The following is a 118,614-nucleotide window of genomic DNA, read 5'->3' as shown; positions in this document are numbered from 1 at the left end:
GAAGTCCATAGATGGATATAATCATGAAGCTCTATGAAAAATTTTGCAAGATAATATTTCGATCAAGTTTCTAGTTTTGTGGCTTTTCCAATATGGTAGATTTGAATTTCAAGGAATGACCTAATATTAACAAGAATATCATCTCCACAATGGAGGCCATTGATAGAGCGGTATCACAATTGGGAGATTTCATAGAAGCCAACAAACCATCTCTATAAGGGGAAGCCATATATAGCAAAGGGAGAAAAAGACTGGAGGGGAGCCTCTAGATCGTGGTTGGGTGAAATTGAACTCAAACGCTGCTATGAAAGGAAAAGGCAAGTGTGGGTTGAGCTTCATTATTAAGGATTCTGAGGGGCAATGTAAGTTGGCGGTCTCTAAATCGGCCTAGGCTCAAACTCCTCGTGAAGCTGAAGCCATGGCATTAAGAGATGGAATGCTCTACACACTGGGAGAAGGATATGATTTTGTAATTTTAAAATCAAACTGGGCGTTGATCAAGGCAGTTAAGGCCCAGGAAACTCGGGCCTATTGGGCAACCTCACGGTCTTGGATGATATTCTTTATCTAAAATCCAAGTCAATTGAATGTAAAGCCCAACATGTTTTTAGGGAGAGTAACACATGCTCGGACGCCCTATCCTAGAAGGCGCTATCTTCTTCGAGCGAGATATTTTGGTCTAATTCCACTCGTTGGATCCTCTCTCTTATATATTTGGATTCCTCAGTTGTAACTCAACATGTTTTTAGGGAAAGTAAAGCCCAACATGTTTATAGGGAGATTAATGCATGTGCGGATGCCCTATCTTGAAAGGCACTATCTTTTTCGAGCCAGATAGTTTGGCCTAATTCCACTCTTTGGTTCCTCTCTCTTATAGAATTGGACTCCTTAGCTGTAGCTCGCAGAGTTCTTCTATGAATGAAGTTCTTTACAAAAAAAAAAAAAATGGCACTCATTGAGAGTCGATTGCTGGATGGCCGCTCACTTGGGCGTTGCAGAGGATTTGAATCCTAATGATATGGTGTCAAATAAATATACATATTTACCCAAAAAAATAATTAACAATTAAATTTACCCTCATATCGATACAAGTATATCATACTATTAACATAATACATTTATTTAGAACAAAATGCTTTTTGTTTTGTTGGATCTAAAACTCTAATTCTTTTCATTACTCAAAAGAAGGCGGCTGAAAGCACCTAACAATACAAATGGCATAATTAGACACAAAAGCAAGTGGAGACACCCACCAAACATGAGAAAGTCTAAAGCAGGAACAACCCACCGCAAGAAAATTTGCCATATAATTATCAGTCTGCAACAATGGCGGAATTGCATATAAGAAAAATCCAAATGAAGGGAAAGTACATGATCCCATGACGTAGCCCAATCTGTCGTTGCCTCTGAACCATTTAGTTGTGCAATTAATTATGTTGCTGCTAGGGTTGAGGAGTGGTTGGTGTTCATTGATGCATTGTGGGCTGTTGAGTAGTCTAGAGGAAGGGCAGTAGTGGTAGGATCCTAGGTGGTTCCTTTTTGACTGTTAAGTGCAAATGGGCGATATCCCTTTCAGTGACGATTTGCAAAGTTGAGGTGCTTTGAGATGGTATCCTGCTGGCTAGGGCATTAGGCTTGCTGCATTTGAGAGTTATGTCTTACTCTTACCCTAAGGGTAATTTATCAAATGTATATCCATGTCTTACTCTTACCCTAAGAAAAAGGCTATGTCTTTTTGATACCATATCATACTTAATTTGGTATTGCATGGTAGGATATAAGCAGAATGATTTCAATTTTTGTAATCAATATATTTTATAAATTGACACCCTTACCTTTAGAAAATAAAATATTATTTTTATCCAATAAAAAAAGGATAGAACATCAAGAACATTGAGGATATATATATATATATATACACATTGCCCTATCACTAGGGCATTTAGCATGCATACAAGAAGAGTGAATGGAGCTTTTGTAGTATTGTTTGGAGTTCTTATAAACATGTACCTCAAGGTTTCTATCAAGTTGTTAATATCCTTAAGATGTATTGGATTTAAAGGTGTCAATGATTTGGTTTGGGGTAATTTTGGTTTAGACTTAATAACTTATGGCTGAAAACATCAAAACCCAAACACAGTGTATTTGTAAAATAATGGTTTTGGTTCGGTTTGGTGTCGTTTGGGTTCAAGTTGAATAATGGTTTGAATTTGGTTGGGTCAATTTTGAGACCATTATTGACTCGTTATCAAACCGCCACAGACCATTTCAAAGTTAAAAATTATATGGGTCTTAGATCTTGCCTCTTGAGCTTAAGATCCAAACAAAACCACTCTCTTTAACTTATTTACCTCTTTAAAGAAAAATAAACTCAAAATCTTATTAAAAGAATGTCACATGGGATATCAATTTAAAATTAGAGATACATACAAAATGTCATTTTAATTGAAAAGAATAACTATCACTACTTGATATGGAAAGGTGAAAATGAAACATGCTTGTTTTAGCATAAAAAAAATTAAAAATAAAAGCCATAACTCCCAAAGACTAGGGGAGAATAAAAAGTTAAAAATGAAAAGATTATTGAATGGCGGGCATGATCTAGATTAGGTCTTCACGGCTTAGAAGGCAATAATAGTATGGTCTGAGATATGATAAGAATTGTTTGTTCAATGATCATAACACAATAGTCAATAATACTGGTTCATATATTCAACTCACATTTGAGGTTTTGGAGAAAAATGAATATTTATGTCAACAAGAGGGAGAAACTAAGAAAGGAATAATGTAATTGTAAAGGTAAAATTTTAAAAGGATAAAAACTAAAAACTAAAATTAAACATATTTATAAAGGGTGAGCATTTATAGCCGTTCAATTTGACGGTGCATTCGGTTCAGACTAACGGGTTGACCCGAACTAGTCAAAAGCTAACGGTTTTTAACCCCTTTGCTCATCTCTGATCCAATAAGCTTTAATTTGGTTTGATTCGGTTTCGGGCTATTAACAGTTGATGCTATGATTTGACACCTCTTATTTGAATCCTAAAACAAATCCCATTAGATTATTTAATCAATTTATTTCTATTTTAAATATATGGAATCAGCATTCATAAGATTTTTTCCATAAAAGATGAAAAAAATTGCTCTACCCATCCAAAACTTTTGGTCTTCTAAAAATGGTTAAAAAAGGTCACATTTTGGTGCGCAGGCCCAACGGACCGATATGGACCCATATCTGTTTCGACAATACCCGTTTTTCTTTCGTAACTGATTCGGGTGTACCGTTAAAGTAATGTACGAGTTACGAGGACTGAGGGTTGTCCAGTGACACGTGTTCATAAAACCGGTAAAGTTACCGCGCAGCGAGCGTGTTCCCCGTTTTTTTATTTTCTTTTCTTTTCAAGCAATACCGCTTTCGCCTTCTTTTCGAAATCACTCGAGCTGAAATTTCTTGTCGTAACAGACTTCACATCTCAAAATTCGGCTTTCTCAGATCTTCCTTTACCAGTTTACACTCTTCACCTGATGCGTGCTACTTCGGATTGATTTTCCCTTCCCTTTATTTGACTCGATGGAGTAACTTCAATTTGGTGGATTCGGAGTTAGGGTTTACGCTTTCTGATTTGAACAGGGAGGTCGACGATGGCATCAACGAGGTATGGGAATACCTCTCAAGAAAATCTCGTAGATTCGACTCCGTTGCTTGCGAATTCAGGAGGAAGTCGAGATGATGATCGGAATAGTCGATTTGGTCGGGCACCGACTTTACGCGGTGCTGCTCGTTTCCTTCGGAGAGCGAGCAGTCGACGGATGATGAGGGAACCATCGATGTTAGTGAGAGAGACGGCTGCGGAACAATTGGAAGAACGGCAGAGTGATTGGGCTTATTCGAGACCTGTTGTAGTTCTGGATATTATTTGGAATTTAGCGTTTGTTGTTGTAGCTATCGCTGTTCTTGTTTTGAGCCGGAAAGAGACCCCTTCTATGCCTTTAAGGCTCTGGGTTGTGGGCTATGCTCTGCAATGCGTGTTGCATATTGTTTGCGTTATTGTTGAATACAGGCGTCGCCACCGACCTCAGCGGCCATTAATTTCCTCGGAGCCTATTGGAAATAGGAGTAGTGGGGCTCTAAGCTCAAGCTCTCGGGACGGTGCGGGCGATGCGGGCGAGTATGATGAATATGCTTCAGAGTCGCAACAGGACGAGGAAGGCACCAGGTGTGCCTGCTAAGGCTTTTCTCGATGCCAAAGATAATTATATTGATTCACCCATTTTAGCTTAAAACCATTTTTGTCATCAACAGTCCGTGAATTTCATGGTAACTGTGTTATTATTGCTGGTGGGCTGAGAGAGCTGTTGATAGTTTTATATAAGTTAGTCTTCAAATTTGAAGGGTTCAATTTGCTGAGAGACTACATATTTCTGCAATATTTTTACTGACATAGTGGATAATACTGTCATGCTAAAATTTGTGAACTTCACTCGTATTATACTTATATTCCCTCTCCCTCTTTTCCACCAACAGCGTTGCAAAGCATTTGGAATTTGCAAATACAATGTTTTCATTCATATGGTGGATTATTGGATTCTACTGGGTATCTTCTGGTGGCCAAGATTTGACCCATCAGGCGCCTCAGCTTTACTGGTATTTAAAAATATTCTGTTCCAACTTTTTTTTTTTGGGGATTTTGTTACTCGATTCTGATCCTTAATATTGTTTTGCAGGCTTTGCATAATTTTCCTTGCATTTGATGTTTTCTTCGTCGTTTTCTGTGTGGCCCTTGCATGTGTGATCGGTATTGCTGTTTGTTGCTGTCTTCCGTGTATCATTGCAATCCTGTATGCTGTTGCAGATCAGGTATGTCACCTTTGTTGCTGTTTTCTGCTGACTTGCTGCTTGTATTCTCTATTTTTAGTGTTTTTATTTAATGTGCGTTTATTAGATTGACATTTACTTTCAATTTTGGGATACAAATTTTCTGTAATGATGGAACCTTAGCAGATGATGAGTGATCTAAATGGCCTATTTGCATGGTTTGTTGAACATGAGCTGGTGCAGATACACTACCTTGGACTGACCCAATCCCAGTTGGGTATTTTGATACCAACCAGATCCAATTTGAGTGTTTGGATCTACTGAGATTTGAGGAAGTTTATTTTATTTGGAAAAATATTATGTTATCTTTTGTTAGGATGCGTAGGACAATAATTTAGTACTTTCCTGGTTAGAGGTCTAATTTAGGAGTCTTCTGATGCTGCCTTACTTGAATAAGGCTTAGTCTTCCAAGATCTCCAAGACTAGACAAGTTTCTAGGCCCAAATCTTGATTTTGGGTATGGTGTATGTGGGGGTTCCTGAATGGGTGGGTTCCCTAATTGGGTTTGAACTAGTGGTCTTTGAATTCCCTGGTTAGGGTAATTGGGTTAGATTGGTTATTGGGATAGTATAGCTTTTGGAGTGGGGGTATATGGTTGATGGGGTAGGTTCTTGATATATGGGATGAAAAACTACAGAATGGGGTGAAACTTGGAATGAGTGTAGCTCTTGCTGCCTAGAATAATTTTCTCAGGTTTCAACAAATTTGGATGGTGGAATGTGGAGATATTAGGTTTCTTGATTTTGGAGGGAAATTGGGTGATAAAAAAAGAATGACCAGATCTAGAGATTGGCTTGTCTTTGAAGACTTAAATTTGGATTGAAGGTAATAGGTATGTAGGTGGATTGATGGTTGGAATTTGGGTAGAACTCTTGGCTGGTTATGGAGATGTAGTTGTTCTTAATGTGGACTGTAAAGAAGAGATTGGACCGGGGAATGGGGGTCCTAAACAGAAAACAGAAGTGGATGGTAGGGAGATTGATGCAGGCTGCAAGTAATATCTGAATGGATTAAGGTGGACACTGAAGGCTGAACTCTGATCCCAACCAGCTTCGGGTTTCAAGGTTGACTTCACCTTTGGATTTTCATTTCTCCATTGATACAACTGAAACTTACTAACAAATACAAGAGGAATTACTTGATGAGAAGCTTTCTTATTCAATATTCAGACTGATCTCTCCCCATTGAGTGGGGCTAGAATTCCTAATAGGACGTAAATTCCTAGCCTGATTCTAACTTAACTTATTTTACTTGAGTTGAGGTCTTTATGGTTAGACCTGTATAAGGACTGGATGGAAATAGTAAATAAGTACGTGTCTGAAAAGAAAAGTCTGATATGCCTAATGTCCCCTCCAAGGTGGTAAAAATACATTATGCCACTGGTTCTATTGAGTACTATTGTAATTCTGCATATAAAGGATAGAATTGTCTCTAGGATATTATTTTGTGATCCTACATTTCTTTACTAGAAGACTGAGTGTGTCTCGTTGACACAAGTCAGAAGTTCTCAAACCATTCAACATGTTATTGGAGCCAAAGTTTTTTGGAATTTGATATCACACAAAGAATAAATCTGAAAAAACCCTAATACTTCCTCCCTTTTTCCTGTAGCAACACCACAAGTCCCTGTTGCACCACAAACCACCGCCGCCTGCCCTCCCAGCTTCCGCCTTGCTTCTCATCATCGCTAGATCATTGATAACCCTCCTAGATCTCCACCACCTCCTCACGAGGCTTCACCTCCCAATTGTGAGCCTTCCCTCTCTTCCAACAGCCTTTTTAGCCACCAGTTGCCTTGTTCAGGCATGATGGTGGGCCTTTTTCTCCCACCAAGGGTCTCTTTTACCCGCTAATGGTGTACCTTCCGTAATGAAGGATCTGTGAGTTTGATTGTTTCTCAAATTTTTCTGGATCAAAGATATGTCCACCTCACAACTGGTTTGGCTGAAGTGGAGGAGGCTCCATTTATCCGTGGGCGAGATTTTTCCTCTTTCCGTGCATGAGCTTTGTTAAACTCAACAAGACAAATTAGCTAAGATGGTCTTGATTTGTTGCACTTGTGGTGGGTTCTTGCGGTCTTACTAGTCATCTTCATGGTATTGTGGACATGTATAAAAGCTAGATTTGTGGCCAGAGGATTTACTTAGACATATGGCATTGACTATTAGGAGACCTTTGCACCAGTAGCCAAGATGAATATGGTACGACTTGTGAAAACACATGCAGTAAATCAAGGATGGGATCTTCAACAGATGGATGTTAAGAATGGCTTATATAGAGAAATTCAAGAGGTATGCATAGATGTCCCAATGGGATACATGACTCCAGAAACTCATGGGAAGGTATGCAAGCTCAAACGTTCTCTCTATGGGTTGAAGCAGTCCCCATGAGCATGGTTTGGAAGGTTCCATAAGCCCATGGTGCCCATCTGTTATAAGCAAATTAATTCAATATTGTACCCTATTTATCAAGAAAACCAACACCGGCATACCAAACTGTAATTGTACGTAGATGATATAGTTATCACTGGTAGCAGTACTGCCGAGATTCAGCCCTAAAAGCTCTGTTGGGAGTAGAGTTTGAAATCAGTGAGATGGGAAAGGTGAGTTTTTTTTGGTTATTGAGTTAGTATATTCTTCTATACCATCTCTTAGAGATAAAGTATAACTTGGATTTATTAATAAAGACAGGGATGGTAGAATGCAAGCCAACTGATACACTTGTTGAGCCCATCTTATATTTGATGGCGTGGACAAGACCATCTACCAACGGGTAGTAGGGGGACTTATTTACTTGTCTCACGCTAGACTGACATAGCCTTTGTAGTAAGCCTGGTGAGCCAATACATACATGACCGCATTCCTCTCATCTAGATGTTGTCTACATAATATTGAGGTACTTAAAGGCAGCCCTGGAAAGGGAATTTTGATTTATTCTCATGGACATCTTAATCTTGAAGCTTATACTGATGCACACTAGGCAGGGTGTCCTGATGATAGGAGGTCCACCATTTGATGTTGAAGCCCACCCTTTAAAAAAAAAGGAAAAAAAAAGAAAAGAAAAGAACTTGTTGAAGTAACTAAGAAATCAAAAGGCCTTCCCCCTCCCATTTGATGCTGCAAGCTAATTGCATACCTCGTTTAACCTTACTCCTGAATTGCTGGCTCTAAAGTCTAATCCACATTCTACTGAAACACACATACCTTCTGATTTCAAGTTGAAGTCGCCAACTCTGCCATGTCCAATGGACGTTTTCCCTCTCCTCAACTCCAAAATAAACTTTTGACCCCTTTTCTAGATGATAAGCTTGTTTCTGATCCTTTTTTCTTCATATTCCTTTAGGTCTTGCCTACTTAAGTTCCCTTTCCCCTTTTTTTAGAATTGCCTCTTTTTCTCTTCATTCTTCTGTCAAAATCTTAATTTAGTTTCCTGTTAGGGAAATGACCTAACTACCCTCATGAAGTTTTGATGATTAAAAATACATATAACAAGTATCTAACAAATCTACTTTGTAACTAAGCAAGCCCAAAAAGTGTAAAAGAGTATACACTCAAGCAGAGGGCATACATTGCATTAAAGCAGTCCAAGTGGCGTATAAAGACCCAGATTGGGGGACTCAAGATATGGAGGACCAAGGAATGGACGTACCCATGTGCAACTTCACTCTAAAGACTCGAGAATGAAGAGAAGACAAGCTTGAAGACCATGCATATAGAATAGGAAGGTGGCACATATAAAAGGATGCATTTTTCAAGTTTGTATTTTTATAACACTAATCACAAGGGCAAAAGGGTTTAGGTTGATTCTTGGGGGTAAAAGGAATTTGATTTTTCTTGGGGAAAGCCAAGCCCTCAGATTGTGTGTTGGACAACTGTGGACCAGATTGCTTTGGTCGACCAACCGCATCCTAGAGTGCTTGCGTTATGAATTGTGGAAGCCTTCTGATGGGCTGGTTCATGCCACGATTGACTGTGAATCGACCATTAGGCTGCTTGTTTACAACGACTAGTATTAAATGGCTTTATTAAGCTGGTCGACCGTGGGTTCAAAAATATGACTGTTTTCCATCCGTTGTGACCAAATTTAAACCCTATCATTTGGCTGTTGGGGTCTTGGTGATTCTTTGAAGCATGAATTCCAAAACCATTATAGCCCCCATAATCTTGCTTTAGCTCTAGCCAACTAGTCTCTCTAAGATCCAAAATTCCTTTGGAGGTTTGTCCTCCTTATCAAGAAGGCTGATTTGTTATCTCAAGGTAGATTTATTGGAGCTTGAGACCATTCAGGTGCATACATTCTTCATCCATACAAAGGGTTTGTGCGACACCCTAGAGGTATGTATAATTTATTTTTGTTTAATTATTCACTAGTTCTTGGGTGCTTTCCCTAGGATAAAAAATTGTTGTAGAAGGTGCTTTTCCCTAGACAAGATTTTGTAAAGGTGTTGTTTCCCCACCCATTGTATTGAAAGGGACATACTAGTGGAGATCCTTCGAAAGGTTTAGAAGGAAGTGGACATAGCTTCAGTTGAATCGAACCCGTATAATTCCTTGCGTATTGTCTCCTTTGTTTGTTGACTTGCTTTTGTTTTTTTACTAGTAATTAACTGTTTGGAAAATTCAAAATCCAGTATTTTCAACCTATTCACCCCCTTCTAGGTTGACTTTCATTTTGAAGTTTACCCCCCCATGCACTAACTCCTTATTGTGTCTTCATTTGAATCCCGATGTTACAGTACCATGCTTCTTGTCTAGAGTCCATCTTATTTACAACTCTGCCACCATCATTATAACTTCGTAGGTATTACTGTTTCAGTATCCTTTGAATATAAACATATTTATATTCACCATGGTAGCTAACAATGAAATCTATTGCAGCAGGATCAATACACTAAGAGAAACAGAATTTAATAAGTGAAAACCTTTTATTTTCTTTCAATTGCTGTTTATCTATTATATATGGAGGAGAACATAAAGGAAAAGGAAAAGAAGTATAAGGGAGTATAGAACTTGCTAGAAGAGCATAAAACCTTTTTATTTTCTTTCCGATGTTACAGTACCAGATGCAAATGTCTGATGTTGCTTCATTTTCTGGTTCAATATTAAAATTTTTGCTTCACTGTTTCCTGAACGACTTCCCCTACGATGTATATGAAAACAGGAAGGTGCATCCAAGGAGGACATTGAGCAACTACCGAAATACAAATTCCGGAAGATTGGCGACTATGAGAAAGTCGGTGGTGAGATACAGGGGCCTTTTGGAGGAATAATGACTGAATGTGAATCTGAAACACCCATCGAACATGTTCTTTCACTGGAGGATGCTGTGAGTTGCTCTACTTAGTGTTTGTGGAATTGCATTTGTATCTTGTCACCATCTCCATTTGTTCCCATTAATACATTATTAATGATAAATCCAAGTATAATATTTCATGGGTGTCTGACAAGTTTTTCAAATTCTACTCTAATGCAACTTTGGCTGGGCTTAGATTGAGACCTTGTAGGGTTGGCACAATGGACAGGGTCATCAAAATGTGACAGCAGATGTTAGTTATTATTGTAGCATGTATGGAATTTTATGAGATAAACTATGGTCTACATAGGTTTTCTCTAAAGTCGGGGATGCACCCTCTCATATTTTCACATTTACACTTGAATCTTTTGGTTTTCACTTATAATATATACCTGTCGACTCGATAATTCTTAATTCTAATAGGGTGGCAAAAACACTTATGAAAAATCCTGGTCTGGGTCAGAAACGATCTATTGGGCTATACAGACCCAGTCTGAATCCAGGTTTCTGGATGACAGGATGAGAATGTGTGCCCATCAGCCCATTTCCTACTCTTAGTGTCTATATCTGACCTAATCTTTTCTGAATGCATCATCTGTAAGTGTTAATAATCACCTAAGGTGATGTTACTAAATATAACTTAAGAAATATTTTTATTGCATGACACATCGTTTTGAGGATGTAATCATAAAAACTAAGAATTAGACAATAAAGCTCTGACGAACTAAATAGATGCTTAATCTTAAACTTAAGCAACCTTCTATTTTTTCACAACTTTATACTCAAAATTTGCACAAACCATCAATTCTCAAACATAGACCTGACCTGATTTCAAATTCAGACAAATTGTCCTTTTCTGGCCCAAATCTAACCATACAGGACAGTATAGGTTGGATGCTTTCTGTTAAATTTTGTAATTTGTAAAGGCATCCTTGATTTTGGAAACCATATATACAACAAAAAAAACAAGCCTTATCCCAACTAAATGTGGTTGGCTACATGGATTCTTGCCTTCCAATTATCTCTTGTTTGATGGCATTCTAGATACAAGGCCTAAGCTATGCATATCCTTTCTCACCACCTCTTTTAAGTTTATCTTAATATGCCCTTAGTTATTCTAATTCCTTCAATCTGGATTAAATTACTTCTCCATACAAGGGCATCTACAAGCCTCCGTTGAACATGGTTGTGACACGTCAAACGACTTTCTCATAGCTTATTGTTGAAAAATAAACTTAATCAACCAAAACAGTGCGATAACAAGAAGAATTGAGAAGTAGAAGAAAGAAGAATAGAAGAGAAGAAGAAAGAAGAAGAATTGATAGGAGTCACATAAGCTTGCGATTCTAGCTTAGAACTCCTAGAATCGTGGTAATGTAGTACTGTATTTGATTGATCAAAACAATAGCCAAATAGGACCTTTCACAGGGAATCAATTTCAGATTTGATAGACTTATGATGAAACAAAATTCAGATGTGAAAGAAGGCTGAAACTAGAGTGGTATTATAAGGATAATAGCATAACAATACAGGCTGAATATATATTTAAAACAGGGGCAAAACTATGATGAAGAAATTGAAAGGACAATATGAGGGAATTGAGAATAACAATGTAATACTCGGGCTTCACACTGCAAGGTGGATTGATTGGATCAAACACCAACCTACCTTGATCAAACACAAGGATTCTCCATAGAGAAGGAATGCTAACAAAGCAATTTTATTTCAATTGATGAGTTGTATCTCACCTCTTGCATAAATCTCTTTATATAGAATTCTAAAGAGACATAAACATTAATGGTAACGTCCAATCATTAGCTAGCACCACCTACCTATTAATAACTTAACTACTACCTAAGGAAAACTCCTTTGACAATGAGTTCTTTTATTTTCAAAGCAAAACCTATTTTATTGACTTTACAAGAACTAGACTTGGGCTTAGGTATAGACCATGAAGACCAAAATATGTGGGCTAACTTTAACCCACTAAAACAATCCTAGCCCACCACTAAAACAGTCCTAGCCCATGAAAGCCATGGGCTGCTTTGGGTGATAGCTTTAGGCCTTTGATGGGCCTGACCCAATGGGCTTCTTCTTTCTTAAATATGTCTTCAATTCTGCATCAATTCTCCCTGGCTTGAAAACATTCGTCTCCGACGAATGGATGACTGATATGTAATGCTCATACCAATCGTGATCAAGTTTCTCAAGATTTTTAGCATGAATCCAAGTGCTATCATGTGGTGGACGATTCTTCCATTTGAACTCACCCTTGCCTTGGTTTAAACATTCGGTAACAGGTGCCATGACTGCACTGAAGTTTCGAATGACTTTCTTGTAAGACGATGCAAGTTGATGGAAATTACGAACTTTAGTGATTGTCCTTGGGTTAGGCCAATTGATGATGCTTTTTATCTTCTTTGGATCAACTTCAACCCACTGTGTCATAACCCTCGTGAAGGCACTAGGTGCATTCGTCAGATCAAAAAGCATGACTTTCCATTTAAATAGCCCATCCTTGGTTTTGAAGACAGTCTTCCATTTGTCTCTAGGCCTAATACGGATATGATGATAACCACTTTTGAGGCCCAATTTAGAAAAGATCTTAGCCCCGGACATCATTTCTAACATGGCATCAAGTCGCGGTATAGGAAACCTATACTCGACTGTAATTTTATTGATTGCTCGATTGTCCACACACTTATGCCTTGAGCCATCCTTCTTTGGAGTGAGTAATGTTAGTACAACACATGGACTTAAGCTCTCTTGAATGAATCCTTTATGTAGCGACTCATCCACCTGTCGTTTGAATTCATTGTGCTTTGCTAGGCTAAGGTGATAGGCTGGTGGGTTTGGTAACACCGAACCCGATACCAAATCAGTGGCATGCAGAATATCGTGCATAAGAGGTAGCTCATTAGGCAATTCATCAGGAACCACCTCAGGAAAATCAGAAAGTAACTCTTTGATAAGTGGAGGGAATGTCACCTTAGGTTGAGGGGTAACTTCTCTCGCAACAAGAGCCAATAGCCTTGTGTTATGGTCAGTGTGAATGAACTCCTGGTGTTCAAGCTTTACCTTTTGAGAGTCACCAACATGCTTATTGAATGTAGGTTTTTTTTTTCCAGTTAAATAACTCTGTATGTGCTCTTTGAGGGTTGGTAGCACAACTGGAATTCTTTGGGGTCCTCCCATATTTCTCCGAGTAAGAAAATTGGCTACAGAATGAGTTGGATGGGATTCTTCACCAAGTGGAGGGTGAGGAGCATAAGTAGAGGCAGCTACTCTGGCCTCCATTTCTGAGAACCTCTAATCCATTTGCTTCTGGTTCGCAGTGATATGGTTGCTTAGTTGTTGAACCATCTCCATCATTGCCGCCATAGGATTAGTTGGACTGGATGGTCCAGAATTTTCACTCCCTATCATTGTCTCTGATACCAAATAATGTAGTGCTGTATTTGATTGATCAAAACAGTAGCCAAATAGGATTTTTCACAGGAAATAAAGTTTAGATTTGATAGACTTAAGATGAAACATAATTTAGATGTGAAAGAGGGCTGAAACTAGAGTGGTATTATAAGGATAATAGCAAAACAATATATACTGAATAAATCTTAAAAACGGGGGCAGAATTATGATGATGAATTGAAAGGACAATATGAGGGAATTGAGAATAACAATGTAACACCCGGGCTTCACACCGCAAGGTGGATCGATTGGATCGAACACCAACATATCTTGATCAAGCATAAGGATTCTCCATAGAGAATGAATGCTAACAAAGCAATAGTCTAGATTACAACTTGAGAAGCAAGCCATCTTGCCCTCTATAAAAGGAAATAAAGAGTACAACTTATGGACTGAATTTTCTAGTCTTCTAACTCCTAAAATCTGCCCAAAACAGAAAGTACTGAAAAAGAAAAGTTCTAAAATTAGTAACTAACAAAAAATAGAAACTATGCTTTCTAGAAACTCCCAAAACTTGTGTAGCAAGATTCCTACATTAGAAATAGAAGGTAGAGTAGCATCACTGGCAAAATATTGTTCATGTGAACGACAAAACAGCCAAAAACTTGCGAATACTTCAACACTTATCATTTATCATAGCTACTATCAAACCAACTTTGATATGGTCATTCCTAATATTATCCTTCCTAGTTTTGCCACTCAATTCTCGTAGCGTCCTTATTTCCACAACATTAAGCTTATGTGTATGATGCTTCTTAATAACCCAACACTTTGCTCTATGCATCATAGCTGGTCATACGACAATCCTGTAGAATCTTCATTTGAGCTTTATATGAAATACATCAATCACACAAGAGACCGAAAGAACTCCACTTTATCCACCCTATTTTAATTCTTTGGGAAACATCATCCACTATATCACCTTTGTTTTATTTATGATTGAGTCAAAAGTACCTAAAGTAATCACTTTGTGAAATCTTCTTTCTCATCAAGTTTCACCACCTTATCATCTGCCCGATCATGCCTAAAGTTATACTCTAGATATTCCATCTTCGTTCTACTTAGTTTTAAGCGCTTTGATTCTAAAGTTGTTCTCCATGATTGTAACGTGCAAACCATATTTATGTACCATTTAATCTTGAATGGGTTTGCAGCATTCTTACTGACACAAAATTTGGATGACTTTCCTTTTTATGAATTATGATTGGTTCAGTTTGCCATCACTTAATTGGCATACTAACATACAAAGTGGTTTCTTTGTCCAATAATGTTAATTTAATTGGCTGAAACCACCCGAGTGTAAATTATATTCTTGTGTAATGTGAATTAACAGGAAATGAGGTCTCAGTTTGTTTTTGGCCCCATTTGTTTCAGGTAAAAGCCACAGAAAAGGGAAATTAGCCTTTGTGAAAATAATGAGACACCAGTTGTTATTACAAGAATAGGAACCGGTGCATGTCTGCTTGTTAGAAACCTCAGTGTTTTAAATTTGTAACAATCCAGTAGTTTAGAGATCAGAACCAGATGTAAGAATCCAGTAGATTAGAACCAGAATCAGAGAAGAACAAGAGAGGCGATAGACAAGAGAGAGGAAAGAGGAGAAGGGGAAGAGATGACTTGTGTATGCGAGCTCCCTCTCTCCTACTTTCTAAATTAATATTTGATATTGGTTAGGATATCTTTCCTAAACTAAATTACAAAAAAAAGGAAATACAGTATTATCAAAATTAGAAAGTTCTGAAATAGGAAAGTATCATGGATATGATTTACTTTTTGACCAAGAAAAAGGAGAAATGAAAGCTAGTAAAAAAGGGAAATACTAGCAAGTATTTACTGCCAAATATAACCCATGATTTTTAACAAAATAATATGTAAATTTAGTGTCCACCACATGAGATGGACATGTATTGTAAATGGTATTTATTTTGTCATTTGGAAGAGTGTTAGTGATATAGCTCTGTATTTAGGAATTCAACCAAAGGTAAACTACTAAGATCTTAATGAAAGCTGATCCAACTTGGGGTTTCAAGTATGGGGATGTTCAGAGTCTGTGCTTCTTAGATGAGGATGGGCCTTTCGGGTAGTGATGTTTGGACCGTAATGAAGGATTGATACAAGTGTAAAGGTCTAGGGATGAGTTTTGGGGTTGGTTGAGGGGATATTGGGAATGACAAGTCAAAAGGGGTTGGAAGCAGAATTTGGGGATGGGGTTTGGATATGATGTAGATACTCTGGTGATGGAGGTTTCCTTTGAAGGATGAGGATTTCTCTAACAATCTTAGGTTAAAGTGAGTTGTGGGTTTTCATGTAGTATTAGAGCGGTTCAATCGCTTTTGGTTCAACCCCAAAAGAACCGTCCCATAGGATTTGGTTTGGGGAAGACTTGGACTTGACTAAGTACTTTATTTCAATTTTTGTTTTAGTCTTCTATTTGTTTTAGTATTCCCACGTGAAGTTTTAGACTTTGTTCTGGATTTTTATTAGGATTTACATCTTATTTCCTTTAAATAGCTTGTACGAGGATGTAATTTTCAGATTGAATTGATTGAAGAGTTTCATTTGTCATTGAGGGGTTTCCTTCCGCCTATTCTGCCTCCCTCTTCTCTTAATTCTGCTTCCATTACAGCCAAGGTTGTCAAGGCGGCAAGGTGACCAAAGCGATTGGGGCTCCGCCTAGGTGATTAAGTGACAAAGCGGTTGGGTCAAATTTTGTCAATACAACTACAACAACAACAACAACAATAAGCCTTGTCCCAACTAAATGGGGTCGGCTACATGGATTCTTGCCCTCCAATCAGTTCTGTTCGAGGCCATGCTAGATACAAGGCCTAAGCTATACATATCCTTTCTCACCACTTCTCCTAAGGTTATCTTAGGTCTACCCCTAGTTCTTCTAGTTCCTTCAATATGGATTATATCACTTCTCCGTACAGGAGCATTTATAGGTCTCCGTTGAACGTGGCCGTGCCACCTCAAACGACTTTCTCTAAGCTTATCACTTATGGGAGCAACTCCCAGCCCAACTCTAATATGATCGTTTCTTATCTTATCCATCCTAGTTTTGCCACTCATCCATCTTAGCATCCTCATTTCTGCTACACTGAGTTTATCTATATGATTCTTTTTAACAGCCCAACACTCTGCACCGTACATCATAGCTGGTCGAACAACGGTCCTATAAAATTTTCCTTTAAGCTTTAATGGAATACGCTGATCACATAAGACCCCAGACGCACCTCTCCACTTCATCCATCCTATTTTAATTCTTTGGGAAACCTCATCTTCCAAATCACCTCTTTTACTTATGATTGAACTTAGGTACCTAAAACAATCACTCTGAGAAATCTCTTTATCGTCAAGTATCACCACCTCATCATTTGGCCGATCATGACTAAAGTTACAAACTAAATATTCTGTCTTCGATCTACTAAGTTTAAAGCCTTTTGATTCCAAAGCTAATCTCCATGATTCTAATTTGGTATTAATCCCCACTTGGGTCTCATCAATCAACACAATATCATCCGCAAAAAGCATACACCAGGGGACCTCATCTTGAATATCTTTGGTTAATTCATCCATTACCAGTGCAAATAGATATGGGCTTAAAGTTGACCCTTGATGTAGCCCAACTGTTATCGGGAATTCATTACTTTGTCCCCCCACTGTTCTAACACTAGTCACCGAACCATCATACATATCCTTAACTATATCTATATATTTACTTGCAACACTTCTTTTCTCTAGTACTTGCCAAATTAACGCTCTAGGGACTCTATCATAAGCTTTTTCTAGGTCAATAAATACCATATGAAGATCTTTCCTACATTCTCTATACTTTTCCATAAGTCTCCTAATTAAGTAAATAGCCTCCGTTGTAGATCTTCCTGGCATAAACCCAAATTGGTTCTCCGTAACTGTAGTTAAGTGTCTCAAACGGGTTTCAATTATTCTCTCCCATAATTTCATCGTATGGCTCATCAATTTAATGCCCCTATAGTTATTACAACTTTGAATATCTCCTTTATTTTTGTAAATTGGAACCACAACACTTCTCCTCCAATCATCTGGCATTTAATAGTCACATTCATCCAAAAAAGAAAGCATTCAAGAATCATAATTATGAAAAATTATCCAAAAAAGAACACAAACATAAGTTCATCTCATCAAGCATCATAACAATGACTGTACCAACACGATAAATTAATATATCTCATTATTCTGATTTCCAAGTTTTCGATATTGAGTATGACTCATGCTTCACATTCCGTTGCCGATGGGCACGGGGTCCTATGTCATTTTGGGCCTTGGAGTTCCTTTGCAATTTGGGCCTTGATTCCGAAATGACTAAGCTATTAAATTTATATATGGCTTTGTAGAATAAATTTTGATTTAAAAAAGAAAAAATATTATGTACAAAATGTAAAAAAGGCAGCTGCTTTAGCGTCTAGGCGGCAATAAGGCGCACAAGGTGGCAAACCGGTAGAGTTTAGGCGTAAAAAGGGAAAAAAAACAGCGTGCCAATTAAGCGGTTCAAAAAGGCAGTTAAAAAACCGCTATGTCGCCTAGGCATGCCTTTGGCGGACGCTTTGACAACACTGATTACAGCCCATCGTTGCAGCCCTATACCAGGCCCGCATCATCTGGAATCAGAGCTGAAGATTCACCTCCCATCATCTTCTTCTTCCTCTATTTGCTCTCCTCCACTGTTTTATCCGTGCGGAAAAGAAAAGAAAAGAAACTGCTGGCAGCAACCAGAAGAGAGGAAAAAGAAAAAGAATCAACAGCATCCAAGAAGCAGTGAAGCCGTGGAGCAGAGAGGCGTCAGATTTCAGAACCGCCCCCCCCCCCCCCCCCCCCCCAAAAAAAAAAAAAAAAAGAAAAGAAAAGAAAAGAAAAGAAAAAGAACAGCAGAAGTAGAGATTGATAACAAGAAGCAAACCAGAGAAGAGCAGACTAGAAGAAGATGCAGAAGGGAAATAGATCTGGGAAAAAAATTGAAGGACGTAACTGACGAAGAAGAAGAAGAAGAAGAAGAAGAAGAAGAAGAAGAAGAAGCAGAAAAAAGAAAAAGAGGACAAATCAAAGGACAGAACAGAGAAAAAAGTAGTAGGATGAACCAGGGAGAAGGAAGGAAAACGGAAAAACCAGAGGAGAGAAATAGTATGTGGGTTTTCTCTTGCTTTCTAGCATTTGCAGTTTCATCTCCAACTCCAAGTTGCACTGCAGTTTCCTTATTTTCATGAAAACCACGATAAGTTTCCTTTTCTCTTTAAACCTATTTCCCCCATATTACCCCCATTTGACTCCTTGGTTCTTATAGGTCTTTATTTTATTTTTATTTCCCACTGCCCTTCCATCCTTTTGTTATTTCCTTCACTCCTACTTCTTTCTTTTATTTCCAAGCTTACCCTCCCCCTCCTGGACGTACCATTTAAACTATCCTTTTCTGATTTTGATTCCAAATTTACAATTTCTGCCACCACTTTTAAAACTTCTACATTAGTTATTAGTTTGCCATTATTCTTAAGTTTGATTTATTTACTGTTTTGCCATTCCTCCCTTTCCTTGGGAGTATTCTACTGTTTTCCCTTCACCAGGGTAGCCAATAGTGAAGTCCTTCAGCAGTTAAAGTCTTATAAGGCTGACTCAGATGCTAGAATTGATATTATTACTGTTGATATGAGTTCTATGAAGATGATGATAGAATCTATTCAAGCATCTAATGATCAATTAATGGCTTCTGATAAAGAAAAGCGTCCTTTGGTACTGGGGAGTTCTTTCAACTCTGACCATCCTCATGGTACAACATTGATATAACCGCGATTCTAGGGTTAGGGGATTTGTGATTGTTTCCCTAGAATCAGTGTTACCCTAGTTTCCTTTCTTTTGTGAACCAGCAAAGTAATTATCAAGCCTGGGAATGGGAGATTTTAACAAACCTAGATGGATGCTTAAGTTTGGGAAAATTAGGGTTTTGGTAAAAGATTGGGATTAAAAAAATCTAAGGGGCTGTAGAATTTGGTTAACCAAGGAATGTAGGATGGGTTTAAGGTTTTCTGGAGAAGTTAGGCTATTGGGAAGATCCTAGGACAAGTTAGGATCTGGCTAAGATATGGGTTGGTTTTGAGATGGTTTGGGTTTTAACAAATTTCCTATGGGATGGCTTTGAGATACCCGGAATCACCTGAGAGCTGAAAAGAAGGGCTGCCGTTAGGTATGGAAGGGTTTAGGGATGATGAATGAAGGCATGTATAAAGAGATGGGCTGTTATAGGGTTCTTGGCTGATCCTTGATTGGGTTCTTGAATTCTTGATTGGATCTAGGGCTTTTACTCCTTTCTTGATCTATCTTTCTTTTGTTCTTTCCTTTTTTCTCTTTCTTGAATTTCTTTTTTTCTTCTTCTAACTCTGCTGCAATATCAAGGAGGGGGAAGAGGGAGCCAAAAGGGAGAAAGAGGAGGGAGAAGGGTGCTGCAGGGTTGGGAGGGGTTGCACAAGAAGGGTGGGGGAGGTCGTTGGGTGCTAGGGGAAGGGCTAGGGTTATTGTACTTACTTGGGGATGAGAGTTCTACTACTGTAACTGTTGAGCTGATGCCGGAGACTGTAAGCTTGCTGGAATTGATGAACACTTGCTGAAATTTCAAGAACTTTTGTTGAAATTGAAGAAGAAAACTTCCTAAACCCACCGTGGCACCAAGAAGCCCACGACCTTGTTTGCCTCCAAACCAGAATTTTATTAATCAATTTCAACTTGAAGATTACATGGCTGGAAGGCTTTATTTATAGCCTCAAATAAAGAGATAGAAAAGCACTCTAAGTTGTTTGCCAACTAGAACTCAAAGTGGCTTACTAAACTATTCTTGACTTATGTTTTGACTCAAAAAAGAAAACTCAATGGCGAACTCTAGAGGACTCCAACCCTAATTCCAAAGGTAGGTATGTAATCCTAAAAATAAGGAAATTAAAGTGGACTCAAATGTGGATCCCAACCTAACTGGGAATCTCACCTAGACAAAGATTCTTGATAATCAGAAAAATAAAATAAAAATATGTCTAAGGTCCAGACGACATCCTAGACTCAATAGGACCCATACCTAATTGTCACAACGTTGAGCAAAATTACCAATATACCCCTAGATCGAATTAAGGGTTCTTGAGAAAAAGAAAGGGGGGGGGGGGTAGCCTGCTTACATCAACCACCCAAGGTCACCAACCCTTCCATTAGCACTGCTTCGAACACCCCCAGCTTATGCAACTAGCCATTATGATGATTGTGGGGCTGATAGAGCAGCAAGGTTGGATGTTTCAGAATGCTACCTTGACTGGATTCATAGTTTGGAGATACCTTTTTTAGATGACATGGGTTAACTGAGGGCAGAAAAATATTATTTGCAGAAGCCAATTGAAGTGTACAGCTTGAGTATGGTGGATCAAGCAACGACAACAAAATCAACCTGAGGCATTGGCGTAATATCTACTTGGGCTGAAATGCATGAATTTATTAACAAAAGGTTTTTGCCTAATAACTACAAGGAATGCATGCACCTCAGATTTGCACAGTTGAGAGGAGAACCTATCTGTTGAAAAGTGCGTTAATAAATTTTATTATTATGCTACTCGGTCTGATTTTGATTGGGATGAAGAAGTATTGGTGGCACAGTTTTGTAATGGATTGCATCCTCAGAGTAGTGCTGCATTTGCTTCCTGTAGACTACACATAATGGAATATGTTGTATAAGTTGCATATCAGGTACAAGAGAGTCTAAAACGACCGTATACTAGGAGGACTTTCTCAAATACCTCCTCTATGGGTAACAGTTACAATCAGCCACAACATGCGTTGTAAGAGAGGTTCTTCGACAAACTCCAGATGTCTGGCTCAACAATGGCATCCTCACAGCCTAGTCGATGATACTTGCCAACTTGGCATGGTTCCGAAAACCCTTCTACCATTTAGTGCTTCATGTGTGAAGGGTATGTGCATAATGGTTCTTAGTGCCTTAATAGATCAATGTCCTACACAAGGATAACATTCCTTCAGAACCAAAGGAACAACCACCTACAGGAACAATCAATTTGGTGGCTGAAAGTGCTCTGGAGCCTTATGATGTTAATGATGAGAGTCACGATGAGAAGCGATATTGCTATGTTATTTGGCCTTTCTTAGCTACACACAAAGTCCTTGATGAGGAAGATTAAGATTGGTATCGGAATAATATTTTCTAGACCAGAGTGTGATGCAACAACATCCTATGTGATATGGTGATCGACCTAGGCAGTTGCACCGATAAGATGCTGTTTAGAAGTTGGGCTTGAAGAGGAAACTTCATCCAAACCCTTACAAGGTTGCATGGGTAAACAACGCAAACCTCAAATTACATGAAAGGTGTTTGCTTGTGTATTTTATTGGTGGACTAATTGATCAACTCCAGTGTGATGTTCTTCCTTAAGAGTCTGCCACATTCTTCTAGGACGCCCATAGTCGTATGACAAGGAACCCAAGCATTCTGATTATGAGAACACGTATTCCTTCCTGCATGGTGGACTTGAGACGGAATTCCTCCCAGCAAATGATATTCCGTCTATCAAGCTTAAGAAGACTTCTGGTACATACCTTCTATGATGGTTTGACTTGGATGGCATTCTTGGAACTTATTTGGGCTTGTTGGAGTTGAGTTCTTTTCAGAGGATTATTGGTGCAGTTTGCCAGTTTCAGACCGGTTCAATAGCTTCCAGTCCAACCCCAAAAGAACCAGTCCCATAGGGTTTGTTCCAACAAAGAGTTGGACTTAAATAAGTATTTTATTTTAGTTTTAGTCTCTCTCTTCTTCTTCCTTTTCTTTTTTTTTTTTTAATGATTGTTTTAGTATCCTACATTTGGTATTAGACTTTATTTTGGACTTTGTTTTATTTTTTGATTAGGATTTGCATTTTATTTTCTTTAAATAGATCGTATTATTGAATTGATTGAAGAGTTTCTTTTGGTATTGAGAGATTCCCCCCCCCCCCCCCCCCATTTTACTTCCCTTTCTTCCCCTCCTTTTCTCCTAATTTGCCTAACATAACACCACCTTGTCAGCCCTATAGCAGGCCTGCATCAGGTTTTGGGGTTCTAGAGCAGTTTAAGTCTATAATGAAGGATAGGATAATGGGTTTAATGGGACTCTGATAGTGCTCGAGTGGAGGATTTATGGTGTGAAGATGTGTATAAAATAAGGGCTGAAACAGATGGACAGATCTTAGATCTGATATAGAGCCTTTAGTGGATTGATGGTGGTAGTTAGCTTGTGAATCAAAAAGAAATTAACTGGGAATAAGAGGGAATGGGGATATTCTCCTTACCAGGGCAGCAGGCTTGTAAGGACAGATTCAAAGACCGATTACACAGTTGGCTCTTATGGAGTTAGGATTTTAAATCTAAGCGCTAACGTCAACAACCGGTCGGACTATCGGGGCAGCTATGAAGTTAGATCACCAGTGAGTGTCTATACCCGTGAATATGGAACACAACTTGCAAAGTGAAGTTCTGAAATAATTAATCTGTTCTTTACTCATTCCCTCATGTGGGTAGCTTAGGCCCTAGGCCAGTCAAATACATGAGAGGGGTTGGTCCTAACTCGAAACTGATTTGGAAGTCAACTCCTACAATGAAGATGATTTTACAAACTCCTAAAACATAAGGAATTGTCCCAAACTACAGGAACCGTAGTCATCTGTCACGGAGGCTGCTTTAAAAGAAAGTATGACTTAAATTAATGTGACCTAAGTGTCCCTGACTTAAAATACTGAAACTAAATGATTGAACTTCAAAATACTATTACTAACAGAGCTTTTGGTAGCAACTTTATAAGCTCTGTTTAGCCATAGTCTTCCTGTGGATGTGGCTCTTCGGATCTATTTCTGATAGTGAGTCTGACTGTAGCATAGGTCTCCATTAGCAAGAAGTCATCTTTAGCTTCAAATAATTGTTTCCTCCTCCTTGCCAATGCACTCTCAAAATCCCAAGAAACCTCTTATATTGTCCTGAATTTTGATTGGGTTGAAACTTGAGATGTGAATAAGGGATAAGTTGCCCTGTACTTGTAATGATAATTGGTCTCAAGTCAATTCTCGTCAATGTGGTGATAACGAGTTAAATCTAATATATTCTATGCAAATTTTAAATTATAGAGCTTCATGTTTTACTTCTTTTGACATTGTGTTGACTTCATAATAATGGTGTTTCTGTTTGCCAGATGGAAAGCTTGTGGCTTGTTAACTATATTTACCCAACAGTGCACATAGCTTATCCAGTGCTGCCTTTTCTAATTATCATCCTATATTTGTTGCATTAGGACAACTAGTGGGTTGGGTTCAATTTAGGTGGGTTTAGTAATTGGCTGCCTGGTGGTTATAATTAGGCTTGGGCTGAAGCCGATCTTTGATTGAATTTTAATCAATAACTGGCACTAATGCTCTTATTTGGTTCTTAGGAATGTTGCATTTGCCTTTCTGTCTATGATGATGGAGTTGATCTGCGAGAACTTCCTTGTGGTCACCATTTTCACTGCACCTGCATAGACAAATGGTTGTACATAAATGCTACTTGTCCGCTCTGCAAGTACAACATCTTAAAGAATGGAAGCCAAGGTAGGGAGGAGGTATGAGTTTTAGCTGTTCCCAGCCTTTTGAGCTTCTCTTTTGAATTCTTCTCGTCAGTGTGCCTGTCAAGTCACACTTGAGCATGATATGTAATATTTTCGGTTAGAGGCCTGTTGCTATGCATGTACGTGTTCTAACATGCTAGTCCGCGTGTGTTGTCTCTTGCTTTCAACCTATATGCATATTAGGATGCTGAAGTGGCTGTGTATATGTTTTTTAATTTTACAAGAGAGCTCATGAGATTGCTCTGTAACGGTTTATTTTTTCTTTCTGTCTTCGGACTGAATTGTATGAAATGCATGTAACCTGTAAGAAGTTGGTGTAAATCTGAAACACTGTGGATGGCCATGAGATGGGAGTGGAAGGGTGTAGACATTGACCTGGGGATGTGTTACGTGCTAAGGTAGTTTCTATTGCTACCTTAAGCTCCCTGTAAAATTACTCAAAACTCCCCCTACCTGAAAAAAGCACATCTCTCTTTCCCCCCCCTTAATTTAAGATCCCTAACTGCCACTAATCCCGTGCTGTCTCACCTTTTACTGTAACCCCCCCCTGTATCCCCCTGCTGTCTGCTCTGCCACTTCCTCTCTAAATCTACCCTCGCTACTTCTATCTCCCTTAGCATTTTCCTCCGCTCATACTCACTTGTTCTCGATTCAGACACCTCCGGCCACTCTCATCTATCTTTTTTTTGCTTTGAGACAGATTTTACCCCTGGTTCTCAAATTCAAATTGAGGGTTATTCGTGAAGTGGGGAGAGGGGTTATTACTTATTGCTTGAATTGAATGGTGATACCTGAATTCAAGTTTGAATTGTAGCCTGGGTCACTTGGTTTGGTTTTTCATCGGTGTTGGAAATGATTGTTAACCCACATGTCGAAAGATGACTGTCAATCTGTTCATGAGAAGGTAGGAAAGGGATGGTGGTTTTGGGATGGGGTTTTAGCTCTCTCTTTTTAAAATTAGGTGGAATCGGGGTGTGTTCGAAGAAAGGGAGGGTACTCATCTCCCTGAAGTTTGGGTGACATTCTTGTCTAGGTTTATACAGGTAATCTATGCATGAGTGTTGACTCATGAAACACCAGTGGGTATAGAAATGCAGAAAATCTTACTTATGAACTGGATCATCTATAATGAGTGAGTCTCACAGGTAGGAAGCCTAGTAAATGGTAGCTTTGTGTGGAACTGGCTCAGGCACATGATCATAGTTCATTACCAACGATGATGCCCATATAATCTTGTATTAATTATTGCAGGTTGTGTTTGGATACTTTCTGAATTCAACTCTTAGTATGCGCTAACAATTCTATTCTGGGAGATCACTTTTTCTGTAAAAGCGTTTTTACATGATTCAGCACTAGGAGATTGTTCATCGTTGGAAATGGGCTTTTGATAAATCTATTTCAAAAATATTTTTAAATTAGATTTATAATCTAAAACATTTAATTTTTGACCAAGAGCGCAAGGTAGAAGAGCAAGGTGATGGGGGCTTGCGAGTAGGGTGGGGGTGGCCTTGACAGACCTTTACCCTCGTTTATTATGATTTTTTTTGTTTCTCGAATAGAACGTGTCTTACATGTTTTATGAAAGCTATTTTTCAAACTATTTTCACACCAGTTCGTTCTTCAAGAACAAATGAGCAAATCATCTTTAGGCTCTTTTTGGTATCAATTATCATTCTCAATTATGAGGTTTTTTTTTTCATTATTTTAACTTGTTTGGCATCTATTATCAGTTTTATTTTTATTTAAAATGATAGAAAAACTTTCAAAATCCATAATGAACTTTTTGTTTATTATGAATTATGGTAAAAATTTCATTCTCTTCATTTATACACAAATTTACTTAAAATTTAATGAATAAGATGAGGTAAAATAGTCAATACACATTTTTTTATAAACTATATTTTTTTCCTCCTTTACCACTTGCTCACTATTATTTACTAATAATTTTTTATTTTGACACCAAACTTATTTTTCATTCTTTAATTTATTTTTGATAAAATTCACCAAACTATTTTTCATTATTGACCAATAATGAATTATTGTACTTATTTCTTTTAAATAGGCATAATAGATAATGAGAATTGATACAAAAAAGAATCTTAGTTGTAACAAGCATCTATTCATTATTCTATTCTCCAAGAACCAACAAAAGCTAAAACTGTAACTAAAACTAATACCAGACGACTTCTTGATTTCCAAACATAGCCCATAAAAGAATTTGTGGTCATTAAGGGTAAGGGTGTCAATATAGTATCGGTAATTCGGTATGGTATGGAACCGTACCGTATTTCAAACCATCAAACCAAAACATACCGTACCAAATTTAAACGGTACCGTAAGAAAACGGTATTTAAAAAACGGTTCGGTATGAAATCGGTATTACAAAAAACGGAACGGTTTTAGTATGAATTCGGTATAAAATCATATTGCTTTGCTAATGAATTCTAATTTAGAAGGGCACTCCAATTTACTAATGAATGTTTGACTGGTCTTTTAACTTTTCTTAATCTGCCATGAGATGATTTTTCCTCAAAAGCATCTTCCAGATATGGGATTTGCATCAACCATGGTACAAAATTCAGTCGAGAAATGCGAAACAAAACTTATGAGGACAAAAAAAAAAGTCCTTAGTTTCAGTTGAAACTATCGAAATTTAGTCGAAATTTGTCGAAACCTCAAAACATATCGAAACCTGGTTCAACCCAGCTAGACCAGCTGGTTCATGAGAAATTTTTTTTTTCAAATTTTGTGGGAAACATGGGAAATTTTGTGGGAAACTTGGGAAATTTTATAGAAACTTGGGAAATTTCGTGGAAACTGGGACTTTTTCCTGTAAATTTTGTAACTTTCCCAAATTTTCAAATTTTTTTGTTTATTTCATGTTTCTCCAAATACCACAACAAATACACCCTCCATCAGGACTTTCCAATCCAAATTGCGCATTCCCTGACTGGTTATCTTGAGCATGTTGATGACCAGACTCATAAAGTTATAATTGTCGATTACCTTGACAACCATAGGCATAAAATGTCATGGGATGTCTATGTTTGTTGGTTGGAGGAGAAGATGTTACAGACATAATACTGCTCAGCTCACAAGATGGATCCACTCTTGACACTTCTCTTGGCACTAAGTTATACTTTCCTTTTTATTGTCAGTTATTTTGAAGTTAGAAATTATATATTGAATATTATATGCTTATAGTTAAGTTTATAGTGTACTTTTCGGATAACTCTATATTGATGTTATGTACATTGAATGACATATCTACTTTGATTTTTTTAGCAAAATATAACAAATGTGTTTTTTATACTCTAATTAGTTTAAATACAAAATCCCACTCCAAAATACTCTCTAAAACCTATCGAAACTTGATGTCGAAACTTGTACGGAAAAGTCCTCAGTTTCTTTGAAATTTCCTAAGTTTCCACCTAAGTTTCCCATTTTCACCCGGTCGAAACTTGAGTTTCCTCGACTATGGCATCAACCATGTCAATTGTTGCATATCAAACATAAAATACCCACTTAATTACATTGTTTTGATTGCTTAAAAATAGAAGTAAAGGTTGAAAAGAAGAACTTGCAATTTGCAAAAGCAATGAACACTCTCTTTCTGAACGTGTGATGAAAAGTAACCATGCTCCACTGTCTACTTTGCCTTTTTAAAGTTTAAATTAAAATTACAAAACTAATTTTAAATACGGTATGAAAACGGTATTCGGTACGGTATATGGTATGTATCGACGGTATACCTTCTGAAATTGAAACCATACCGTACCGAATTCTAGAAAACGGTTTCGGTACATACTTTACCGAATTTGAATCGGTATGGTATGGTGCAGTCCTAAACAGTAAGGTACGGTATGGTTAAATGGTTTCGGTACCGTATTGACACCCTTAATTAAGGGGTTGTGTGGTACCGTCTCTGCCTAATGGTTTTTTCTTGTATTCGTTCATCTTCATTATTTTTAACTGTTTCTGGTTGTTGGAATCATGTAGGTAAGGTAAAAAAAGGTTTTTGTTACAAGAAAAAAAGATGAGCTGAATAGAGAAGAACGGTATTCGGTACGGTATACGATATGTACCGACGGTATACCTTCTGAAACTGAAATCATACCGTACCGAAATCGAATTCGAGAAAACGGTTTCGGTACATACTTTTTTAATTTGAATCGGTACGGTACGGTGCGGTTTTAACCAGTAGGGTACGGTATGGTTAAACGGTTTCGGTACCGTATTGACACCGTTAATTAAGGGGTTGTGTGGTACTGTCTCTGCGTGATGGTTTTTTCTTGTTTCCCTGTTCATCTTCACTATTTTTCACTGTTTCTGGTTGTTGAAATCATGTAGGTAAGGTAAAAAAAGGTTTTTGTTACAAGAAAAAAAGATGAGCCAAATAGAGAAGAACTTTCGGTTGCTGAAATCATGTATGGTTATAAAGAAAAAAACATTTTGGTGATAGGAAAAAATGTGAGAAATAGGGAAGAAATTTGGAGTCACACCAAACAGCGGGCTCAAAATTGTGTCCAAGCAAATAGAAAACACACAAGAAATAGATTGGATTGCAAATCCGTTTGGCTCAAAATTGTGTCAATGCAAATAGAAAATACACAAGAAATAGATTGGATTGCAAATCAATGGTTCAGGCTGTTTTTGTTCTAAAAAATCCAAAAAAAGGAAAGAAAAAAAAGAAAAAAAGAACATTTACCCAAAAAAAACTCTGAAAATAATATATCTAATGTTTTTAAAATAAGAATTTGTAATATAATATTTTTATCTTGTGACAGCATGTTCTTGGTAAAGTCGAGCAAGAACCAAGGCCTTAAAAAAGGTACTAAATGTTTCCTAATTCTAGAAACTTCCATGATCTCCAATGCAGATGTAGAAATCTTTTTATTGTGTAACAATCTGCAAAATCGAAACTTAGTTGGATAATGTGTTTGGCGTGGTGGTGTCCACTATTGGATGCACGCCGGTAGAATCTTATTAAATCTCAGCCACTCAAAAAAACATTTACATATAATTTACTTGAGTAAAACAAAATTGGTTTTTCTTTGAAATGAAAGGAACAATGTTTTGAGCAGTTAGGATTTAATAGAACCCACGTGATTTGTATTTGATGATGTGACATCACAAGCACTACTGCAATGCACCACTCAAGCAAGATCCCTGAAATTCTCTTCATACCTAACATCTCAGGATACTAAAATGCTCTAACACTTGGATCTAAAAGGGATTTTTATTTGGCAGCGGCTGCAGACTGCCATCAACGGTCATGATCTTGTCACGTTTATAAAAATGGATCTAACTGCTATAATTGAAAAGTGGGGACTTAAATTTAAATTTTTTACCTTTACAATTTTAGAATTATATATTCTACATTTTAATTTTAGAATTATATATTCTAAATTTACAAGAATAGATCCTAGATTGTGTTCCGTGACGATATATGGCAACCGTTGGGGTTGATGTATTTTTTTTGGCGACAGTACTATGTAATTATGGGGGGAAATGGCTTTTGCTGAGACTTTTGTAACTGTCGGGGAATATCAGGATTCTTGACGACGCTTTTATGTAACCATCAGGGAAAATCTGGATTTTCTACAATGCTTTCACGTGACTGTTAGAAAAGATATGGATTTTCAGCGATGGTTTTGTTTATCCGTCGAGGAAACTTGTTTTCGGCGACATTTTAGATATTCATCGGGGAAAAATATAGGATTTAAGCAATGGTTATCGCGAAGCATCGATGATATATACATGATTCTCTTTCCCTTTTTGTGATGCTTTCCCTCCCCCAATATGCAAATACTGTGTGACACATGAATTCTATCCATTTATTAGTAGAATTTGTTTTTCCTTAAAATAGTGTGCCTTTATTGGAAACTGTTTTTTTTAAGATCTTCTATTCAAAATTGCTTTAGTTACTTCCATTGAAGTAGCTTGGAAAGTTATAATATTATAGCTATTAATCCACTGTGTTACAGTTTGAAACTTCTTTGCAATTTTGTACATAATAATATTTCCTGAACATTGGGTTTTTTTGGGAGTTTTAACTCTTGAGAGATCTTTTGGTTCGAACAAGAAATCCATCATTAGAATCTGAGTTACTCTGTGTGTGTGTGTTTTTTTGTGTGCAGTTGTTTGGATTTTGCCTAATTGAGGATCCAACTCATTAGAGAAGTGATTTCATCATCCGGCCTGCTTCCCGTCTGAAAGAACCGCTCACTTAAGAAATAGGAGAATGTTTTGAAATTATTAAGCAAATTGAGACATTCAGCCATGTATTTGTTTTTGGATTTTGAATTATTTCATTGGGTGTGATGTTGTAGAAACTTGAGTTGGCGTCTTTTTTTTTTTTTTTAATAAAGTTCTTGAAACAACAAATAGCATTATATAAAAATAAGATTTCGTAATATAACATTTTTATCTTGTGACAATATATTCTTAGTCAAGTCGAGCAAGAACCAAGGTCTTAAAAAAGGTACTAAATTTTTTGTAAATTCTAGGAACTTTCATGATCTCCAACACAGATGTAGAAATCTTTTCATAGTGCAATAATCTGTAAAATCGGATCTTAGTTGGATAGTGCATCTGGCGTGGTGGTGCTTGCGGTGTCCATTGTTGGATGCACGCCAGCAAAATCTTATCAAATCTCAGCAGCTCAAAAAACCCTTCACATATAATCTACTTAAGTGAAACAAAAATTGGTTTTTCTTTGAAATGAATTGAACTATGTTTGAGTGGTTAGGATTCAATAGAACCCGCGTGATTTGTGTCTAATGATGTGATATCACAGGCACCGCCACAATGCACCACTGAAGCAAGAGCCCTGAAATTCTCTTAATAACTAACAGTTCAGAATACTCAAATGCTCACACTTGGATCTAAAATGGATTTTTATTTGTAGCAACGGCTGCTGCAGCCTGCTGCCAATGGTCATGATCTTACCACCGTTACAAAAATGGATCTAAAGGCCAAAAATTAAAAAATGGGGACTTAAAATGTATTTTTTTTCTTTCTATGTTTACATTTTTAGATTATATATTCTAAATTTACAAGAATAGATCCTAAATTGAGTTCAACTGAAAAATAGAGAGAAACCCTAGAAGTTCGGTGATGCAAGATTGTTGATGGTGGTTCATCGGTTAAGATTACTTGTCCTTTGGTTTCTTCTGACTACTTTCCTTTAGATTTGTTCAATGGGAGATCCTTTGGGCTTACCCATGGAGTGGAGAAAGGAGGAACAAGAGTTGTTGTAGTTGAATTTGATACCTCTGTGGATGTTAACCTAGGTGACCCAAAGGGAAATAATGTTGGCATGGGATTGATTACGATGTCAGTACCAAAATCTTGGAGGTTAGGTTGAATGATTATGAAACTGTGAGACCATCCATTCTACTGATTATTCTTGCCGAATCAGTCTATCAGAGATGTGGAAATAGGTATGATGTGTTTGTGTGTATGAGCTCGTTCGTTGGAAATTCTTCTCAGACGACCAACGTCTATTCCTGGAGCAGCTTCAGATTAAGAAGTGTATCCAATTGTGGAGCTACATTCACAATCAGCAAATCCTCGTATTTCTTCAGTGCCACCAAGTAAACCAATTGTGGAGCTATGGCTGCGATCGATGATCATCATGATTTTTTGGAGAATCTCTATGAATATGTACCAATGGAGTATCATGTGCATTTGTGGAATTTCCAAGTTTTTCCTCACGGGAGGTAGAAGTGTAGAACCCAGTCGAGGGGTCTATGATGTAAATTTGAAATACATTTATTGAAAAAGTAAAATAGAAAAAATTAATTTACATTTTGTAATTAAAGGCCAAGTCTCAGAATTCAAATTCAAATCCATCGTAACTAACTCTTAACTCAAAGTACGATAGGGCTTTTTCAATGGTGGTTTTAAAGCAGATGCATGGGCGGAGCTTCCATGGAAGGTGAAGGTGGGTTGGCTGGCGGGGTCCACTAAGAATAAAAGCAAGCATTTTGAAGAGCACGTGGGCGCGGGACCACTGTTGCTAAGAATGAAGCATTGTAACTTGCAAAAATCACATGCTTGCGTGCATAATTTGCATAGACCTCCTGTGGACGACCACGATGATGAGAGCTGCTCCTCCTCCTTAGCTTCATCAGACGACGAAGACGAATTGTTCAACTCACCAATATTCGACAATCAGAGACTGTCCGACGAAGATTTCCGCTTTACCGGTGGAAGGTGGAGATGGTGAAGCAGAGGAGAGCTGAGTGAGGAGAGAGAACAAATTGGGGTTTAAGTTTTTAAGTGTTGGTAAGGGCATTTTTGGATTAAAAAAATTAACTATAGTTTAATGGTTTTACTAACAGAATGGACTAGTGTGTTTAATGAATGGGGTGTCAGTGTTTTAAAGTCTCCATTTTGGGGTGGCAGTGCAATTTGCTCATTTTTTTTTGTTACTTGGAGAGATTGGAACCAAAGAACGAAATATCGCTTACATTTCGCCGAACTTCAGGTTCATTCCTCATTTCATTCATCATTTCTTTCTCATTAACTTCAGAGTTTCAGGTTTTGAGGTCAACGCCGTTGCTGAGAGTTCACCGCTGCAACCCAAGATCTGGCTCACAGTATTTCTTTCTCTCTCTCTCTCTCTCTCTCTCTCTCTCTCTCTCTCTTCTTCTTCTCCTCCTTCAAGGATCCGGCGAAAATAGCTTGCATGCTTGCAGAAGCCTAGACCAGAGGAACCCACAATCCAGATGATCGATTGATATGAAATCGTAATAGTAGCTAGCTCCCTGAACCAGTCAGTCAGTCACCCATTACCTAGGTTTATTCCTCAAGAATTCTCATAGGAAAGATGCCAACATAGACTCTACTGTGAGGACGGTCCCCAGAAATGAAAGGCAAATTTGAAAGTTGTGTGAAAAGGGTTACAGCCAACGGTGGTAGTACTACTCCTCTTCTGTGTATTTCTCTTTCTCTCTTTCTTTCTTCTTCTTCTCCTTCTCCTTCAACGATCTGGCAAAAACAACACTAAATCCGGCGATTTTCGTTTGATTATCGTGATTATCGATTTTCGTTTAGTTATTTTCCGGCAATTTTCGCTGGTTCGCTCGAAAATCGACGATTTTCCGGCAATTTTCAAAGAGGTTCGTTTCGCCCCCTAGTTTCGGTTTGCCGGGGGCGAAATACCGAATTTCGGTGATATTTCACCGAAATTCAGCCAAAATTAAGTTCCTTAATTGCAACCATTGGTTGCATGCTGCATCTGCTATAACAAATAAAAATTTATCTAAAAAGGGATCACTCATATGACGTGCAACAGTGACGTCATGTCATCGACGTCATCTTTAGTTTTAGTGACACGACACCATTTTCCAATCCTTAATTTCATGTAAAAAATGAACCTCGTCAACGCACATGTCTCCTGCTAATAAAAGTCCCTGCATGCCTTGCAAGAAAGTTTCTCTCACATATTTTGTCTTTCCCGAGTTTATTTTTTTCCCTTTTGCAGTAAGATCATAGTTGCGTCATCCATTACATTACACTTCTAACTTCTAAGGAAGACCAAAAGCCATGTCAACGTCAACACAAACACGTTCCACGTGTAGTGACGTGTAACGCTATCTTCCTTATGGATATTATCCCGTTCTGCGAACTTCTAAATGCATGCTATACTTTGAAGTTTGAAAAAACCATTCTTTCGCAGCGAAAGCCTCGAAGTTCCTCTCTGGAAATTCATCAGAAGCTGCCTCTCTCACGATTCTTTTATATGCAGATCGATAGAGAGACAGAGACGGAGGACGTACAATTAGTTCAGATACTGGACTGTTCAGTATTAGTTTAGTTCTATCTGCAGAAGTAACTTTTACCAATCATGGAGAAGCCAACGCGTTCTTTGGAGATCACTATTATCTCTGCAGAAGGCTTACACATCAATGGACGTTCTGTAAAGAACACATTTGTGATCGTAAGAACTGACTCAGAAAACGAGAGGTGGACAAGTATGGATGGCGAAGGAGGGAGCTACCCATCATGGAACCAGAAGCTGGTTCCACTGCCATTACCCAGTTCGCTTCAGTTGATTACGGTGGAGGTGCAATGCAAGACTTCTTTAGGAGGAATCAGGACCGTTGGAATGTCGAACGTTCCAACCTCAGATTTCATGGGGGATTATACGCCGCCACAATATCTGCACTTTCTAAGTTATCGTTTGAGGGATCGCAATGGTGAACGTAACGGTATCATTAACTTCTCCCTCAGGGTGCATGGATCATCCCAAGTCTTTGGGACGGCCTGGCCTGTTCCTCCGCCTCAATTCTTGGGTTTTCCGGCGGCTGCTCCAAATAAGAAGATAAAGATCAGTGTCAGTGCCGCCGGAGAGGTTGCGAGTGGAAGTGAGACAGCCCTTGGCGTTCCAGTTCCGGTGCCTTACAAGTATAGCTATGGGTATGGGGTTTAATCTGCATGAACAACCAAAGACAATAAGGCTCCAATGGTGTTCTGCTCAACTAAGGCTCTTACAAAGAAAGAGACAGAAGGGATTCAACTGGGTGAGACAGAGAATCTTGAGAGACGTATATATATATATATACAGAGGAAACAGATTGAGAGAGACCAAAAACAATAAAGAGGGATAGAGCGAATGAAAAATGAGAGCGATGAGATTTTCATTGATGCAGGTCGATAAAAAGTCCCATTTGTCCAACAGCTCTCAATTGGATGCTTTGCTTAGCTAGGACTTTGATTCAACTTTTAGACTTGGTATGTGGTCTTAGTAATTTAAAAACAAGTTAGTCTAGTTGTTTGAAAAAGTTAGTTCAAGTACAATTTTTAATCCAATACGTTTTCTAGAATAAAAGGACGACCTAATTTGCCAAACACGTTTAACTTGATCATTTATTCTATTCTCCAATTATAATAAATTGCAACAGTTTCCTGACTTGTTATCAAAGGCATCCACGTCTTTATTTAAGGTTTGTCAACAATGAAAATTTCTATGTGAAGTTGCCCTTCCTCGTTATGTTGGTTACTTTATAAAAAAAGAAAAAGTTAGGTGAGCTACTCTACCAAGAAAAGAAAAGGCGAGCTACTCACCTATTTTCTTTAGCAGCATTTACATCCCTTTTCCTTTGAGTTGATAAAAATATATTTGAGTTCATGATCTAAGCTGAGTAATTCCAGCGTTCATCCTGAGCCAAGATCGAACACTCTATGAGATTCATAGTTGCATTACTTATAGCTTCCTTTTTCGTAGACAAAGCGGATTCGGAATTGTCTTTCATTCCAAGACAAGTTGATAAAAATATATTTGAGTTCATGATCTAATCTGAGTAATTTCTTAATCCCATCTAGATGGTTTTTCATTTTTATTTCATGAAGAATCCTGCACAAACAAACCTTCATGTACGTATAATTTTCCTCCTAGCTGTCTTTTTATATTGACAATGCTGAAAACACTCGTAATGTAAGAACAAAAGATACTAGGGTGCAATTTTGACTTGATTCTAAATGTATGTGCCTTGTCTCACCTTGAGTGGCTTGAACTCAACATTCTGAGTTGGACGCAAGTAAAAGAATTATTTTCTAGAGTTTAGATCCTTTTCTTAGAGGGGCTCTTACATGAATGCCTAATAAGTTAGAGAATTTAGTCACATAGAAATTTTAGTTGAAGGGTTAGAATAAATCCATTAAGTGCTGTTAGATTATAATATTACATGACCTTGAATTCTATACCTCATTAGGTGCTTATTGGGGGATACCCTCCAAAGAGAAAAGCCAAATACTTTTTTCCAAGAGAATGACATCTATGATCTTCTTATCCTTTAGTCAACCCCGAGGGGTGGCTCAGTTGGTTAAAAGCAACACTTCCACATAAGAGATCAGGGGCAAAGCCCCAACTTATATTATGTTATACCCCTATCTTCAATATATCAAAGCTCCTATTCGAAAGTTTTCGAACCTTGAGGGGTGGCTCAGTTGGTTGAAAAACCAATACTTTCAAGTAAGAGATTAGAGTTCGAATCCCCTTGCGTCCAGGGCTAGTGTGGGTAGCATGTAATTTGTGCCACTTAAGTGGGAAGTCAAGAGTTTTGGCCCAACTTAAATGAACAGCATGAAAAATAACTCCCTTTTTTTTGGGTAAAATCAAAATTATTTGATAGCTTCCGTTATTTTTGTGAACATCTTTGACTTGCTTTTTGTTTGTGAAATTAAAAGTAACCGCAAGCGCACGGTATCGTGTAGCTAACGGGTCGATCTCAAGAAGATATGCCACTTAGAATTGAACTTCTTAATAGTAATGCGAGAGTATAATGATTCAATTTTTGTTAACTAAACAACTAAACTAAACGATCCTAATCCATACATCTAATGCAATCGAATTGAAAAAATAAAGTAAACACAATCAATGTATAAATAAAAGACAGGAAAAAAATGCGAACAATAAAAATAAAAGGAAAAGGGAAGTGATCTGAGTGTCAACTCTGGATCGAGGGAATGAGAGTATAATAATAATGACTTTGACCGTGGACCCTTTGCCGTAGCTTACAGTCCACCGATTAGGGGAACATATATTAAAGAAAAAACAGGTGCATAAAGTAAATAACAAAAAGTAAATAACAAAGCAATAAACAAAGCAATAAAAGGAAAATGAAGCCTTAACCAAAGAGAGGCACGACTATAGGCATCTCTGATCAAGGATCCAGGGGAAGGGAGAACAATAAATAAATGCTGAAAGTAAATTGCAGAAAGTAAATAACAGAAAGTAAATTGCAAAAAGTAAAATGGAAACCTTAACTAAAGAGAGGCACGACTGAAGGCATCTCTGATCAAGGATCCAGGGGAAGGGAGAACAATAAATAAATGCTGAAAGTAAATTGCGAGAACAAGTAAATCAAAAAGTAAAATGGAAACCTTAACTAAAGAGAGGCACGGCTGAAGGCATCTCTGATCAAGGATCCAGGGGAAGGGAGAACAATAAATAAATGTTGAAAGTAAATTGCTGAAAGTAAATAACAGAGTAATAAAAGGAAAGGGAAACCTTAACCAAAGAGAGGCACGACTGTAGGCATCTCTGATCAAGGACCCAAGGGAAGAGAGAACAATAAATAAATGCTAAAAGTAAATCCTAAATTAAGAATATGGAGGGGTAGATAGAAGCGGGAATGGAGGGAGGAGAGAAGATTATTGAAGAAGACCACTTACTAGCGAATTGAACAAACGATTCGAATCTCAACCAACCCTAACAACCAGATCTGGATCTAGAATGATCTAGATCTGCAATTGCTAGACCCAGAGAAAAAGGAATCTTAAAACTTGAAACTTGAAACTTGAACTTGAATTGCATTACATAGAAAAATTAAACCTAAACATTCAATCTAGAAATTTAAATCTCACAAATGCAAGCAAAGAAAACTAGAGAAAGCCTAAATAAATTGAAGAGAAAAGAAAGAGTGCTTCTACTAAGCTCTAAAAAACCTTTGTCTTTAATGGAGTATCACCTCTTTTTATAGAGTTTACATGAGATATGAATCTTGACAAAATTTGAATCAAACTCAGGGTTCCTATCTGACTCAGCCAATTAGGGTTTTGACGTACTAATCGGACCGACTTAGAGAGATCATATGCATAATTCCACCATTGGATTTGAGGATTAAGAAGTCTTGAAGCTCTCTTCCAAAAATCAGCACGATCAGACACCGGATGACCGTTCAATGAAGGGCTTGATCGAAACTGGACAGAGACATTCAAAAACGGGATTTTTGCCTCTTTCTTCTCTAAATTTAATTTTTTTCCTCCTTTTCTTTCTTTAATCAAATCCCAAATAGGAAATAAGATATTGAAGTATGCAAGGACTCTTTTTCTCCATTAGGACTCTCTCAATAATATCTCTATAGATTTGATTAATAATTTCTAATCTTAGCCGTAGATCAAAATTTGCTTCTTTATCTCTAAAATACTTTGGAGTTGGCCCATAATCACATCTTTGTCCCATCATGCTCCAAGTTAGGCCTATTTTCGCATTTGAGAACTTGAACGGACCTCTTGACATGTAAAATCGCATGTTTAATACCCAAAACTCCAAATATTCGCTTAAGTCTTGAAAATTCATAAAATCTGCAAAAACAACATAAAACACAAGGTAGCTCCACTCAAAGTGTGTAAAATGCATGCTTTATGCCCTAAGATTTCACACATAAATGTGCTCATCACTTTTTATTCATTTCTAGTGCACAATCAAGATATTCTACTAGTAACTTCAGCAAAATGAATTGAAAATAAGAAGTTACAAGTGGTGGGATACTTGATATCTCTTTTCTCATTGTTTGTGCATTAGGTTCGAGTGAAGTTTACTCCTCTAATGCCACTACCTTCTTAAGTCATCATTACAAGAAAATGAAACTTAGGGTTGTTTTCTACTAGAAATGACATTATAAGGTCAAAAGAGATCAAGGACAACATAGATTATCTAATCATAATGTTATGGACGATTCATAATATACCTACCTAGGTCGACCAAAGAAGAACTGGACAAATCAAACCTTGGTCGGGCCACAAATAAACATGTGAAACGAAGGCACTAAGCAACGTATACAATATGAATCATAATCAACCTCCTTAAATATAGGGATAAGGATCCTGATCAAGTCAAATAGTTTGAATTGCTATTAGAATTCAGATTGGACTCCACAACTACAATCCATGTAATACTCTCTCAGCAGATAAGATTCCTCCTCTCCTCTGTTAAGTTAGCAACAATTATAGAGTTCAAGTTGAACTCCATCACCGCACAGGCAAGGTAACCTCCTAAGCTATAAATACCCACACCTTCACTATTATTAGGTATGCATTCTTGAGTCACTCTATCTAGCATTGTGAGTTCTACAAGTTTTTTTCTTCTTTCAAAGTTTGTGCGCTTCTATTGACTTGATCGTCAAACCAATCCGGTTGACTATGTTTTTTTGCATGTTGTTTGCTTGCGTTGCTGAATAGGTTTTTGGAGCAACAAATTGGAGTTGTCTATGGGAATTTGATTGAAAAGCCATCGTGCACACAATTCCAAGATACCATGGCAACTGGGCCTTAGAAAAATATAGAACAATTATTATCCTATGCAAAGATGAAGTCGTTGACGAGGAATTCTTTGCCAAAAGTGCTTGACCAAGGAAAGTTCGAAGGATTCGGCAACTAAAGCTAGATCCGATCAACAAAAGTTGGACTATATGCTTGAGAAAGAATGGTTCATCGACCAATCAGCGAATTGGTTGACCATCTTCATAGTAGCAAGAAAGAGCGATAAGAATGAGAGAGAGAGAATTTTGATTATCATCCAAGCAAAAACATACTTTCACTTTTTGAGCACTAATACTCACTTTGTTAGCAATGTGATGAGAATTAAAGTTCTCATTTAAGACTACTTCTTGAAGTCACCATGCTCCGGGGGGGGAATAAGTATATGACTTCTTGGCCATAAAAACATGGTGACCTCTCGAACAAATATAATAATTTTTTCGACCACAGAAAATGGTGGTTGATGAGCCAAATCTAAATATTCAAGCACTACTAGTTGTGGACTCGCAAAGGTATGAAGCAAAAGATGTATACAAGCAAGTGCTGTCAATTACAAATAAATGTTTGATCAATATTCGAGGTGATCAAATACAAAAATAAAGAGAACAAATACGAGTTCAAGATTGAACTTCCTCTTGCACCTTTCATCGACATCTTCAGCGCCAACCTTTGCTTCTTCTTCTGGGGTCGGCTCCCAATTGGAGTCTAAAAAATTATCTACTTCAAAAAGAGCTCCACTCTCCGACCATCCAAGATGATCAGGCAATTTTGAGGTCGTCATAAAAGCCAGAGTCAAAGGATTTGCATATAATGAAAAGACTCCAAGAAACGTGCTATAGGTCTTGGCACATCCAACAGTCACTTCACAAATTAATACACTGTCTATGCTGTCTTCAAATTTGTTCGAGCACAAATCAAGCCAAAAATCGATTCACTAGATCGAATCCTGATTGGGAGAAACTTAATCCCTTGGCTCAAACACGGAATTAACGTGGCCAAGTGATTGGGGGCTTATGTTATGGATGATTCATAATAGACCTACCTAGGTCGACCAAAGAAGATGATCGATCAAACCTTGGTCGGACCACAAATAAACATATGAAACGAAAGCACTAAGCAACGTACAATATGAATTGTAATCAACCTCCTTAAAGATAGGGATAAGGATCTTGATCAAGTCAAATACTTTGAATTGCTATTGGAGTCTAGATCAAACTCCACAACTACAACCCAAGTAATACTCTCTCAGCAGATAAAATTCCTCCTCTCTTTTGTTTAGTTAGCAACAATTAAAGAGTTCAAGTTGAAGTCTACACAGCCAAGGTAACCTCCTAAGCTATAAATACCCACACCTTCGACATTATCAGGTATGCACTATTGAGTTACCCTCTAGCATTGTGAGCTTTACAAGTTGTTTTCTTCTTCTATAGCTATGCGATTCCAGTAACTTGATCATCGGAGACGTTCCTTGACCAACACGGTAGAGCACGTTTTTTGCAAGTTGTTTGTTTGTGCTACCAAACAGGTTTTTGGAGCAACACATTAATTTAATAGAATTTACTAATGAAGTATGTAATTGAACAAGAAAAATACTTTGAGGAGCTAATGTCAAGTTGGTGTAGTCACGGGTGTCGCAATTTTCTTGGTTTCTTGAAGTATCCTGAAATTTCCCCTAAAAAGAAAAAAAAGATGACGGGCAGCAGTGATGTCCCGTAGTACAAGTAATCTTTTGTTTCCAATTTTCCAAACCTTGACCTCGTCAACACAAAGTCTCCTCCGGAAAAACCCTACATGAAACCAAAAAAGCATGCATGTCCCATTCGTTCTTTTGGGTGAAAAGTTTCTCACTTATATTATATTTTCGGAGATGGATGGGTAATGTCCACAAACACCAAAAGCCAAGTCAGCTTAAATGCGAACAAGTTTCACGTGTAATGACGTGTCAACGCTGTCTTCCTACACATGGATTCTCCGGTTCTGCGAACTTTTTAATGCATCCCATACTTTGAAGTTTGAAAAATCCATTATTTCCTGAAAATTCATTAGAAATCACCTGTCTCGCTTCTGATTAATTTCTCATCTTCCTTCTTCGATCCCCTGTGTACGTATCTTCTATATATATATATATGTATAGATCCGTAGAGAGCCACGGAGAAGAATGAGTTCATCCCCTGTTAAGTATAAGCTCTATCAGAACTTTCATCAATCATGGAGAAGGCAACACGTTCTTTGGAGATCACTATTATCTCTGCAGAAGGCTTACACATCAATGGACGTTCTGTAAAGAAGAACACATTTGCGATCGTAAGAACTGACTCGGAAAACGAGAGGTGGACAAGTATGGATGGGGAAGGAGGGAGCTACCCATCATGGAACCAGAAGCTGGAGCCGCCACTGCCATTACCCAATTCGCTTCAGTTGATTACGGTGGAGGTGCAATGCAAGACATCTTTAGGAGGAATCAGGACCGTTGGAATGTCGAAGGTTCCAACCTCAGATTTCATGGGAGATTATACGCCGCCACAATATCTGCACTTTCTTAGTTACCGTTTGAGGGATCGCAATGGTGAACGTAACGGTATCATTAACTTCTCCCTCAGGATGCACGGATCATCGCAAGGCTTTGCGACGGCCGCCAGCTGGCCTGTTCCTCCGCCTCAATTCTTGGGTTTTTCGGCGGCTGCTCCAAATAAGAAGATGAAGATCAGTGTCAGTGCCGCCGGAGAGGTTGCGAGTGGAAGTGGGACAGCCCTTGGCGTTCCAGTTCCGGTTCCGGTGCCTTACAAGTATAGCCATGGGTATGCTGGGGTTTAATCTGCATGAACAACCAAAGACAATAATAAATAATATCTGTGCTTGGCCTTATCAAAAATTTGATAAGTTCTGTCTTTAAAGAACGATTTTCATGACATTAAAATGTCACTATTATGCACATGAAATAAACCCAAAACCAAAGTTTTTGGATCTAATAAATGACATAATACTTTAATTTTGAAAACACGTAAGTCCAAAAATTCTTTACAATATTAAATGTGTAAGTAACTAGTAGAACATTTTTTTTTTTTGATGAAATCCAAATTATTTCACAGTTTCTGTAATTTTTGTCAACATCTTTGACTGGCTTTTCATTCATTTTAGTACACAATCAAGATATCCTATTAGTTACTTCGGCAAAATGAATTGAAGACCAGAAGTCAACAAGTGGCGGGATACTTGATATCTCTTTTCTCATTATCTATGCATTAGGTTCGAAGTGAAGTTTACTCCTCAGATGCAACTACATTCTTAAGTCATTATTTTTTAAAGAGGTCTCAAATGGGTGTTTTGCTCAATTAAAACTCTTATAAAATAGTCAGAGAGAGAAGAGATTCAACTGGGTGAGACAGACAATAATGAGATACACATATATAGAGTAGAGAGATTGAGAGACACGAAAGACAATAGAGAGGGATAGAGCAAATGAAAGATGAGAGTCATGAGATATTCATTGATGCAGGTTGATAAAAATTTTCATTTCTCCAACATCTCTCAATTGGATGTTTTGTTTAGCTAGGATTTTGTTTCATTTTTCAAACCTGGTATGTGGTCTCAATAATATAAGAACAAATTAGACTACACGTATGAAAAGCCATCTCAAGTTCAATTTTTAATCCAACATGCTTCATATAATGAATGGACGACCTAATTTGCCACACACATTTAATTTGATCATTTTTCACATCTTTATTTAATTGTTATCAACAATCAAAAGAAAAGTTAGCTAAGCTTGCCTTCCTTGAAACCTAGTGATTTGGGCAAACTCATACATGGTTATGTTGGTTACTTTACCCAAAAGAAAAACAAGTTAGATGAGCTATTCTACCAAGGAAAGAAAAGTTAGCTGAGCTACTCAACCATTTTCTTTTGCAGCATTTACATGTCTTTTCCTTAAAGTTTGATAAAAAGATAATTGAATTCATGATCTAGTCCGAGTAATTTCATAATCCCACCTAGATCGAGCTTGGGTTTTCCATTTTTCTTTCATGACGAATCCTCCATAAACAAACCTTCATGTACGATACTTCTAAATATAATTTTCCTCCCAACTATGTTGGAATTTTAATTTATTTTTAAATTATGTGATTAAAAATATTTTTATGCATTTTATAATGAATGTTAGAGGTGATGTTATTCTCTGTTAGAAGTATATAGAAAGTGTCATTTGAGTGGCTAACAAACAAAGTTATCTTAGGTCTACTCCTAGCTTTTTTGGTTTTTTCAATATGGATTATATTACTTCTCCGTACAGGGGCATTTGTAGGTCTCCGTTGAACGTGGCCGTGCCACCTCAAACGACTTTCTCGAAGCTTATCACTTATGGGAGCAACTCCCAGACCAACTCTAATATGATCATTTCTTATCTTATCCATCCTAGTCTTGCCACTCATCCATCTTAGCATCCTCATTTCTGCTACACTGAGTTTATCTATATGATTATTTTTAACAGCCCAACACTCTATACCGTACATCATAACTGGTTGAACAATGGTCTTATAAAATTTTTCTTTAATCTTTAATGGAATACGCCGATCACATAAGACCCTGGACGCACCTCTCCACTTCATCCACCCTATTTTAATTCTTTGCGAAATCACATCCTCTAAATCACCTCTTTTACTTATAATTGAACCTATGTACGTAAAACAATCACTCTGAAGAATCTCTTTATCGTCAAGTATTACCACCTCATCATTTACCCGATCATGACTAAAGTTACAAACTAGATATTATGTCTTCGATCTACTAAGTTTGAAGCCTTTTGATTCCAAAGCTACTCTTCATGATTCTAATTTGGTATTAATCCCTACTTGGGTCTCATCAATCAACACAATATCATCGACAAAAAGCATACACCAGAGGACCTCATCTTCAATGTCTTCAGTTAATTCATCCATTACCAGTGCAAATAGGTATGGGCTTAAAGTTGACCTTTGATGTAGCCCAACAGTTATCGGGAATTCATTACTTTGTCCCCCCACTGTTCTAACACTAGTCACCGAACCATCATACATACCCTTAACTATATTTATATATTTACTTGCAACACTTATTTTCTTTAGAACTTGCCAAATTAACGCTTTAGGACTCTATCATAAGCTTTTTCTAGGTCAATAAATACCATATGAAGGTCTTTCCTACATTCTCTATACCATATGACCGTCGGCAGTACATGCTACGCATTAAATATGCAGCATTCAAGTTGGACACGTAATTCTCACAATACGTCATTCTTTTACATAAAAACCAAGAGAGAGACGAGAAAGTACATGGAAAATCTCAAATTCAAGTTCAGTAGGTCAATTCAAGTCTTCCCTGGCCCCGGATCCAACGTCTCCTTCTTCGTTCTTCATTGTTCGCTTCTTCCTACCGGCAGTGTTCACAACAGCTAGATTTACCGGAATAATTTACTATATAATAAGTATCAACACTCTCAGCGACATTGAATCAAACATGGAGAAGCCAACACGTTCTCTGGAAATCACCATTCTCTCCGCAGAAGGCTTGCGTCTCAATGGACGATCTGTAAAAAAAACAGCTTCGTGATCATAAGAGCTGACTCACATAACCTGAGATGCACAAGCATGGATAGGGAAAGAGGGAACTAATTAAATGTGTCTGCCATTCGGAATAAGCCTCTCCCACCGTTTCTATTCATGTGGTGGGATTTGATTACAGTGTTTGAGTTTTTCCTAATGAAGATTTTAAATGCAAGTCAATTTTATACAAAAAGAGAAAACGTCAAAAAATCTGAAGAAGTCCTATACCATGGGCGCCGCAAGAGAGGAACTCAAAGTCTTGCTTCTCATGTAAAAAGAAACTAAACGTTTGCTGCAGATGAGACTGCTTGGAAAAAGAAAAGAACAGCCATCGTCAGCAGAGCTGTCAATGATTAATTATTATTACTTTTTTATCTTTTAGATTTGATAGCTTTATATTAGGCAGCGATGATTATTAAATATACCATAGAGAGCAGTAAACCTGTAATCGCTTCACTAAGAGGTCCAGTCATTTGTATGAACAACCCATCATTATTATGACAAATCCATGTTGTTTCAACCTCCAATCACCATGATAATGCAATTGTTACCTCTTTGTGGCATGCCTAATTATACGAATGAATATGTCAATCCTAGGAATTTAACAGTGGCAACCTATTGCATGAATAACTTTGTCGATTCAACTTGTCTGCCGAATAATTAGAGGCTTCATACATTCTATCATCAGCATAATTGTGATACGATGATGATCATCATATTCTTCCATCGCTCATTTAGGTGGGAGTCCATATCTAGTCCATCATATCAATGTTCAAAAGTAGGCTCCCTCCTAAAGGATTTTTATTTGCGGCAGCAGCTACTGCTTGCTGCCGACAGTTCTCAAAGTGCCACATCATTAGTATTTGATCAGACGGTTGAAATTCAACTAGTGAAAAGTTATCTGTAAATATTGATTTTTGTTTTTGTATTTTAAGGGCTTAGATTTTATTAATTTACAAAAAAATCCCTCATTTACCCAACAGCAAAAACCCTATCTCATTCTCACCGACGCCATTTGGGAGCACCGGCCGTCATTGACTAATTCGCCAATCATCGAGCCGGAGATCCTGCTGCTCCTTCCGCCTCCGACGACAACATTACGGCGCTGCTCGAAAACCACGGATGCAAAACATTTGCTTCGCTCATCCAAAGCTCTGGAGTTGTCAAGGTTTATCAGTCAGCCATGGCTAAGGGTTTAACCTCGTTTGCACCGTCGGATGAGTAGTTTGAAGACCACCAAGACTCCAATCAGCACTCTTGCAACCAACGGCGCCGGAAAGTATGACCTCACGGTGAAAACAGCTGGAGATTCTATGACCTTGGACACCGGTGTCGATTCCTTGAGAGTTGCTGACACGGTGATTGATAAGACTCCGGTATGCATTTTCACCGTCGACAATATTTTTCTTCTGACCGAGCTGTTCGGGAAGGCGCCTTCTCCGGCACCATCTCTAGCGCCTGTTTCTTCTCCATCTCCCACCCCGCAGCATCTCCAACCCCAGCTCCGGCAGCCGTTGAAGCACCAGGTCCATCTGCAGTATCACCACCCACGATGGCAACATCCTCTCCGGTAAGTTCTCTAGGAGAAGCACCAGCGGCGGAGGCAGAGAACAGTATAGCAGGTTCTGGAGCTGCAGATTTGGGATCACCTGGATTGTGAAAACCCTAGTCACAGTATCTCAGTTTTCGTTGCCTGGGCATTTTTATTGTAAGAAATTATGACTTCCACAGGCGTGCTGAGCCTCTTTGTGTTCTTGAAGAAGAACGGTTTGTTTGAGCCTGCCTGTGTTCTTGAAGGGGGAGGGCTTGTCTCCGGCGACGACGGAAAACACACGCTGTCGTTGAGGAAGGAGTGATGAGATGCGGGACTTTTTTGTAAATTAATAAAATTTAAGCCCTTAAAATACAAAACAAAAATCAATATTTACAGATAAGTTTTCACTAGTTGAATTTCAACCGTTTGATCAAGTATTAATGATGTGGCACTATGAGGACCGTCGGCAGCAGCAGGCAGCTGCCGCAAATAAAAATCTCCCTCCTAAATGTGTAATTGAGGAGAGTGAGGGGAACACAATGTTATTTTGTTCCTTAGAAATAATCGGTACAAAAATGTTGTCAAGAAAGTACAACTTGTGTATCCCAAAAATAAAAGAAAGAATTAAAGGGACCTAGTAGCCTTTTAATAAACATATGAAATTTGATGAAAATAGCAGTTTTCATGTTCACAATAACATATCACATCCAATGCAATATTGATCACCATTTTATGCACGTTGGTTACAAACTTACAACCAATGCAACTATTCCAAGAAGAGAACTTCCTCAATGTTCCAACTAGGAGTGTAAATTGATAATCGAAATCTGCTTTCGAATTTGCATTGGCATCCGTTTAGGAGTATCCGAATCCATCCGATTACTAATAGAATGCGGATATGGTATATCCCTTTCTTACTAATTATATCTATCCGATACAATTATCCGATTAATTTACCTATTTAGATTTATTTTTCTTATTTTTGTAGATTTTTTTTACCTGTGATATTTGACTATTTTTCAAGATTTTCTACTAAAATAACTACCAAATTTGCTAAATTTTTAGATTTCAAACCTAGCCCTCACAAATAAAATGGTAAGATGTAAATAGGTAGTCAAAAACTTGTATTCAACATGTATTTATGCCCATTAGAAGAATCCAATTAAGAAAATAACTATTCGATTATCATCCAAATTTGGTCCATTTACACCCCTAGTTCCAACCCCTTGATTTCTCGATGCCACTATCGTTTTCGATTTTAATAAAGTTACCACTAAATCTTGAGGGAAAACATCTTTTCTCTTCTAAGACAAACAAATCTAAAGGAATGAAATTTTCTCTTTTCCAATAGAAAAGATTTTATTTTCAAAAACATTTTCCGAAATCGAGCAATATTAGACAATGCAAAGAAGACGAGTACACTATTAAGATCATTGCTGCAACAAAATGGGTTTTATACTATCAGGTTTTACTTGGCTAATTTTCTTGAATTCAGAAAATCCCAAGGATAGAAATGTGATCTTAAAAATTTTTTAAGTATTAATATTGAAAAATAAAAAATTAAAGGGGCATAAGGGCATTTTGGTCATAAAATGGTAATATGTATGTATCATTAATTGGCTTTTTTGGATACCTAAGGAGTCCAGATCGTCTCGACCCAATATGCTCATTTACCCATCCACCCACACTCTCATGAGTGTGGGACTACACCACCTTTGCTCGACATGGGCAATTCTTGTGAGTGTGGGTCCCAAGCTCATGTAAGTGTGGGTGGACGGATGAAGAAATAAGCTAGGTGAAGAGGATCTCCATTAATATTTGAGGGGAGGCAAATGCAAATTATCATATTTTTTTTATAGTTAAAAGTAACTTAGATCAAACATCACTAGGTCCAAATAAGAAAAACAATGAAATTGTGATATATAAAGCATGAATTATGGTACAATGATTTTCGCAAAGGCTTGACACTGATTATATAGAAACATATTCTCTTATGGTGGATGCAATCACCTTCAGATATCTTATTATTCTGGTAGTATATGAAAATTTTGACATGCGTCTAAGGGATATTATTATAGCCTATTATATGGCTCACTCGAGTATGAAATTTATATGAAAATCCCTGAAGGATTCAAAATCCCTAAAACACGTAAAAATTCCTAGTAAGTTTGTTCAATAAGGCTTTAGAAATGATTAAGGCATATATGGTATAATCTCCTTCATGGATATTTACTAAATAAAAGGTATAAAAATGATCCAATTTATTATTGTGCTTTTATTAAACGATATGAATCAATTTTAATAAATATATATGTTGATTACTTAAATATCATTGGAACTCCTGAAGAGCTTTCAAAAGTAGTTGACTATTTGAAGAAAGAATTTGAAATAAAAGATCTTGGAGAAACAAAGTATTGTCTTGGATTGCAAATTGATCATTCATCAAATAGAATATTTTGTAAAAATATTATATTAAATTTTTTTTTTTTTTACTAGTTAAAAATGATGTAAACCAAACTTTAGGAGGTTAAGATGAAAATTATTCTTAAAAATAATATAACTAATGGTGGACACAAGCAATCATTTTAAAAAATAAAAATAAAAAAATAATATAAGTAAAGTTCCAAATAATAAAAATTTTGTAATATAATACTTTTATATTATTTATCCCAAAAAATGATTTTTTTTATATTGTAACAACAAATTCCTTGTCAAAGTCGAGCAAGAACTGAGGTCTTTAAAAAGTACCAAAATCTGTAAATTCCAGGAATTGTCATGAATATTTATATCTTCACTGATGCTGTGAAGCATGAATGTTTCCACGGTGCAATACGTATTCAAAATCTGAAATTTTCTTCTTATCTTCCCGCTCAAAATTTACAAACACTTGGATATAAGAAAGGATATGATGCGGTTTTCACATGACGTGTAACATTGACGTCACGTAATCCTTAGTTTCAGAAACAAAATTTCCAATCCTTAATCCCAACCATAACATTGACCTCGTCAACGCAAGTCTCCTCCAAAAAAAAAAAAACAGTCTTACCTCAAATTCCATTTTTGTGTGAAGTGTCTCTCACGTACATTATATTAAGTTATTTAATTTATCAAATAAATTGTTTATTATTAATAATAATAGTCTTAAGTTATTTTTTAAATAGAGATAATTATTATTGTCTCTTTATACCATTGCTTAATTATTAACAGAACTTTATTCTCTGTGAAATTCCTATTATCTTCCCTCAATTCAAATAATGTTAAAAAACTATTACATTGAATGCTTAAAGTCTATTTTATCCATTTAAAATTAAGAAATCAAAACACACAACTGTCTTTATTTAGAAAAAAATCATATCAAATATTAATTTTAGAGTTGTATTCTTATTATTTTGAATTTTAAAAAAATTAACTAAATTATTTTTTCTGCTAAAAAATGAATTTTTAAAAATTAATAATGCCAAATTAAATTAATGAAAAAATAATATAAGTAGATCCTTCTTAAAATGGATAACATCAAATTAGAAAATAAATAACAAAAATTAAAAAATAACATCAAATTAAAAAGTAAATATAAAAAAGCTAAAAAATAAAATAAGAAACTACCAAATTAAGCTAAGTTTCTCCTAATTACTAAGGTATAGTGTAATTTAATATCAAGTGTAAATATGTAGAATAAAATCTTAGGGTTATTTTGAGATTTTTAAATAAATAAAAAATGTCAAGTCATCATCCAAAGGAGTTTAATGATAGGGGGCAACAGTAATTACGGGTAAAATAGAAGGTTGGATTAATAATGTAAAAGAGTATAAGCAATAAACTAAGGCATAAATGTGGCTGAAGGGACATGTGAATAGGTTAGCTGAACAGCTCTAAATATTCACCATCAGATTTGTTAAACTCAATCTAAATCATTCAATAAAAATCTAAATCATTTAATAAAATACCTATTTTCACTCCTATTATTTAGTGGTTAGTTAAGTTTAACCTTCTATTACTTGTAAAATATCTAGGCCTTCTTACTTTGTTTCTTCTCCCATCTTGGCCTTCTTTCCATCTTGGCCTTCTTCCTCTGATTCTTCTCTATCTCCATCAATTTGCATTTGTCGTTCATCAAGGTAGGAGTTCATCATTGAAAATCCTATGATTCCAGTTTCAGAAGCCCCTCTTTATGGTAAACATTGCTAATGGCCTCCCAGACGACGATGACATGAATAGAAAAATAAAAATAAACATTGATCTCAGTCTAAACTTGGGAATGGTTTTTCTAATGATTAAAACTTGGATCTTGAAAGAAAATATCATTTTTTGCAATCTCTTTCTTTTTTTTCTTTTCTTGTTTTCTTTTTTGTTCTTTCTATGTCCTTTTTTTTTTCACTTGGGAGAAAGCAACGGCTTAGTCATACCTTGAAACGCAAGTAAGAATAACGAGATTAAATTTTCTTGAATTTTAATACTTAGGGTTTTCAAATGGCCACTAATCCACTTGGTCGAGCATCAGGAAAAATCTGTCTAACAACAAATAGTGAACGAATAGAGTGAAGCCGATTGAGAAGGAAGAGGAAGAAATAGTGAACGAATAGAGGAAAAGAGAGAAAATTTGACTGCGAACGTGCGAGATCTGAACATATTTGGTTTCTTTCTCTTTGAACCTTTAACCTTTGAGTATATTTCGTTTCTTTCTCTTTGAACCTTTAACTGGCAATAGAATGTTAATTAATAGGAAGGAAAATATAAATTTTAATGAACGATTCAGATTTAGTAAAAAAATATAACGGTAGAATCGTTCAGTTAATTTTTTCACACGTCCGTTCAGCTACCACTTTCCCATAAACTAATAATTAAGCTATTGTATAGGGGGATTCCTTTTTAAATATCTATTTCTAATATTATTTTTACATCTTGTATTTAAAATTATTATTCATGAATTATATCTCTAATACTTAATACATATTTATGATTGGAAGATGGACAAATCATAAACAATAGAGAAAGACGAAAAAAACGAGTCAAGCGTAGAGTTTTCATTCGAGGTTATTCTTATGCAAAGTATTTAACTTACTTATGGCGACACTTAACTGAAATTTTTTAATAATTGAAGACATTTTTAACATATTTTCTCCCAATAAAAGATTTAATTGATAAATTAAATAAGTCAAGAGAAGAGATCACATTAATTTTAAGAATAATTTACGAGGTGACGCTGAAAATTTCCAAGATGGATAACGCTTCCACGAAGGAAAAAAAGCCACGTCAGCGTAAACTCAAACAAGTTTCACGTGTAATGACGTGTCAACGCCGTCTCACTTTAACAAGTTTGAAAAATCCTTCTTCCCAAGCGAAAGCCTCCAAAGTTTCTTTTAGAAAATTCATCAGAAACCACCTCTCTGCTTAATTTCTTGTCTTCCTTTCTTGTGTGCGTATCTTGTATATATAGATCGATAGAGAGCCATTGGAGAACAATTAGTTCATGTACTGTTTGGGTATAATAAGTTCTATCAGAACTTGAATCAAACATGGAGAAGCCAACATGTTCTTTGGAGATCACTATTATCTCTGCAGAAGGCTTACACATCAATGGACGTTCTGTAAATAAGAACACATTTGTGATCGTAAGAACTGATTCAGAAAACGAGAGATGGACAAGTATGGACAGGGAAGGAGGGAGCTACCCATCATGGAACCAGAAGCTAGAGCCACCTCTTCCATTACCCAATTCAGTTCAGTCGATTACGTTAGAGGTGCAGTGCAAGAATTCTTTAGGAGGAATCAGGACTGTTGGAATGTCGAAGGTTCCAACCTCAGATTTCACGGGAGATTATACGCCGCCACAATATCTGCACTTTCTCAGTTACCGCTTGAGGGATCGCAATGGTGAACGTAATGGTATCATTAATTTCTCCATCAGGGTGCACGGATCATCACAAGGCTTTGCGATGGCTTGGACTGTTCCGCCGCCCCAACTCTTGGATTTTCCGGCGGCTGCTGCAAATAAGAAGATGAAGATCAGTGCCGCCGGTGAGGGTGCGAGTGGGAGTGGGAGTGGAACAGCCCTTGGCGTTCCAGTTACGGTGCCTTACAAGTATGGCCATGGGTATGGATTTTAATTTGCATGAACAGCCAAAACATAATATTAATTTGCATGCATATGACATTATATATTTAGGGTTGTGATGTTCTTTAAAAAAAAAATCCTCTGAATCGTTTTTCGACTTTCTGTCTGACAAAGTTTTTGAGGGTTTGGTAAAATCTTTGTTTAGAGGGTTTGAGAATTACCGTTTGGTAAATTTTGTTTCGATTTTTATGACATAAAATACCAATAATACATGCATGAAAAAAAATCCAAAAGCAAAAGTTCTCTGGAGTCTAATAAATGTCACCATACTTTAATTTTTAAAAATACAAAAGCATGAAGATTGTTTAGTGTATTAGAAGTGAAGTAACTAGTACGTACATCATTTTTTTTCCACACCTTCAACTAACTTCCATTCATCTTTTAGTGCACAATCAATATATCCAATTAGGTACTTCGGAAATAGGTTGGAAGAGAAGTTACAAGTGGTGGGAAACTTGATATCTGCCGGTCTCTCTTTTTTCTCATTGTCTACGCATTGGCTAGAAGTGAGGTTTACTGTTGGATTTTTGTTCACGGCTGCGTGGATGCCATCAGCGCAGGCATCAGAACTTGACATGTGGCCTTATAAAAATGAACTGTTTGGATTCATTGAATAGATTTTCCATATTTAAAATGTTTTGTGTATTACAATTTTTCGTCCTTTCTATATTTACAAAAACTAACCCCCTTTCATCCCCGATGAAAACAAACTCCTAAACCTCATCTAGCTATACGAGCTCCTCTAACCCTTCTAGCATTGACCTTGGCTTCACTGAAAATCACTGATGGGATCCTTATGCATCATTGCCACTGCATCTGTTGTTGCAACAAATAGGACAAAGCAAATCACAAGAAAATCCTTGAAAAACTTTGGCTCGAAGGATTCATGATGAAATGGCTTAGTTGTGGGTGATCATTCCTTCTCAGTTTCTTGGACTTTGATAGATGATGTAAATTTGTGGACTTTAGTTTTTGAAATAGTGGTTCGGGTTTCGGGTTTCTAGGTTTTGTAAAGGTAAAACACGGAGAAGCGAAAAGAACGATCAAAGGGTTTGGTCTTCTTTGATTTGCAACAAATTCTTGAAAAAATGAATATTTGAAGGTTGATTAATTGCTAAATGGGTTCGACTCTTGCTGATATCACATGTCATATCTCCATCCCCTATATATTAAAGGCGCCTTATGTCAAAAAATTCAACATGACAAGCTAAAGAAAGTATTGTTAAAGCACTTCTCTTGTAGTTTCAAAATAAGAAAACTCATGCAATTAAGAAATTATTCAAATTTACACGAAGTAAATTGTTAAAGGCTCTTAAACGAAGAAGGTGCCTCTAGTGATTGGGAGGGAAATCATCTATAGAAGCATTGTCCAAGAAAGATTGTTAGTGGAGAATTCTTGATGAAATAAAAATGAAAAACCCAAGCTCTAGATGGGATTATAGTCAAATTAGAGCACAAACTCATCACCTTTTATCAAATTCAAAGTTAGATATAAATGCTACTGAAGAAGATGTAGCACAATGTCAGATTCCCAAATGCCATTTCATGTGAAGATTTTAAGAAGAGGCTCCATGAACTCCCTTTTTTTCTTTATTTTTAACTAATCATTCTCCTTTATTTATTTATTTATTTTTTACTGATCTTTCACGAGATTATTTCCATTCTAGTGAATCTGTTAAATGATGATAACTCAGAAGCCTGTGCTGCTTCTATCCTCCTTGAATGTTGGAGACTCAAGTGCACGTACATGTAAAATCTCTCTTTAAATCCATCTAATGCTTTGGTCTTACACGAATAGTCGAAATGTAAAACAAGGGGAAAAAAGGAAGGGAATATAATATTGGCGAGGGAGATGAAAGTGTTAATAATATTGGAAATGAATAAATTTATACTAATGAGGTTGATAATAGATAGTCTAACTATTAAACTGAATAGTTGAGGATGACATTAATTTTAGAAAGTAATTTGAGGCCGTGCTGAAATTTAAATAGCAAACTTGTCAAACTAAGAAGTCTGCAAAAAAATTGTTTGCTCGAAGAACGTTAAAAAAATAATAAAAAAACTGCTCTAGTAGAACTAGTATGAATTTTATTAATTTCTTATAATAAGTTGTGTTAGAAAAAGATAGTTGAACAGAGAAAGAGAGAAGAAAAGAGAAACTTCAAACTTGAAAGAGGAGAGATAGAGAGAGACGTGAGGGAGAGAGAGAGTCCGTGTAAAGAGAGTATAATTTCATATTAAATTTACAAGGAGTTAGTACAAGGCTTTAAATAGAAATAAAATCATTCTTCCTCAGTGTTTTAGAATTCTTGTAGTTGTGGTTCTAGGACTCTTGAGTTACAATGTTTTAGTTTACATGAAGGTATAGGTGTTTTAGATTACATAAAATATTGACTATGGTTTTATACCAATTAGTATCAAACTCTTCTTCAGATTAACTAGAATCTTTGTGAGTACCAATTGTAGAATTCTTCTTGAATATAATAACTGGTGTTTGATCAGCTGTGTGACTTCTAACAACAGTGAAACTCTTAGAAATCTTGAATGTAGTAACTGGTGTTTGATTAGTTTAGGACTTCTAACAGCGGTGGAAGTTTTAGAAGCAACCCTAGCCGCATAAACTTGAAATGAAATGACAGCTTGACTATCCAAGCTGAATCTAGAGAATAATGGTCATTCCCTATATAAGACACGTATGGCTAGGTGTCTTTGACCCGCATCTACATTTTTCATTATCCGTTTCATTCTTCTTTCTTTATAAAAGAATGGGACTCACTCTTCTGTCATATTTTCCATATAATGATTATTGATGTCTAGTTGGGCCATTTAAATTAATACATCCTTTGGTACAGGAACAATATTATTCATCACAGCTACTGTATCGCCTGCACAAATGCATGAACGTAATGTAATGCAAGTCATTCTTTTTTAATTTATATGTCAACGCCGACACAATTCTGATAAACATTCCTTTACCTCTTTTATTTGGCTTTAATAGAAAACCATTTATTTCCATGATTGATAGTAACGTCCATTTTTATCCTTCTTATCCATATTGGCCCTATGCATACACGGATGACATTCTTTTTTTCTTGTTTTCTTACATCAACAACGCAGACACTTTGACAAAAAGATACCAGGGGCCAGGTGCAACTTTAACCTGATGACCCATGTATATCTTGGATCACTCTGAGGTCCACAGAAAGGTTGCATGGTTTTGAAAAAGATGATATTTTATGTTAACTTATTGAAAACAAGGGGAGTTATTATATGTATTACTTGGAAAGATTGAATTTTTGACTTCTTTACTAAGAAATGTTGGTCATTAACAACTCACTAGTACTTTAATGATAAGTTACTTTGTATTTTTATATCTTCGCAGTTTCGTGGATGCTTCAAAACTGACGATTATTTTCTTTTCTTCAAACCGAAGAAAAGGTCTATTTGTAAAGTTGCACCATCATTTTTTTGTTTTTTGGTTAAAAAGTTTTTTTACTATCTAGGAGCTTGTTTACCTACTCACACGGGAATGTCTAATTCCCTATTAATTAATGTAAACTTTTTCCACATAAAAGAAAACGCATACGCTGATGATTATCCGAAATAGTATTTAACCCTCGCTTGGTGGATATCCGTGGGATATTTCTAGGTTAGCGTCGTTGATGTGATGGTACTTGTGGTATGAAAGAACGAAAAATTGAACTTGACTTCTTTACTAAGAGATGTTGGTCATTAACAACTCACTAGCACTTTAATGATAAATTACTTTGTACTTTTAAATCTTCGTAGTTTCGTGGATGCTTCAAACTGACAATTATGTTCTTTTCTTCAAACTGGAGAAAAGGTCTATTTGCAAAGTTGCACCCAAATTTATTTACTATCACTTTTTTTTTGTTTTTTGGTTAAAAAGTTTTTTTACTATCTAGGAGCTTGTTTACCTACTCACACGGGAATGTCTAATTCCCTATTAATTAATGTAAACTTTTTCCCCATAAAAGAAAACGCATACGCTGATGATTATCCGAAATAGTATTTAACCCTCGCTTGGTGGATATCCGTGGGATATTTCTAGGTTAGCGTCGTTGATGTGATGGTACTTGTGGTATGAAAGAACGAAAAATTGAACTTGACTTCTTTACTAAGAGATGTTGGTCATTAACAACTCACTAGCACTTTAATGCTAAATTACTTTGTACTTTTAAATCTTCGTAGTTTCGTGGATGCTTCAAACTGACAATTATGTTCTTTTCTTCAAACTGGAGAAAAGGTCTATTTGCAAAGTTGCACCCAAATTTATTTACTATCACTTTTTTTTTTGTTTTTTGGTTAAAAAGTTTATTTACTATCTACGAGCTTGTTTATCTACTCACACGGGAATGTATTAATTAATGTATATTTTTCCCCATAAAAGAAAACACATACGCGGATGATTATCCGAAATAGTATTTAACCCTTGCTTGGTGGATATCCATGGGATGTTTCTAGGTTAGTGTCGTTGATGTGACGGTACTTGTGGTACCTAGTGTTAGATTTTTGCCACCAAGTTTTCGTTAAATCTCAGTCGTCCAAAACACTATATGCACATATCACCGATTTAAGTGGGGAAAAAAATAAACTTTTTTTTGAAACGAATTGAAGCATATTTTGAGTGGTCAAGATTTAATGAAAACTAAGTGATAACCATCCAATGCTAGGCACCACAGACACCACCACATCAATGACACTAGCTTGACAAAATCCTACCTATGGAGATCCAAATGGGGTGGCAGTTACTCATCACATAATACTTACAACACGTCATTCTCAATATAGAAGGAGATGAAAGTACCTGGAAAATCTCATATTCAAGTTAACTCAGTAAATTCTAGTCTTTCCTTGGCCTCGGATCCAACGTTTCCCCCTTCGTTCTGCCTTCTTCACTTCTTTCGAGTGTTCAAAATAGTTAGATTTGAAACATTGCTTCATGGCTTAGAATGGGCATGCACAGTGCAGTATTTCTGGTACAACAATAGCTTCTTCCTTGGTTTGGTCTCCAACATTGGTGAGGTCTTGAGGCTTTCCTTAAAATAGATTTTCTATATTTAAAATGTTTTGTGTATTGCAATTATTTGTCCTTTCTCTATTTACAAAAACTAACCCCCTTTCATCCCCGATGAAAACAAACTCCTAAACCTCATCTGGCTATACGAGCTCCTCTAACCCCTCTAGCATTGACCTTGGCTTCACTAAAAATCACTGATGGGATCCTTATGCATCATTGCCACTGCATCTGTTGTTGCAGCAAATAGGACAAAGCAAATCACAAGAAAATCCTTGAAAAAGTTTGGCTCGAGGGATTCATGATGAAATGGCTTAGTTGTGGGTGATCATTCCTTCTCTGTTTCTTGGACTTTGATAGATGATGTAAATTTGTGGACTTTAGTTTTTGAAATAGTGGTTCGGGTTTCTGGTTTCTAGGTTTTGTAAAAGTAAAACATGGAGAAGCGAAAAGAACGATCAAAGGGTTTGGTCTTCTTTGATTTGCAACAAATTCTTGAAAAAATGAATATTTGAAGGTTGATTAATTGCTAAATGGGTTCGACTCTTGCTGATAGCACATGTAATATCTCCATCCCCTATATATTAAAGACGTCTTATGCCAAAAAATTCAACATGGCAAGCCAAAGAAAGTATTGTTAAAGCACTTCTCTTGTAGTTTCAAAATAAGAAAACTCAAACTTTATATGCAATTAAGAAATTATTCAAATTTACTGGAAGTAAATTGTAAAAGGCTCTTAAAGGAAGAAGGTGCCTCTAGTGATTGGGAGGAAAATCATTCCTAGAAGCATTGTACAAGAAAGATTGTTAGTGGAGAATTCTTGATGAAATAAAAATGAAAAACCCAAGCTCTACATAGGATTATGGTCAAATTAGAGCACAAACTCATCACCTTTTATCAAATTGTAATTAAGTTAGATATAAATGCTACGTACTAAAGAAGATGTAAAAAAAATGTCAGATTCCAACATGCCATTTCATGTGAAGGTTTTAAGAAGAGGCTCCATGAACTCCCTTTTTCTTTATTTTTAACTAATCATTCTTCTTTATTTATTTATTTATTTTTTACTGATCATTCACGAGATTATTTCTATTCTAGTGAATCTGTTCAATGATGATAACTCAGAAGACTTGTTTCTCAATCACTTGCAGTGGCCGCTAAGAGCTTTCCCCTAGACTTGAGAGCCTGTGCTGCTTCTATCCTCCTTGAATGTTTGAGACTGACCAAGTATACGTACATGTAAAATCTATCTCTCTTTAAATCCATCCAATACTTTGGTCTTACACGAATAGTCCAAATGTAAACAAAGGAAAAAAGAAAGGGAATATAATATTGGAGAGGGAGATCAAAGTGTTAATAATATTGGAAATGAATAAATTGATACTGATGAGGTTAACAATAGATAATTTAACTATTAAACTTTGTAGTTGAAGGTGACATTAATTTTAGGAGGTAACTTGAACCGTACTGAAATTTAAATAGCTTGTTCCACAAACTAAGAAGTCTACACAAAAATTGTTTGCTTGAATAAAATAAATAAAAACTGCTCTAGTTCCTAGCAAGAATTTTATTAATTCCTGAAGCTGAATCTAAAGAATAATAGTCATTCCCTATATAAGACACGTATGGCTAGGTGTCTTTGACCCGCATATACAGTTTTCTTTATCGCCTGCACAAATGCATGAACGTAATGCAATGCAAGTCATTTTTTTATGTCAACGTCGACACCATTCTGATAAACATTCCTTTACTTTTTTTTGGCTTTAATAGAAAACCATTTATTTCCATGATTGATAGTAACGTCCATTTTTATCCTTCTTATCCATATTGGCCCTATGCATACACGGATGACATTCTTTTTTTTCTTTTTTTCTTGTTTTCTTACATCAACAATGCAGACATTTTGACAAAAAGATACCAGGGGCCAGTCCATGTATATCTTGGATCACTCTGAGGTCCACAGAAAGGTTGCATGGTTTTGAAAAAGATGATATTTTATGTTAAGTTATTGAAAACAAGGGGATTTATTATATGTATTACTTGGAAAGATTGAATTTTGACTTCTTTACTAAGAAATGTTGGTCATTAACAACTCACTAGCACTTTAATGATAAGTTACTTTGTATTTTTATATCTTCGCAGTTTCGTGGATGCTTCAAAACTGATCGATTATTTTCTTTTCTTCAAACCGATGAAAAGGTCTATTTGTAAAGTTGCACTATCATTTTTTTGTTTTTTGGTTAAAAAGTTTTTTTACTATCTAGGAGCTTGTTTACCTACTCACACGGGAATGTCTAATTCCCTATTAATTAATGTAAACTTTTTCCCCATTGAAGAAAATGCATACACGGATGATTATCCGAAATAGTATTTAACCCTCGCTTGGTGGATATCCGTGGGATATTTCTAGGTTAGCGTCGTTGATGTGATGGTAATTGTGGCACGAAAGAACGAAAAATTGAATTTTGACTTCTTTACTAAGAGATGTTGGTCATTAACAACTCACTAGCACTTTAATGATAAATTACTTGTACATTTATATCTTCGTAGTTTTGTGGATGCTTCACACTGACAATTATGTTCTTTTCTTCAAACTGAAGAAAAGGTCTATTTGCAAAGTTGCACCCAAATTTATTTACTATCACTTTTTTTTTTTTTTTTTTTTTTTTTGGTTAAAAAGTTTATTTACTATCTATGAGCTTGTTTATCTACTCACACGGGAATGTCTAATTCCCTATTAATTAATGTATATTTTTCCCCATAAAAGAAAACACATACGCGGATGATTATCCGAAATAGTATTTAACCCTCGCTTGGTGGATATCCGTGGGATGTTTCTAGGTTAGCATCGTTGATGTGATGGTACTTGTGGTACCTAGTGTTAGATTTTTGCCACCAAGTTTTCGTTAAATCTCGATCGTCCAAAACACTATGTGCACATATCACGAAATTTAAGTGGGGGAAAAAATCAACTTTTCTTTGATACGAATTGAAGCATATTTTGAGTGGTCAAGATTTAATGAACACTAAGTGATAACCATCCAATGCTAGGCACCACAGACACCACCACATCAATGACACTAGCTTGGCAAAATCGTACCTATGGAGATCCAAATGGCGTGGCAGCTACTCGTCACATAATACTTACAACACGCCATTCTCAATATAGAAGGAGATGAAAGTACCTGGAAAATCTCATATTCAAGTTAACTCAATAATTCTAGTCTTTCCTTGGCCCCGGATCCAACGTTTCCCCCTTCGTTCTGCCTTCTTCGCTTCTTTCGAGTGTTCAAAATGGTTAGATTTGAAACATTGCTTCATGGCTTAGAATGGGCATGCACAGTGCAGTATTTCTGGTACAACAATAGCTTCTTCCTTGGTTTGGTCTCCAACATTGGTGAGGTCTTGAGGCTTTCCTTAAAAATCCAACCATAACGATCACTTAACGCCGTTAGAAGTAAAGGAAGGGGATAATAATAATTTCATAAAGAATAGAAACCCTTTAATAATTAAACCATAGTATAGAAGAACAACAATAATTATTCGTTTCTTAATTCCATATGAAGTGAGGTTGGTTAGCTCATTCCTTCCTTTGCTGGATTTTGCATAACAAATTAAAAATCCTTACCAATAACATTTTTCTTTTCTTTTTTGCTGTCTTCTTATATTATATTCATAAAGTGGCCATAAGGTTTTAAAAATACTAGGGGTGCAGCTTTAACCCTATGACCCAAATGTACTTTGAGTCAGAAGTCCAAAGATGGGTTGAATTGCTTTGAAAAGATGGTGCTTTGTTAAGTTACTGGGAAGTGAAAGAATAATTAAATATATCATGAAGAAGGATCGAATCTTAGATTTTTTTACTAGCAGGTGTCGATAAGTGGCAACTGAATTAACTTTTTTTTTTAAAGGAGACTTATATTAAAGCATTTCCGGCTCCGCTCCTTGACTGGGTGGTTTGCACCACCCAACACCTGAGCGACAAGACGTCTTCTTAGTTTTTTCGACTTTTGTTTTTTTTGTCTAGAGACGACCGTGTTTGCAGCGATGTATATACAATTAACCTCGACATTGGCTGGTTGGGGTGGGTTCGCCCAAACCTGAATGGTTTTATCCAAGGTTAGCATCTTGGACGCCCTCTGTACTTCCATAGTCTCATCATTTTTTTTTTTTTTTTCATTCTATATCCCTCCCCAGAAGAGAAGGAGTTTCTCTAGACTAACAAATATTGTGTTGAGATATGAGTTATCTATCTATCTATAATAAAAAAGGCTTAAGATGTACAACAAACCCAATCAAGAATAACGATCCTAGCTCGACGAATTATATATTATCTGTAAAAATTGAACCAATGATGGTACGTTAAAGCGATTAAAGACCCAACTTCCTTAGGGGAGGTCTTGGGTTTGCACCCATTCTATGCACAAGCAGCATTGAGTTTATATTCTTTAAAATTCTTTTCTTAAAACTTAAAATTAGGAATTTATTAAATTTAGTTTTTAATTTGATTATAATTCTACCATGTGTCACAATCTTGATAAGAATTAGATAGAATTGCAAGAAGGGATACAATGGTACAATTCTAAGAGGAAATTGTAATAAAGGAATTACAAACGATGTGAATCCGAAAATTGTAAGGATTGCACCCATATTTATTTACCATTCTATTTTTGTTCAAAATTTATTTATTTATTTTTGATAAACAAACATTTATTAATTAATAATATAAAATAGAAAACGTATGTCAGCGGATGAAACCCTGGCAAACGTCACGTAAAAGTCAAGTCATAGTTATTACTTATTAGTGTAGGATATCCGCGGACATCCGAAATGGCATGGCAGCTACTTGTCCCGTAATGGCCACGACACGTCATTCTTAATATAGAGAATCCATTCAGAGAGAGACGAAAGTACATGGAAAAAATCTCAAATTCGACTCGACTTAGTCAATTCTAGTCTTCCCTGGCCCCAACGTTTCTCCTTTCCTTCTTACTTCCTTGCTTCTTCCAGCCGGTTTGGAGAATCATTTTTTTAGGGGAGTAAATTTTTTTTTTTTTGGTAAACTTAGGGGAGTAATTTACACTATATAATAAGTAGCAATGCTTTAAGCGACGTTCAATCAAATATGGAGAAGGCAATACGTTCTCTCGAAATCACCATTCTCTCTGCCGAAGGCTTACGTCTCAATCGAAAACCTGTAAAGAAGAACACCTTCGTCATCATAAGAACTGAGGAGTCAACTGACCCAGATAACCAGAGATGCACGAGCATGGATAGGGAAGGAGGAAGCTACCCATCATGGAACCAGAAGCTGGCGCCGCTGCCATTACCCAATTCAGTTCAGTCGATTACGTTGGAAGTGCAATGCAAGACTTCTTCAGGAGGAACAATCAGGACCCTTGGAACTTCCAAAGTTCCAATCTCGGATTTCATGGGAGATTATACGCAGCCGCATTATCTTCACTTTCTTAGTTACCGTTTGAGGGATCGAAATGGTGAACGTAACGGTATCATTAACTTTTCCGTCAGAATGTACGGATCATCTCAAGGCTTTGCAGCAGCTTGTCCCGTTTTGCCACCGCGGCCATTAGGTTTTCCGGCAACCACGGATCAGAAGATCAATGGCGCTTGTGGAAGTGGACCGGCTATTGGGATTCCAGTTCCAGTGGCTTATAATTTCGGAAATGGGTATGACCGGTATCGGGTGTAATTATTGCTGCCAGCTGATATGGGTTCCCCGTTTTGTGTTGTTGCATTGATTTCTTTTTTTTTCAGTTTGGTTACTTGGTAGTGGTTTTGGTATTTGGTCTATCATGCAGATTATTTGAGAATTTGGAAAAAAAAAACTTCTGGCTTATAACGGGTTTTTTTTTCGGTTATAGGGTTATATGTAGGAGTATAAGCGGACCGGATTCGGATCGGATAGTGGTAATACCATATCCGCATCCTATTATATTCGTACAGATTCGGATAATATCCTATCGGTTTTCAGACGGATTTTGTTGGATTCGGATGATAATCGGATAGTTACTTTCTTAAATCGATTTTTTTAAATGAGCATGAATACAAGTTTTTGACTACCTGTCTATATCTTTACCTTTTTGTTTGTGAGGACTATGCTTGAAATTTAAGAATTTAGGTAAAAAAATTTAGAAAAATAACCATTATCATAGGTAAAAAATTTATAAAAATAAGAATAATAAATATAAATAAGTAACTTAATCGGATAATTAGGATAATAATCGGTAAGAAATGCGTATACCATATCCACATCCTATTAGTAATCGGATGGATTCGGATACCCCTAAATGGATGCGAATGCGAATTCGGAAGCGGATTTCGGTTATCCATTTACACCCCTAGTTATATGGGTATGGATTATTTTTGGAGGTAAATATGGCTATGGATTTGATCCATATTTCGTGGCCGGTTGAGTTGCTTATATAGTCTGTATCACATGATAACACTGCTATACTTGGGCCAATATTTTATCCAAAATTATTTTTTGTATTTTAATCTTGATATTAATTTCTTGGGGAAAAAAATGCTTTAGGTAAGGACGATATTTCGTCCGGTTCACTGAGTTCGCTACCTAGTGAACCAGGTGAAAGGGCAAAATATTGCCGAGATTTGTGCGAAAAAATTTTGCCCCCAATTTCGAGAGTATTTTTGTCAATAATTTTGGTAAATTTGATGTCTATCCTAATTTGATGCAAATATGTGGTAAATTTGAATTATTTCCTATAAATTCTTTTATTTAAATTCTCCTACCTAACCATATTTAACATGTTACCTTCCTACATCATTCGGACATAATTGGAATGATTATCCATTCACTCTGAAATATTCTATTACAAAATTCATTCATAATTTAAATTGTTTTCATAAATTATTTCATGTATATACTCTTCTCTAACCACATTTGGCATGTTGACTTTTGAGGACTAAATCACTAGAATATAATTGGTAAAATTGCTCATTAATTTTGAAGATTTTATATTAAATGTCTTTCTAACTTGAATTATTTCAAAAAATTATTCTATGTAGATTATCCTCTTAATTACATTTAGCACATTACCTGTTGAGTTTTAAATCATAGGAATAAAATTGGTAAGATTGTCCATTGATTCCAAAAATTTTTGCTGTAGAATCGTAAGAGAAATCGCCTAAAAAATGCAAGAATAACATAAAAATTGAAAAAAAAAATAATAATAAAATATCGATATATCGCAATATATGGCGAGATATCACCGATTTCTTGGCGATATCTCGCATATCTCGTTTCGGTAGGGGGTTTCCCCTCCTAATATCACCAAAATTCGACGATATTTCCTTCCTTGGCTTTAGGTGATGCATAATAATGTCTACTTCTAACCCTAAAACCGTGGTGGTTGATATTAGAGGGAAAACCTTGTAGAGCTAACACCACAGCTTGTCAATTCGAGCACAAATGCCCAATGAAATAGCTAGCTGCAGTCCATCCAAGGGCGGACCCACTAAGGGGCGGGGGAGCCATGACCCTTCGGATTTTAAATTTTTTTTTTTACAATTCCCTTAATTTTTTCATTTTTTATATTAATTTCCTTCATTTTTTTCAATATTTTTTATTCTCACATGTGAAATATCACTATTTGGCCCCCTTAATATTGAAAACAAATTTTAAAAGTAAAATAATAAGTATGTATGTCATTCATAATTAAAAACTAACTCCTCAATCCCTATTTATTCTCCTTTCTTTTTTTCTCACATTTTTTCCTATTTATTCTATTCTCTTGGGTTAAAAGTAAATTTTTGAAAAAGAAAAATCTTATTAGATATATTCAAAATGTTATTTCTAATTAGAAAATAACTCATCTTTCTTTCTTCCTATTTATTCTTCCCTTTCTATGAGCTTGGGTTAAGGAAAATTTGGGAAAAAATCTTCTCCACAATTAGTACTCTTTTCCTTTCTCAATTTATTTATTGTTTCTCTTACTCTCATTTTTTTTTTGTAATTCTTTATTTAATTTTACATTCTTTGTTTCTTTATTTCTTCTACAATTTTTGTTATTTGATTTTATATTGTAAATAAAAGATCTTTAGTTACTAAGACTGTAAGGTAACTAATTACTATTATTTTGCATCTCTTATGTTAAAAAAAAAATTCAGTTTATAAACCGGTGTTGCACAACCTGGCTGTGGTGGGTGAGTCTCCCAGGGGATTTTTTGCATTCACAAGGATTCGATACCGGAACATTGTTTAAGCGGACCAAGCTGCTTACCACTTTAACTGATGCTTTAATTTACCTATATTTTGTAGAAGAAAAAAATATCATTATCAATAAATTACTAATTTTTGTCAAATATGTATGCCTCACAAAATGTGTGGGCCCTACAAGATATATGTGGGCTTATTCTTAAATATAATAAAATAATTTATAAATGGGACCCCCAATGGGTCTTATAAGGGCCCACTCAATGTGTGGCGAAAAAGCATTGGTACTTCCCCAATTTGAACTCTCATTTTTTAAGCTCCCAATATTGAATCCTAGTTCGCCCCTGAGTCCATCCCTTGTAGCCTCTAATTTCACAGCTTGAGCAAACCAACTAACATAGCATGTACACTTAATAGTAACAAATAGTTCGATTGACATTCCATAAAATGCATTCTCACCCTTTTGATTATGTTTTGTCCCACGCACCGTTCACAAAGAGATGAAAGAGCTCGGCATCTCCAAGTGAATCAGACCGGTCCACCAAGGGAGGAGTGTCATGCCTCGACCTAAGATCATCAAGACTGGGAGATATGTTGTTTAATTTCATGTTACTCCATATGAAAATTATTTTGCCCCAAAATTTTTTTCATATGTTCTTTAAAGGGCAACTCAATCCCCTCTATTTCTTTGTTTTTGAGATGGACAAGTTATAATTTCTCGAAAACATTTTGTAAGAATCAATTCCAAGGAACAAAACAATATTGTGCTCCCCACACGCCACACCCTTCAATCACATATCTAGGAGGAAGCCTATCTTCGAGCATTGACATGATTGTTGAGACCTCGATGATACTAAAATGGCCCAAGATCCCACCTTGAATCATAGCGTGCTGAATAAAGTGTAAGAAAATAATGTTATACCTTTTCCACAAATTTGGACTTTTGAATGAATGACAAACACAATTCTTTTCTTTCTCCTAGGTAGCTGTGAGCTTTTGCAACCTCTGCAACAGCCTCATTTGTAGCAAGCTTTACGTTTCTTTTCACATGAGAGTAGCAAGCATTTTATGAAATTCCTCTTCTGCGGGTGCTAAAGGGAACTAATACCTGTCCATTTTTTATAAGAAAATGGACAATCCATTTCTTTATAGATGTGTAACATATATTCCAACATCATATTAAAAGATTAATGTTTATTTACAAGTCACATTATTTTTTTTTAAATTAAATTACAACTCTTTGATGTGACTTGTAAATGAATTTCAACAATTTGTGAAGTTTGAACACATGTCATACATCTACAAGTAAATAGATATGGATAACATTTTGGCACCCCAAAGTGTAGAATTTTTTAAACTTTTTTCTTTTTTCTTTTTTTCTAAGAAGTTGAGTTTCTTTTAAATTAATCAGGAAAAAGTCAAATACTACATCAAATCAAGCCGCATGAGTTAAAAACGATGGGAGAGACTTATTCTAAATCCTTAGTCAAATGGTAGACGCCTTTAATTAGCTCCTTTACATGCTAAATCCTTTGTGGATATGGAAGAATGTGGCTAGGGAAGTTTGAAGCTGGACTTTCCGCGTGACCTCATCGGCTCATCCTATTGTTTTACATCGTATCTTTATTATTTAATCCTAATTTCATTTAGCGCTATCTTTTTTGGGCTTAAATTCTTGAAATCTTGTTTGTCTATTCAAATTTTACGTACTTTTTAAATATAAAATAGGTTGTCAGTGATTTAAGGTTTTCATTTTGAAATGCTAGTGTAATTTGCACTTTATATAAAATAACTCATAAAAAGTAAGTTGGGGATGTGGCCTCTCTAACCCTAAGGGAGCTCCGCCCATTGTCCTTAGTGTTACCCTTAGTGGCAGAGCCACATAGGGGCGGGGGAAGGGGGCTATGGCCCCTTACTTCTTCTTCTTTCTTTTTTTTATATTTTTTTTATTTTTTATTTGATTACTTTTTTATTTTTTTTTTTTATTTTTCTCATTCCACATGTGAAATACCACTATTTGCCACCTACCCCCAAATATTGAAAAATAATTTTTTAAGATAAAAATGACCGCTCCTTTGGGATATGGTTTGAGAACTAAAACTATTGAATAGATTGTGTTTGTTTGCCTGGCTTGCAAGCAAAGATCGCCTCTTAACTAATCCTTGCAAAAAATATTTAGCACTCCAGGATGAAGATGGATGCAGTTTTTATAATGCTAGGGTGGAAGACAATCCACCCACTATGCATGTCTCTCGAGACTATGATTTTGCTACGGGTATATGGAATCAACTAGTCCACCCGACTCATTGAAATTCATTTTATACTTATGATTGAACCTCATGGTATGAACTTAACATTTGTGGAGAAGCTTCTAAATGGTATTTAGGATGGCTAGAGAAATTCGTATATGTGATTTATTTTTTGTGGAACTAGAGGAATAAAGATGTGCATGATATCAATTATGTCTGACCTAGCAATGAGAAGTTAATAATTGAGGATTACTTCATCACAATAAAGGAAGCATGAACATCATGGCTCTTGCAATGCGAAAGTACATAAACCACCAAGTATTACAAAGTGTAATTGGTCTAAACGACCAAAAGGTTGGTTTAAATACAATATTGATGCCTCCATTATTAAACAAGGTCAAATTGCTCAAGTAAGAGGAGTTATTTGTGACCATAGCGGAGCTTTTCATGACAAATTCACAAAAAATGTGTGATGTAATGAAGTTCTAAAAGCTAAATTCTTGGCATTGAAGGAAGGATTGGGGGCGTGATCTATTGAAATGGAATCTAACTCCTTCCAGGCTATCCTGCTTCTTTCATCTTTATTCAAAGATCTAAGGAAAGTTTGGGAATATTATTAATGACATCTGTCAAAGATTCAAATCAAATTGACATGTCCATTTCACCCACATTAGACGGGAAGGAAACCAAGTAGCCGATTAGTGTTCAATGATGTTCTGTGAAGAAATAGAAATCTTAAAAATCCTACAAATTAAAAGCAACCTCCAAAATTAGAGGAACTTCTTCAGACTAATATGTTGGCTGGGCCAAATCAGTTTACTCTTGTTTTGTTTTTTGTTGGGTCCTACGTGACCCGTTCTTTCTACAAAAAAAAAAATAAATAAATAAAGATGAAAGGTCTTAATCATTATTTGACAATCACCGTTAAATCCCTATTTTTAAAGAACAAAAAGTTAAATATTCATTCAAAACTAACTCACTATCCATAAATTTCTCCCTATATCATATTCTCTTGTACTTCTATTTTTATTTATTTTCTCCTGAAGTTTTCTCTTTTATTCCCTATTTTTTCTCTTTTTTTCCACACCTCTCACAAACGACTTAGCTTGTTAGGGAAAACTTGAAAAAACTAGTAGACGATGTTGGAGTTTTCCTAAATCATCTTCACAATTATTACGTATTCACTCTCTTTCTCAAAAAAAATTCCTCCTCTTTCTCTCAATTTATCTAGTAGTTTTTTCAAAAAAACCTTAAAAAAACCACGAAGGCATGAACCAATTTTTTCCAATTTAATTACTGAACTAATTGTTTTTTCTAACATTATATTGAACTAATTATTTAAGTAAGATGTACTTTCTCTCTAATTTTTTTTTGGTTATTCTTTTTAGAAAACAACAACCGAATTGAACTTTATTTTAATTTAATTACTGAACTAGTTGACTTAAGTGTTTTTTCTAACATTGTATATTTGTATAGTTGTATTGAACTAATTATTGAAGTAATTGTTCTATTAAAAAATATTATTGAAATAATTGAATTGAAATAAGATAAATTAATCCCACAGTGGATTTCACATGGGTCCACATAATATATGTTGTGGGATTAATGCTTGCCTGGCAAAGAGGTGATTTGAACTTATTATCCCCCCATATGTTTAATTCTAGATCCACCCCTGGTTACCCTAGTGCTATAACATGGAGTCTAGCCTTCCTCTTGTGACTTTAAGATTTGACACATAATCATGAACCTTACCCCTTAACCATAGAATAATAAAATTTATGTATAGCTATCTTTTACAAGAATTAATCTATGAGGTGGTAGCATTGGACCAACTTCATCAGATGTTTCATCTTGGCCCAATTCTATCTCAGATCCATCGAGAAGAATTTTAAACCCAAACCCTATTCAAACTTAGAATAGATTAAGATATATTCTGGTTATTATTCTCAAACTTGACCCCCAAGTTCTTCTATAGTCTTTACGCATATTTCAAAACCCCTCTAGCTAAGGAAATTGCACATTACTTGTCTCCTTGGAGATTTGGGATGAAAAGGTGTACCAAATGTTCTTCAAAATGATTATTATGATAATCAATTATATCTACAGCTTACCTAATATTTCTTTCTGGTAAGTAAAACATTTTACCTACTATAAAATATATAAAAACAACTAAAAAGTTTTTGAATCCGCCAAAATGTCTTGTACGTTACCTGGTTAAGCCGAAGAAATGGAACAATTCGCACCTCCTCTAGATTGATAAATACGCTACCAATTATTGCTTTTTAGATTCCATTCAATCCGTTCTTTATCACCCAGCACGAATATTGCTGCAACCACCCATCCCTTTAAGAAATTTCTTGCCATTCGTTTTCTGGAAAGTGCAAGCTTTACGCATCTTTGCTTTTGTTCCTGCGCCTTTACTTGCGCAATCCGCAATAGCACATGGTAAGATCAGCCGAAGCGATCAGAAGAACCTTTCGTCGAACATGGAGAAGGCAATAATAATATGTTCTTTGGAAATCACCATCATCTCAGCCGAGAATTTACGGCTCGATGGACAATCGGCAAAGAAAAATACGTTCGTGACCGTAAGAACTGATTTAGATAACCAGAGATCGACAAGCATGGGTAAAGAAGCTGGGAGCAACTTATCATGGAACGAGACGCTAGAGCCACAGTTGCTCTTACCCAGTTCGATTCAGTTAATTACAGTGGAGGTACAAAGAAAGATGTCTTCAGGAAGAATCAGGACTGTTGGAACATCGAACGTTCCAATCTCAGATTTCATCGGAGATTACACGCCATCGCAGTATTTGCACTTCCTTAGTTACCGTTTGAGGGATTGCAACGGTGAAAGCAACGGTATCATTAATTTCTCAATCAGGACGGTTGGGTCGCAGAGCTTTGCCGCAGCTTGGCCTGTTCTCCCTTCACAGCCTTTTGGTTTTCTGGTGGCTGCAAATCAGAAGATCGATTCTCCTGCTGCTTGTGGAAGTGGAAGTGGAACTGCGATTGGGATTCCAGTTCCAGTGCCCTACGACCACGGTTTCAGAGATGGAAATGGAGTGTGATCGTCGTTGCCAACGTCTTCCCTTTTTTTTTTTTTTGTAACTTTTCTTTAAGAAAAAAGGGTTTGGTTTTGCATGTTAATTTCTCTGTGGTTGTTGTCACTTGCAACGGATCATCGCAAGGCTTAGCAACTGCTTCTGCCGCCCCAATTATTGGGCGGCTGCAGCAAATAAGAAGATGAAGATCGATCAGTGCCGCCTGTGAGGGTGCTACAGCCCTAGGCGTTCCAGTTCCGGTGCCTTACAAGTATGGGTATGGGATTTAATTGCATGAACAACCAAACACAATAATAATAATTTGCAATGCATGAGTATGGCATCGTCATATACTAGGGTTGTGATGTTCTGAGAAGCAAAAAGAAAAGAAAAAAAACCCACTGAATCAACTTTCTATCTCAAGTTAGTTTTAACCAAGCTGCACGCAAACTGGTCCGAGAAAAACTATGGAATTTTTTTTGGGTAAGAATTATGAAATGAATTGAAGTTTTGTAACTTTACTTCAGATTTTTGTGACATAAAATACCAAGAATACATACATGAAATAAATCCAAAAACAAAATTTTCTAGACCCTAATAAATATACTTCAATATTAATACTCTAAAGATCGTTTGGTGTATGAGAAGTGAAGTAACTAATTACATTTTTTTTTTTGGTCAAATCCACATACTTGATTTGTTTCTGTCCACATTCTCGACTAAATTCTATTCATCTTTTAGTGCATAATCAAGATATCCAATTAGGTACTTAGGTGAAATGGATTTGAAGATGAGAAGTTACGTGTGGTGGGAAACTTGTTATCTCTTGGTCGGGGGGGGGGGGGGGGGGGGGGGGGGGGGGGGGGGGGGGGGGGGGGGCTGGATTTTTTAAAAAGGGGGGGGGGTTTCCCCCCTTGGGGGGGGGGTTTTCTTTTATTTTCTCATTGTCTACGCATTGGTTAGAAGGGATGCTTACTGTTCCAATGCCATTACCTTCTTAAGTCATCATTCCTCAAGCAGCTCTCAAATGGGTGTTTTGCTCAACTAGGGCTCCTACATATTAGAGAAAGAGAATTGTGAGATATGTATGCATGTGGAGTGGAGAGAATGAGAGAAACGAAAGACAATAGAGGAGGATAGAGAGACTGAAATGGGAGATTAATAGAGATATTCATCTAACACCATTACCTTCGATAAGTTGCAGATCAAGAAAAAGTTACCATTTCTCCAACAACTCCCAAGTAGATGTTTTGCTTAGCTAGTGCTTCCACTGATTTTTGAAACTTGGTTGGTATGTGGTTCTCAAGAATGTGAAAATAAGTTAGGTTAGATGTGCAAAAAGTCATGTCAAGTACAATTTTTAAATCAATACATTTCACGAGAATGCAAGGACAATCTGATTTACCAAACACGTTTAATTTGGTCATCTTCCATTCTCCGAGTAAGATAGAATGCCAGAACAGTTTCCTAACTTGTTACCAAACGCATTCTCGATTTTTTATATAATTATTGTCTCAGCACTCAGCAATCCAAATTTCTACTTCAACTTTTCTCCCTTAAAACTTAGTTGGGCTATTTAAATTAATATATCCTTTGGTACAGAAACAATATTATTCATCGCAGCTGTCTTGCCGACGTACGTAATGTAATGCAAGTCATTCATTTTTACTTTTATGATACAATTCTTATAAACATTCCTTGAGTTTTTCTTTTTTAATAGAAAACCATTTCCATGGCTGATAGTAACGCCTATGTTTATCCTCCCTTATCCATATTGGCCCTATGTATACATGGATAACATTCTTTTTTGTTGTTTTCTTACATCAACAATGTAGACATTTTGACAAAAGATACCAGTGGTACAACTTTAGATGATCCAAATCTATCTTGTCACTCTACGCCCACAGAAAGGTTGGTCGGTTTTGAAAAAACAATTCTTTATGTTAAGTTATTAGAAAAAAAGAGGAGTTATTATATATACAATCATGGAAAGATTGAACTTTTACTTCGAGATGTTGATCATCACCAACTCACTAGCCTTTAGTGATAATTTACAATAATTTTTCTTCGATTGTCTTTTTTTTTTTTTTTTGGTGCCAACCTCGGTTCTAAGGCTTTGCCCTGACTAATCCGGTGTTCAACCCGGATCGCACACTTGGTTGTGGTGGGTGAGACTCTCTAGCGGGAATTTTTTGCATCCACAACATTTCGATACCGAAACCTTACTTAAACGGACCAAGTTACTTACCACTTGGACCAACCCCCGTTGGTTTCTACCGGTTGTCTTTACCTTTAACAATTTTCTTCAAAAATGGGAGGAGAGGACCAAGTTTAATATTTCACATTGCAAAGAGTGTCAAATGACTAAAAAAGTAAAAAAAAAAGAAAAAAAAAATAAAAAACTTATAGAAAATAGGTTGGGAACGTGGTCTCTCTGACCCTAATGGAGCTCTGCTCATGTCCTCGGTGTTACTATTACCCTAGTGCTGTAACATGGAGCCTAGCCTTCAACCCGTGATCCTGAGCTAGATTAGACCCTTAATCATGAACCCTATCCCAAAACTATAAAATACTAAAATAATAATACATATTCTACTTTTTTTTTTTTTTGAGATCTAAGGTTTTGGACCCATTTGCGCGTACCTCGACTATTTCCTCAAGGAAGAGGCCTTGGTGAGAACCGAACTTGCAACCTCTTCACTAGGAGATGTGGGTCTTACTACTTAGCAACTTTGCATTGGCATATGAAAGACCATAAAGGATCTGTTAGTCTGAATTCAATTTTTTTTTTTTTAATTTGTATATTCTTTCAACTAAATTTTGTTGTAAATGACTCTTGTATAACAACCATAACAGCGAAGGATGTATGGGATGCTCTTGCACAACTCTTCCAACAACAATCCACTGCTTGAAGAATTTATCTTTGCAGTGAATTGCAGATGATCAATAAATGAACAAGCACAATTAGAGACTAGCTTCACAAAACTAAATCCATTGCTGATTCCATAGTGGCAATCAATGACAAGGTAAATGACTCTTATTTGGTAGCATATACATTAAATGGTCTTAAATCGGATTATCTCACTTTCATCATTACTGTGAAAAATATTACTCCACCCGTTAACTTTACCGACCTAAGGGTCAAACTATTTACTCATGAGCAACGGTTACGCCGTAGCTATGGAAACACCCTATCAATCTTAACTGATTCTCATTCCCCTACGGCATTACTTGTTACAGATCAGCCTAAATTTAATAAACCTAATAACAATATTAATTCCTATCCACCCAATAACCGAAACACACCTAGATATGACTTCCGAAATTCATCAAATGGCCCTCAAAGAGCTCAAAATTTCTATAACCAACAAAACCAAAACACCTTTAATACCAATTCCTTCAAATGTCAAATATGTGCTAAGTAAGGCCATTCGGCCAATATATGTTATTTCCGTTATACCTAGAGCCGAAATAATCCTAATCCACCAACTCACATTTCTTATGTTGGCTTACATGGTACCCAACACACTACACCACAGAATGATGCATAGTGGATACTAGATTCAGGTGCTACTAACCATATGTCATTTTATCCAACCAGGCTACAGTTATCTGCAACTTACAAAGGAGAAGACCAGCTTTCAATAGGTGACAGTAAGAAACTCCCTATAACTCATATAGGCTCCTCAACTTTGAAAACAAATTCAAATCCTTTATCTCTTAATGATATACTAATAGTTCCTCAATTGTCAAAGAATTTAATTTCTATTTTTCAACTTACATTTGACAATAATTGTTCTGTTGAATTTTTTCCATTGGGTTTCTGTGTTAAGGATTTGGAGTCAAGCATTACTCTACTAAAGGGTCCAGTCAAAGATAAATTGTATTCTTTCTCGGCCAATGTTGTGCTTCATTTGGTTCTTTATGGAAATAAAACCCCTTTTGATATTTGGCATTGCCGACTTGATCATCCTTCCTCTACAATACTTAATCATTTGAGAAATAGTGTCTTATCTAATTCATTTGAAACACTTAAATCCAATAAAATTTGTGACCCTTGCCAACTTGGCAAACATCACATATTATCATTTTCTATTTCAAATAGTAAAAACTACTCAACCATTATAGCTTATTCATTGTGATTTGTGAGGTCCCACTCAAACTTTGTCAATTAGTGGATTCAATTCGTAAATTATTTTTGTTGATTATTTCAATCGATTTACTTAGTTTTATCCTCTGCGATTTAAATATGATGCAATTCATTGTTTTAAGCATTTTAAAAATATGGTTGAAAATTTGCATTCTACTTCAGTTAAATTTTTCAAATTGATGGAGCCTTAGAGTTAATAAGGGGAGCTTTCAAAAACTATCTTGATGAATGTGGCTTTCTCCCCTACGCTTCCCTTCCTCTTCTACCTGGAACTCTATAACTGCTCATGGTGCGGCGAGAGAGACGGAGGAGAGGGAACATCATCGGGGGAAAACTTTCCAACTAAAACGGAAAGAAATCTCGGCATCCATAGTTAGACAGGTCACAAAACGGGTTGTATTAAAATGGGTAAGAAGGTGGGTCAATTTCACTTAAATTCCTCCTTCTAATTTGAACTGTTTAATAGGGATAAGCCACGTGTCAACTTGTGGTGCCGTGCACTGCAAAGAGATGTGCACAGCAGACGATTTTTTTCCGTTCTCCTTAGCATCACAATACGACTGTGTTGGGTAGCGCTTTTCAGAACTTTAACTCAAACCCTAAATATATTAACCTAGTCTTCCCTTTTTAACCCCCCAGCCTGAGGTTAAACATCTAATCTAGAGCCTTACCCCTAACCCCAAAATAATAATATTATATATAATTCCGTATTGGAGGGTGACACCCTTCAGAACCTTGACTTGGACCCCAAATATATTAGTCAAGCCTTCACTTTAATCCCCTGACCTAAGGTTAGACACTCAATTCTAAATTTTATCCCTAACCACAAAATAATAAAATAACAAAATAATATATAGTTTTATATTATTACTCTATTTTACGAAAAAAATTTACCAGCCCAATCAAACATTCCACCTTGGCCATGTTCTAACTGACACCAGACAGAATTTTGCACCCAAGCCTTGAAGACTAAAATATATTTTAGTAATTAAAGTCAAACTTGTACTTTAGTTCTCCTTATATTTTCCACACATCTGGCATAAGGAAATTACCCATGACTTGCCTTTTTGCAGATTTGCGGATGAAAGAGAGTACCAAATGTCATCCAAGATGATAATGACAGCACTTAAGAATTCTACATCTTACCTAATATTTCTTTTTGGTAAGACAACTCACCTAATATAAGATAAAATAAAATAAAAACAACTTAAAAATTGAAAAAACCATGTTCATTGTTTAAGCTGAAGAGCTAGAATAATTCGTAGCTTCTTTTGGATTCCATTCAATCCGTTCTAAATCGGCCAGCACGAGCATTGCTGCAGCCATCTAAGAAATTTCTTGCCTTTCCTTCTCTGGAAAGTGCAAGCTTTACAAGCCATCTTTGCTTTTGTTTGTGCGCTTTTACTTTCCGCAATATCACATGATAAGATCAGCCGGAGGGATGAGAAGAACCTTTCATCAAACATGGAGAAGGCAATAACACGTTCTTTGGAAATCACCATCATCTCTGCCGAGGGTTTACGGCTCGGTGGACAATCGGCAAAGAAAAATACGTTCGTGACGGTGAAAACTGATTCAGATAATGAGAGATCGACAAGCATGGGTAAAGAAGATGGGAGCAATAATATATCATGGAACGAGAAGCTAGAACCGCCATTGGTCTTACCCAGTTCGATTCAGTTGATTGCAGTGGAGGTGCAGACGAGGATGTCTTCAGGAAAATTGAAGATTATTGGTACATCAAAAGTTCCAATCTCAGATTTCACTGGAGACTACACGCCGTCGCAATATTTGCACTTCCTTAGTTATCGTTTGAGAGATTGCAACGGCGAACGAAGCAACGGTATTATTAATTTTTCTATCAGGACTGTTGGGTTGCAGAGCTTTGCGGCAGCTTGGCCTGTTCTCCCTTCACAGCCTTTTGGTTTTCACGTACCTGCAAATCAGAAGATCGATTCTCCTGCTGCTTGTGGAAGTGGAAGTGGAAGTGGAACTGCGATTGGGATTCCAGTTCCAGTGCCCTACGACCACGGTTTCAGATATGGATATCGAATGTAATCGTCGTTGCCATTTCATCCTGTTTCGTTTCCTCTTTTTTTTTTTTTTTCTTTTTTTGCTTTTTCCCAGAAAAAAAGTTTGGTATTGCATGTTAATCCCTTGGTTGTTGTCGCTTGCATGTGCTGAGTTGAGTTATTTATGGTCTGCCCGGTGATAGTCCCCAACCTTAATAAAAACTATCAGTTTCACAAAAAATAAAAAAATAGAAAAGATGAACACCATGGCATCCAAAGAAAGAGTCATTGGAGTTTTTGATATTCTCTACTAGTTCTGCACAATTCCACTGAGACTACTGTGACATCAATGCTACGCATTTAATGCGCAGCATGTGAAGCCAACGGTTGAGATTGAGACCGAAATTTCAATTTCTACTGTCCATTTTGGTGTGTTCATAAACCGAAAATGGACGGTCAAGATCGAAATCCTGGTCGATGTTTCAATCTCGACCGTTGGCTTCACGGTTCTGCGCATTTAATGCGCAATACTGAAGTGAAGCTCCACTGAGACTTGATAGCAGCCACTAATCATTCTCACAATTGTTAAACTGTTTTTTTTTTTTTTTTTTTTGTGAGTGAATCCAGAAGAAGACTATGATACAGCCAAGCCTCTAGGAGAACATAAATCTTGCAACCAAATTGTCGCACACAGAAATGATAGGGCTCTCCTAGCGACACCATCTGCAACAAAGTCAATAACTCTTGGAATATAACTAAACAAAGAAGACAAAAAAAAAAAAAAAGGAACTTAGCTCCCTTATATCCTCCACTAGGGAAGCTACATGAAGGGGAAGTGGGGAGAAGATCTTTTTCAAATTTTCCTTAATACACCTTTGTAGAAAGAGAAGAAAAAATATAGGAAGAAAAGAGGAAAGAGGAGAGAGGGAGAGAATAAATAGGGATTGAAGAGTTAGTTTAATTAGGAATGACATTTATACCGATTATTTTACCTTTATAAACTATTCTCAATATTAAGGGAGTGGGGGAGGGGAAGAGGAAAAAAAAATTAATGTCGGGCCAGTTTACACGCACCACAATTACATCCTCAATGGAGCTTTTTATTTGAGTGCGAACCCAAAACCTCCCCTAGGGAGGTTGGGCCTTTAACCGCTTTACTAACCCATCACTGGCACCCAACGTAGGTTTGCCTCTATATGTTGCTGAATTTAATCCTACTCCACATGAAAACTATTTTGTCCAGCAAAATTTTCATATGCTCTTTAAAGGGCAACTCGGTCACCTCTACTTATTTGTTTTTGAGATAGAAAAATTGTCATTTCTCGAGAACATTTTTGTACGAATCAATTCCAACGAACAAAATAACATTGTGCTCCCCACACCTCTCAACCACAAATTTAGGAGGAAGACTACCTTTGAGCACTGATATAATTGTTGGGACCTCCTTAGTACTAAAATTGTCCAAGATCCACCCTATATCTCGACTCGAATCTTGATGCGTACTGGATAAAGTGTAAGGAAATAAAGTTGCATCGTTTCCACAAGTTTTGGCTTTTGGATGACAGACAAACACTTGATCCTACAAATAATATAGAATATATGGTTGTTTTTTTCAATAGTGTTATCTGGGGCAGGGGATTTTTTGGTCACTGGTTCAAGTCTCCTCAATGGTGTTATTCGGGGGAGGAAAATTTTTAAAGCTTCAACTGAACTAAGGTGGTTCAATATTCGGGCTTTTGGAGGAATTGCAAGCATAATTCTCTCCTCTTTTATTCTTGGCAACTGTGAGCTTTGCACTCTCCGCCACAGCCACATTTGCTGCTACCTTTAGTTTCTTTTCACATGAGAGAAGCAAGATTCTCATGGAGTTCCTCTCCTGCGGCGCCGGTGCCCAAGGAAAAGGACTTTTCATATTTTCTTTTTAACTCTCTTCTTTTCTGTGAAGTTGACTTTCGAAAATCACACCGCATGAGTTAGAAACGGTGTGAGCATGCAAGAGACTTATTTCAAATGGTAGACACTAGACGCATTTAATTAGCTCCTTTAGATGCTAAATCCTTTGATGCATGGATAGAACAATTTGGCTACAGAAGTTTTTAGTTGGACCCTCAACTTGACGTCATTCTATCGTTTTAGATTCTATCTTTATAATTTAAAACTACTTGGATATCTTAGATATCTTATGCAGTTTTGTATATGTCGGTAAGGAAATTCGAACTCTCTTTTTTTTGGTTTGGCAACCACAGTTTTCAAGGCTTTGCTCTGACTAATCTGGTGTTCGACCCAGGTCGGATGCTGGCTATGGTGGGTGAGTCTCCCAACGAAAATTTTTTGCAATCACAACCGAAACCTTGCTTAAGCGGACCAAGCTGCTTACCACTTGGACCAACCCAGTTAGTAAATCAAACTCTTTTAATTTATATGGGATTGAGCTCTAACTCGTTAAACTTAACTGTCATTCTAATTGATTCTAAATCTAAAAAAATAAAAAAAAGATGAATTTTATATATAATTCAAGTCATTCTAATAATAAGATCAAATACCACAACCAATGTGATGGTTTAAACTCATAATTGTTTATCTCTTTCGCTGAATAAATTCCTAAATTCTCAAACAGTTACTAAGAATAACAGTCTATAGTTCTCTCTAGTTGCGGTATAGGGGTCATAATAACTTTTCTACCTATTGTCTTTACCTTTGACAATTTTTTTCCTAGAAGGAGAAGGGGAGAGGGACTATATAAGTGCTAATATTTTGCAAATAGTGCCAAATGACTAAAAATTCCAAAAACAAAGAAAAAAAAGAGACTTCTATAAATAAACTTATAAGAAAATAAGTTGGAGACATGGTCTCTCTAACCTTATGGAAGCTCCACTCATGTCCCTAGTGTTATCCTAGTGCTATAACATGGAGCCCAGCCGTCCCCGGTGTTCTTGAGATTAGACACTTAGTCATGAGCCTCACCCTCTTAGCACTAAATTATTTAATAATACATATTTCTGTACAGTTATCTTTTACAAGAATTAATCTTTTTTTTTTGGGGGGGAGGGGGGGGAGATTTACAAGAATTAATCTATGAGGTGGTAGAATCAGATGAACCTAAATCAAATATTCTACCTTTGGTCCAATTTTAACCGACAAAAAATTTTTAAACCCAAACCCTATTCGGACTTAGAATGGTTAAGATATATTCTGGCCATTAGAATCAAACTTGACCCCAAGGTTCTCCAATAGTCCCCACATATATTCGAAAACCCCTCTGACTAAGGAAATTGCAAATGACTTGTCTCCTTGCAGATTTGCTGATGAAAGGGTGTAGCAAATGTTCTTCAAAATGATTATTAAGATATTTACTTATACCTACATCTTACCTATTGTTTCTTTATGGGAACACATCTTATCTTACCTATTAAATTCAAATAAAAAAAACAACTATAAATTATTGAATCCACCAAAATGCTGCATTCATAAATACGCTACCAATTATTGTTTTTAGATTCCATTCCATCCGTCCTAAATCGGCCAGCACGAATATTGCTGCAACCACACATCCCTCAATGAAATTTCTTGCCTCTGCAAGCTTTACCCGCCATCTTTGCTTTTGTTCATGCGCCTTTACTTTGCTCAAGAACACATGAACCAGAGGGATCAGAAGAATCTTGCGTCAAATATGGAGAAAGGAATAATATGTTCTTTGGAAATCACCATCATCTCTGCCGAGGGTTTAGGGCTCGGTGGACACTCGGCAAAGAAAAATACGTTCGTGACCGTGAAAACTGATTCAGATAACCAGAGATCAACAAGCATGGGTAAAGAAGCTGGGAGCAATAATATATCATGGAACGAGAAGCTAGAACCGCCGTTGGTCTTACCCAGTTCGATTCAGTTGCTAGCAGTGGATGTGCAAACAAGGATGTCTTCAGGAAAAGTCAGGATTATTGGTACATCGAAAGTTCCAATCTCAGATTTCATTGGAGACTACACGCCCTCGCAATATTTGCACTTCCTTAGTTACCGTTTGAGGGATTGCAATGGCGAAAGCAACGGTATCATTAGTTTCTCTATCAAGACAGTTGGGTTGCAGAGCTTTGCAGCAGCTTGGCCTGTTTTGCCGTCACGGCCTTTTGGTTTTCCGGCCACAGCAAACCAGAAAATCGATTCTCCTGCTGCTTGTGGAAGTGGAAGTGGAAGTGCAAGTGGAGCTGCGATTGGGATTCCAGTTCCTGTGCCCTACGACCACGGTTAGAGAGATGGACGTGGAGTGTAACACGTCATTTGATTCTGCCTCTCTCTTTTTTCTTTCTTTTTTAAGCCTTTTTCGTGAAAGAAAAAAAGAAATTTGATATTGCATGCTGATTTCCTTTTGCTGTGTCACTTCATGTGTTGAGTTGAGGGCCTTGAGGCATAATATTTGTATCTGAAGAAGAAAAAAAATCCATTTAGGCTTATCAGTCTGATTTTCTTCTTCTAAGAAATATGAGATTAAACTAAAATTTAAGAGAAAAAAAATTATAAGTAACGCTTATGGAAGGATATAAACATGCAGTTCAGATATTGCCCAAGTAACAAAAACCTTACAAGAAAGTTAGAATCTGTTTGATACCCACAAAAAAAAAAAAAAAGAAAAAAAAACCGTTTTTTGTGTTTAAAAAAAAATTCGTCAAAAACCATTTCCTTTTGAAAATTTTTGCTTCAAATAAGATAGTTTTACAAGGAGTATTTCTGAAATTTTGCACTCTAAACATGACAGTGACAAATTTCAAAATTTTTATTACAATTGTCAAATTTTTTACTTCCAAAAATAAGTTTTATCAACTGCTTAAAGAGGTACGTGTTTCTGCTTTCAAAACTACTCAAAATTGTATCCGACATATCTCGAAATAGAAACACTTGGAGTGGGAAAGTGAGAGACAAGCTTCCTTGATTAGTGAGGTGGCAGCCCAATTTTTCCACCCTGTTGTTTTTTAAAACCCCACATATTTGATGGGATTTTGTGGAAAAGTTTGGAAATATAAAAAGTAGGACCCACCACTATGACTTTTCCACAAAATCTTTTCCTTTCATTTCCTTCTCCCTCACCCCACTACACATGGAGCCGCATGTTTTTTTTTTCCCACCCCACCTTTGCAAACAAACGCAGCCTGAATAGGTACCTTCCAATAGGGAATTGAACTGAATAGGTACCTTCACAAAGGAAGGTGACCTTAATCTTTCACCCACAGCTTTTGGGGGTTTATATAAATTCATTTTCGAGGTCATTTTTTATATGAATTTTTCTATTCTTTCTCTCCCTGTTGTTATTTTGTTAAGCAATGAACATAACCTGATTATACCTTAAATAATATTTCTGGATGCAACCTTAAAGGTTTGGATTGATTGATCTTGGAGTGAAGACACATTTGGTACTCGTATTGCACATTTAAGCTCTGATACGAAATGTTGTGATTACAACCTTCAAAGTGTTCGTACAAATTCCTCAACAAGTTTCAACAATCTATATCCTCAATCTCATCATATTTTCACTTACACGGTTCTTGACACAATTTTTCAAAAGTTTTGACTTGACTCTAGTTCCTCCATTTGTTGTTTCCCTTTTGCTTTCATGTGTAAAATACCGACACTTTGCACCTCCTTTTAACAATAGAAAAATTTTAAGCAAAAGAAATCATTGTTAATTAATAAATAACTTTAAGAACATTGAACATATTTATAGAGACCAATTCGCATAATTCATCCCTACTAAAGTCAAATAACAGAAAGAAAAAAAAAGACCCCTTCAATGTTAGTTGTGCCTAAATAGAAACCCCATGGGTCTTTCTTTTAAGAAAAAGAAAAGAGGTGTCCAAAAACAAAGACTCATACTTGAGAGTCAATTATGCAATCTCAGTGTGAAACGAATGGCCAGGAAGTTGAAAAGAATAGAGATGTTAACATGTTTCTAATTTGCAGACTTTGGTGCAGAAATTTCCATGTCTTGCCAGAACTGGTAGCTAATTGATGGTATTAAAATGCACTCCTAAATTCCCAATTGACTGCAACGCGGTACTGTTTCTTCAACAGAAGATAGCCTTCGCTATTTAATTTAACATGGTAGGGAAGACAACCTATACCAACCCAATAGTCAGAGGAAATGACTGCTGGTGCAAGTTCAACCAGCCTGAGAGGTATGTATGGATGGGAACAGATTTAAATTTCATAAGGGAAGGCTTGTGTATCTTTTCTTTTGGCATCTGAGGTTCATCCAGGTCAGCTTGCGCGCACCTCGATTATATCATCAAGGGAAAGCTTTGTCGTCTACATGGGTTGTGTATGTCTGCTAAGGTTTTTGTCCTAGGAGACTAGTTCTTGTGTAAATTTATTTTTACATATTTTTGTGCTAAGAGACTATTTATTGGCTGGAAATGGGTGTTTACAAGTATTTTCAATTTAACCTACGATATAAAAAACTTATAGTTTTTGATCATAAACACAAGATAAGAGAGCAACATAAAGGGGTTTGCAGGGTAAGGAAAAGGGTGGAATTCTTCCATCATAGTGACAATTTTTATCAAGTCTTTGATCCCTCGAGAGTATATATCTTACATGTTCTTTGAAACTGTTCTTTGGACCACTTTTCTCATTGGTTTATTTTTAACGAATAAAAATTTCAATGACCACTTATCTCTTGAAGAACAAAACAAGGCAAAAGTTGTTCCCAGAGAGCATTACCAAACACATCGGGGAACTACTAATGAAGCCAAGAATTAACCAAAAGACTTGATTCTTAGGGAAGATCTCTTTGTTGAAAATTAAGAATCCTAGCGCTCTCATGACACTACTGTTCACAGTTAGGCAAAGACCAACAACTCTTAGTAAGAAAAGTAAGAAGTTAAGAATTGACTCTCCTAAGAGTAAATAAAAAGTAATCCTTCCCTCCCAAAAGAAAAAAAAGGAAGAGGGTGGGGTGGAAGAGGGTGGGGGTGGGGGTTAAATATCTCCCTTCATGGTTGCTCTCCTGTTGTGTATCCGAATGTCTGAAGTATGCTTAGGATCCCAACCCCTTTCTCCCTTCTACTGATCACCTGCCCAGTATATTAATCTTTTCTTTTTCTGTTCTCAAGGCAAGGCTATGGAGGGGAGGGGAAATGGTGCCATCGATTGGCATGATATATATGAGCAGCAGAATTAAACCCATGAACTTCTTGGGAGCAAGAACATCTGAGGGCAAACCATTCAGGCTAGCAGCTGTACGACTCAACCCTTACCAATCTAGATATGGGATCTAAACACGCTACTCTTAATAGAACTGGGTCCTTTAGGTTTTTTGTCTTTTAAAACTCTTTCATCTGTGGTGCATGTAAGCTGGCCCAGATGAACCTCATATCTAAAAAAAAAACTCTCTCATCTTGCATTGGTTCTCGCATTTGGCTAGCGTCACATCTCTAAGTTTGGGAAGAAAATTTTGGTATGATGCGAATGTATCTGTACTTAGTGAATTTTAACCACTATAATTTTACTTTATTTTTTTAGTGAAAAAAAAGTGCTTTACGTCAAACTGGGAAAGAAAAGAAAATAATTATAAGCATTGGTAGCGTTTCCCACCAGCATCCTGGTGAACAAGTCGAGCCAGATTCGGGGAAAGATTATTAGGACACAGGTGAGTCTCCCTAGGGGAGCTCACATAACTTGCTAAAAACTCAGCACATAAGTTGGATTCTCTCTTACATGATGCGTGAACACCGATGAAATCTCAATTTGATTACAAGAATGTCTTCAACAATACCTCTTTTTGCCCATGGGCTTTACATGCACCCAGTGAGGATTTGAATTGCAAGTTGTGAATCAGATTGGACCCGTATTTATGGGTACCCATGATATGCTGCCCTTTGTAGCCCACACAATATTGCATTTAACTCCATGCCTAGAGCATTAGTATCCTCACAGTTCTCCACCGTAACGAATAGGACTTGGCCATCAGAATTTCTTCCTCTATAAAAAAAATAAGAAACTCCCTTTTTTTTTTTTTTTCCTTCAATGAAACCCTTTTTTTCTACTTCAGCAGTCCTTCTAAACCCTACATTCCTTCACAAGTTGCTATATTATATTAGATTTTAATCTGGTGATCTGCACGAAACAATTGAATCAAGCTCAATTAACATTCTTACCAAGAAAATGAAGCAGTTAACAAACTGATAATGGGAGCACAAACTCTAGAAACATGAGATCTGATCATCTTGCCAACCTCACATTGTAAATGAGGAGTCCATATTGTCTCCCCCGACGGGGAGCTAGCACTCCCTCGATGGCTGTTGACCACGAATTCCGGGGCCCCATAGGATTAAGGTGATGGGATATAATTTTTTTAATATTTTATTATTTTTTACTTGTGGGCTTCACATAATTTGTGATTATAATGCCATCGATAAAGCACAAGTGCTCCCCGTCAAGGAAGATGATCTACACTTGTAAAATGAGTGCATTAGGAAGGAAGGAAGAAAGATGGATTGATTCAGAATTCAGAATCCAATTCATTCCATACATTTTTTTCTGTGACAATACATTCCATATGCACTCCCACTTTATTAATAAGGAACCAACATTATGATTTTTTCATTCGATGATCTCTGCTTTTCCCAACAAAAATCGAAGCAGTCAGATTTGTGTTCTACCTAATTTTCATCTTCTACCTATTGAACTTTCACAGTCACAACTGTTCATGTTCACCTCATTTCTTTCTTCAAATACTTTTATATTATTACTTTTGACTTTTAGATCCTTGACAGTATTAGAAGACTGGAAATCAATTTATCTTAGAAATAATGGTACAGAAGAATCCGTAATAAAAAGATGAATCGGTAACCTTAAAACAAAACTCAAAAGGGTAACTTTTTCCTTTCCCTTTTTCAGCTGATACGACTCAAAGTGTGACTTAACCTTTACTAAATTGATCATTAGATTAGTTATAACATCAAGATTTCAACTCAGGATCTACAGATTCTAATTATATTAATACAAAATAAAAAATGAAAAATTTTTCTTTAGATGTACACAATCTTGATCAAGAAACCTAATGCATCTTTTTTTCTTCTTGCTTCTAGCCCCAGATACAATTTGTCATAGCCTTCCTGATTTCTTCGTGATGGGACTTAGGTAGTACAAAATGTGAAGATGCAAAAGTCGACATGGCACTTGCCATCATCTTCACCAAAATCACCCTACCTTCATTTGGTAGTGGCTAATTCTTCCACCCCTTCATCCTGTTACCAGTCTTCTCTGTGATCACTCTAAATACCTATGCTTTTCAAACCCCTATTTCTGTAGGCAAGCCGAGATACTTAGAAGATTCTTGTCCTAGGGGAATCCTCATTATTCTAGAGATCATTGATCTAAATATCCTTGGTGTATTTGGGCTGGATGTGATTGTAGACTTCTGAAAATTAATTGCTTGACCAATTGCTTAACAATAAAGCTCCAATCAATCCTTCAACTTATTCACTTGATTCAAGTTAATTTCTATGAAGAGCAAGCAATCATATGTAAAGAGAAGGTGTGTGATAGGTGGGGCTTTCAATTTCACCTGAATGCCATGTAGTAGACTGTCTCCCTCCGCCTCTAATTATATAGAAATGAATGGGGATTACGAGTCCCCTTGTCTAATGCCCCTAGATGGTGTAAATGACCCTCTTTTCGCTCCATTTACAAGCATAATGTAAGAGACAAACTTTATGCATTTCATAACTAACTCCACCCACTTACATGAAAAACTCGTCTTAGACAACACGGCTTGGATAAAAGGTCATTCCAACCTATCATATGCATTTTTTATATCAAGTTTAAGGGCCATTAATTTGTTTTCTTGCCCTTCTTCCTATATTTGATATAGTGGAATAACTCATGACCATAAATATATTATCCGAAATTAATCTATCAAATACAAAAGCTAATTGGTAGGGTGAAATGATACCTAGTAAGATATTCCTGAGTCTCAAGGCCATGATTTTTGTGATGATCTTCACTGCAACATTGCACAGGCTGATAGGCCTTTACTGATCTTCTCCCTCTGGGGAAGCTATCTTAGGGCCTGTTTGGTTACATGAGTCTGGAGATTTCAAATATCTAGAGATTTCAAATCTATGGAGTTATAATTTATAAAGTTAGATGTTTGGTTGTGGAATGAAATTTGTGGATTCATCCTAAAAAATTATTTGATCGACGTGATTTTTGTGAATGTGCAAATGTATAGCTTTTTTGAAATCTCTGGATTTCACCCCTTACCCATAAATCTACAGATTCACGTTTTTAGTGTAAAAAGGTAAATCTCTAGATTTCATGAATCTAGAGATTTTTACAACCAAACGAGTATAATTCTCAGATTCATGAATCTAGAGATTTGAAATCTCTGGATTCATATAACCAAACAGGCCCTTAGGGATCAAGCAGATGAAAATTCAAGGTATAATTACTATTGCCCCTTTGTACTTTGGTTTTATTACTAATCAAACATATTTCCTTATGAAATTACTATTGCCCCCCTCACTTCTAACGGTGTTAAGTGGTTGTTAACATCAAATATGTAATGTCTATTTTGCCTTTCATTAAAATTAATAAGTTAAAAAATATGACATTACCTTCATTTTTAGAAACTATATTGAATGTCAATTATATCATTAAAATCTTATATTTTACAATAAATTTTGGCTTTGGTGGGACTACACACTTTGTACGATGGTTAGCATATATTAGGAGATTTTCAATTTTCAACGTTGAATTACATTTGATATTTCCTAATATTTTAGTTTCTATTTTAAGTTTTATTTAATCACATATTTCCTTTGTTCGGCGAATTCTTTTTAGAGAAGAAAAATCATGTATTTTCTTTATTCGGTAGTTTCTTTTTAGAAAAGAAAAATTAATTTAAAGTTAATTTTTCTCCATAGTTAATTAAGGATAGTATTATAACTTGCAAAAGAGTAAATAAGTAAAGAGATAATTGTAGGGTTATTTTTGGGTTTTTGAAAAAATATATAGATGCCACATCATCAGTAAACTAACTGAGCTTAACGGAAGGGGGCATTAGTAATTTTAGACAAAGTTAAAGGTTGGATTAACAATTTAAAAAAATAAAGGGGATAAAGTAGTAATAAAATCAAAGTACAAGGGGGCAACAGTAATTATCCAAAAATTCAATTATATTCCTCAAAACCCCATATTTGAAGAAATCCTCTACAAATTGAATCACCTTCTTCTTATTTATGTCCCAAAACTTCTGATAAAAAAGTGGAGGAAATCCATCTGGTCCTAGACTCTTTAGAGGCCCCATCTCCTTGATTGCCGAATAGATCTCCTCTTCTAAAGGACGTGCACATAACATTTGGTTGGTATCTTGAAACACTACTTCTGGTACATTAAAGAGAGCAGCCTGTATATCATCTTCCTCCATACCTTATGTTGACACTACACTTTCAAAATGGTGTGTTAATTTACTATAGACCTCCTCCATCGATTGAGACCATTTTCCATTCACCAATTTAATCTTGAGAATTTTATTCCTCTATCTCCTGTGGATTGTGGAAACATTAAAAAAAAAAAAAAAAAAAAAAAAAAAAAAAGTAGTGTTAGCATCTCTTTCATTCAACCATTGTATTCTAGATTTTTACTTCCAAAGTATCTCCTCTCTCAGTAGCTCCTCCTCAAGCCTCTCAGTAGCCTCCCTCTCTCGATCTTCAGCTTCCTCCCCCATGGATTAGCTTGGATTCCTCCAATTGCTTTTTTAGGGTCATGATGTTCTTTTGGATCCATCCAAAGCTATCTCTATTCCACTTCTTCAATTCCCTTTTGGTTTCTTGAAGTTTTACACTTAGCTCTGTGTTGGCCCTAAGCTCCCCCTATTGCCAAGCCTTGTCTATTATCCCTCTGCATTGTTGATGCTGCACCAAAGCTACTTAAACCTAAATGGCCTAATCCCTTTGAAAATCCTTCCTCGGTATCCATAATCAATGGAATGTGGTCCGAAGCGATGGCTGATCTTATGAACATAGTTACATTTTCATGCCTAATCCTCCAAGCTACATTTGCCATAGCTCTATCAAGTTTGACTCTAATATTAGCTTCTCTTGTCCTCTTGTTTTTCCAAGTGAATACTGGGTCATTTGCCCCAAATCCACAAGACAATTATTATTACAAAGTACTTGAATGACGCCATATCTTTGTCGCCCTCTCTATTATCTCCTTGTTTCTTATGTCAACTTAAATGTGAATTGAAGTCCCCTACACAAAACCAATCTTTGGTTATGTATTTCCCAACTCAGTGATGATCTTCCATATTGCTTCCCTTTTATCTTTTGCTTGTTCACCATAAACATAGGTTAGGTAGAAACTCTCAAAATTCGGACTTGATATTTTACAATCAATGAAATGCTCCTCAACTTGCTTGATTTCCACCTGCAAATTCTGCTCCCAAAACAGCCTTAGGCCACCTGACTTACCAATTGCTTCGACAACACAACTTTGCTAATATTTAAACCTCCTTTGTATCTTCCCCATCTTCTCGTTGCTATATTTTATTTTCATTACAAAACCTAGGTTAGGGACATCATAATTAATCAAATTCCTAAGTGTTCTAACTGTTCGTGGGTTCCCCAAACCATGACAGTTCCAACTCAGTAACTTCTTGACTACCCTTGGGATTGATAAACCCCAGCTTCCACAGGTGCCTTTGATACAAAAAAAATGACTGCCTCATTCTCACTTTCATTCCCTTCAACAAGTGACTCCTTTCATTTCGTTACAGAACACTCCCTTACTCTTCCTGTTTAACTTCCCTTTTTTGGCTTTTTTTAGACCCTGACGCCTTCAGTAACATTCAATCTTGTACTTCCTTTACCAATAGTTCCGCTTCCATTTGTATTTTGATTAACAAAGTGGGCGGGAGATAATGGTATAGAGGTTCTTACGAGGAAAGGATTTGATATAATGGCTTGGATTTGAAGTTTGAATGTTTGATGTAGGTGAGTTGTTAATGGGCTGGTAATGAGTGCTAGCTCTGGGCTGGTGAAGTGGGCTTCAAGGATTGATAAAGGGTTGCCTTTAAATTGTTGATGGCTAGACATGTGTGGGCTGGTGGTGGGCTGAATTTGTGAGTTGATATTGGTTTGGATTACATGGGCTATTGGATAGGAAAAAGGTTCCAAAATTAAATGTGGGCCTTTATTGACTTCCACATCTCTTTAAGTTTCGGAATAAAAATTTGGTATAATGCGAATGTAACTGGTCTCTATACTTGTGAACTTTAATCAATAGAAAAAATAAAAAGTCCCTTTAGCACTCTTTTTCTTTTTTTCTACTCCTTCAGTCCTTCAGAAACCTACCTACATTCCTTCACAGGTTGCTATATTATAATAGATTTTAATCCGGTGATCTACACATAACAACTGAATCAGGACCAATACCAGTTAACATTCTTACCAAGAAAAAAAAGCAGTTATTACTGGGAACCAACATTCAGATTTTTTCATTCGATGATCTCTGCTTTTTCCAACAAAAATCAAAGCAGTCAGATTCATGTTCTACCTAATTTTCATCTTCTACCTAATGAACTTTCAGTCACAACTGTTCATGTTCACTTCATCTCTTTCTTCAAATGCTTTTTTAGCATTACTTTTGACTTGTAGTTGTAGATCCTTGACAGTATTAGAAGACTGAAAATCACTTTAAAGAGTCTTAGAAATGATGGTACAGAAGAATCCTTAATAGAAAGATGCATCAGCATCCTTAAAACAGAACTCAAAGTGTGACTTTTTCCTTTCCTCTTTTTAGTTGACACGACTCAAAGTGTGACTTAACCTCTACTAAACTGATGATTAGATTAGTTATAACGTCAAGATTTCAACTCAGGCTCTCCAGATTCTAATTCAAAAAAAAAAAAAAAAAACCCGTCTTAGCCAATACATTTTAACCAAAAAAAAAATTGAATGTCTTTATATGCATAAAATCTATTTGACACTCTCAATCATTTAATAAACCCAAATAAAATGTAAAACAACATAAAATTAGAATATGTATTACTTAATCCTTCAAATTCCATAATTCATTTATCCATGGAAAGAGAAGTCACCATCAAGATACTGATACCTAGTCTACCAATTCCACCATTCATGTAGAAGCACACTACCCAAGCCTCTTGGCCCAATCACCCACCAGGTATATCTGAAGTAGGTAAGCTGTATGGGTCGGGCTTTTTTAAACCCAAACCCAAACCCAATTCACTCCTTGACCTGGAGAGCCTAAAAATCATGTCACCTAATAGAGCAAAACGACCCTGATTGTTCTTGGCTCTTGATCATACTATAAGTTGGCCCTGCTCCCATCTCTAATTGGCCCTATCCTTAGGCTTTGATTGATCTTAATCTCTAACCCTAATCCTAATCCTAATCCTAACCCTAACCCTAACCCTAGTCTAAGAACCCTAATATAAAAAGCATTTTACCCACATTAAAAATGAGATGCACAACTGAATAATGAAACTTTTCAAAATCCAAATTCTTGTTAAAGAGAAAATCAAAGAAAAAAATTACAAATATTTAAACTAATATCATTAAATTTGATATGACAAAATCTAAACAAGATGTACAATAGAAAAGAACTTTCATATCAGTTGGATTTGAATCATTTGATATATAAATAAATAAAATAAAACAAATTATAGAACAAATCTTGAGTTTAAACACTATTTGGGCTCTGGGCAAAATAAGACAAGTAGATACCACCTAGGCCAAATTCGCTCCATTCCGGATCATCTCCCCTACTCTCTAGTCTCTACTCCTCTTACATTCTAACCTGGTCCACTCTTAGGACTAAAATCTTACACTTAGCACTAGTAGGGCTCAGGGCAAAATAAGACAAGTCAATACCACCTGGGCCAAACTTGCTACAAGTCGGATCATCTCCGCTGCCGTACTCCTCTTACACTTCTCAACCGCAAAATCATGTGTGAGTTTAGTGTGAGGCATGAGGAATTTATGTTACCAAGTTAACACCAAACGTTTGAATTTGAAAAGATAGAGCAAAGAAAATCAAAACAAATAAACAAGGAAAAAAAATTTAATTAATATAAACATTAGGAAGCAAGGATAACAGGAGATTCTTGATATACCCAGGTAAAAGGTTGACGAAAACGTGTGAACCTGTATGATTCGCACGTGAACATCTCCTCGAGAGGCGAATCTCTCCCGTTCCTTTCGAATCTACCATAATCACCTACTGTCAATTACAAACCCCGTAGTTAGGTCGGAGACTGTATTGGATGAAGGTTGTTCTTGACGTACAGAATTCTGATCCAACGGTTCTGACTTCACCTCGGACCCCTCTTCTTGTTGTTGCTGTTGCTGCTGTTCTTCTTCCTGCATCTCGTCACACTCTCGCACGCGTTTCATTCCGATTGAAACACCGAACAATCGTGCGCTCATCTCCTCCTCCGGCCTAACTCGGCTGTGACTCAGTCTGGTGGTGGCATCAGATTCCTCTGAAAACCGCTTCGTCGGCATCAAATCAAGCAGCTTTTCATTGAGGAAGCAACTATTCTCTTGATGTGAAGTTGCATACTTGCCCATTAAAACAAAGATGTTGTTGCAGAGATTCTTAATCTGCGTCAACTCTTGAGTAAGTTGGACATTTTCATTTCTCAACCGCTCGTTCTCGTCTAGAATCTCAGCGGTGGTGCTACAGCTCGTAGCGCGACACAGGGTAGTAGTAATCGTGGTTGGTGTTGAGGTCGATGAGAAAACCTGTTCTTCACTACCGGAGTTCGTTGGAGAAACAGGTAGAATCGTAGTTCCTGCTGCTGTTACTGTGACTGTATTCACAGCCATCGACATCTTACGCCTGTGAATGTCGCAAAGAAGCTTTTTCTCGCCTCTGCGGAAACACTCATTTGCAAATTCCCAACGATCAGGAACGATTTTTCTGAATCCCTGAACAATTCCATAAAAAGGCCAAGAATATTAGAATAATCCCTAAAATATAAACATTTCTTAGTATTAAATAGAGACAATCACAGAGAAATATAGATGCTCACATATGTATTGAGTTGTCTAACGAAACTTGAGAAATTATTGTGTTTGAAGTATTTCGGAAGCAGATCTCTTGCGAACTCGGCAGGTTTCCAGACAATGAAAGTTGAACCATCCTCGCTCCAGGAAATTATGTCGTCCATGGATGGATCATCGACAAGTTGATATGTCTTAGTAAGGAAAGGCGTCGGTAAAGATCTGGAGGTGTCAGCAGTGCTTATTGGTTCGCCGATCTGCTCTCCCGGCGGTTGAGCCATGGTTCTTAATCAACCTCCGCAGCCCACAGTGCAAGTTTGAAGCATTTAGACAGAAAAACAGAGTTCGATTCACTTACTTCCCTTATTATCTATTCATCGCAAGCCATCAAACTCAGAGACTTCGAGTAGTTTCAGATCAGAAACCAAAAGAAGAAAGGAAAAAAAAAGCCGTATACAGGAAGACATCGAAGTGTAACCGTTTGAGGATTACCTGAAAACATGAGAGGAAATCGAATGAGATTACTTCAACGCATGGAGCGTGATAGAGCTCCGAAACGCCAGATCCTCAACGACGAAACCATGAGCGCGGAGCCAGAGCGAGAAAGAGAGAGAAAGAGAGAGGCGAAATGGAGGGGAAGGGGTGTGGTTTTGTTCTTTCTAGAATGTTCTCAACGGGTTAATTACCGGGAAACGGGAAAAAGGGTAAAAGCGAAAAGCAAAAAAGGGGAAAAGAGAAAAGAATGGGTCCCACCGTAGTACCAAAAGTGGAGAAGAACGAGAGAGAAAGAACGAGAAGCTACTACTACTCTTCTTGCAAATTGCAATGTCTTTTCTTTCGAGAAGGTTCCGTGGGGGTGGGGTATGACGTGTACTTGATCCACGTGTCGTAAGACGAAAAAGGGTAGACTAGTGTGATCGCGCTATTGTTGTGATCTGATCTCCTTGGAGGATTCTAGATAAGCTTACGTGGAAATGTCTCGCGAAACGTCTAAAGGTAGTGGGTTTCTGGAAGGACGGCGAGAAACGAACATTCAAGAGAATCAATTGGAAATCTGCAGAAGAAATAATCAACGGACGACTATAAGTAAATTTGATGGACACCTGCCATTTTTTTATTTATTTTAACACGAATTTTCAATTTTCAATAGAAATTAAAAAGAGAGAAAAATAAATTATAATGATGTTTGACTGAGAAAATTTTTTGTTTAATTTTATTAAGAATTTCTTGGATATATAATTCCACGCCCATATGAAATTTATTGTTTGCAAAATCTTTTGACCGGCTTAAGGCCTTGTTGGTTACATGAGTCTGGAGATTTCAAATATGGTGATTTCAAATCTATAGAGTCATAATTTATAAAATTAAATGTTTGGTTGTGGAATGAAATATGTGGATTCATCATAAAATACTATTTGATCGACGTGATTTTTGTGAATGTGCAAATATATAGCTTTTTTGAAATCTCTGGATTTCACCCTTACCCATAAATCTACAAGTCACGTTTTTAGTGTAAAGATATGAATCTCTAGATTTTATGAATCTAGAGATTTTTACAACGAAACGAGTATAATTTTCAGATTCATGAATCCAGAGATTTGAAATCTCTGGATTCATGTAACCAAAGAGGCTCTTAATGATTTTCTCAATTATTTAAGACATAATCTATGTACTGTAAAAGAGAATTCTAGTAAACATGATTTAAAGGGATTAATTAATTGATAAAAGATTAATATTTTTATTAATTTAAAAGACTAGTACATCATAATATGAGGTTTAAGAGTTCAATTGTTTTGGAATCAAAAAGTAAAATTTTGTCTTATATTTATTATGTCTAATAATTATCTTTCTACTATTGATGTAATCAAGGTGCATAGGTATGCATAAAATTAACTTAGTTTATTGTGAAAAAAAAGTATTAGTAAATTCAAAAAAGAGCATATTATGCTACATCAAAAACATGAGTGAATCCAAAAAAGAGCATATTATACGGCATAAAAAACAACAATCACTTTAGTGTTTTTAACAATTTATACTTATGTTCTACCAAAAAAAAAAAAAAACAATTTATACTTATGTGGCAACAAATAATAGGGCTGCAACTGGGCCGGGTTTTTGCAATCCCAAATTCAGCTCCTATATGTTCTAATATAAGTTCATTCCCGCCCTAACCCTAGTTCAGAGGCCAAGGATTATTGTCCCTAGTTCTAAGCCTTACAGGGCCAAGCCAAGCCCATTCCCGCCCTAATTAGGCAGGGTCGGAATGGGTTGGCCCTGATTGACCCTGATTGGCCTTAATGGCCCTGGCCTGACCTTGATTGGCCCTGGCCCTGGCCCTGACCCTGATTAGCCCTAGCCTGACCTTGATTAGCCTTGTCCTTGACCCTGATTAACCCTATCTTGACCCTAGCCTTAATTGGTCCTATCCTTGGACCTAAAATATCAAATGTAAATTTATAAAAATAAAATATTAATAATAAAAATATAAGTATCATAAATAAACTAAAAATAAAATTCATAAAAATATAAGATGATTCAAGCTCATACAAAATGATAAAATAGTCAATAAGTTGATAGTGTTGCTTTAAACATAAATAAATTCATACTCTATCATTTTATATTGATCTTTGAAAGTCTCTCATTGCTTTGATGATGGAAATTAAAAACCTCGTCCATTACTTCGGTGATGGAAATTGAAAACCCCTCCCATTGATATCCTTATGTAACAAAAAAAAAAAAATCATATTCAAAACTTTGTTAATAAGTAAATCAACGATAATATAGTATTGATATTTTTTTCTTAGTTAAAGAAAATTATATTTTAGCTACAAACATAGCTATCTGTCCTTAATAAGTTTTATTTTTTTCCCCTGAAATATCACATTGGAGGCAAAAGAGATATGTTAATATTTATGATGAAAAGTTAGGGTGTAGATTTGTTAGATATTAATTCTCTATATACTAGCTTTTATTATTTATAATATATTATCTCGCCTTAGTCTAAAAAAAAAATCAATGATTTTTTGGAACTAAAAATGACTTAGTTCGAAAAATAAAAATAATTTTAAAAATAATATAAAAAGTGAACTCATAGTCTAATATGATCATAATGACTGAAGGTTAAAGTCGAGACTTAAAGTTATATCAATGTTAATGTGAAGATTAGGGTAAAAATCTAATACATTATCAAGGTGAAATTAACATTAACACTGAAGCCATAATTAAGGTCAGGATCGGGCCAAAATCAGATGGATGCTTACTACATTGGTACTGAAGATATAATTTATTTTTATTAATTTTTTACAAAACATGATCATGTTTTTTAAAATTGGACACATGTTAAATATTCACCCTTGTGGATTATAATTAATTCCTCTCCATATGAATGGAGGGTCTAGACTCAAATCAGGGCCAAAATCATGGGCCTAGATCAATGCCAAGATTAAGGTCAATATCAGGGTTAGAATCAGGGCCAAAATCAGGGTCAGAATCAGGGTCAAGATTAGGGCCAAAATAAGGGACGGGCCAAGAGGTAATCCCAGGCCCGCCCTTGGCCCTAGTTTAAGGCCAGAATATTTTGGCCCTAACTCGCCCTTAAGGTCAAAATCTTTAGCCCAAGCTCTATTCGGACTCAGGGCAGGTAAGGACCGCCAGGGCCAAATTTGCACCCTAACAAATAATAATCATCCAAGAGCCCCATGATTTTTTTTATTTTTTTATTTTATGATCAAAACAATAACTATATTAAGCTCTTTAAAAGAAGAAAAATATCAATTCACAACAAATGGGGGTGGGCTTAGCCATACAACAACTTAAACATATTTGTCCCCCTAGCTAACTAGTCTGCCTGATAGTTCATGGTCTTAAAAATAAAATCAAACTGAACAAACTTAAACTTTTCCTCATTTGAGGCATAGAACCAGAGTGTGGATCTTCCCTTACGGGGAGATAGAATTAGGATTTCTATGATAAAGAGAAAAATAAGAAGACACTGCAAATTTAACTTAATTCTGCTTAGGATAAACTTACGTCCACAACAAACTATTTTTTCCCCTTATCATTTCCTTTGAATAGGAACATTATTTATAGATGGGATACATTGTCTTGTGAAGGAAGGTTCTTCCACATATGGCCATACCTTATCATTGCCCTTTGCCATATCTACTATTGGTAAGTGATTGATTGACGTCTCCACCTTAGATAAGTTTTGTTGATTGATTGATGTCTCCAATTTGGGCAACTCTTGCTGATTGATTGATTGACATCACCACTTTAGGTAAGTTATGCTTATTGATTAATGTTACTTTAGGTAAACCTTGTTGATTGATTGACATCGTCACTTTAGGTAACTCTTGTTGATTGATTGACGTCACCACTTTAGGTAAACCTTGTTGATTAATTGGTGTCTCCACTCTTGGTAAGTCTATCTTGATTGATTGACTTATTCAAATTTGAATTTGAATTCAAATTTTGAACATCCTCTATACGCCCCCTCAAGCATAGTGGTCATGGACTGATAGCAAGCTTGTCCCTTAGAATCTTGAACCTTGGGTTAGGTAAACCTTTTGTCAAAATATTAGCTAATTGGTTTTGACTGGATACAAAACGGACATACAATTGATTTGATGCGACTTATTCCCTTACAAAATGGTAGTCGATCTCGATATGTTTGGTCCATGCATGGAATAGAAGATTAGCTGCCAAGTAGGTGGCCCCAATATTATTACAATAAAGAATTGGTGGGGGTCTAGTCAAGCCTAGTTCTTGTAAAGTTGGCATAGCCAAATTAACTCAGCTACCACATTGGCATGGCAACCCCCTTATATTAGGACTCTATAGAGGATCATGCCATCGTATTTGTTTCTTTGAATTCTAGGAGATCAAATTGTCACCCAAATAAACACAATACCTATTGGTGGATCTTTTATCATATGGACATCCAGTTCCGGTCTGCATCAGTGTATGCAATCAATTGGAGTGACCTTGTAGGCCAACTTTTTAGGCCTAGATCAATCGAATCCTTTTAAATACCTTAAGATTCATTTTACTGCAGATCAGTGCTCGTTTGTTGGTGACTACATAAATTGGCAAACTCGATTCACGGATAATACTATATCTGATCGTGTCAGTGTTTAAGTATTGTAAGGCCCCAACAATACTTCAGTACAAAGTTGGATCTTCAAATGCTGAACCATTTCGTTGGTCATGATTGGTTGTTGCACTCGGTGTTGATAGTGGTTTTGCTCCTTCCATCTTTGTCTTCTGCAAAATGTCCAAAATATAATTTGTTTGGGACAAGTGCAACCCAGTAATGTCTCGATGGGCTTATATTCAAAAGAAAAAAAATGCAAATCACCTAAGTCCTTGATGGCAAACTCATTGCCAAGAATAAGAATGAGAGCTTGGACATCGTTGGAGTCAGTTCCTGTGATTATGATGTTGTCTACACACAAATAAATAAATGACTTTTGAATTGTTTTTGTGTACGTAAAGAGTTGTGTCAGATGGGGAAGTGTGAAATCCATTTTTACTAAGAATGATCGAAGCCAAATCGACCAAGCCCGTGGTGCTTGTTCAAGGACATACAAAACACACTTTAGATGACACACATAAGATGGAAATGCTAGATCAACAAACCCCTATAGTTGAGTCATATAAACATCTTCAGTCAAATTACCATTGAAAAAAGCATTTTGGATGTCAAGTTGTCAAAGTACCCAACCATTGGCTACTGCCATAGATAAGACAGTTTTAATGGTGGTGGGCTTAACAACTAGGCTGAAATGTATCAAAATAATCGATGCCTTCACGTTGATAGAAGCCTTTCGCCACAAAATGAGCTTTGTATCGTGACACAGACCCATCAACATTTCTTTTGATCCGGTATACCCACTTGTTGCTGACTAAATTCACTGATGGGTGATGTGGAACCAATTGCCAAGTTCCATTTTGATGAAGGGCTTGAAATTCTTCACACATGGCCTCTCTCCATTTTTTGTCCTTGTTGGCCATAGTGTATGAAGTTGGTTCAATTTCATGGGTGGTTGTTTGGGTTATGTAGTCTGATAGCATAGGGTGTCTAGCGGTCGTGAGATTTAATTTTTGGATATGTTTAACGATGCCAGACTGAGATCTAGTGGTCATAATATGTTGAGGCAACAGTGGAGATTCAAATGGGATTACATTGCGACGGGTTTGAAGGATCAGTGGATTTGAAGTATGTAAATTGGGTATTGTTGTGGTGGATGTAGGAGATGCGATTGTGGTGGGATTTAGTTGTTGATGATATTTTGTTGAGTTACGAGGTGAAGTTGGAGTGGGATATAGATGTTGACTAGGTGGTGGGTTTGGTAATGGGTTCAAGGTTGGGAAATGAGAAAAAATTTGGTCATTTGTAATCATTAGCAGACTTGGATTTTGGGGTTTTGAAACCGGGCTAGTGGACTTGTAATTGTTGGCGAAAGGAAGCACTCTTCATCGAAAATAACATGATAGGATATGTAGGTGCTTCAAAGAGCTAGAACATAGCATTTGTAACATTTGTGGCTAGCACTGTAACCTATAAAAATGCATTGAGTGGATCAATATTGTATCTTATGTTTATTATATAGCTTTAACCATGGATAGCAAGCACTTCCAAAAGTGCAAAGAAGCATGTAGTCAGGTTCCTTTTTAAAAAGAACTTGGTATGGCGATCAACCATGTAACATCAGAGTTGGTAGTCTATTGATGAGAAAAGTTGAAGTTTCAAAACTGATTACCAAAAGGGCATTGGTACAGATGATCGGGCCATAAGACTCAACCCCATTTCAACAATGTGGCGGTATTTTCTCTCAGCACATCCGTTTTGTTCAGACGTATAAGGACAAGAATATTTATGAACTATGTCTTTTTCCCTAAAGAATTTTTCAAAGCTTTGATATTTAAGTGTTCCATTAGATTGAAACAATTTGATTTTTCTATTGAAGAAATTGTCAATATAAGAATAAAATTGCATAAACTTAGTAAATGCTTCGGACCGATGAACGATGAGGAATATCTATGTGAATCTATTGTGGTCATAAAAAAAAGAGATATAATAATTAGACCCTTGAGTTGATGTTACCGGTGTTGCACCTCATACGGATGAGTTCAAATGTTGAAGTAGCTACTTGTTTATTAATTAGAAAAGGAAGCTTAGGAGCTTCGCCTTGTTGACATGGAGCACAAACTGATGATGTTTAGGTGGACTCCTTTATTGGAAGAGCTGAATTTTTTATGATGTTTGGCATGCACTTGGAAGAGGGGTGTCTAAGTCGATCATGCTATACCATCTTGGAAACTCTTTCACCAATGTGCAACATAGGCTTTGGCTTTATTGAATTTGAAATGCAAAGACGGTATAACCCATCTTTAATGATTCCTTGCAGCAGTTTGGTCCCTGTATGTGGATCCGTCACATAACAACAATTTGGATGAAACTCAAGTATGACATTATTATCATATGTGAACTTACTTACTGACAATAAATTTTTGATAATACTAGGAACATGTAGCACATCAGTCAAATTGAAGGTATGATGAGTAGAATTTAAATGAGTGGAACCAATATTTTTATAGCCAAATTTGCACCATTTCCAACCCAAACTTGGTTTGTACTAGTATATGGAGTGTTGATAGACAGATTATCAAGACCAGAGGTGATATGGTGTGTAGCTCCAGAATCTAAATGCCAATCTGGATCAAAAGAAGCTCTTGAAGTAGCTAAAAAGCTTCACTTTGTGTTGGTGGGGTTGGTTGAGGTTGAAAACTCAAATTGTCCTGATTGTAACAAGTAGCAACAGTGTGATTAGATCTATGGCATATCTGGCATGTGGAACCTCCATTGTTTGGCTTATTAATGGCGTTGGGTCGACCATAATGAGACTAATTTCTGCCACATCCTCTTCGACGAAAGTTATTGTAGTAGCCACGACCACATCCATAGTGGTTGTATGATGGTTTAGCAACAACATTGGCTTTAGAAAATGGTAAATTCATGACAAAATTTTACTGCTCTTTCAGTATTTCTTGAGAAAATAAGAGGCCAAGAAAGTCATCAAGAGGCAATGGATCTATCCGAGTTGTGATAGATGTAAAGAATGATTCATAGTTCAGACCTAGGCCTTGTAAGATGCTAAGAATAACATCTTGATCAACAATTGGGTTAGCAGTAACTGCTAATGTATCAACCAACCCTTTTACTTTTTGAATATAATCAGTTATAGAGAGATGGCCTTTCTTTTGTTGCATCAATTGAAGCTTGAGTTGCATAACTTGGGCTTGAGATTGTGATGCATATGTTTTTTCCAGCGTAGACCATGCTACAAAAGAGGCGGTGGCGGTAACAATGTGAGCAATAGTGCTTTCAGTTAAAGATGAAATAATCCAAGATAGGATTATTTTATCTTGCTTTATCTAGGTTGAGTACGCCAGATTAGGTATAATCACAAGAGCAAAAGTTTAATTTAAAGTAGAATGAATTGTTGATGGAGGGCACAGTTTGCTATCGTGAACATAGCCATACAGAAATTAAACTTTTCAAATGAGGTAATTGCTTCGATCGAGCTTAATGAGCAGAAGGGAGATGATGTTGCAAGAAGAAAGGTTTGTTGGGTGGGTGATCTCAGAAGCCATAGGTGAAAAGGATGACACGAGTCAAAGGCTCTGATACTAAGATAGAATTAGAGCTTCTATGATAAAAAGAGAAATAGGAAGGAAGAGAAGAATAAGAAGACACTGCAAATTTAACGTTGTTCGGTTTAAAATAAACCTATGTTCACAACAAACTATTTTTTCCCTTATCATTTCTTTTGAATAGGTACATTATTTATAGATGAGATACATTGTTTTGTGAGAGAAGATTCTTCCACATATGACAATACCTTATCATTGACCTTTGTCATATCTACTATTGTTAAGTGATTGATTGATATCTCCACCTTAGGTAAGTTTTGTTGATTAATTGATGTCTCCAGTTTAGGCAACTATTGTTGATTGCTTGACATCACCGCTTTAGGTAAGTTATGCTTATTGATTAACGTCACTTTATGTAAACCTCATTGATTGATTGACATAACCACTTTAGATAACTCCTAGTGATTGATTAACGTCACTACTTTAGGTAATTCTTGCTAATTGATTGACGGCACCACTTTAATTAACCCTTGTTAATTGATTGATGTATGCACTCTTGGTAAGTCTATCTGATTGATTGACTTATTCAAATTTGAATTTAAATTCAAATTTTGAACATCCTCTATAAGCACAGAGTGATCTCCCAACGGCTTTATGACCACAGCCACATGGGGGCTTACAAGGAAAAATTAATAAAAATTTAACAAAGTGAGACCCATCACAGTACTTGTGCCCCCTTCCCCCCTGAAACACATAATCTATGTATCTATGTTCGACAAGCAATGGGGAGCACCCCGTCAAAGGAGAGGATCCAAACTCATAGAACCATGGGGAAATTGAAAATTTTGAAACAGGAGTTTCCCATTATATGAGAAAATTTCCCTTCCGTTCATCCACATGTCTAGTGTCATAATCAGATCTCCATTATATGTTGAGGTTCAGAATACTTACAAAGATTGGCACAAGGAAAACTCGCAGAATACTTACAAAGATTGGCACAAGGAAAACTCGATCCTTAGGTATCAAGAAGACTATCAAAAAAAAAAAAAAAGAAAAAAAGGAAGCATGTGTTGCCTTCATACAGATTTCAATTGTTCCTTCTCACAGAATTACTGGGCGAGGGTTGTTTAGGGCTTTTAGTGCTTTAGCAATTCTGGGACAAGTCTGATAGAACCGAAAATGATAACAGAACAGATTGCTTAGAAATTCAGAGGAACATGGATTTCCAGGAATTATTATCTAAAAAACTTGGAAGGGAAATGTGATTGGACCAAATATCATAAAGCTTGGAACTCCCTCACCTTGGCCTAGAATCATGATCAACATGATTCTCCTGTATAGTGGGTGCGGACAAACCTAATCTGGGGATGCTAATTGGGATACTCAAATCCCTCAGGAACTGGTGAAGAAGGGGCATTTACTAAAGATTTGTGACTGCTGAGTTGAAATCTTTATACCCAGTTGGGGTGTCTGAAAAGATTGAAGCCAATCCTTGCAGCCACTCTGTTCTGTAAGCGGATACATGCATGAAGACCTAAAAGAGCCAACCAGCCAGCCAAGAGAAATACATCAATAGCACAAGCAAGATAAGACAGGAGGGGAGATAATAATAACCCCACCTATGCTTAAACGGTTTGGTTCGACAAATCCACCAGAGAGTCTTAAGAGTCCTAAATTTATGAAAGTTCTCTGCCTGCTCCTGAAGAATGAACCCTGAAGCCGATTATGTATCATAAACACATCAAAAAAGTTAAAGCAGGTAGCCAATAACAAAATTCCTTCCACTGGATAAGAACTCATCAGGCGGTCTCACAACTCTGAAGTTAACATTCAAGGCAATCATTCTTACCTGTTCCTTGATAATTGTTTTGGTTAGAGAATACCACTCAGTCTTATCTCAGTTGAATGTTGTCAGCTAGATAGACCTTCGCCCACCAATCAGCCGTACTGAGGTCATACTTGTCATGAGGCTTATGATATGCATGTATTTCCTTGCCACTAAGCCACTTCTCCATAAGACAATTTAACATGCCCCAAGCTCTTATTAGCTCCAATTTGAATCAAATCACTCCTTTGTGGTGAAGTCGTCAAAGGCCTCCATTAAATATGGTCAGTCCACCTCACACAATTTTCTAATAGATTCTCAAGTATCAGAATTCAGAGCTACTCCTAGATCAGCTCTAATATAATCATTCCTAGTTTTTTGATCCTAGTTTTGCCACTCATCCCTCTCAACAACCCCATATCAGCTGTGCACAAAGTCTATCCATATGATGCATCTTAACTGCCCATAAATCATAGGGACTCTTATGACCATCGAATAAATTTTCCTTTTGACCATTAAGGAATGTGCCAATGACACAAGAATCCCAGTGCATCTCTCTTTTCCATCTATAGTTTAACTCGATTAAACATCATCCTATGTACACTTTCCTTATTATGATTAAGCCTAGATGAGATAATCACTTTGTGGAATCTCCTGGTCATCAATTTTCACCACCTCATTATCCTTCCTAGTATAACCAAAGTTAAACAACATAAACTCATTCTTCCTTTTACTAACACACCATATCTTAACCCTCTTGACTTCAGACACCTCTGATATTAATCACTGTTTTTGTCTCATCCACCAAAACAATAAACAAGTTAGCAACTTAGCATTAACCCAACTCAATAGGGTCAGTTACATGCGTCCTTTCAAGACAAAGTAGGGAAATCTAAGATACAAACAAAGAAAGAGAACTGAACCCAGAAAAAGAAAAAATAAAAAAATAAATAAATACAGAGAAGGAATGACACAAGAAAAGTTATTAATGAATTTAAAGTTGATCAAGGTACAAATTACGATATTTTCCTTTGGGATTAGAATTATGAGAGCAAGCGGTGCAGCATGGTCCAAGAAAAAGATGTCTAAACTCTGAAGTCTGAAACCAATCGGTTGCACAAAAGTTCAGTTTCCTGAAACTAATTAGGGCTTTAGGAAGATGATACAGCCACCAAGAAACGGGGTTCATGTGGTATAATTGGCCTCTAACTTGGATCAAACTTACCGGATGATGTACAGGGATGATGCTCCAAGTTTTGAACAGATCTGATGGTTATATTGATGTTTGATGGTTCTCTGTTTTTTCAATGGACAGAAGAGGGGGCTGTCAAAGGGAGCCAAATGGAAGTAATGGTGAGGTGAGTTTATGGGTTTTTAACCCTAGGGCAAACTAGTGCTGATTTGATGGAGAACAGGTTCTGCAGGTTCGCTCTCTAATGGGGCACCATGCAACATTCTTGGATGATCAAGAAGCAGGAAAAAGAAGAGAAGGGTTAAGAACAGGGTAGGGGAAAGTGGACCTGCAAGCTTACCACACTGTTGATCTGATCTTCAGTGTAACAGCTTGTAAGATATGAAGTCTGATACCATAGTTAGATCTGGGGTTGGATACTATTCAACAAAGCACCACCCAGCAACTTGGTTCCAGACAACAAGAAGCGTGCAAATTGGAAATGAATGAGATTTTTTCTTTTTTTTTTTGGGGGGGTAAAAAAATGAATAAGATTGAGACTCCAAACCTGACAATAGCGGCCCCAAAAATGATGATTAAGCTCCACAATATCCAGCCAATGGACAGGGTCAGGATACGGACCAAGCAAGGTGGTTGACCAGGTGGATTTATGCTCCAAACCCAGCAACTTTTGTAGAAAGGTTGTGAGGTCATCAAGATTCAATGTTTGTGGCACAAAACAACACCCGAGGGGGCAGCAGGGTCACTCAAATGGTGCAGCAGTTCTGATGATGGATTAAGGAAAACTTTCAATAGTCCTTCACAGTGGTTGCAGCAACTTCAACAACACAGCAGCAGTAAGGTTTGAATGCAGAAACGAGATAAAACAAGATAGAAGAAGAAAGGGAGAAGGGGGATGGGTTATCTCTGCCCTAGGTCTATCACCACAGCTATCAAACATGGCATGTAAAGTCTCGTCTTCCATAGCAATGAAAGGCTTATTGATGGCTCAGCCAAAGCTTTGTAAGAAACAGAAACTTTTTAAAACTAAAAATATAAGCTACTAACCAACTGACTAGTGAAAATAGGATTTTATAAGTAGAAACTAACTAAAATTAGAAATTACTAAGCTTTATAATTCAGCCACAGGGAAGAATTACTAAAATATAAACCCAACTGAACTTCTAAATCACCCAAGAATATAATCCCCATGTGATCTGATCTTGGGCTTCACAAATTTACTAAGAATATTTCCACCTAAGTCAACTATGGGGCAGTGACACTGTTCACCTGAACAGCGTTTTGGCCTCTTTTTGGTCTTTCTACAAGACCAGTAAACTCTGGCTCTGGTGGATTGAGCTAACCTGATCCACTGCTTGTCCATTTGCTCCTGGTTCCATCGTCTTCTTCTGTCCAGCCCTTGATTCTACACCAATGATTCACCATGCTACACCTAGATTTCAAATACCAGGAAGATAATTCTCACATAGGAGGAGGAAAGCAGAAACTTTGCTAATAAAAATTGTTTATTCAAGCATTCGCCCAAGGACGGGCGGGGCTAACGACAGGTTCGTTCTGTCTTGTGAGACAACCTAGTGTAATTCTATTTCTGGAGATTAGTGGTCCGCCCCACGATTACCTTGGGCTTTGGTGTCTCTCGCTGTCCTTGTCTTGGTCTTTGTTTGCTGGTTTGTGCTCCAGGCCTTTTCACCCGTTGTCCCTAGGTCCCGATTTGGCGTGAGAGAGAGATCCACTTTAGCAACAACAGTAGAAGACAAATTGTCAAACAAGGTGATGACCACCAGATGAGGAAAGCTGCCATCAACAAACCCAAGAAGTCTGCAACCTTTGAGAAGGAGAAATCATGCTCTTTAAAGATGATAATTGGTGGAGAGTTTCAGACGAAGATGCGATGGGACACTGAAAGCCACCATTGGTGAGGATGAAATCAACATGATAGGGGGCCCTTTTTTTTTTTTTTTTTTTTTTTTTTTTTTTGGGGGGGGGGGGGGGGTAAGAGATGACAGAGTTTGATAGGGCCCAGGGGTCATGAGATCACACCACGCGGAAGAGGGGGAGAGAGAGAGAGAGAGAAAGAGAGAGACAGGGTTACACATAATCTCTCCCCCACCCCCACCCTCCCAAAAAAAAAAAAAAACACCTGGCATGATCTCATCATCTTAGGGCCCTAACAGAGCTTGTCAGAGCATTAGGGCAAATCACATACCATGTTGTAACGTTAACCTTGATCTTTCTTATCAAGATATAGAAACTAATTAAAGATGTACAAGCAGCTAGATACACGTGGCTGTGAGAAGTAACATTAGGGTGTAACAGCACGAGAAAAAACAACAGAACTGATTAGAGATCAAAGCCAGTAAGAGTCAATTAAATGAAAATTGAAACGATATTGATGTAACCCAGATTAAACTATGACACTGAAGAACATGAACTGGATGTATCACTTGACAAAGTGAATGAAATAAAAGAAGGATATATTGCTATCTCACCTACCGTCAGACACCAAGATTATTGGAGAACAAATTACAGAATTGGTTAGAGATCAAAGGGTTTAACAGTTGATTAAACAAGGCCCCACCTATCTCCACAAGGGCTTCTCACCCAAGGTACCTCACGTCACAGTGCCTCGCACTGCAATCACGCTTTTTTTGTTCATTCATCTAAAATCATTCTTAAGCACTACGGCTCTTAGAAAATATAGAGCAATCAACAATAACAGAAAATAGAAAAAGAATCCCACACACAGTACAGGATATATTGTAGAATAACTTATGACAAGAAAAGGAAACTGATACCAGAAAAAACTGAAAGCTAATAAATACCTAGTAGTAAGTAAAATAACTACCGCTAATATATGGAAAATATTTTTAAAAAAATAGAAACCAACTAAAAACTATACATAAGTCCCCTGCACAAATAATGTAACTTCTCCTGAAATTATCTCCCTGCAATCAACAAAGAGTCCCACAGAATCTTTTGGAATTATTTTTCATGCAATTAGTTAACAGGGCCCACTAATTCCAAGGAATGTTCTTCTCTGTAAACCCATCGCTCAATGGTTACCGAAGGTCAAAATCTGGCAGGAATATGCGCTTGATATTTGACCCAAAGAAATCAACATAGGGGCCTGAAATACCAACTTCATAAGACAATATCCAGGATAGTATTCCCCCATAATACACAGCAATAACCTTAGGCAACCACAATGGTATTACATCCAATTTAACTATAGTGAAGAAGTCTCAGGTTCAGTGGAAAATCAAACTAAATCAAAGAATTCCAAGCTGGTATCCATTTCCAATCTGTAAAGCCAAGTTTGAATCATCTTTCCTCATTTTGTTGCTTGTAGTACTCCGAGATGCAGTTGCTAAGTAGGGTTTCCAGGGAGAATGGACATAATGATAAAAGAGATTTGTGAGTTATACCTAAGGGAAGCTAAGGAGAAAAAGGTACAACAAGAACTTCACTTATTTATTCTTTAAAGCCCTTGTTCTTTGAGTCTGCTAGTTTTGCCTTATATCATTTTGTACAATTGGTTTCAAAGTTTCAGATTCATTTCTAAATTTTCTAAAAGGAGAACACCTAAGGAAAACAAAATTCAATCCTGCAGTTTACAGGTCAATATATTAAATTTACTAAGGTATGATAGGCAGAAAATTGAAGGATGAAGAATGATATTTCTATTTTCCATTACCTATGGAAAGGAATCCTGAATGAAAACTGGTACCAGTTTTTTAAATTTGCTGGGATAGACAATATGGCAACGAAAAAGTAAGTACGAGATAAAATAAGGTCAATATATATATATAGTGCAAGTGTCTGAGACAAGTAAATAAGTACTTCTATGTCTAAAGGTTAATGGTTTTTGTACTGCTTCACTACAATTTACTATGAGTAATTTATGCCAGCCTGGAACACCGAAAGCTGAAAGCTACCCATTATCAGATTTTAGTGGATAACACAATGAATTCAGAATTTTCTGTATCATAGTAAACTTTCTACATTGGCAGCAGGAAAATTCATGATGATAATAGTTAAGGCAGGTAAGATCAAGCATTAAAAGAAATTCCCCTTGGTCAACAACATGTATCAGTTGGACACAGAAAGTACCAAGTTGTGCTACAAACAACCACAAATCACTTCAAATTAAGCAAAAATACAACTCAAATGGCCGAAAATTAAGGTCCAAAAATGCATATGCAAAATTGTCAGGAGACATATAAAAAACCACGACGATAAAGGACAAGGCTTGCAGAAGCAAAAAGGCTCCAAACAAAGACAACCCACCAAGCCATGAATAAGATTACTTCTTTTACAAACACAGAACAAGGGAAAAACCCACATACAAATAAGAAATTCGTAAATAAGTCACCTTCGAATTGAGACAATCCAAGAAAAAGGAGTACCAGCATTGATGGTGCAAAAAACTGCGAAACTACTAAACAGAGGTAATAATTGTGCAAGAAGATCTTCGCCCTACTGAAGTCCAGGTCTGGAACTTTACTAGCATGCAATCTTTGGTACCAAGATAACACTGCCTCATTTAAATACATCTGCAAGTTCGGGCGCAGCGCCAAAGTCTGAGACAAACCTGAAAGCAACAAACACCAAAACCTCAACTTCGTAAAATCTGATTGTCCCATCCCTATATTCCCAGCCAACTTATCTGCATCTCCAGTTCTCACACTCAAATTCCTTCCCTTGATATCAGAACTGTTCTTGTTAACCAGCATTTCTACAATTGGATTAATCCAAAGCAATGATGTGAATATGACCATCAATAAATTGATATAAAGAAACATCCGGGCAATTCGACCACAAGAAATTATGGACAAGTTCCAACGAAGTTGATCAGTTCCGAGCCAAAATGCTCTAGCACTCTTTGTCGCCGGTATGAACAGAAACCCCGTTAGACATCCAAGAAAAACAGCGACTGATAACTTTCCAAAACCATCAACTGAATCCAGTTCAAAATCGAACACCGAAGGAGTAACCCCATAAACAATCGAAAGAACCAAGAGAAACCCCAAGAACCCCATAAGGATGCTTATCTGCTTCTCCGACCTCTTGGACGAAGATCTCTCAAAAGATAACTTCCCAAGCAAGACGAATATCTTGCAAACAGCAATAAGACCCAAAAGAGTAGGAACTAGAACTCCATTTACGAGAGCTCCGGATCCCTCCGGGACAGGCAAGAAATGGTGAAGCAGAATACTCGAGAGCGCCACTGTCGAGTAGATAAACGTGTCTCGATATCCAGTAAAATAAAGCCGCGATTCGACATGGGTATCGACGAGACGTAATCTATAGATCTGCGCATTGTTTTCGTCAAATTCAAATTTCTCCTTGGAACGATTCCTCCTCTTAGGCTCTTCTCTGGAAGAGAGATTCTTGTAACCGTCAAGACCAGGACCAGATGATGAATCGGTATTCTGGGGTCGCCGAATTGCAGCTCTGACACCCGATTGGTTCTGGTCGTTGCCGAGGCTTTCTGGGTGAAGGTAAGTGAAGAGACCCTCGAGAAATCTGGTTGGGATCCTGAGAATGATGAGGAAGAATGTAACTGTGAGACACAGAGCCGCTTGGAGAATCAGATTCTTGTATGCCACTAAGATATCTATCATGATTCTTTGTGAGGAAAAATCGTACAAACCAGAAACGATTACACAAAGATCTAACACTAAGCTTGCTTCAAAGGTTCAATCTTTCTTCTTTCAGATTCAGTTAGTTGACCAAATGAAGCTCAACTGAGAAGAGAAGTACACAACATGACTAGGTTTGGCGTTCTGAGGACTGAGAACTCCTTCGGAACTAGGAAGCCTGAAATTGTCAAATTGAGAAAAGTTAGTGAAATGACGAAAAAGACTGAGAACCACTCTATGAGAATTAGGTGGTTCTCTTCTCGGTAGGTCACCTAGAAGGTTAAAACAGTCACATCATGGGCCCCAGGTTCCGAGTTCGTTTCCTACTTTATAGAAACTCAGTCTATTCAAAAATTTATCCAGTTCATTTCTAAGAAGGAAATAAATTATTCAGTTTCTTGAAAATATATGACATATGACCAATATCTTATCAAATGGTTAAAATCCATTCATAAATCACATCAAAGAATTGTGATTAAATTTTTAAAAAAATATTGTGACTTATTAATAGACCTCAACCTTTTGATGTGATGTTAAAACACATGTCCCATGTTTACAAGAAAAAATGGACAGGATATTGGTCTCAATTAGTTCCAGTAAAATGCTGGGTTTGGGGCAATTTGAGGAGTGTGGATGGTGAAGCAGTGAGTGCTCTCCAGTGATCCACAAGTTAAAAAAAAAAAAAAAAAAAATCTTATTACCTTAACACGGTGGGTCTTCCAATAATTCGTAATTATAACATTAACTCTTTCAAGCTTCTTTGGACCTCAAATTGGAGTCTGGATCATCTCCCTAATGGGGAGCACACTAATGGCATTATAATTTATAACTACAAATTATTTAGGACCCATAAGTAAAAAATAACAAAAATTCATCACCCTCTAATCTTGTGGGCGCCTGTAATTTGTGGCCAACAGCCATTGAAGGACCACACCCAAGACTCCAATATGAGGTCCATAGAAGCATGAAGGAGCTGGCCTTTAAAAGCATTCACCTTTTCCTTTTCTCGGGTAAAGCCTATAAAGCATTCACCAAACAGAAAAAGGATTAATTTGCCAAAGAGAAAGGTTTTGGTTGGGGGGGTGTCGTGGTGAAGCTGGCCTGTTTCAGCCATAAAGAATTTCGAACCTTAAAAAATAAAAAATATTAGGGACCCAATTCTATCATTCCCTCTTTTGTCCAGCCCCATTTTATTTGTACTCCATAAAAGAAAATTTAGGATGATAGCATCAGCCCATTATGACCCATTACGTCCTTGGCCCTCGAGTATTTAGAAGGTGGAACACAATCCCGTATAGCAATTGGGCCCATTTAACCCATTACGGCCTAGAGAGATTGCAAGCTGAAACCCAATTCCATGTAGCAATTTAGGCCCATGGTATCAGCCCATTATTACCCATTACGGCCTTGAGATTATGCTATGCCTCTTTTGATCCAAAGCTGAGCTGAGTGACCCAGACCTAAACCCAAACCTTAGGCCAGACCTAAACCCAAACCTTAGGTCAGTCCTTAGTTAGGCCAGCTTGCGCGCACCACCACTACATCTTTGGGGGAGCTTTATATAATTAATATAGGCGAGGCTTGCTTCCATATAGGAGGTTAGAGTTTGAATCCCTCGGAGTTTGTAAGGGAATCTTTTTCAAGCACCTTATTATCGATGATGTTTTGATTTGGAACGTTACGTGCGTTTTGGGAACTCCTCTGATGATTTGATTTGGAATCATATCAATGATAGATTCCATTTAGACGTGGATCCTTATACTCTGTAAAGCATATCCCTCGTTACAAATACAATATAATAATAACGGCTAGCTAGTAAGTAGTAACCTCTCTTAATCAGAATGAGTCAATAACGATCGAGATAATTAATCCACATCAGTCCTACGTAAGTAAAGATAAGACTGTAACGAGAGTATAGGGAAGAACGGTGGACCCGGCCCTAGTTGCCACGTGGCAGCGAAAGGGCAAAGAAAACACTATATAAAAGGCATGATACATGAGAGGAAACTCGCAAACTCATTCCAGATTTCAATCGATCAATAAGCCCAGAAGAGTCGATCGATCGATAACCCCCAGATCAGCAAAATGGGAGCAGCACAGGAAGAAACGATGTCAGGCATGGCAACGCAGATCTGCAATCAGATAGCTTCGGTGTTCTCCAAGCCAAATGAAGGAACGCCAGTTCTGGAAATTCTCGTGGACGAAATTGCAGGAGCGAGCAGCAGAAAAGGTCATGTGTTCTTCCACGCCTGTGGTCGTGAAGGTATCATGCTCAAGGCTCTGTGCATGCGTTTGGCTCACTTGGGTCTCTCTGTCCACATGGTCGGCGACATGACAACGCCGCCCATCTCCTCCAAAGATGTTCTTGTGGCTTCTGAAGGACCCGGTGGGATTTCCACCGTCGACGCCATCTGCGGCGTCGCTCGGGCTAATAATGCTAGGGTGGTGTTCATCACGGCGCAGCCCAAATGTGCGTCAGCCACCAAATACGCCACCGTGGTTGCTCATATTCAGGCACAGACGATGGCGGACGATCACCAGGCTGTGAAGGAAAACACTCGTCAGCTGCTTCCAATGGGAAGCGTGATGGAAGGAGCCATGTTTGTGTTGTTTGAGATGGTGATTTACAGACTCACAGAGGTTCTTGGTCAGACTCCTGAGATGATCCGAGCCCGTCACACCAATCTCGAATAGAAATCCCAAAATCCCAAAATCAGATTGATTTTTTCTTCTTCTCGATCTTTTGAAATAAATCATCAACGTAGCTAGTTCCTGTTTTTTTTAGTAGTTCGTTAGAAAGTAATAATATATATGAGTTGGGTTTCGAACAGAATTGAGTGTTCAACTTGAACATGTCTCTTTACAAATTATCTAATCTAGAAAAGCATAAAAAACTCATTCAAAGCAGTTTCGTCGATCTCACTAACAAATCGAATCCCTATATGCATGCATGCTAACTGGATCGAATATTCGAATCAATCCGCAATTTGGGTCCCTATATGCATGTATGCCAACTGATTTGACTCGGAACTGATGGATTGTATTTGAGTTGCGTAAGAAAACTTCCAATGACAAATCACTAATTTAATTCACTTAATGGGTTTCTTCGAAGGTTAAGAGAAGAATATGAAGTGAAGGGATAATTTGGTCTTTTCAGACAAAAACAAGGGCATTTTAGACAATTTACAATTCACACTTAACTGTCAAAAAATTCAATCCTTAAAAGACGTAACCATGAAAAATACTCTTAAAATTATTAATCAGAAAAAATCAGAAATCATAAAAGACCTCAATAAAAGCGGTACGTTACCCTCTATCTCCTTAGCCAAAAAATCCCCTAAAATTACCACTAAAATTACCACGTAAGGACCTGAGGGGCCATGCTCCGGATTTTTTAAATTTAAAAATGCTTATATATTTTCCTAATTTTTCTCACTTTACGTGTGAAATACCACTATTTGGTCTCCTCAAAAAATTAAAAATAAAAATCTAAGATATAGATGATGGGTACAAATGTCATTTTTAATCATAATCAAATAGTTATCATTAAACTCCTAGTTTTAAAGAATAAAAGGTTAAATTCTAATTAAAAACTAACTGAATTCATGAATTTCTCTTTATATTATCTCTCATATTTTCATTCCTATTTATTTTCTCATGAATCTCCTCTTTTATTCTTATTTCTTCTTTCTTTTTTTCTCACACGTCTCACAAAATATTGGAGTAGTTAGCAGACATTGGAATTTTTTGAAATATTCTCCACAATTATCAGTATTCACTCTCTTTTTCTCAAATTATTCCTCTCTCTCTCACATTCACCACGATTTTTCTAATATTCATTTAATAAAGTATAATTTTATTTTTTTATTTAGTTTTTTTTCTTTCTCCTAAAATTTGATTCTACTAATAGCAATTTGAATATCGTTATAATTCAACCATAGATTTTATCAAATCTAATCATAATCATTGATTTTTTTTTAATCCTTAAACTTTTTCTAAAATTTCATTTCTACTAATGGAAATTCAAATCTAGCTTAGAATTTCAGCTTAATTTACCTAAACTTGTAATGTAGGTCTCACACGTCAAAATATAATATAATTTTATGATATGAGACCCACGATGGGTCCCGCATTGGCCCAGGTATATTCGCCCCCCCCCAATATTCAATCCTGGCTCCGCTCTTGATTTTGATCCCTAATAATATGCCAACCAACCAATTTGGCTCAAAACTGTGATGGAATTGAGCTCCATATGGAAACTTCAACCAACAAATATTTAATTTTACTCAATAACTAAATTTTTTTTATCTTTGTAGATTCAAATTCGTATTTCTATATTTAACTTTTCTCCTTGGAAAGAATCAATTTGGGAATACTCATTGTATTTAAGCTAAATTAAGTTGAATTTTATAATGTATTAGCACTTATTTAGATAACCAATCTGGGAGACCATCCAAGAAGGGGATCCAAACTCAACCCAACGACTAATCGACAAAACCCCTAAACTAACTAAACTAATATTCTAGTCCCTAATTAATATCCATTAAGGTTGGAATCACGATGGTAATCTAATAATTTTACTGAAAAAACAAAAAAGATTGGTACCTAATAATATTACAATTTTATTTTATTATTAATGATATTATTATTTTTTTGGGTCTTTGAGGTTCATTCGGGCAGCTTGCGCACACCTCGATTACATCCTTAGGGGGAGCTTTATCATCCACAAATGTCGAACCCATGACCTTTACATTGAAAAGTATAAATCTTACCCTCTACTAATGATAATATTACAAATTGAAAAAAATTGGTTGAACAAACGTAACCACAAGAACTTGGGATGGAAAAGGACTTGTGAATTTTCCAAAATAATGATATCTTGATAGTGAGGGCGACCAGCTATGCCTATCGTTACACGGACTTTAGGTTGAGCTGGTCGGGTTTTATTACCAAAATTTTCCTCGGGAGAATTTGTTTCTTTCCTTTTGCCTTCTTTCCTCTATAATTTGGAACTATGTTTAGAAGTCAAACGATAATTCACAACAAATTTTTTTAAAGATGCAATTGCACTCCTGTTTTCTTATCCCAATCTGATCGAGAATGGGTTTTGGGTGAGTTGAAACTTTTTTCTCACATGTTTAACTTTTATTTGATTAAAATTACATGTCGAGGGATGCTTTGGAAACCAGGTCGTTTTCACTTTTCTTTTTTTAGTAAGTGGACATGTATTCAAGTGAAAAAGTGGGGAAGGGGTTACATAACTCCAACCACTCAGTAGAAACGACTCAATCACTTGTGCTTGTCAAGGACTAGGCCCTCCTAACATGAGAAACCGTAAAGGACACAAAGTAAGAGCTCAAGCGAGCAATATTTGCCACTCTTGGCCTAACCTCCAATTGGACTGCAAACGGGTATTTGCCACTATGGGCCTAACCTCCAGACTCTACAATAACTTGATCAATGCCTTCAGCTAGGGCATAGAGCATTGTTGTCTTCATAACCAAGCCTTCACCTTCAAGTGGAAAGCCAAGGCCTCACTTTCAGAGGATTCTTTCTAAGATCCATCAGTTCAGCTATCATGAGCATAGCATGATATGAGGTATTTGTATTGGAATCAGCTGATGGTGAGATCGATGGATTGTTGTGGTTCAAGGAAAAAGAAGTTATGGAATCAAGCAGACAAGGATAAAATGATGGAGAAAATGCTGATACTAATTACTAAAGCCATGTTCATGAGTGACAAACTGTATGAGATTACGGGCATTGACGGGTTCGGTTGGCCCTGTCTATGACTCTGATTGGCCTTGACACTAGCCCTATCTTTGATTGGGTCTATTTCTGTCCCTAATATGGATGGTTCTTGATATTTTTTTTTTATTATAAATTATAATTTTAAAGTATTATTATATTAGAATTAGTTGAATAAACTTATGATTTTGGAATTGTGGAGTAAAGTTGTATTGAAATTATTGTGGTATTAAGTTAATCTGATAAGATGACTTTTTAATGTTTATCATTTTGCTGCTAATCCAATCTATGTTGATGAGAACTTTTAATTGTGAAGTGGAAATTACTTGCTTATTTTCCTGAAATTGTATCTCATTGCTATTTGTTTCCAATGACAAATGGTCAATGGTCTACTTTGTAAGATGCTGTGCAAGAATAAATGCAGGTAGGACTCATTCATCCAAGAGCAATTTGTTTAGGGTTTGTTTGGTAACGTTCTTAGATATTTTTTTTGGGTATTCTTTTGTTATTTGGGAACCGAAGAATGGGTTACAGGCGTTTGTTAAAATGGTTCATTTTTCTGTTTTTAAGAACGGACTAGTTAGAAAATTGGTATGAAGAACGTCTTTTGCAAAACATTAAAAAAAATATTTTACCAAAGAACAGAAAAAAGAAGTGATAAAATTTATCCCTATTGAAACCTTAGAATGAGTTTATCAAATACCAACTTATTCTCATAGTATTTTGAAAATGTTTTCAAAATGGATTTATCAAATACCCATTTCCAAGCAAATAATGGTCTTTTAGCACAAAAACAATGGTTTTGCACAAGAACTAGTCTCTTAGAATTGAAACGTTACACAACGCCTAACCAAACGAGAGATAATTGAAACAACGCGCAGTTTAACATGCAAGCGGTGAGTTTCCCTTTGGAGACCCACACAAGAATTTTCTTTTGATCATAGGTGATTTTGCTTGGGTGCAACGCTACTCCCAGCAGGCAAAGGTCCAGGTGCATTTTTAAGTTCAGAACAAATCTGGACCATTGAGTGAAGTGTTCATTCAATGGTCTAGATTTGCTCTGGACCTCAAATTGAATCTGGACCGTGCAATATTGGGAGCAGGGCTGCTCCCAAGCAAGATCCGATCATGGGTCCCATGTAGAGTTCAAACAAGTGATACCATTTCTGACCCTCTCCCTCCTTTAAATAAAGTATTAATCCGTGTCCTTCAAAACATATGGTTTACTTCAAAAATTATGACATCTCCTTGAGGATATTACTCATGCCCTTTAGTGTAGCTTAATTACTAATTTATCTTGGGTACTTTTTAAAATTATTAATTTAACTATAGACTTTACTTAAAAATTTAATATTTTCTTACACGTTAGGCTTCGTTAGTTAATTGATGATGTAGAAATTTAGTATTTTTCAAAAATAAAAGGGAGAAAAATAAAATAAAATAAAATAAAATAAATTAAAAAAATAACAATAACTAACTAACTGATGAAACGGATTTCTTATTTTAAAATTTAAAAATGTCCAAGCTCGCAAAGGCAGTATAAATAAGAACCCCCATGCTAGCTATTAGCCGTTAAATTCTTACAGACATTTCGTAACGGAGAGAGAGAAAAACAACACTGAATTAGTGATTGAGTGAGCTTCTGCGCAAGGTTTCCCATTCTGAGCTTCATTAGGATTTCGAACGATCTCTCATCGTTCAGGGAATCATTTCGACACTCGCAACTTCAAACAGGTACGTTCTCATCGAAGCGAGATTTTGTTTTCCGATTTCGTTGGGTTGTTCAGTCCAGAACGATTGGTGGTTCTTTTCTTGATTTAGTGTTCTTCAATTGCATAGATTTTAAGAATTTACAAAATCAGTGTTGATTTTATCTCTTCTTGATGCTTTTTGTGATGAGCTGCTAGTTTTCTCTTTCAGTTGAAGTGACTCTTAGCTAATTTTAGGTCCCGTTCCTCTGGAACATCCATTTACGTTAGGAGAGCGAGAATCAGTTTCTTTCTTTCAAATAGAAAGAACGGACCGTAAGTAACGGTGGTCTACAGTGCAATAAACAATGAATTCCACAAAAGACTGTTCAATTTAATATCATCTCAAACAAACACCTCCGGTTCAACTTGCACAGTGCCTGCATTTCTGGGTTTTTTTTTTCTTCTTCCGTTTGATTCCATTTAAAATAAATAAAAGTAAGGGAAAAAAGAAGATCATATGCCGTTCTTGTTTGAGTTTTGTTTCTTTTATTCAACATCGTAGTACAGATATTGGATTCTATGGTTGGAGTGAAGCTTA

At 36.6% G+C, this 118,614-nt stretch overlaps 11 protein-coding genes across 12 annotated transcripts in view; 9 read left to right on the top strand and 2 right to left on the bottom strand.

Annotated features, from left to right (window-relative positions):
• The first annotated feature begins 3,391 nt into the window (after positions 1 to 3,391).
• On the top strand, positions 3,392 to 24,737 carry LOC149030119 (E3 ubiquitin-protein ligase At1g63170-like). Its single transcript, XM_089142426.1, has 5 exons — positions 3,392 to 4,217; positions 4,526 to 4,645; positions 4,726 to 4,858; positions 10,037 to 10,201; positions 24,108 to 24,737. The coding sequence occupies exons 1-5, from the start codon at positions 3,643 to 3,645 to the stop codon at positions 24,279 to 24,281; spliced, it is 1,167 nt and encodes a 388-aa protein (XP_088998552.1). The 5' UTR covers positions 3,392 to 3,642; the 3' UTR covers positions 24,282 to 24,737.
• Positions 24,738 to 33,982: 9,245 nt separating this feature from the next.
• On the top strand, positions 33,983 to 35,118 carry LOC149030118 (BON1-associated protein 2-like). The gene has a single exon (XM_089152335.1). The coding sequence runs from the start codon at positions 34,138 to 34,140 to the stop codon at positions 34,720 to 34,722; it is 585 nt and encodes a 194-aa protein (XP_089008461.1). The 5' UTR covers positions 33,983 to 34,137; the 3' UTR covers positions 34,723 to 35,118.
• A 6,385-nt stretch (positions 35,119 to 41,503) lies between these two features.
• Positions 41,504 to 42,151, top strand: LOC149030117 (BON1-associated protein 2-like). The gene has a single exon (XM_089152325.1). It carries the CDS (start codon positions 41,541 to 41,543, stop codon positions 42,144 to 42,146), a length of 606 nt encoding a protein of 201 aa, XP_089008451.1. The 5' UTR covers positions 41,504 to 41,540; the 3' UTR covers positions 42,147 to 42,151.
• A 9,722-nt stretch (positions 42,152 to 51,873) lies between these two features.
• Positions 51,874 to 53,526, top strand: LOC149030116 (BON1-associated protein 2-like). The gene has a single exon (XM_089152315.1). The coding sequence runs from the start codon at positions 51,956 to 51,958 to the stop codon at positions 52,544 to 52,546; it is 591 nt and encodes a 196-aa protein (XP_089008441.1). The 5' UTR covers positions 51,874 to 51,955; the 3' UTR covers positions 52,547 to 53,526.
• Positions 53,527 to 62,717: 9,191 nt separating this feature from the next.
• On the top strand, positions 62,718 to 63,373 carry LOC149030115 (BON1-associated protein 2-like). The gene has a single exon (XM_089152304.1). It carries the CDS (start codon positions 62,718 to 62,720, stop codon positions 63,300 to 63,302), a length of 585 nt encoding a protein of 194 aa, XP_089008430.1. The 3' UTR covers positions 63,303 to 63,373.
• Positions 63,374 to 70,323: 6,950 nt separating this feature from the next.
• LOC149030114 (BON1-associated protein 2-like) lies at positions 70,324 to 71,223 on the top strand. The gene has a single exon (XM_089152292.1). The coding sequence runs from the start codon at positions 70,522 to 70,524 to the stop codon at positions 71,104 to 71,106; it is 585 nt and encodes a 194-aa protein (XP_089008418.1). The 5' UTR covers positions 70,324 to 70,521; the 3' UTR covers positions 71,107 to 71,223.
• Positions 71,224 to 76,507: 5,284 nt separating this feature from the next.
• LOC149030113 (BON1-associated protein 1-like) lies at positions 76,508 to 77,565 on the top strand. The gene has a single exon (XM_089152279.1). The coding sequence runs from the start codon at positions 76,694 to 76,696 to the stop codon at positions 77,285 to 77,287; it is 594 nt and encodes a 197-aa protein (XP_089008405.1). The 5' UTR covers positions 76,508 to 76,693; the 3' UTR covers positions 77,288 to 77,565.
• A 3,194-nt stretch (positions 77,566 to 80,759) lies between these two features.
• Positions 80,760 to 81,586, top strand: LOC149030112 (BON1-associated protein 1-like). The gene has a single exon (XM_089152267.1). It carries the CDS (start codon positions 80,849 to 80,851, stop codon positions 81,485 to 81,487), a length of 639 nt encoding a protein of 212 aa, XP_089008393.1. The 5' UTR covers positions 80,760 to 80,848; the 3' UTR covers positions 81,488 to 81,586.
• A 9,570-nt stretch (positions 81,587 to 91,156) lies between these two features.
• Positions 91,157 to 93,897, bottom strand: LOC149030111 (heat stress transcription factor B-2b-like). 2 transcript variants are annotated; one of them, XM_089142425.1, is made up of 3 exons: positions 93,756 to 93,897; positions 93,293 to 93,633; positions 91,157 to 93,188 (listed from the first exon to the last, which is right to left on the bottom strand). In XM_089142425.1, exons 2-3 carry the CDS (start codon positions 93,542 to 93,544, stop codon positions 92,472 to 92,474), a joined length of 969 nt encoding a protein of 322 aa, XP_088998551.1. In that variant the 5' UTR covers positions 93,545 to 93,633; positions 93,756 to 93,897; the 3' UTR covers positions 91,157 to 92,471. The 2 variants fall into 2 exon arrangements, with proteins under 2 accessions (XP_088998551.1, XP_088998550.1); XM_089142424.1 differs by having other exon boundaries at positions 93,293 to 93,897.
• A 13,173-nt stretch (positions 93,898 to 107,070) lies between these two features.
• LOC149030110 (transmembrane protein 161AB protein) lies at positions 107,071 to 110,783 on the bottom strand. The gene has a single exon (XM_089142423.1). The coding sequence runs from the start codon at positions 110,557 to 110,559 to the stop codon at positions 109,144 to 109,146; it is 1,416 nt and encodes a 471-aa protein (XP_088998549.1). The 5' UTR covers positions 110,560 to 110,783; the 3' UTR covers positions 107,071 to 109,143.
• Positions 110,784 to 117,930: 7,147 nt separating this feature from the next.
• The window catches only part of LOC149030109 (splicing factor-like protein 1), a 3,861-nt gene continuing 3,177 nt past the window's right edge, over positions 117,931 to 118,614 (top strand). Inside the window, exon 1 of the mRNA XM_089152246.1 lies at positions 117,931 to 118,059. The gene's annotated coding sequence lies outside the window, so the exon portion shown is untranslated. The remainder of the gene's footprint in view (positions 118,060 to 118,614) is intronic.

Source organism: Hakea prostrata, chromosome 1 (assembly GCF_041222555.1).
Source record: "Hakea prostrata isolate BN-2017 chromosome 1, UWA_Hpros_2, whole genome shotgun sequence".
Classification (NCBI taxonomy): Eukaryota; Viridiplantae; Streptophyta; class Magnoliopsida; order Proteales; family Proteaceae; genus Hakea; species Hakea prostrata.
The sequence above is the reverse complement of the archived record's forward strand: the minus strand, read 5'-3'. Positions and strand labels throughout refer to the sequence as shown.

Bases quoted from the DNA above. Each gene is read 5' to 3' on its own strand.
- LOC149030119 (XM_089142426.1), top strand. From the start codon at position 3,643: ATGGCATCAACGAGGTATGGGAATACCTCTCAAGAAAATCTCGTAGAT. The intron at 4,218-4,525 runs GTGTGCCTGCTA...TTCCACCAACAG, and splicing joins CAGGACGAGGAAGGCACCAG to CGTTGCAAAGCATTTGGAAT. The intron at 4,859-10,036 runs GTATGTCACCTT...ATATGAAAACAG, and splicing joins TGTATGCTGTTGCAGATCAG to GAAGGTGCATCCAAGGAGGA.
- LOC149030118 (XM_089152335.1), top strand. From the start codon at position 34,138: ATGGAGAAGCCAACGCGTTCTTTGGAGATCACTATTATCTCTGCAGAA.
- LOC149030117 (XM_089152325.1), top strand. From the start codon at position 41,541: ATGGAGAAGGCAACACGTTCTTTGGAGATCACTATTATCTCTGCAGAA.
- LOC149030116 (XM_089152315.1), top strand. From the start codon at position 51,956: ATGGAGAAGCCAACATGTTCTTTGGAGATCACTATTATCTCTGCAGAA.
- LOC149030115 (XM_089152304.1), top strand. From the start codon at position 62,718: ATGGAGAAGGCAATACGTTCTCTCGAAATCACCATTCTCTCTGCCGAA.
- LOC149030114 (XM_089152292.1), top strand. From the start codon at position 70,522: ATGGAGAAGGCAATAATAATATGTTCTTTGGAAATCACCATCATCTCA.
- LOC149030113 (XM_089152279.1), top strand. From the start codon at position 76,694: ATGGAGAAGGCAATAACACGTTCTTTGGAAATCACCATCATCTCTGCC.
- LOC149030112 (XM_089152267.1), top strand. From the start codon at position 80,849: ATGCGCCTTTACTTTGCTCAAGAACACATGAACCAGAGGGATCAGAAG.
- LOC149030111 (XM_089142424.1), bottom strand. From the start codon at position 93,544: ATGGCTCAACCGCCGGGAGAGCAGATCGGCGAACCAATAAGCACTGCT. The intron at 93,189-93,292 runs GTGAGCATCTAT...GGAATTGTTCAG, and splicing joins TTAGACAACTCAATACATAT to GGATTCAGAAAAATCGTTCC.
- LOC149030110 (XM_089142423.1), bottom strand. From the start codon at position 110,559: ATGATAGATATCTTAGTGGCATACAAGAATCTGATTCTCCAAGCGGCT.